The sequence below is a fragment of the Podarcis melisellensis genome (assembly GCF_964234715.1).
Source record: "Podarcis melisellensis genome assembly, chromosome: 14".
Taxonomy (NCBI): Eukaryota; Metazoa; Chordata; class Lepidosauria; order Squamata; family Lacertidae; genus Podarcis; species Podarcis melisellensis.
The window spans coordinates 28,662,821-28,806,999 of NC_138546.1; the positions used below are offsets into that span (position 1 = coordinate 28,662,821).

Consider the following 144,179-nt stretch of genomic DNA (forward strand, 5'->3'; position numbering starts at 1 on the left):
GTCCCTGCTCCTGCCAACCTAGTAGTTTCGAAAGCACATCAAAGTAGATAAATAGGTACCGCTCTGGCGGGAAGGTAAACGGCGTTTCCGTGCACTGCTCTGGTTCGCCAGAAGCGGCTTAGTCATGCTGGCCACATGACCCGGAAGCTGTACGGATGAGCGCCGCAACCCCAGAGTCGGCCACGACTGGACCTAATGGTCAGGGGTCCCTTTACTTTTATAGCTGTTTAAAGTGGTATCACAGTGCTTTTAAATGGAAGCGGCCTCAGACACCCATTTAATTAGCTAACCAACGCCAGGGTATCTGTGCAATAATCACCAACAACTGTTTTATGTTACAGATAGGTAGCCGTGTTGGTCTGCCATAGTCAAAACAAAAAAAAAATCATTCCAGTAGCACCTTAAAGACCAACTAAGTTAGTTCTTGGTATGAGCTTTCGTGTGCATGCACACTTCATACCAAGAACTAACTTAGTTGGTCTTTAAGGTGCTACTGGAAGGAATTTTTTTGTTTTAACTGTTTTATGAACAGGCCACCAGAGTGGCCAATGTAGTAACATTCAGATGTTGTTGGGCATCAGCTCACATCACTCCTTGAGGGCAAAGACAAAGCTCAGGGATGATGGGAAATGTAGTCCAACACCAGCTTGTTATTGAAATAGCTATTTTCTCTCTGTGTGCGCACGTCCATGGGTGTGCAATCAGGATTGGGACCTCAGCATGCAGATAGATAGGGCTTTTTTAAAACTCTCTGTGGTCCTGATGAAAATTAACCCCCTGCACACTTGCTATTTACACTGGAAGGGATGCTCCCATTCACCTCGCTGGGCAGCTGGGCAAGTAACTTGGGGCGGAAGAGGGTGGGTGGTATTGGGGTGTAAGGTTTCAACTCTCCCTACTCCACATGCACCGTGCTCCAGATCCTCCTCCAAAACTCAAAAGGTGCCGCTACACGTGTACGCCAGGGGGACCAGCAGGCGCGCGCCCACTTCGTGCATCGGCTGCCCCTAATGCAGGCGACTAAATCTGATCCTCACTCAAAGAACAACCCCACAAAAGCCACAACTCTCAGGTGAGGAGTCTTAGAGAGAAAGCACAAATAGCTGGAACGCAAGCGCCCCGGCTCAACGGGCTCGAGGACCGGGCGAATTCCTGCGCATTTGGGTCAGATCATCCACAAGGAGCGCGCCGAGGAGGCTTTCAGCAAAGCCCGGGAAGAACTCTTCTCCTTCCCCGCCGAAGCCTGCTGCTCCCCGCTCCCCCTTTCCGACGGAACAATCCTTCCTCCCTCCCCCCACACCTCGAAGCCCTAGTTATCCAGTGTCACGACCCATTCCCACCTCTAACCCCTTTCATTTCGCCTCTCTCCCTTCCAGTTGCAACCCCCATTGCACGCTCCTCGGGGCGGGAACTTAAACCTTCGACCGCAGTGGCTCTGCCAGCACCGGCCACATTATACAGAGCGACGCCCCACGCGCGAGGAAGTCGGTGGGAAGTTCAAGAGGAGCCCCCGGTTCTTCCTCCACTTTTGCCTCGGACCCCCCCCCCACCTCGCTTTGTCTCCCCCCCCCCCCTCCACAGCCCGCACCCCTTTCACTTACGGGTGTCATCCTCGGAAGCCAAGTCGTTCTCCATGGCCCCTGCAAGCTCCTCACCGCCAGAGCATCCCAGCTGTAGCCTGGCCTCCGCTTTCGGAGGCAGGAGAAGCCTGCCTGCCTCTCCTTTGGCTAAACGCAGCAGCAGCAGGCGCCAGGATTTGAACGCGCATCCCTTAAGCCCTGGGCATGGGGCACGCTCTCCGCCCCGCGGCCCAGCTGTGCAGGCTGCGGCGGATAAGATGGTGTCAAATTACTCCATCCGCGGCGGCATCTCCTTCTACTGCTGCTGCTGCTGCTTTTTCCCTTCTTCTCCTCCTAGCGGGGCTTGTGGGAAATGTGCTTAAAATAGCCTATGAGCCATTGCACAGAAAGGGAGCTCAGCTCCCGTTGGACTTGCTATGGGCGAAGCTGCATTCACACGTGCGCCCTGTCCCCCACTCTATGTTGGTGTTTGGATGAGTGCAGGTTGGGCCCAGCCTCTGGAGAGAGAGGAATTGGCACGTGTGTGTCTAAATATTGAGCAAAGGGGATGCGTGAAGAGGTGTGTCTGCCTTCAACTGTCTGGAGAGGTTTCGATTCATCTGTTAATATTGACCTTTCTGTACCTGCCCCGCTCTTGACACGGAAGGTGACACAGAGCGGTTTACACAGAAGGAAAAAGAAATCATTATTAAAATGCACACACACACAATGCAAAAGACTTCTTAAAAAAAACAGCATGAAATAATCTGGAGGATTTACCCCCTTGCAGAACTACAATTCCCAGCACCCTTAATAAACTACAGTTCCCAAGATTATTTGAGGCCATGTGCTTTAAATAGATGGCGTGTGCACCCCCATTTTTTGCTTTTCATGTCTTGGATTTATTTATTAAATTTATATCTCACATGTCTTCACATACATACACACTAACATTTTCACACTTTTCTAATCATAGCTAACATGTAATCACACAGATGATTTATGGAATATACTTTGCATTCTCCATGTTGCAAAACAGATGCAAAAATCAATTCATCTACACATCAGACAGACACCATTTCTGTTGTCTTCTCAGCACCTATTGAAGAACTCCCTTTTCATCAAGATTTCTAAGTGGAGATCTTTAAATCAGTCTGTATCTGTACTGGATTTGAAAATGGCTTTTTAATATATGGACTTGTTTTTCATTGTATTTCTTGTTGATGTTTTTACTGCAAAATCACTTCGAGATATTTTTATGGGAAGTGATTCATAAGTGGACAAACAAACAAATAAAATATCCCTTTCATAATTTATAGTAATCAAGATGTCTTTAGCTATATGTGTGTCTTAAATTCTATTTGTTTATGTGATTTAATTTAGGGGATCTATATCTTACTCCACAGTGGGCTGCCTCCTGGAGTGCCTAACTTGACATTTTAATTAGAGATAATTAAATGCAAAAAAGAGATTCATATCAAAACAGCATAAATCCGTAGCTGCAGAAGAAACTTCTATCCAAATAAATGATACAAACCCAGCAATATTATTCTAGATGTACTTGTTAAGAGCTTTCTAGATAAAATAACCATTAAATCAGAATCAAGGAATAGGTACTAGCTTCTAGACTTCTTGTAGTCCAGCTTTATCTAGCTGGACAACAATTCCCATCTGTCCTGATTTTTCTAGACTACTGACTATGCATGCACAAGCATTACTTCATCTTTAAAATTTCTTATTACATGTATAGGAGCTTGAGGTGGCAACCCCTGTGGTCCTGATGATATATGTTTCAGTCCATGTACCACTTTGGAAAATATGAATTGGGTAGGTTTGCCACACCCCTAATATTGTGGTCTAAACCACTAAGCCTCTTGGGCTTGCTGATCAGAAGGTTGGTGGTTTGAATCCCAGCAACAGAGTGAGCTCCTGTTGCTCTGTTCCAGCTCCTGCCAACCTAGCAGTTCGAAAGCACACCAGTGCAAGTAGATAAATAGGTACCGCTGTGGCAGGAAGGTAATCGGCATTTCCGTGTGTTCTGGTTTCCATCACAGTGTTCTGTTGCACCAGAAGCAGTTTAGTTCTGCTGGCCACATGACCCGGAAAGCTGCCTGTGGACAAACGCCGGCTCCCTCGGCCTGAAAGCGAGATGAGCGCCACAACCCCATAGTTGCCTTTGACTGCACTTAACCATCCAGGGGTCCCTTACCTTTCACCTTTTTTATTGCCACATGTACTGGCTCCACTTGAGACCTTCACATATTCCATCCAAAGGTCTAAAGTTCTTCTGATCCCATCTGGCTGAAGCCTCACCACAATTGGGAACAGTGGTAGGACACTCAACATGCAAAGGTCTGAAGTGGGAGTGTGTAGGGATAGTGGGACAGGCCTGGTGAACATTCACCCTTCCTAGTTTAAGCTCCATATGTTCACACATGCTTGACCAAGGCTATTCTCTGTGGATCCTTATGTAACAAACCAGGGGTTGCACCTCTGCTGGTTTCATTCACCAGTCCCCTACCCCACATCCCATCAACCACTCTCGCCAAAGCCACCCACCCCTCCCCTTATTCATTTTATTCATTTCATTAAAACTGTATACACTACTTGATTGTAAAACAACAACAACAACATCAAAAGCTATTTACAAAGAGAGGTCATCAAACCGCAGCAGCTCACCTGAGCTTCCCACTTTGGACAGCCCCTTGCTTGCCTCTGTCTTTGGTTCCCCCCTCCTCACACTCCAAAGCTGCTCCAATGTGAGAGCCCAGTCTGTCATCATGCCATAGTTTGCAATGTCCCCTGTCAGTGGCCAAGCCAACTGCTGTGTGATGACAGCCTTTCAAGTTTATTGTATGTAAAATATGGCACCATGAGCTCACAAGAGAGGGAGGCGTCAGCAAGCTTGTGGGAACCTAAAGGTTTACAAAAATAAATAAATAGAAGAAATCTTTTGCAGGTGGACCTAAGTAGGGGGACCACTATTAAAATAGTCTAATGATCACCGAGCATGTTCAGAAGGAATGGGATGTCGACTGACTAATAGAGTCAAGGAGGAGGCGACAGAGTGTCCTGGAAAGTAAAAACCAGCTGGAACCTTGAAATCGAGTCCTCCACACACTGCAATATTTTGTGGCATGTGATGTATCTGCTTATCTTCTCCTTTGTTCATGCCTGCAGTTGTATCCATCTGTTTCCCACCAGGTGGCAGGAAAGCCTGCAATATAGATGCTTCGAGATAGGAAGACTGACGGGCTTTATTACCTCTTGCAAGCAGATTTCAGGACCCTGGGATGCCATTGCGTGGTTCCCAAACTTCAGCAGTGCCTAAGATGGCCTGGATACATATTTGTATGAGGATGAGATGTAGTGATTGCGTGAACTGTACCATTTCAAAGTACCCATGGCGGATGCCCCCCTTTCAACAAAACAATTTATTATACAATTAGTACACTTATATACCATCTTTTTGCCAAACCATTCAAGGTGGCTCCTTCATCTTGGCAGGCCATTTTGACAGGTGGGCAGGACCTCCTACATGCCAGTCAGCTGATGTCACAAGTAATGTCAGGGGACCCAAACTAAAAAAACACACAAGCAGCCCCTTTTGTGAGTGAAGCTTGAACTGCAGAGGAAGATCTTTTGCATTGCCAGTTTCAATTTAACCTATGATGCAAAGGGATATTTGCGATTACAGCAAGTCCTGCTTTGGACAGGCATTCATTTTTGTGAAGATGAATGTTGGAAAGACTTCTTTACAAAGTGCATAGTTAAATAATGGAATTCACTCCTGCAAGTTGTAGGCCACATTCACAGCATACATTTAAAAGCACAGTGATACCATGTTAAACAGCCATGGCTCCCCCCCCCAAAGATTCCTGGGAAACGTAGTTTGGTAAAGGAGTTGAGAGTTGTTAGGAGACTCCTGTTCCCCCCTAACAGAGCGACAATTCCCAGAGTTCCCTGTGACGAAGCAATGACGGTCAAACCATGCTGGGAACTGTAGTTCAGTGAGGGGAACAGATAGACAACTCTCAGCACCATTAGCAAACTACAGCTCCTAGAATTCTTTGGGAGAAGCCATGGCTGTCTAAAGTAGTATCACGGTGCTTTAAATGGGGTCCCAGCACCGCAAGCCCTTGGACTATATGCAAGGAAGAAGGCAGGCAAGTGGGGGCTGGCTCAGGTCAGACTGAGGGGGGGGGAACAGAGCCCCATTTGCCCTTATGACCTTCTTCAAATGTATCTGCAAGAACCATAAAGCTGCACTATGACCCTGTGTCAGGCATGGGCATAGAGCAGAGCCTTCTGAAATCTATGCACCAGGTATTTCAAACACCATCATTGGCAAAAGCCTAAACCCAAACCTGTTTCTTCCTGTCTTTCTTTGTTTTGTTATTTCTCCCTCTTGGGGGGGGGGGGAGGGAGGGTGCTGCTGCTGCTGCTGCTCAGGATGCAGCGTCACTGAGTTCTCCTCCCCACCCCTGGACGCCCTTCTCTCTTGTGCCTTGCCTGCTGCTGCAAGTACATTTCCTTGGAGAAAGTCTATGGCAGACATCTGCACTGCAGCTATTCTGCTGATGATGACAGACTTTCTGGACTGGTCTCTGGACAAGCAAAGGAAATGGGAGGAAGGCAATCAGACTAATTGCTCCCCAAACTACGACTTATTAAATTAATTCTAGGCCAGTGTTGGCAGACTGTGCATTAGGCGAGGTGAAGCCATGTGCTTCGGGCAGCAGATTTGACCCTCTCCCCATCCCCAGAGCACAGCTGCCAGTCCCACCTGCACAGTGGTGTAGCGTGGGTTGTCAGCACCCGGGGCAAGGCAAGTAATTTGCACCCCCTAACCCGTGGATTTGCGCCCCCTAACCCGTGGATTTGCGCCCCCTAACCCGTGGATTTGCGCCCCCTAACCCTAACCCCCAGATGTTGCGCCCGGTGTGGCCGGCCCCCCTGCACCCCCACGCTACACCACTGCACCTGCAGCCAACACATCCCTGATGCCCTTGCCTTTGCATCGCAGCAGCGGCACGGATGCAGCCGCAGGTGAGGTTACAGTTGTGGTGATGGGGCTGGCGGCAGCACGGGCACCATGATGGTGGGGGAGGAAAGGGGTGGGGACCCTGAGCTGGGAGCGGGGCATCATTGTGGGGGTGAAGGGTGGCATTGTGCCATTTTGCAAAATGTCTTGGGCCACCCCTGAGTATTGGGGGAAAGAAGGAAGAAGTCGGTGTAATTGGTTGATTCAAATCTGCACACCTTTACGATCCAAATTAACACATGCTGATCATTGGCAATGTGACCATCTGGACTACAGAGCTGTGACGCCAAGTCTTTTCACAGCTTTCCCCCCTCTTTTCCTCTCCTTTACTCCGCCGCATCCTCCCCCAGCAGAAGTCATGAGTTTTAAATTTATGCTATGATTATTGTCTTACCTAATTCATGCAACGACATCACACTCCATGGCCACATTCGTGCCTTACATCTAAAGCACTATGATACCAAATGGCTTCTCCCAAAGAATTCTGGGAGCTGTAGTATCTTCAGGGTGCTGAAGCTCCAATTCCCAGAGTTCCCTGTGAAGAGAGATTGACTGTTAAAGCACTCTGGAAATTGTAGCTCTGTGCAGGGAATAAGGGGTCTCCTAACAACTCCCAGCACCCTTTACTAATTCCAGAAATCTTTGGGGTGAATGTGGCACATGACTCTTCACACTGCAAGCATAAGGTCCCAATTTAAATTTCATCAGCAGGAACCTAGGAAGCTGCTTTATACAGAGTCAGACCATTGGCTCACCTAGCTCAGTTACTGCCATCTACACCGACTAGTAGCCCCTGCTCTACATGCAAAAGGTCCCAGGTTCAAATCCCCGACACCACCATGTAGGTCTGGGAGAGCCGAAACCCTGGAGAGCTGCTGCCAGTAGTGCAGACAGTATTAACTGAGCTAGGTGAACCAATGCTTTGACACAGCTTCCTTTCTTCTTGTAGAAATGTCTGGCTGATGCCAAAAGCTGCCTGATGTCAACAGCCTCTCATGCAAAGGTACTGGCTCCTTACAGCTTCCAGGCTGCGAGGCAGGAATTGCACCATATTTAATGCATCACACGGCAGCAGCACACTGCGATGTAAATGAGGACTCCAGCAGGGTCATGAAATATGCATTGCTTGTGTGTTTTCTGATTCGTGCTTTCACTCTAATTGACTCCCTTTCTAGCTGACGTACAGCAAACGCTGGTATTTCTCACTCGGCTGCAGCTGAATGCTGAACACTGATCTTTTTTGTCTTTCTTTTCTCTAGTCATACTTTCAAAGTCATGCTAAAATATCTGACAGGAATTCCCCCCACCTCTGATTATTTGTCCTCTCCTGAACAAGATTGAGCATGACAATCATAATACTAGAAAGTACTACTGCTAGAACTCAGGGGCATCCAGTGTCGGAAGGTTCATGGCAGATGAAAAGGAAGGACTTCTTTACATATGCGAAGTTCAACTATGGATTTAATGTTCACAAGAGGTAGGTCACACAGAGAGCTATGGTGCCACTTTAAACAGTCATGGCTGCCCCCAAAGAATTCTGGGAGCTGTAGTTTGTTAAGGGCGCTGAGAGTTGCTGGGAGGCCCCTATTCCTCCCTCATAGACCTACAATTTCCAGAGCTCCCCAGATAGAGGGATGTTAACCTACTCTGAAAATTGTAGCTCTGGAAAGACAAGTAGTCTCCTATCAATTATCAGCACCCTTAACAAATGGCAGTTCTTGAAATTCCTTAGGAGAAGCCATGGCTGTTTAAGGGGAGGCCATTGTGCCTTAGATGTATGGTGGGAATGTGGCCATGGTGATGGCCACCAGTTTGGATGGCTTTAACAGAGAAATAAATAGATTCATGGAGGATAAGGCTATGAATACCTACTAGCTGTGGTCTCTCTGTTCTACCTCCTCTGTCAGAGGCAGTATTGCCTTTGAAATATCAGTTGCTGGGGGGTCTCAAGTGAAGAGAGGTTCCACTTGCTGGTTTCCTACAGGTCTCTGGTTGGCCACTGTGACAACAGGATGCTGGACTAGAGGGGCCTTTGGCCTGATCCAGCAAGGCTCTTCCAATGTTCATGCATACCAGGATGCAGATTCCACCCCTCTTCTGTCCCTCAAGCACTGTCCAATTTTGTGCTGAGCAGCAACTGCTCAAAGGATAGTTTCTTGTAAGAGAATCTGCTCCTATCCAGCACCGAGAGAGTTGGAAAAGAAATCCATGCCAGTGGCGAAATGTGGAAGGGGGTGCAGGGTCAGTGCAAAATTGCTAGGGGAGCAAAATTTCAACACCCAGTGCTGCCCCAATACAGCAGCACACTTACGTTGCTATGCTCTGTTGAATACATCTTCTCCATGCGAACCAGGAAGTGATCTCTCCAGACAATGGAATGACTCTTCTTTTAACTCGGCCACTGCGATCTCCTGGCTGATGTGGACACTGTTAGGCAATTGAATGTGCATGCATACTCCGTCCATTTCCCTCCTGCCCACTCCCTCCCATGTGGCCCTTGGCACTGGCAACCCACGCTACACCACTGATCCATGCTATGGGAAATCCTCAAGCAGGAACTGAGCACGGGACCACTGTCACCTCCTGTGGGTTCCAGCAACTGGTATTCAGAAGCATTACTGCTTCCAACTGTGGAGGCAGAGCATCCAGTGTCCCTCAGATGCTGTTGGACTCCAACTCCCATCCCTGACTTTTGGCTGGGCTGGCTGAGGTTGATGGGAATTGGACTCCAACAGCATTTGGAACAGCCCAGTGGTGCTGTTCTAGACTGACCATCCTCTGACTTATCCAACCTCCCAGCACACACACAGCATGGTGGATCAGGACCTTGGATTGTGCCTTAATAAATCTGGACTGATTATTAAATCAGCATACACAATTTTATGCAGATCTATTTCCCTTCTTTTTTTTGGTGATGTGTTTTCTCTCTCGTTTCCCTCATCAGGCACCAGGTGTGGCCTCACTGCTATTGCTCTCCCCTCCCAGCCTTTTGTGTTGAAATGCAGGTGGAGAGGAAGGACTTTGATGCACAGCTTTGCAGCATCATCTGGAGAGAATGCGTAAGCAAGGAAGCATTAGGGCTCATTTGGAATTGAAGGCAGAGAAAGGGGAATAGAAAACCAACCCCAATCTATTCTCTTCTTATCCTAAGGCGACTGTCAGTTGAGTGGCATTATAATGGGGCACAGAGACCGCTGTGGGGACAGGCTCAGAGCCATTTAGCTAGTGTCAGGGAAATACTAATTGCGGGCACCGTCACCTCGCTGCTCTGTGATTCACTCTGCATGCAGCAAATCTCACTCGCCCCAACAGCTATGATCCAAAGCATCATAGCTTGAGGAAATTTGGAGACTTGGGGAAAGGTGAACTGAACAGTCCTTGGTGGGCCAGCCAGCACTTAGGATGAGAGGGTCATAGGATGCTGTTCTATACTGAGTCAGACCCATTTGTCCATCGTGCTTAGTATTTACACTACTCTTGGCTGTGAGCCCTGGAAGACCTGCTCCCTGCCTTGCAGGCCTTTCCCTACCCTGACTGACTCCAGCTACAAAAGCTGAGACTGTTGAACAGACCCTTGGGCTGTTGCTATTGGTTTTTTGTATCTTTAGTTTTAGATCTTGTGATCTTTATGTGGAAATTGTTCGGTTTGGTTGTACATTTTTTTATTTGTTTCTTTTATTGTTTAGGAGTACTTTTGTCATGTTGCACTTATGGGTATTTTTTCTTGTTGTAATCTGCCTTGTGCATGGTTTGAACTGTGGAAAGGTGACATACAAATGTATGTATGTACAGTATGTATGTATGGACTCTGACTAGCAGTGGCTCATTGGGATTTCAGGCAGGGTTCTCTTCCAGCCTACCTGGAGATGGCATTGGGGATTGGACCTGGGACCTCTTGCATGCAAAGAAGATGCTCTGGCTCTGGAGCCACGAAGCTCCCCCTAAAAATAAACAAGATTCCAGTTTTCATTGTTCTGAATAAAAGACTGATTTAAACAGTGCTTTTTCTGATGGTACCCACTAGTAAGAAATGGCATCACACACACCCTTAATTTTTGGTCCCTGTGGCATTTTGTACGGTCAACCATGACACTTTTATGAAGTTATAAGTACTGCTACCTTCTACCCCTTAAAAAAAGAGCACATAATAGAAACATATTTGCAAAATAATTTCCCCAAATAGAATGCATTTTTGCATGTTCTTTTCACAACCATATGATTTTTTTATGCATACTTTACCCCAGTACATGATTTTTTTTTGTGAATTACTTGACTGGGAAATAGTCATAAATAAATAAATAAATAAATAAATAAATAAATAAATAAATAAATTGGAAGTGTGAATTTTGAAAGTCAGATGTGTTTCAGTTTGCATATTGTTTTGGAAAGTGTGAAATCTTGGTGATAAGCAGGGCTTTTTTTTAGCAAGAACTCTCCAGCACCTCTCAGTTGGGTGCCATTGCCATTCTAAGAGAACGAGGGAGGTGTTCATGGTGAGTTTTGGCACCTCTTTTTCTAGAAAACTGGCACTGGTGAAAAGTAAATACATTTTCTTCCCTTGAGCTTCTAGTTAATGCATGTGTTACTTTAAACCACAAGTGGGCACTGTTTGTCTAGTGAGCTAGCCACCCCCTGTTTGTAGCCTTAACTCAACCCCTAAAAGCTGAGCTATTTTGTGTTATTCTTGCCCAACATGCTGAGACAAGATGTCTGCTATTTCTCTCATCTATATCTGCTCATACTGTAAATTGTTCCTGATATAATAAATCTGCTCCTCCATGAATAAAGCCTTTGAACTCCAGAAACTGTAAGTGATTACAGTAGTACATCAGTTTCTGAACGTCTCCATGGCGAACATTTCGGTTTTCAAATGCCGTAAACCCGGAAGGAAATGCCTCAGTTTTTGAATGCGCCTTGGAAGTTGAACCAGAAATGCAGCTTCCATATTGAGTTTTCCGTTTTGAGGCTTACAAACTGAGTTTTCGGTTTTCGAACGTTTTGGAACTTGAACGGTCTTCCGGAACGGATTATGTTTGAAAACTGAGATACCACTGTATTCCAATCCAATTCACCTAAGTTGCAAGGTCTGCTAACACAAATTTGGTAGGTTCACCTTTAAATTTGAACTGATTTAAGTTTCTTCCCCATCTCTGATGGTACACTTGCACTTTGGGGGAGTCCCAAGATATCCACCTAGACATGAATGAAGGAGGTAGTATATAGCCAGCATTTTACTTCTTCATTTCCTGCTTCCTTGATCTCCCTTAAGCCTCCTGTATTGCTGCTTAACCTTGGCTTCCTTTATATATCATCTGTATCTGTGCTAACACAGCAATATGTCCTGGAGCAGATTTCAGCAAGGAAGGAGTGAGGCTCTGGATACCAGCCAGCAAAAGACGGATTTATTGCTGATGGGAATGGCCATTGTTGGATATGGGCTAGATTTTATGAAATGATAAATGCATTTGTGAAATGCATTATCTGTTCCCTTTGATGGTTATGTGAAATCGTGGAATGCAAGGCAAGAGTATTCCCTAAATATGGAAAGTGGGTGTTCTCTTGCACCCTTCAGCTGATTTTCATAAGTACCCTATGGCCTTTTTAAAGGCTATCAGTTCCCCACTGCTGGTGTAGACAATACTGCCCTTTATGGACCAATGGTCTGGCTCTGTATAAGGCAGCTTCCTGTGTTCCTATGAAACTAAGGCACATTGTGATGGGCAGTGGCAAGCACACAGGTCACCTTTGTCACAGTCAGGATGCCTATGTCCTGGCCAGGCCTACACCCAATCTTGGTTTTGTACCATCTTGTTTGTCCTCAGTAACCAAAATAATATTATCAACATATGCAAGCAGAAAAGTTGTTTTCCTTCATTTGCAAGGAATTGTACAAAAAAAGTGGCACTAATAAAGAAAAGTTCCAGGGTGGCAACAGAAAGCAAGCTAAAAATGCTTTTGCAGTTCATCAAAACTATCCAGCAATATCAAGTTATAGGAAAACTGGTGCTATTAACAGCAATCCTTCTAGTTGGTTAATTGGTTCAGCAACTTCCATGCACACGATGTGTGATGCTAATTATTTCCCCCAAAAGTTAAATGATAACTGTTATCTGGCGAGCAGACCAAAGCATTCGTCAGGAGAGCTATGAGATTCAGGTGAGAGTCAGATGCCTTGTCAATCCCAGCAGGTATATAAGAGGACACAAAAGGTTTACAAAGTTCAGTTATTGCAAAAGTTTTTCAGTGTTAATTTTATGCATTTTTTAAAATCACCATGGTATTTAACAATAATATCTTATGTTATTTAAATGAGAAATTGTGAATTGCAGAATTTTAAATACCCATCATCATCCTTGGCTTCACTCAATTTTGTTTATAACACTCTTCCATTTTCTTCTAGCTGTGAGGGTGGGGAGTAGCCTAGGGCCTCTCTTCATCTAAATCTGGCCCTGCTTCCTGCCTGTGTTAGGTGGATAGTTTTTATAAAGTGTGGGGAGCTGCCCCCTCCTTTAAAGGCAGACTTTCCCAACAGGGGGCCCTCCAGATGTTCTGGACTACAATACCCATCAGCCCCAGACAGTTGCAGGCCAAAACATTTGGAAGGCACCAGGCTGGGGAAGGATGTGTTAAGTCATCAAATTGGTTTGGGTGGGCTCCAGCCTGTCCCTCTCCACTCCCCCCCCCATGCCTCTGTGCCTTACCATGTGTAAGAAAACAACATTAACATTAATTAACAAACTTCTTAATCACATTGAAACCAGCAACACAGGGGTAGAGAATGAAGACCTTAAAGGAGCAGCTGTCCAATTAGCAACGAGGCGTCTTTGATGTGCTCTGTCTGAGTTATTATACCACCACTGCTGCTGTCATGAGCAATCCTCTAAAAGCTTTAAAACTGAAGCCAAGGGCTGGTTATTTGATTATCGTGATGAAATTCTGCACACTTCCCTCCCTCCTGTCTCAAGCCAATTCCTCTGTGTCAGCTCTGCAGCCTCCCCCCCCCACCTCTCCCTTCTTTCCTTTTTGCTGTGGGGCCAAAACAGCAGGTCAGATCCTCCGCCTTCCTCTTCCCCTGCTGGGACCCCCCCCCAAGACTCATCATTAACATGCAGCGCCAGGCAGGACTGCATCACGGTATGGAGTGGAGATTCCGATCCCGTGGTGCCTCCTGTTCCTTGAAATTCAGAAGGTGAGCAGCAGGGATTGCTTCAGAAGCAACATTTAACTTCTCTTGCCAGGTAAGAAGTTTTTAAACCTGTCCCCCCTATAATTCTTCTTTGCTATCGTCCAGATGGACCAATCCTATTTCACACGGTCTAACAGCAAAATGTTCAGTCTCCAAAATGCCCATTTATTTTGGGGGAGACCACCTTAAGCCTCCCTAAAACATGAATCCTCAACCTTTGCACCCGCAACACAAACTCCATCCCTTTCCCTGAATTGGCAGGAGACATTGCAGGGTGCTCTGTCTATTGGTCCCCAGCTACGCTCATGATTTACCGCAACACATTGTAGAATTGGAACTCTAAAATCAAAACGAGGGGGTGATCATCTGTGGCTTTTGCAGTCCAGCTGGATCAATGCTTTTCACAACCTCAAGGGACTTTAAGCAACCATTTCGTTCTGATCAGGGTTGCCAAAAACCCAATGATTTAATCTGAAGTGGATTTGTCTTCTGCAGGTCTATGCGTACAATAGGTTTGTGCAATTTGATGTTTGAAGTATTAGGGTGTTTCTGGAAAGAGTTGATAGGGGAAACTGTGTTCTGGAAGACTGTGCAATTGTTGTGAAAATGTGTCAGGATGGGATATTTTTTAGGGATTGTTGCTGGAGTCAAGATTTATTTTGGAGGTGCATCATTTCTGCTCCATTATGCCATTGTATTAATATTATCAATTATCAATGGATTCTCTAATTGAACGGTATATCTATTAGTAGAAGATGTCTTCATTAGCCTATTATATAAATGTTGTCATATCTTGCAACTATTTGTGGATCATGCAAGCTTTTTGATGTTGCAAGTTGTCTGGAGCATGGCTTACTATGGAAGGGCAGAATGCAAGTAAATGTTGTTGTTGATGAAGGATGTGAGGCTACTGCACATGTGTTCAGGTGCATTCTGCTTGGTTGTGTGCCAGCGGAGGTTGGTCCATCAGGGTGAATGTGTCACTGCTCACCAACCTCAGCCTGACCTCAGCCTGCTCCAGCCTGTGTTCTTTATTCCATCCAGTCACTCATCAGCAAGGAAGAAATTCACTGCTCCATCCAGGTCAAATTCCCACAAGGGATGGGGGAGAGATCTGATTCAGTTCCTATTTAAAGGCAAACCTACATAAGCTGCACTTTCCAAAACAATACGCGAAACGAAATATAGCCATCCTTCGAAATTGGCACTTGGCTGAACTTTGCGATGCAGGTTTTCAGTCAAGTAATGTGCACAAAAATGTATATGCTGAAGTGGAGTGTGCATAGAAATGCATATATTTCTGAAAACAATATAAGACAAAATGCATTAGATAAGGGGGAATTGCTTTGCAAAAAATGTGTATACAGGGATAATTTTTGACTAAATGCTGGTGAATTTTCATTTGGGGTTGACAAACCGATGTGGAAATGTAGAGATCTGAGGGTAAGACTGAGAAAACATGAGACTGAGAAAAACCCAAATTGACAGGTTCCCACCTAGGTTTCCCAAGAGGCCTCTGGCTGGCCACTGTGAGAAGAAGATGCTGGACTAGATGGTCCATTGGCCTGATCCAGCAGGCTATTCTTATGTCCTTATGTTCGTATGTTTTTTTCAGGGAGTAGCAATTTGGAAAGGTAGGGAGGAGTGCGCTCCTAGATCTGGATTAAGCATAAAAAATAAGTGATGTGTTAATCTGGTGGTCATTCAAACCACCTTCCTTCTCTGTCTCGCTCATCCTTTCTTTGTTTGGGATAATATCCTAATAATGCAGGAAATCCAACCAAGAGACGGTCCAGGAGACCATCTTTTGAATCTTGTCAGCTCCCTAAATTAATTTTCCAGATCACCAACTGAATGCTCCGATAGCATTTTCCCTCTGGAAGAAAAAAGATGATAGAATGACCCCATTGCTAATGAGCAGCTTAACGTTACAATGGCTTAACATCTTGCAAAGAACAAGGTGCACCAGAAAGAGATAGAGGCGTGGCTGGATTTTGATGCTGTGGCAATTATGGATGTTGAGAAAGGAATTAGGAGGTCTGGCCTAGGACATTCTTCTCAAGGGCCATGCTGTTTCGCAGGAAGTGTTGTTTCCCCCCCAGTGCTCATGGACTCCCATGCAGCTGGCCTGGCTTGGGAACGAAGTTGGTGACATCTTGGGATGGGGAAAAAATTCGATTAAGTTTGCATTGAAAAGCGAACTTGACTCACTCGCACTGTCTGAATCAAGATGCAAACCGAAATTTGCACGACTTCAAATTTTGCAGTGTGGTTCTCCAGCGAAGTACCCTGTATGAAAATGCATCTGTAAGAGGGTAAAATATCCATAAAAATGCACTTATATGTGAAAATAACATACAAAAGGTATTATCTTAAGTAAAACTGCTCCTTTGTTTATTGTGCATCTATTTCATTTCATTTACAAATTGCTTCCTATGAAATGTCTTCTTGCAACAATTCAACAGGAAACCCCATCTACAATAAAAATACATACCGAAACCAATTTCATATATGAAAACCATTTCAAACAGATACCAGCTAGGATTTTTTTTTTAAATCCCCAACTCTGTTTAAGAGACTTGTTGGAAAAGGTAGGTTGCAATTTAATGCTGAATTTTTGTTATTGTTCTGTTCTGTGCTTTTGTTTAACTGTTATTTTATATTTATAGTTTTTTTTTTTAAAACCGAGTTGAATGCCTGCCTTGATAATTTTACTGAAGAGGGCACCATAAAACATATTTGAATAAACAAAAGGAAAAAAAGATGAAAAAGGCTGATTATGTATTTCCTTTTAAAGGACCATATGTTTCTCCCCCCAAGAACTCAGTGTGGGGGAGCCTGTGGCAGAAGGGCCATAGCTCAGTGGGGGAGCACCTGCTTTCATGCAGAAGGCGCCAGGTTTTATTCCCAGCTTCTCCATGCAGGAAATATACTTGTCTGAAACCCTGGAAAGTGGCTGCTAGTCAATGTAGACAAAACTGAGCTAGACGGACCAATAAACTAGGGTGAGTCAATATAGACTGGTCTTACTCTGTGGGAGGCAGGTTTCAGGTTCATCGACAGCACTTAGGTCCAGTCCCTGGCATCTACAGGTAGAGGTGGGAGAGAACCCTCTCTGAAAAATTGTACAGCCACCGCCGACGGTCAGTGTGCAGACGATAAGGATTATAATGACCAATTGTCAGGGCCTTCTGGCGGTTCCCTAGCTGCGAGAAGCCACGTTACAGGGAAACCAGGCAGAGGGCCTTCTCAGTAGTGGCACCCGCCCTGTGGAACGCCCTCCTACCAGATGTCAAAGACAAAAATAACTACCAAACTTTTAGAAGGCATCTGAAGGCAGCCCTGTTTAGGGAAGCTTTTAATGTTTAATAGGTTATTGTATTTTAGTGTTTCGTTGGAAGCTGCCCAGAGTGGCTGGGGGAACCCAGCCAGATGGGCAGGGTATAAATATATTATTATTATTATTATTATTATTATTATTATTATTATTATTATTATTATTATTATTATTATTATTTATTATTGTCTGACTCAGTGTAAGTCAGCTTCCTATGTTTCTACCTAGTTTCTACACACATAAACGAAGGCAGCATGCAGCCTGTGCCAGTGTGTTCAAACACACACCGGCACACCGTCGCAACAGCTTCAAAGCAGGGCATGAGGAGAGCCTTTCATGATTCGGAAATGAGACGGGAGCTCAGAAAGTGATCCTGGATGAGAATGGAGGATGCTGCAAGCAGGGCTGGTTAGGCAGGGTGCCCCAAGATGGCACTCTTGTGGACACCACACCTGCCCCACTGCTTTTGTTGCTGCTTCAGGTGAGAGCTTGCCAAAATTGCACAAGATCTTGCAAAGCAGAAGAGATCTCACTTGACATAGGCAATGATACTGGTGCTCCTTCCCTGCTGGTGGTAGCGGCGGCAGGGTAGCACTTCCCATTTCACCTTAAGTGGCAAAACTGGATGCACCACCTCTGGCTGCAGGCACCTCCCTATTTCCCTCTGTGAAAAGTTGGAGGCTGTGCTTGATTTTCAAACGTTCGGGCAACCCAAGGCCAGAGGAAATTGCTTCAGGAGACCAGATCCAGCACAACACCTGGATTATAGGTATTGGCTCTGCTGCTGCTTGCTCTGCTCACCAACCTGTCCTGCCCTTTGCTCCATTGACAGCTGTATGAACGGCACTGTGTGACGACAGCCTTAGATTTTTATGTATATAGGAAGAAATCATCTGCCAGGCCAGGAATTAGAAAGAGAATGCCTTTCTTTCTTTCTTTCTTTCTTTCTTTCTTTCTTTCTTTCTTTCTTTCTTTCTTTCTTTCTTTCTTTCTTTCTTTCTTTCTCTTTCTCCCCCCTCTTTCTCTTTGCATGAGACCTCTCCGTGCCTAGCTGAGCTGAAATGAAAAGGCCGAACCCATCTATATTTAGGTGAGGGCAGTGCTCAGGGTGGGTAATCCTCTTTCCCTGAATTATCTAGCTTGGGGGATTAGGCCCTTTAAACTCTTCACCAAACCTCCCCCGCTCCATAAGGACACTGTGGAAGAGATGGGCATTTGAAAGCTCACATTTTGCAGAGGGGACGCCATGGATACAAAAACATAGGGTGCCCACAGAGTGGGTCTCTGCACTTGACTTGGTGGAAGGTACTAGGGCTGAACCAAAGCATATTTATCCCCTGCCCAGATCAGATGGTCAGAGAGGGGAGTGGTTTGCACAAAATTTACATATGGTAACTAATATAGCCAGACTCACATTTGGAAATAATGGCTGGAATTTACACAGAAATATAACACATCTCACCATCGTGGGGAGAAAAGACTGTGTCCAGGTGAATTTTGTGCCTGCCAGTTGTTGTCCAGGTGTTGCACCTCTTGATAGTCAACTTCCTGTTCTCCCTTCTTACGGTTCTTTAGCTTTGAACCAGACAGCCTTTCAAATCTAACAGAGGATATCTTCCAGCAGGGGACCCTTCAGAATAAAAGAGGACTGTCCTCTGTAAAGCAGGACACACAACCCCAGAGTTTGTCAACATCTTATCTGGATTGCTCAATGGGATAGATCCCCAACCTTCCTGGAAAGATCCCTTGCCCATCACTCCCGCCCTTCCCTACAATGTGCAACTCTGAGGAAGTGTTGGGTGGTTTCCAGGCAGTAGGTTCTCTGGTTTTCACCAGCTGACATCAGTGAAGTTCAGCAGGCGTAGCTGGCATCCCTGCATGAACTGACTGAGGCCTAGAACATGCTCCAGAACCCCTTGTAATGTGCAAGGGTTCCTCAGCACATCGTTTGATGTGAACATGGTTCCTGAAAGTAATACAAAATGAAACAGGGACATAGACTTTGCAGAGCTCCTGATGAAGGGGAAGTGAAAGGAAAGTCATTTGTCCCTCACTTACTCTGAACAGAGAAGCCAATTCAAAACCAGGGTGGGTTTTGAATTGGTTCCAACTGGAGGCTGCTCCTGATCAGGCCTCCTTCTGACACTCTCCAATCAAATTCAGGCTTTGAACCTCAGCTCCAGGGTCAGGAAAGAAATCCTTCCTTGTTCTCCATGGTCAGATTTGGAAAGTCCAGAATCAAGCCAGACTACAAACAGATCAGGGCTACCCTTCACTCCAGACCCATCCTGGTGGGTCTCTCTCTAACACAGTGCTTCTCAAACTTTCCGCCCCTGGGCCACACTTTCAGAATAAAAATCTGCTCACACCGTATCAAATTTTAAATTGAAAAGAAATACATTGGAAAACAAAAAGAAACAGTGTCTAGCGGTGCTTGATTTGTAACATAGAATGCAATTACTTTATTATATGATTGTGGGACAACCAGAAAGTATAAAGCAATGCAGCAACATAGGAACATGAATCATTCCCAAAATAAAATATTGTTTGTCCTTGAATCTTCCTGCCACACTTGCCATCATCTCCTGCCACATCAGTGTGGCATGTCACATCCTTTGAGAACCACTGCTCTAACAGGATGGGACTCCTCTCCTTCTCTTTTCTTCCCTGGGAGGAGAAAGCTTTGGGACCAGGGCTGGCCCTACCATTAGGCAAAATGAGACAGCTACTTCAGGTGGGAGGTTTGAGGACCAGGCAGCAGTGGTGAGGTGTTGGAGAAGAGAGCAGAGCTTTTTACACAGCAAATCCTGTACCCACTAGTCTCCTGCCCTCAGGTGTGGTGGAAGATATTGTCCCATCACCATTGCTCAGAGGTGTTGTGGTCTAGGGTTGGGGGTGTGCGTCAAAGACCCATTACTGTTTCTTCCTATCTACGACATCCTAGAGCTACCCAATCAGCATGAAAGGGGAGCTTTTTTAGCCACTGAGAAGAAGTCTTATCAGCGTTTGTGCAGATTGGAGCCAGAGTGAAAGGAAGCGAGTCAGCCATAGACGATTGGCTCATAGGGTCACTCTGGAGAAGGTGCATGAGAACACTGACAAAAACCAAGGGGCTCTCTTTTAAGAGAATGGTGTGCAAGGTATTGTACACAGGAGCAGAAATTGCCAATGTTCATCCCACGATCAGAACAAAAATCAATCCAGCCAATACGATCAATATCTGCTTTTGTTGCTGCTTTCAGTGTGTAATAACAATGTAATGTACATAATTACTTAAGTAAATTATGCAAGCTATGCAATTTCAACACAGTGGACAGCTAGGCAAATAATCTAGTTGTGGACAGAAGATGAACTGCAGTGGAATGGAAATGGGGGTGCACGACACAAATACAGAGCGAAATGGAAATTGGTGCCCTTCTTATACCCCAGGACAGAGGATGTTTACCCCTGTTCAAATATACTATAAACTGCAGGAACCCAAATTCCAAAAGCAAATATTGGAATCCATATAATGAGCAGAAAAGAAACTCAGAAAGACAAGGAAGTCCACTAACAGTACATTTTTAATTGCCACACAAATTAGACAATATCAGGGGAAGTGAGATGCAGCCCCTCAAAATGTCTTGTTCTTAGTGGAATGGACTCCCTCGGAAGGTGGTGGACTTCATTGGAAGTTATTAAGCAGAGGTTGGATGGCCACCTGTAGTGGACGCTTTAGATGAGATTCCTGCATTCCAGGGGGTTGGACTAGATGATCCTCAGGGTCCCTTCCAGCTCTACGATTCTATGACTCTCCTTTGCTTGTGTTGAGTCCCATATATGGGTGGTGCTTGGCGCAGATGAACAGCAGCTAGAAACCTATAGGTGGACCTCTCTCTTGACTTTCCACACCTGTCCTACATCTAAATATTGTACCACACTGTCCTCGCGGTTCTCAAGTGGATGGAGGCTGTTGTTTAATGGGAGAGATCCATCTGGCTCAGTGTTTCACCCTTAGCAAAGAGTCCACCCCTCCAACACACAGGTCCTGCTCCTTCGGATACCAGAATAAAATAGAAGAAACAAAGCAATACTGAAGCCTGGTGTTCTAAACTGCCTCCCTCCTTCTAATAACGACTATTGTCTCTCTCTGTTTCCCCCCCCATTCCCTCTGCGCCAAGCATAATCAATTTTCTGTATAAGTTAAAGTCAACACATCTGTTATGTTAGTCTTCCCTGACGCCCTACTCCCTCCTTCCCTCCCTCCCCTCCCCACCCCTCCCATCTGTTCTGCCTGCAGCTTCCCCGTATAGCTTTGTTGTTGGGGTGTGTGTGTGTGTGTGTGTGTGTGTGTATGTCTGTGGACGAGAGAGAGAGAGACTCCCTCTCTCTCTCTTCCTAGCTGATGGACTCTCTCGTTGCTGATCTCTCCTTACCTGGATGCCTGTCCTCAGTGGGTTGATCCGCTCGGCTTGCCAGAACATTTGGTCTGCTTAATCCCCCTCTGACGCCCACATTTGAGGGGCCAAGAGGCAAATGGAGAAGAAGGGAAGGGGGAAAAAATGACCGGGGAGCAAATAAACAAATGAGTAGCAGCTCGGGAACGAAACATTGACTAATTCTGGTAAGAAATGTTCCTTCTTTTCTTTTCCTTTTAATTCCTGGGTGCATTTGGCCCTACTTTTCTTTGGAAGTCCAGCTATAGAGCAGCAGTAAAGGATTCATCCGAAGAGCAAAGGCAGGGAACAGGAAGGGATGGCGGAAAGGGGAGGAGGGGAGAAGGGAGATTGCAAAGTCCCCAGAGCTCGTCAAGGGTTCGTTCGGGTGGTGAAGGTTCATCGGTGCCCCCAGCTCATATTTGGCATGGGGATGTGTGGGTTATGTCTTAAAAGAGCTCTTGAGTGTACCTGGACTACCAGAAGGGTTGCGGATGGGTGTGTTGCTTGGTTATTCCCCCTCCCCCAACGCACAGGACGTCTGGGTATCATTTGGAGACCAGCACTAGGCTTCAAAAGATGTTACATTGCAATCTGGTGCGTTTTGCTAGCCGCGAACTGGTGGTTTTTAGCAAATGTCCTGTTCCAGATTGGCCTTGGGGGCAGGTCAGAAGTGAATATCAGTTCAGAAGCAGAGGTGGGGAAATCCATAAAAAAATTGACTGCAATAAACTTTTTATTATGCTAGCGAATTTATATTTTGCGTATAGTTGATATCTCTGGATCAAAATTTAAGAGACAGAGAAAAAAGTACCAGGGGAGTGAGGGGTGAAAATGACCATGTGGGAACATAAATTGAATGGAACTTTTAACAAAATGAACCCCCCAACCCTAAATTATACACACCAGAAGTGCTTGAATGGACATTTTGAATAATGATAATTTCCCAACCTACACCCCGGAGATGAGAGCAGGGATATTGAAAGGAACAAATATTTTGCCATCCCCATAAAAATAAAATGCAGTTGCATCAGAAATGAACTTGATTTATTTTTATTTCTTTATTTTAAATCTGCAAAGCCTGCTCATGTTGAGTTGGCAAGGGTATGTTCCTAATGAGAGCACTGCTAGGTTTGTGCCAAATGTAAAGCTGTAGCTCCTTGGCTTGGCTCCAAGAACCTCAGCCGGCAGTTCCTGACACTCTCCTGTTACCCGATGACATGGATTTACTGGTGTGGGGTACAATCCATCTGCAATGATGACCTTTGGTCATAACACATGGACCTTGCCCACCTTGCATTTGGGGCTTCACTTCTTATAGATAGTATGCAAAACTAGCACAAGTGGGATGGGTAAGGAATAGGAATTCCCCACCTCCGTAACTGTTCTGAGATAGAGATGTGGGAGAAATGTGAACTAGTTCTCATTTAAGGCAAACATATATAATTCTCACTTTCAAAATCCAGATACGAACCGACACACAGCCATCTTCCAAAATTTGCACCTCTCTGAATTTTGCTCTGCCGTTCTCTAGCCAAGAAATGTGTACAAAAATGCACATGCCAGGATAGAGTGTGCATATAAATGCACATATTAGTGAAAACAACATATAAAAAGGCATTTTATTAGAAGGAAATGGCTTTGGAGAAATGTGTGTGCCAGGTAAAATCGCAATAAAATGTGTCTATTAGGAGAAATTCGCAGTAAAAGGATGGTGAATTTTCATAAGGATTTAAAAATACATATAAATATCCACTAATTGCTGTGGAAAATTGAGCTTAAGATTGGAAAAAATGAGAAAGTGAGAGAAAGTGAAACAGACAGAGTCCCCCATTGCTATTCTGAGATCAAAGTCCACTGTAAGCTTATTGTTGTAAAGCACACCTCCCTTGATGGTTTGATATGCAGGAGGAGGAAAATGTGTGAAGGTAGCTTTCAGTTTGCAACGCTCGTTCCGTGTGCCCCTTTTCTCGCATCCCTACAGGCTTGTACTACGGTTACATTAAACCTTAATGTGAGGCTTCACTTCTACCAAGCAGCTGGGGTTTGCTAATCCTTTGAGTGGTTGCTGCGAATGGGGTTCTCTGGCTAATAGCCTTTGCATTTGTGCTGGCAAGAATTTAAAGGGGCCAGACGGTGCCCTTTGAGTCCAATATAAGATGCAGGAAGGAGGGCAAGGGAAGAACTTGAGATGAGGTAAGCCGTTGCATTATTTTGGTTCAGAGGCAATGACATATATGCATCTTAAAATGCTTTGCTCAATGGATCATTAAGAATCCTAAGGATTCATGTGCCCAAGAAACAAAGGCATCTAGGAAAAAGCATGATGCCTGCATCTAAACTGGTAAAGTTGAATGAGGGTGATGTTTTTTCTTCTTCTTTGGTTGGTCCAAAGTTGATCATGAGCAAAGTCTGGATCATTTTATTTCCCCCAGTAATTCTTGTTTCATTTCTGCCTGTTTTACTGTACATCAGCCCTGTGGATAGGTCCATAAAATTACTAGCCCCCAAAACCTTACTAGTGCTCCTGATCATACATAAGACTATGTGGCCTTTGAAGGGGGGAAATTGGGAAAACACAATTTATAAAAAAGGGTGCTAGAACAGATTTTTGCTTGTCACATATGACCAGGTTAGTGCCTAATTTTCAGGCTTGTTAAGATCTGCTGATATGGTGGATTTGGTTAATTAGTTGATTCATTTGCTCAAACTACAAATATTAGCTACCTGTTTCATAAACATACCAGCATTCTGAAAGTGCTGCTGATTCAGTGTTTTGATTTTATTATCTTTTCACCCATGAAGCCATGAATAACATCAGATACAAGTAACTCCAGATACAGTACGTGCGATTCTAAATTATTCATTCTGGCTTATTACTAATGGCTGATTCACCTGCAGGTATAACATATCAAGGTTGCTAAAAGTCGGGAAAGTGAGATTTTCTTGTAAGAAAGTAAACAAGGCACTGGGATCTAAATTAGAAGTGTATAAAATCACAGGAGATTTACTTGTAAAAAAGGCATAATATTTAATACTGTTGGACATATTCCACTCAAATGTATGCGATAGAGGGGGTTTGGGTGTGCATCTAACTATTGTTAGATGCAGTTAAGGCTGCATCTAAGCCTATATCCACTTACCTGAGAGTAAGCCCCATGGAACCCAGCAGAACTTAGCTTTGAGTAAACATGTACTGGATATCACTGGCAGAATCTTCTTCTGTGTTGGTGTTAAGTCTGGGGTATTTGATGCTGTCGGTCTGAATACAGTCTGAGAAACACTCTAAATTCTGTAGGTGAAATTTGCTGATTAGGATGAGTGAATCTGTCTGCTTCGTTTTCTAATTTTTCCAACCACCATGCCACATTTCTGCATGAGTTTGATTTTTTTTTTTAAAAAAAGGTTTTTCAGTATTAATCAGGAGTTTAGTAAGCTTTTTTTCTTGTTATGTGTATACCAAGAGAAATGTATGCAAAATTTTTGCATGCTATTTCCCATACTATAATGCAATTAAGTGCCTTACTTTCATTCACATATGCATTTTTTTTGCACAACTTCTCCTAAATCACACCTTATTGTACACATTGATTTGGTTGGAGAACTGTATTGAAAAATTCATAGAAGTGTTAAGTTTTAAAAGATGGCCGTGTTCAGTTTTCATAGTGCTTTGAGAAGTGCAAATTAAGCAGGTTCATATTTAATTACAAACCAACCCAATTTCCTCTCTCATCCCTTTGCTGAATAATCTGGAAAAGGATGTGTTGATGAAATTCTAATCAATGCTCACAGTGTGATGTAGAAGCCTTTGTGTTACACAAAACTCCTCTATGCTAGAAGTGTGTGTGTGTGTGTGTGTGTGTGTGTTTGTGTGTGTGTAAAAGATGTAAACTATAAACATTTGTCTTCAGATAGTTTCTGTCTTAAGATGAGAAGAAGGAAGTATTTACAAATGTACAACAGCATGGTTAGTACAATGCGAGGTCTCATTGAGTTCAGTGGGACTTACTTCCGATACAGTTGGATCTAAGTGCTACTTAAAGCATTGCTTTTCTTTGTCTCTATGGTACATTTTAAACTGGCCCTGTTTAAAAATGGGTGATACAATATTGCTGCATCATGGGATACGGTTCCATCTCAACACGCAAGGGTTTTAAGAGGGAAGGTGAAAGATTAAGCCAGTTCTTATGTGCCTCTCAGCTAGGGATGTGTGAATCTGTCAGTTTTGGTTTCTCTTAAATTTTTCATTCTCCCAATGAATGTTCTCCACATTCCTGCACCCCTTTGCAATTTTTTAAAATAAAAAGTCCTCATGAAAATTTGCCAGCACTTTCGTGTGTGCTTCTCCTAAGATACATATATTTTGTAAACAATTTTGTCTGCCATACACATTTTTGGAAGCAGTTTTCCTTGATATAATGCATTTGTGTGTGCTATTTTCACAAATGCAGGCATTTTTTTGCACGCTCTATCTAATATATACACATTTCAGTGCAAATTATTTGGGTTGGAGGACTGCATTGCAAAATCCAGAACTATGTCCACATTTCAGGAGTTAGCTCCTTTTCCATTTGTGAATTGATTCAGGGAGTGCAAATTTAGTAGATTCACGATAAAATGCAACTCAAACTGAAATTCTTCACCACTTAGCGCGCACACACTATGCATTCATTTCACACACTGCCCCCCAAAAGGGCAAAGGGGCTCCCAGGTTAAACTCTGCCCCCGAAGGTGGAGTTGGGCTGTGGCGAGGTGAATTTCAGAAACACAGCAGCTCTGATGGCCATACCAAAATGTTTTTAAAGCTTATAAGCTCTACCCTTTCCTGAAAGTAAAAAGACACCCCCCCCATGTTAAGTGCTTTAAGCATGGCAGGGCCTAGCTGAACAAAAAAACCCTTCTCTGCATTTGTAGCTGCCTTATTAAAGATTGAGCTGGCTGGTGGAAACATTGACTGGCTTCTCTGCTGTGATGTTGTCAAGAGGAAAAACCTGCCAGCTTGCAGCTTCATTGTTTTATCCCAGTCTGTTTTATATCCCTGCCCCATGCCGTATCCCTCCTCCCTGTGAAATGAAGGCGCCTCCCCCCCCCCCGTTCCATTGTGCCTATCAACACATGCTTCTCTCTCCCACCCTTTCTCCTGGGACTGGATGCCTCAGCTGGTCCTGCTTAATAGCCGAAAACTACCTTCCAGTGTGTGTGTGTGTGTGTGTGTGTGTGTGTGTGGTGAAAGCAGAGCATCATCTGACCCTCAGAACTTCTTTGCGATGCCCCTGTTGACAGTGATCTTGCTGGAGAGTTGCCTTTGGGAGAGGGGCAGGTTGTCAATTTTGGTTTCCCCTAGTTTCTCATTTTTCCAGTCTTCAGTTCATCAAATTCTTTATCAGTTGGTGCTTTAAAAAAATAATAATGATGATGATGATGGTAATAATAATAATATCCTCCTGAAAATTTGCCAGTGATTTAGTGCACGTTTTTCCATATTATATGGAATTTCCCCCCAAATACACATTTTTTGCAAGCAATTTTCCCTAATATAACACATGCTGTATGCTATTTTCATTAACAGATGCATTTTAAAGCACACTTCCCCCTTGTAGATGCACATTTTGTACATATTATTTGGTTGGAGAATTGCACTGCAAATTCAGAGAAGTGTGGATTTCAAAGGAGAGTTATGTTTTGGTATTGGTTTGAGATGTGCAGATTTTGCTAGGTTTGCATTAAAAGGTGAACCAAGCGAATTTCTCCCCTATCCCTAAAAGCTCCCCTATCTCCCACCGGCAGCTCATGTAAAGCCTTTTGCAACTTTGTTGCTAGCAGGAAAAATCCACTCCATGAGACTCTTAATCTCAGGGTCTGGGGTTCGTGCCCCACCTTGGGCAAAAAGATTTCTGCATTGCAGGGGATTGGACTAGATGTCCCTTGGGGTCTCTTCCAACTCTACAATTCTACGATTCTATGAATGTTTTGAACCGAACAGTGGCATCTAGTGCCTGTTGGACTTGCTAGGGGAGGAAGCAGGGAGCCCACCAGTAGGTGGAGCCAGAGCCAATGAGAGTCAAGCCAACTAATTCTAGTTTTGTCTAGATCCTCCTCCTTCTCCCTGCTGTGTTCTACAGAGGTGACACTGAGGCTAAGGAGGAGGAAGAAGTCAGCAGGCAGTGCCACCTCCTGGACTGGTTGTAAGGAAGAGGTCAATCAGGCTGACTGAGGGCAGACTGAGTTTAGTGGGGCAGTGCCCCACTTTTGTCTTAGTGCAGCCTTTCTCAACCTGTGGGCCCCCAGATGTTGTTGGACTACAACTCCCATCACCCCTAGCTAGCAAGGTCAGAGCTCAGGGATGATGGGAGTTGTAGTCCAACAACATCTGGGGACCCACAGGTTGAGACCTGCTGGTCTTAGTGGATCACCTGCAGTGGAACCAAATGTATAAATGCCAAATTATCAAGCTTTGGTTCATTGATAGCAACCGTGCACCAGAAGAAAAAACACTGGCTTTGCCCTCATACATCTATTTGGGTTTCAGCTCACTCTGCTTCCTGCCCACGAGTCACCTCTGCAGCCAATTCCCTTTTTATGAGAAGAACAGGCCGTGCTATTTGGATGAAATGTGTGATCCCAGGATCCAGCCTCAGTCCTCCCTGGGGGAGAAATGACAAGCCAGTTTTTAATGTGGCATGAGCTGGTCTTGGCTTTGCAGAGAAACAATTACTTTAAAAGAGACAAGCAAATCACACTAATGAGATTTTTAAAAAAGAAATATTAAAGCACTCTTTCAAATCCTTGTTTTTCATTCTTATTGAACTTCTGGATTTCAGCCACCAAGACTATTTTCCCCCACCCACAGCAACAGTAAGTGCTAGAATCCATATTGAGATGAACCAATATGCTAAGTATACTGCAGAGGAGGGTTGCAAAAAACTCCACCCTCTGATCTCTGCAGATCAAGCTGTTGTTACGGCTATAAAAGTTGAGTGGCTGGTCCCATTTGGCAACCCTAGACCCCAATGTCTTTAGTGCCCCCATCTGTCAGCATTTCCCCAGGAATATGTGCAAGGATGTCAGTGTAGTGCAGTGGTTAGTGTGTCAGACTAGGACCTGGGAGACCAGGGTTTGAATCCCCACTCAGCCAGAAAGCTCACTGGGTGATCCTGGGCCTGCCGTGGTCTCTCAGTCTAACCTACCACACAATGTTGTGAGGATGAAATGGTGGAGATCGTGTATGGCATTTTGAGTTTTTTGGAGGAAAAGTGGAAGCAAAATGTCATAATTAAGAGTAGGGGGGCAGAGCTGTGTGTGTTGCACCTTTCCGAAACATCCTTATAGGCCCCAGTCCCACAAACTCCACACCCAACCTTTCGACATAAAGCAGGAATGTCTGAATAGAGTTCCTAAATGCATTCAGCCAAACAAACTTAGATTCATACTGAGCATGCAGAGTTTCTGACCCTGGGAAGGTTAAGGAGTGTTCACATGCTAGCTTCAATGAGTGTAGCATGTGTAGGTACACCTGTGTACAGAAATAGCTGCGCTGTACATACATAGTTATTCATATGTAATGTTCAATGAGTGTACAGTCTGTGTGCTCAAGTGTATCATAGTTGAGCTGTATAAACACAGAGTCTTTTGCACAAACACTTGCACATGTGTAGAGATAGCTTGGATCCACCATAGAACACTGGAAAATATTTGCATGCCTGAGCAGCACTTGCCCCACTAAGCAAACCTAGCAGCCTGCTTTTGCCATGTATTAATGAATTATATATACAGAGTGCTTTGGTTTGAAAACAAACCCCTTCTACCAGCAGCTTGCATTATAGAATATAAAGTCTTTTATATATATATAGGAAGCTGCCTTATGCTGAGGGGGAGACCATTGGTCCAACTAGCTCTGCATCATCTGCACTGACTGACAGAGGCTCTCCAAAGTGTCAGGCAAGGAGGCTCTCCCAAATGTACCTGGAGATGCCAGGGATTGAACCTGGGACCTTCTGCATGCAAGGCAGGTGCCCTACCACTGGCCTACAGCCCTTCCTATCACCTGAGGGATGTCTTAGTGAGGCTCTTTCAGATTGTGGCTGTGGTGCTGAGGCCCACTTGCTGGTTTATTAAGCTAGGCTTGTCTACGTGTGCGTGCGTGTGTGCGTGCTGGGGTAGTTTAGGGATGGGGTGGTGAAACATTGAGAATGAGAAGGTCTCTCTCTCTCTCTCCCTCTGTGTGTGTGTGTGTGTGTGTGTGTGTGTGTGAGAGAGAGAGAGAGAGAGAGAGAGAGAGAGAGAGAGAGAGTGTTACTCTGTAACACAGGAACTCCTGCGTTGCTGTTTGAAAGCAGGGATTGTCTGCAGAATCTTGTTAGGTCTGTCAGCAACAGATGGCCTCAGTTCCCAACTGGTGGAAGGGATATTTCTGCCAAAGAAAAGTTGCCGAAGTGGTGGCACAGAACAGTAGCGAAAAGGGACAAAGGCTTCACGGCATCTCAAGTCTCATGCCTAGAAAGGTTTGTTGTCATTCTAGCCACATTCATTTGAAGCTCTATGATACCACTTCAAATAGCCATGGCTACCTGCAAAGAATTCTGGGGGCTCTAGTTAGCTAAGGGTGCTGAGAATTGTCAAGAGGACCCCCTAGAGCTACAATTCTCAAAGTAGTCTAACAGCCAATCCCCCTTCACAAGAAACTTAATCGGGGGGTTTGTGGGGAAGGATCTTCCACTAAGGAAGTGTGCTGGTCCCGAGGGTTAACCATGAGACAAGGTCCGAGTCCAGTCCGGGGTTGAGGGTGCAGTAAGGAGACAATTCATCAAAGCTGAAGCTGGGTCCAAGGCAGGGAGTCGGGTGAGGTCAGGAGTTCCGGCAGAGAGGCAAGGCAGGTTGCAGGCAGGAACTGGCTACCAACAACGTTGCTCCCGCAACTTGGGACTGGGGCTGGCTGGCTTTTATCTGCCCCGAGGCATAGGGTGGCCCCAGTCCACAGGTGACTTGCCTCTCCTGGCCTAGAGGTGAGCACTCCTCCTGCAGGAACTTCGTTCCCTCCGCCTCTCTGCCCTGAGCCTCTGCAGCTCAGGCTCTCCTGGCTGGAGGGTTACCAGACCCAGAGGCAACCTCAGCTTCCCCTGACGGGGCTGAGAGTGGAGCACCTGCAGGCAATGGATCCTCCATCACCTCAGGAGCCAGAGCAGACTCAGCTGGTGCCTGCACCTGAGGATCCAGCACAGATGGGGACCCTTCAGGCTTAAGCCCCAGCCCCGGCTCAGCTGGTTCTGTGCAGGCTGGGATTCCTCAGGTTCAGCCTCCGAGTCCAAATCCCAGGCCATCACAGGAAGCCTTTCTGAACCTGGTGTGTTCCCGAGGTTCTGGACTACAACTCCCATCATCTCCAGCCAGCCCAAGAAGCTAGCAAGGAACTTGCTCTCCAGGGTTTCTCATGGAAGTCCTACCTGGAAATGCTGGGGACTGAACTTCATGCAAATGACATCCGCTCTGTACAATATTATGGCCACATATGGTATACCTCCTGCTGAGTGACTCCTGCAGCCCCAGTTGTAGTCCAAAATATCTGAAGGGCAAGCTGTCATTTCCAAAATGCCCTTCAAATGCAGCCTGGCAGAGAGCACACTGAAGCCGTCTAAGCTGCTATGAGCTGAGCATTATCCCTCCTCACCTCCAGACACTCCCCACGCAGCTGTGTTTCCCACCTTGAAACTGAAAAGCACCAACTGTTTCATCTAGCTATTGACAGGAGTAGTTATTTGCATAGATTCCACCCCTCCCCCAGTTTTTACTAATTATGTTTATTATAAATGTTTTCTGCACTCCCATTGTTTCTGTAAGTTGCTTTGAGTCATTTATGTGAGTAAAGCGACTAGTTAATAGCAACAGCAGCAGCAGCAACAACAAGAAATTGGAGTGCCTGTATGTCAAAATTCATTTTTTTGGCAGTTTTTGTGTTATTAAAAGCAGCTGAAAACAATTTGCAGCCACAGGAATAAGATGGGTCCTAAAAATATACATCTTAAGTGTCAAAAACCAGGGGTAAAGAGCTGTCAACTGCCTCTAGACATGTACAAGTGCTTGTGTGAAAGAGTGTTCACTATGTGATTTGTACAGCTATTGTGTACAGAGACTATACACCCGTTAAACATTATACATGAATAATTGCACAAGTATAAACTATTTGTGTACACAGGTGCAGAGACTGTGCAGTCATTGAATGTAATGTGGGAACATGTTCCATGAACAGATTTCTAACACCATGGTTGTGGCTTAATGTTTCTTTTTTAAATTAGAAAGAGCTTATGAAAGTGGATGGATTAAGAAAGACCCCTCCTTTTGTCCTTTCTTTTTATAAAGCAGAGTGTAGCATTATTTGTACATGGAGAAATTCAGTGGAGCTTCAAACACCCTTTCCCCTATCTTGATAGACCTGCCCATTTAGACTGCATGTTCAGGAGCAAGAATGGTGCATATGAAGCAGGGAATGGAGTGGAGTCAATGTGGTGCCCTCCATATGCTGTTGGATTCCATCTCCCCATCAGCCCCAGCCAGCATGGCAAATGATCAGGGATGATGGGGATAGTAGTCCAACAGAATCTGTGCACCTTGTTGGCTCTAGGTGTTGTTGAACTTTCATCAGCCCTAGCCAGCACGGTCAACAGTTAGTGATGACGGGAGTTGGAGTTCAGCAGTCATGATCCACAGGGATGTCCAGAATTGAGAAAGACTGGTGGTTCATAAAGTTCCTGGACAGAAGTTCCTGGTTCCCCAGTCAGACAGAAGGGTGAGGTAGGACAAGTCAAAAGGTGGTACCTTGGACAGCAACTTAGATGTGAATTCAGGACCATGGACAGTGCTTTTGCAGCTGAATTCAAACAGACATGCAATCTCAACAAGATTCTGGAGTAACAGGATGAGTTTTATAGCACTGCGAGGTAGTCATTAACTGGAGGCCCTCAACCTCAAGTTAAAGGGCTGGTGCTTTCTTCTGCCACTGATGGTTCAGTGGAATTCCCAGCTGTGCAATTCTCTCCCCAGGGCTTTCTTGATCTCCTGACGAGTCTGTGGACCAGCATCTCCCTGGAGTTTAGGTGAGGAGATGCAGGCTCCAACGTCTATGGCTCCCCATGAGACAGACCAGGGAGTATATCTATCTCTTTCTGAGACTGTTATTGAAAGACTCTGCCTTTGAGGATTCAGGGGAATCAGGGCTTAGTAGGTGGGCTTTGGTACCCACCAACCCACACCAGACAACACATTCAGGGGTTGAATATACTTGAATATACCTATGCTTGAATATACTTTCAAGTAAATCTACTTGAAATGGTTTAAATATGGTTCTTTAAAGTGTGAGTAGGGAATTTTCTTCAGCCCGAGGGACACCGTTCCTCAAGGGACACCTTCCAGGGATTACATGGCCCGAAACAAAAGCAGGTGGAGTCTGTGCCAAAAGTGGGTGGAGAAGCAGATAAGACTGTTGTCAGAGGTTTCTACACACATACTTCCCTCCATCTTCTATCAAGGCAAGCAAGAGATATTCTCACAGTTCAATGTTGTATTCAAGCCAGGAAAGAGCAATTGAGGAGGGTGTGTGGCAGGGCCCATGAGAGAGGGCAGGACTGGGGGGCAGGCATGGTCTATGGAGAGTCCTGAATGCCAGATAGAGTCCCTGATGGGGGGCTACATCTAGGCCCCAGTACCCAGCTCCTTTCAAGCTGCATCCATTTCTCCCATACCCTCCAACATTTCTTCAAAAATGAAAGTAGGGACGTCCTTTCCAATAATAATAATAATTTTCTTATTTACACCCCACCCATCTGACTGGGTTGCCCTAGCCAGTCAGATATAAAAAGATAACAATATATATAAAAGATAACAAAACATCAAACATTAATAAACCTCTATACAGGGCTGCCTTCAGGTGTCTTCTAAAGGTTGTGTAGTTACTTATCCCCTTGGCTTGGGGGTCTCATAACTCCACACCCTCCAACATTTTTCCGATGAAAATAGGGATGTCCCAAGAAAAAGAAGGACATTCCAGGATCAAATCAGAAACCAGGATGGCTTCTGCAAATCTGGGACTGTCCTTGGAAAACAGGGATAATGGGCGGGTCTGTTCTCCTTACTCTGCCCAGCTGGAGCCTGCCAGGAGGGAGTTGGGGAAAGGGATGTGTGGGGAAGGCAGTTACGGCTGGATCCTGTTTTGCAGACATGAGACTGTTCGAGAGGCAGGACTGTGGTCCAGGTTGCAGCCGGCCAACCCCAGCCAGGCCTGATTCATCCTCCTGCAGTTCTCCCCCACCCCCACCCTGCCCCACCCCCACCTGCCAAGTCCAGGATGAAAAATCCTTTCAATATTTAAACAGTACCATGGAACAAAAAGCACCAGCTGGCTTCGACTGTGTAGGCAGAGAAAAATGAGGGTGGGGGAGAGGAAGAGGGGGGAGGCTTTTCTTATGCATTTCACTAATGAGGCTCTTCCCTGAGGTAGCCAGGCTGGCGTGCTTTCATCCATGCAATCTTCTTGGAGGACGTGAGGGCGATCCTGGCTTGTCAGCCACTCCCTTCACTCAGGAGGGTCTCAGGAACCTCATTAGAGATGCTGGCCTGCTTTCAGAGCAGCCTTCCAGGTGTAAATCTAACTTTCAGCACTGCAGGCCTGATAAATCAACATGGATGCAAGGGATCTCTTCCCTCCCAGCCAACCTGAGCTTTGGTGGTTCCATTCTTTTCTAAAAAAACAAACCAAAAACACCCTAAACATGACCCAAAAGGACATGGGAAGATCCTTGGTTGCAGTGCACTGCAGAGCTGCCTGCCCGAAAAACAACCTTGGAAGCCTGCATGCAGAAATGTAGTCCATCAGGGGGAATGCTACACAAAGCTTTCCCCATCCCCCATGATATGTTTGCTTCCTGTATGCAGACTTATAAGTACCTTCAGAGAACATTTTCATATCTTGGAACATAAAGCAATATTTTGCATTAAATCGTTCTTTGAGGTTTTACTTGTATGGCCACACTTTTAATTCTTATTTTTTTTTGCACCCCTAGCTAGCTTTGAGGCTGATTCTTGGGTGGCCTCCCTTTCATCTCTGAACGCAGCAGAACATAATGTTCTGCTTTAGCATTGTGTGTGGATGGGGACAGGCTAAGAGCCTGTTAGAAAGGTGCTTGATTGAAAAAGGAGAGGAAACCAGCTTGAAAGAGGACTTTGAGGCACACTGGGATTTGGGAACTGATGCGCTAAACTGACTCAGGGGTTTCTACAGAAATGATGGCAGAAAGAAACAGCCCCTTCCCACCCCCTCTTCCTCCCTCCATCCTTCCTTCCTTGGCTACTAGCCGCAATGGCTATATTCTCTGTCCAAGTGTTCTGGACACCAGACTCAGAGCACATTGCAGTCATCCAGTCTCAAGGTAACCAATGCATGAACTACCTGTGCTGTTTGGTAGTGAGGAAGTGAGTGATGTCATACAGTGAACATTACATTCTTTTTCACTGTTCGAGCCACCCAGGATGCTTCATTCTATTCCCCTTCCCATTTTCCACCCCTCAAAAGGCATTCAGTACTCTGTGGCCATGGAGCATACGCAGAATGTATTGTGCTTTTTTAGGGTGTGTGTGGGGGGAGGAATTGTGCCACTACAGTTCCCCCCCAAAACTTCTCTTTTTTGGGTATTTCTGCAAGCCCCTGTGGCTCTCTGAGCCTGCTAATACCCACTCCTCGTTTCTCAGCGACTCTGTTTGGTCTATAACCCTGTCAGTACTCACTACTCGAGTTTGTTGTTAGGAGTGATACTGAGGTGGGGGGGAATTAATTAGCAGCTTTTGTAATTAATTCCTGTGCTTGCTTTTGTGTTAATTAACTGCAGTCTGTCCAAAAGAAAAAGATGTTACTAATGTGGCGGGGGGCAGCTCTGAGTTGAAGTCGATGTGTCTAAATTGCACTGGCTTCTTCTTCTTTTTAATCAAAATAATTTTGGCGTAAATTTCAGGCAATGCCTGGAAGGGGTTCCTCTTCCTTCTGCAACGGTGTTTTTTGTTTAAAAATTGAGCATTCAATATCTTGACAGCCTTACAGAAGGAAGGCCCACCAGTTTGGGGGAAGGGGAAGGCATGGTTGTGTAGAGACATTGTTAGATTCTGCTGGTTGATGACCCCTAAGCTAGAAGCAAGCAAATATCTATACAGAGCAGGAGAGTGCTCTTGTGTTGGCCAGTTTCCCATTGGGGCATCTGGTTAGCCATTGTGAGAACAAGATGCTAGACTAGTTGACCCCGCTTTGTCCTCATCCAGAAGGCAGGCTCTTTGTCTGTTCTTATGAGGGTGGCGTGAAGTTATTTCTTCCGCACGCTGCAGCCTCCCTGCCTGTCCACAGTTCCTGATTTGAAAATGGACCCATATGGGGAGTTACTTCACAACGGCCTCTGTAGTTTTTAACCACCATTTAAAATACAACAGAAAAATGCAACATTTTCCCCCTCGGATGTTGCCAGACTACAACTCCCAGCCAGCATAGCCAATGGCCAGGGAGTTGTAGTTCGGCAGCATCTGGAGGGACGAAGGTTAAACAGGCTTTCAAGTCTCGTCAAATGAAATTGCGGGCGGGATTCGAGATGGAGGCGGTGGAAGGAAAATGATAAAATAATTGTAACAGATTAACTTTTTTTGTAATAGATAAAAGATTTAATGCAGTAGGGAAGAGTAAAACACAGTGCAGGCGAGGGTGGGAAGTCAACTTATGAAACATTGTGAAAATGTTTGGAAAATGTTATATATATGTAAAGGTAAAGGGACCCCTGATTGTTAAGTCCAGTCGCAGACGACTCTGGGATTGCAGTGCTCATCTCACTTTACTGGCCGAGGGAGCCGGCGTACAGCTTCTGGGTCATGTGACCAGCATGACTAAGCCACTTCTGGCAAACCAGAGCACTGCACGAAAATGCCATTTACCTTCCTGCCGGAGTGGTACCTATTTATCTACTTGCACTTTGATATGCTTTCAAACTGCTAGGTTGGCAGGAGCTGAGACCGAAAAATGAGAGCTCACCCCCTTGCGGGGATTCAAACTGATGACCTTCTGTTTGGCAAGCCCTAGGCTCTGTGGTTTAGACCACAGCGCCACTCACGTCTTGTATGTATATAGTGTGTATTTATATAGGAACTCAAACACTGAGATCCTGCTCTGTTCCAGTAACAAGAAGCCGAAAGCACCAGCCTGAAGATGACGAGTGAGACCTCGTCGAAACGTCGCCTAGACACCCCAACTTTTACACGGGAAGACACCCGAGGACACCAAAACCTGCATTCCTGTACCCGTGAAAATCTACGAAAGCAAATATATATATATATATATATATATATATGGTAAAGTCTCATGGCATCTAACACCAGGGTAATAGTGATGGGTTGTTTGGTGATAGTAACACCCCTTATTGTAGATGGGGGGGGGCTATCCTCTTGGAACAAAGGAAGGGAGCTGAGTTTCTCTCCTTGCTAAAGACTTTTCCTGACCTTAAACCACTTGGTGTCAGGCGTCAGGGAATCTGACCCCCCTCCCCCACAGTAGGATGCCAGGAACAGATAAACAAGGAAGCTATTATCAAGTTCTTTTATTCAATATTCACAGAGAGAGGCTTAAAAATGCAGCCTCTTGGAGTAATGGTGTTGCTCCGAGTAATCTCCACCCCCCCTCTCCTCAATTGTCAACAGCACCACCCAGATTACGGAGGCCGCTTAGGGCCATTTGTCTCCGAGCCCTTTGCTCTCCTACTTTCAATGCTCGCTGGGTTCTGGGAGAAGTGGGTGGGTTTGCAATACTTTCTAGTGATAATGTGTCAGTCAGCTGCTCTGGCTGGCTCTGTTTCACCCCCCTTCCTCTCCCATTATTTCTCAACTCTGCTCTTCATCTACCTCTGAGCCATGACCTTCCTCAAACCACTGTTTTAAACTATACTGTCTTCCTCTTCTCTGGAAGGTTCAGGAGGGGGAGGCGGTCTCCACCATTCCTCCCCTCTCCAGTCCCTGACGTTTAGCACCCTCCCACTGCTTTGGAAGTCCTTCAGCAGCACAGGTGACTGAGCCACAGCTCACCCAACCCTCTGCAAATGCTCTGCTCTCATGAGACTGGGAGGAGCACAGAAGACTTGCTAGTGATGGATGATTGCCTATGTCCCAGGCCTGGGCCCAGCTGCCCCCTTGAGTGGGGGATTCCTTCAGCACTAGAACAAGGAGCGGATTTAAGCAGAAGTATAGTTAAAGCTATGGTTTTCCCAGTAGTGATGTATGGAAGTGAGAGCTGGACCATAAAGAAGGCTGATCGCTGAAGAACTGATGCTTTTGAATGATGGTGCTGCAAGAAGATCAAACCTCTCCATTCTGAAGGAAATCAGCCTTGAGTGCTCACTGGAAGGACAGATCCTGAAGCTGAGGCTCCAATACTTTGGCCACCTCATAAGAAGAGAAGACTTCCTGGAAAAGACCCTGATGTTGGGAAAGATGGAGGGCACAACGAGAAGGGGACGATAGAGGACAAGATGGTTGGACAGTGTTCTTGAAGCTACCAGCATGAGTTTGACCAAACTGCGGGAGGCAGTGGAAGACCGGAGTGCCTGGCGTGCTCTGGTCCATGGGGTCACGAAGAGTCGGACACGATTAAACGACTAAGCAACAACAATAAACCATTTGACTGGATCATTGCAGGAACGAACATGATTAGTTCTGCATGGCTTTCCCAAGAGCCTGGTGTAGCACAGTGGCTGAGAGTGAGTGAGCTGGGAAGTTCCTGGTTTGAATTCCACTACAGTCACAAGCCCACTGGGTGGCAAAGGCCACCATCTCTGAGCCGAGCAGTGTAAGGATTGGTGGTGGACTCTCCTTCCTTGGATGGTCATCTGTCTGTGGGGACAGGGGCTGCCGCCTGAGTCAAATTGCTTCACTTTGCCTCATGCAAGCGCCAACCTTTGGATTCCACCCACTGGACAGTGGGTGAAGTGCTTTGTCCCTCTGGAAGTATGCCCACAAATGCTACCCAGGAGGACAGAATGAAGCACTTGGTGGCTGCAGTCCTTTCTATATAGACTTAGTTGAGTGCAATTAATATTGAACTCAATAAGACTTTCATCTGAGTGGACACACATAAAACTGCTCATTTAAGTAGCTGCTTCTCATGGGTCTTAAATAGGCTTCAATACCTTACAAACCAAAATACCACCACCTGCTTATGGAGAATTTAGGATTAAAAAAATAATGCAGCAACTCCTAATTAGTAGAAATAAAGTCCATCCTCAATATAGGAGAAATTCACATGAGCCAAAATGGCTCTTTTAAATAAAATAAGTGTTGATTTTTAGTCTCTTTGCTTCCACCCATTCACCGCCATAGATAGATGTAGGCAGAAGTTCCAGATCCATTCCAGCCTTTTTATTCTGCCTATGTCTCTCTGTCTCTGTCTGCTTCGCTCTCTTCCCTTCCACATGGCTTGTGGCTGCTGAAGGAGCCTGGTTGCTGCTCCATATAACATTAGAGTGTGCCTGGGCATACCTAACACATCCTGTGCACACACCTATGGGAAATTGTCAAAAATTGTCAAAAAGCCACTCAGAGTGGCTGGGGAAACCCAGCCAGATGGGCGGGGTATAAATAAATAAATAAATAAATAAATAAATAAATAAATAAATAAATAATAATAATTAAAATGCATATATTATGCAAAAGAAGATGTGCATATTAGGGAAAATTCACATGAAGATGCTGATGAATGTTCCCGAGGCCTTTCAAATAACACCCCCCAGCCCTGCAAATTGATATGGAAAGGTGGAAAACTGAACATAAAACAGGAAAAATAAGAGACCAAAAGAAACTGAAAATGACAGACTCATTCATCCCTATTGTGATTTGGGCTAGATTGGGAGCCTTGGGAAGGTTAAGACCTCTTTCCCAGTGCTCCCAAACCACTGTCCCCATGCTGGGTTTTTTAATATAAAAAACACAAATTATGTTCTGTACCCTACCCTGGACTCTGTATTGCTTATACTGCATTTTAAACAAATTCATAAAGTTGTGTGATGTAATTGTTTCTGGACTGTACCAGTTCAGATTGTTGGGTGTGGGATGGATAAAGCTGTACTGGAGATTTCCCCAGAGTGAAAAGGACAAAGTGACTTCCTGTGCATATAAATCTAGCACGTCAGGAAGAAGGTTTTCAGGCTAGCCGCCTCTCTCTGGCATGTTATTTTTGTATGTTTGCACAGGGAAAGAAATGCTTCCCCTTCTGAAAGGCCGTATTTCCAAGGGGAAGCATTTTTTTGTCTTCCCATTGCCCACTGTGGATTAACTCACTCCTCTCCATATGGCATTGCATTATGGCCTTTAAATACTGGATCAAGAGAAAGGAAGCGCAATCTCGACACAACCTATTCTCCAAGGAGTCATCGAGGAGGTCACTCAGGGATTCGGTTTCTGCCTCTTAATACCATTTGTGCTTAGAGTCTAAAATAGGAACCATCTGATCTCGCACTTCAAGGAGAGAACTGGCCTCCTTTGCTTTCAGCTGTGTTTTGTGTAGAATATTACAGGGCAGGTACATTTCTAGATACCTTCAGCTTCTTTGAAAGAGGTGACCCTTCTGAATAAACCAAAAGCTACTCCATGTGTTGGGTGGAAGGGATGGGAAGGTGCCTTCTCCCAATATTTTTCCTGTAAAAATAATTCTAATTTTATTCATAAATCCATGACTTCACAACATGATTCAATACATAGTTATACAAAAGGACTTTAACATGAGGCCCTTGTTCGTGTGCCTCCTCCTCAAAATGTCTGGAGGGTGACAACATGAGAAGGGGCCTTCTCTACAGTGGCTCCCCATCTGTGGAATGCTCTCCCCAGGGAAGTTCGCCTGGCACCCTCATTCTACACCTTTAGGCACCAGGCAAAAACATTCCTTTTTAACCAGGCCTTTGGATGATCTGATTTCCATCCTATGCCCTTTTAAAATGTGTTTTTTTTTTGGAGGGGGGCTATTGGTTTGTTTTTGTTTTTATTATGTATTTTGTGATTTTATATCTTGATTTTATTCTGTGACCCATCCTGAGACCCCCAGGTATAGGGCGGTATATAAATTAAATAAATAACAATAATGACCATAACACTATAGTGCACAACAATTCACTACATGTTAAAAGAGAGGATTCACAGACACACTAAATGCATCTGTTTGGAAACAACCACCAGCAGGGGCAGCCCATTCTGTTTTGCTGCCTGAGGCAAAATGGGAATTGCCCCCCATCCACTGCCATGACTGCCACTGCCGCAGCACTCCAGCTCTCACTGAACTGGGCAGGAGCTGGGGTGTTTCTCAAAGCATTGCCACTCAGCAAGTGGGGAGCCAAGCAGCAACACAGTGTACGGGAACACCCCAGCTCTTGCCAAACTTGGCAGGAGCCAGTGTGCTCCTCAAAGTATTGCCACTCGGCTTCTGTGTTGGGGTGGGCTGGGGTGGGGAAGATGAACTGCAATGCCACACATTGGAACACCTCCCTCGTGGTGGTGGAAGTGATGGGAAGGGCAGAGTGCTGCCTCTTGCTCTATTGGCATCTGAGACCAGTGTTTGACTCCGCCTGATGGGTGGGTAGTCTCTGACCATCAGAAACTCCTTAGCCAGGGAGGTGTTGTTGGTTGTTTCAGGGGTGGGGGTGGCTGGCTACTGATGTCATCAGCTTTAGGTATACAGTGGTACCTCGGGTTAAGAACTTAATTCGTTCTGGAGGTCCGTTCTTAACCTGAAACCGTTCTTAACCACTTTAGCTAATGGGGCCTGCTGCTGCTGCTGCGCCGCTGCGTGATTTCTGTTCTCATCCTGAAGCAAAGTTCTTAACCCAAGGTACTATTTCTGGGTTAGTGGAGTCTGTAACCTGAAGCGTCTGTAACCTGAAGTGTCTGTAACCCGAGGTACTTTGGGATGTGTATTGGCCTGTTGTTGATAAACCTTATGCACACTTAATTTCCCCTGATGCTTAATTGTTAATTGCTGAACTGTTAGTAATGCCACGATATTTTAATCATTACCATGTAATATGGTTACCAGGCTAGTCTATTTAGTCTTTTTAAACTTTGAGTCCAAAGGTAGCTATGGAAAACGCAGCATATGACTAGACATACTCTGACTATGGAGAGAAATAGAAATTCAGGGAGGCAAGATGGGAAAGGGGGGAGGAAGAGAGGGGGGAGGAGGGAAGCGCTTTGTCATGGAGAAAGGTAACCCTCAGCCCCTTCTCTTTGCCAAATGCCCAAGACAGAGGGCCGTCTTACCCATAGGCTCTAGGGGTGCAGGGCACCCGGGTGCCAGGCTCTCAGGGGCACCAGGATGAGAGTCTAGGGCCCGAGAGTTGAGTCCGGGGAAGAGCCCACCTATCGGTCAGAGCGCCAAAGTGGGCTCTCATGCTGTGGGCAGCTCTGTGTCGCGAGTTCGGGGGCAACTGAGCAAGCGAGATGCTGAGGCAGCCAGCTGGCTCCGCCTTCCTGCCCGCCTGGGACTGGGCAACTGGGGGGGCACGCCGGGCTGATCTTTGCACTCCAGCGCCGCATATGCTTAAGACAGCCCTGCCAAGATATCATGTCAGCATCGAGATGAGCGTGAGACGGACAGCTGTCTGTCTGTAACTGGACAGGCAGGGGCTGGGTGGGCTGGTGAGCTAGAAGGATAAGCTGTGCCATGCTTAGAAAGAATGGGGTCCAAGTGGTTTGCCATTTGACTCATGCTTTCTAGACACGGGTCTAAGCATTTCCCCCTTGCCCTGCTCCTTTCTGAAGGAAAACTTGCTCTTTAGCTCTAAATCAGAGCAAATGTCAAACGAAGGAGTGGTTTTCTGTGGGGGAAAGCAGTGGGACAAGAGGAAGTGTGGATAAGCCCAGGGAAAAAAGACAGCAGGAGTCAGGCAAATGCATGGGTTTACTCCAGCGGAAGAATGAACCACCTGATTGGTGAGCCGAGCCAACTTTTTCTCTCTCCATGACATCATACTGCAGGGAACCCCCTCACTGCGGATTCTCAGGCACGGACTCTCGTCTGACAATCCATAAGAGTAGAGATGGAATAAGCAGGCAGAAAGGCAGGGAATTAAGGGGCTCAGATCCTCATGTTGCCGAGAGACTGTCAGAGTGGGAAGACAGATTTTTCACTCTCCTGCAAAATGGTTGTGTTGCATTCGCTGGGCACTTGTTTAAGCCTGCAATGATGGACTGTGTCTCTCAACCTGGTGCCCTCCAGATGTTTTGGACTAGGACTCCCATCAGCCCCAGCCAGCATGGCTGCACTAAATTCTGTGACTAAATTTTACCTAATATGTTTTAGCTATAATGTTTAGATTCGTGGTTCATCAGCGTCTATGGCTGGAACCTTGCTTTTGACAAAATTGCTGATACTCTTTCTCTGTTTTTAGATTGTCAGAGTAGTGGGAATATGTGATAATTCAGTTCCAAGGCTACATTCCTCAGAACCAGCCTTGCAAACAGGTCCAGAAGTCTGTTGCTCACAAAAATTGCGAATAGCCCTCTCCGTTTGCTAGCAAATGCTGAAAAGCAAATGATTCAGGAGGAGGCGAGATGGTTTTTGGTAGTTCTCCTTCCCCACTCCAGCCCCTACTAGCACCACCTGAAATGAACTCCAGAAAGTTGAGGTCTCTGGAGAACAAGGTTGGAGGTGGTGTGGGCAGCTGCAGGTGGAAATAACAAAAAACCACCAACCTTCACTAAAAGCCCTGCTGTGAGTGCAAGAATACCAGCTGGATCCTACCCATTGGACATAATGAAAAATTAAACAGCACAATGGAAAAAGAAAAATTCAATAAAACCAAAGAGCAAGTCTGCTGTAGGGGGTGGGGGGAAGAAACCATACAATGCATGAAGGCCCAAGATAGATCTATCCATTATTTTGTGACTTAAGGCTGCAATCATATATGTACTTTATCTGGTAGTAAGCTGCGGGCAGATTTATGTCTTACTGTGTTTTGCAGTACAGTAAGCCTGCAACTTACATACATTTAGCTTGTGCAAATTCAGCATCATACACATGACAATTTTGACAGAAAAAATTAAAAGGGGATGGGGTTCTGGGGAAAATGACTTTGGTAATCCCACCCGCAATTTAATCCAATGTGTTTTGACTATACACAATTTGGCTTTAGGCACAATCCCTGGAATGTAACCCCTGCATAAACCATGAGCTTAATATGTTCTACACATAATTCTATGAATTGGACTCAACCCTCAGAAATTTTGGGAAATGCATGAAATGGGGACCATTGGGTGTGTGTGTGTGTGTACATGGGAAAGGGAGAGATATGTGATATGTTTGTGTGAACTATTTGCTGAATGGGGTTGTGACTTTGCCTCTGACATTTTTTCTCCTGCAAGCCAGAGCTTTCAAATAACAACTGCACAATTTCCCCAGCATTCTGGCCTTGAAATAAGGCTGCAGATTTTTCTTCCAGTAAGACCAATGGGATCTGTTTGCATCGCCTGTTGCAGGAACATTCTGCTAACTTATTGTTGGCCATAACGCTGTTAGTCAATCTTTTCAAGTATTCACACTTCTAAAATGTCAGACTTAAAAATACCACAATTCCTTAAAAATCAGACAAAAACTTCTGCTACTCTTTTCTAATCACAAACAAACAACCTCCTCCACCACCACCCAAGCAGCTCTTACTTTTCTGCAAAAAGCTGTTCTTAAAAATAAAATAAAAATTAAAGTGATGTGGAATATGAACTTCTTGAAATAATCATTGGGGGAGGGATAGGAAAGTAATTACATTCTAAGAATCCCCTTTATATGCAAAGAACCCCCTTACTCATATGGCTCAGGATTCCTGAAGTATTAGACATACATGCAATTGAAGGACACCTGTCACTATATTAAATTGAATTATGACATCGTTCATTGGATTACACTGTTTCGGAGAGGAAATGTAAGGTATCTATGGAGGTGCTTTTAGTACAGATTGGTTTAAGAGACTCAAAGCTAACAGTGGGCTGAACGGTTCTAATCACCTATTTGGGAATATGAATTCAAAATAATAATAAAAATAGGTAAAGGACCCCTGGATGGTTAAGTCCAGTCAAAGGCAACTATGGGGTTGTGACACTCATCTCGCTTTCAGGCCGGGGAGCCGGTATGTGTCCACAGACAGCTTTCTGGGTCATGTGGCCGGCATGACTAAATTGCTTCTGGCACAACGGAATGGCGTGATGGAAGCCAGAGCGCACGGAAACACTGTTTACTTTCCCGTCACAGTAGTACCTATTTATCTACTTGCACTGGCGTGCTTTCGAACTGCTAGGTTGGCAGGAGCTGGGACAGAGCAATGGAAGCTCACCCCGTGGCAGGGATTTGAACTGCTGACGTTCTGATCGGCAAGCCCAAGAGGTTCAGTGGTTTAGACCACAGTGCCACCCGCCGCCCTATAAGAAGGCCCGTGCTGGCTCAGCTCAAAGGCCCAGTGTCATACAGTGGACATCTAGATGCCTTTGGGAAGCTCATCAGCAGCACTTGAGTGCAGCAGTAGTCTCTCTCACTGTGAGTCCCAGAAACTGACATTCAGAGGCCTCCTGCTTTTGACAGTGGAGGTGGGTTTGCCTAATTGTCTTCTAAAGCCATCTCAGTGTTCAGCTTCATCTGAAAGCCCTGGGTTCTATGGGAGATGCAATGCTCAGCTGAGATTCAAACTGAACATTATGGGGCAGCATCCCTGGAGTATTAGGGTTTTATTTTTACTTGAAATCTATGGGAAGGGGCATGCTTCTGTTCCCACCTCCCACCTCTTCAAATCTTTTTCTATTTTCTTTGAATAAAATGTAGATATCCAGGTTTGTGATCTCTCTTTCCCGCCGCTTCATTATTGTTCTACAATACTTTGATGCCTGAAACACATTAAGAGCTATTAAAGGGGAACTGGCTATTATAGCACATTCATTGAACAAATATAGGTGAGCCTCATCCTGCACAACAGCACTGACCATGCGATCAGCAGTATAACAACATAATTAACGGCTGCAGGTATGCAGCTTAATGGAGAACATGGATGATCATCATTAGTTTTTGCTTACTTGTGATTGATGGGTCATGCTAATATATGTTGATTTCCTAAAATGCCATACCCTTCACTAAATGAACTTGGTGTCCTTTTTATTTGTTGTCAACCTTTCAGGGCCTGTAGGTGCATATTTGAACCAGAGAAACTGTCAAGGGCATCACACTCTGAAACCAATCATAGCCCACAAACATAGCTATGCTATTGGCTACAATAGATTGATTCTTTTAAGTCTTCTATTTTTTGTGGGGGGGGGGGTGCTGTGAAAGAGAGACCCCTGTGGTCTCAAGGGAAGGCATCTGGCCTTGGAGAACTTTTAATTTTTGAGGGTAGAGGCAAATATTTTAGACCATCCCCCCCCCCATGGATACTCCCACTGCATTCATGGAAGTGAGGGATCACCTTCAGTCAGTAGAAAGCTGTTTCTAGATAGGCTGTTTGTATGTACAAAAAATGTTGCTGTTAACTTGCACTATATAGTACTAATATTCTCCCCCTCCCACCCCAACCCCACAAAGTCTGATAAGTAAAACGACAGAAAATTTCATGGGGAACAACCAGTAGCTGGCAATGACCTATAATGTCAGCACTAACGTATCATGATAAATATTCAATAAATAGGCAATGTTGCATAACCTCCACACATGTTTTGTGTGAGAGCCAGAATGGTGTAGTGGTTAAGAGTGGTAGTCTCGTAATCTGGGGAACCAGGTTCGTGTCTCCGCTGCTCCACATGCAGCTGCTGGGTGACCTTGGGCCAGTCACACTTCTTTGAAGTCTCTCAGCCCCACTCACCTCACAGAGTGCTTGTTGTGGGGGAGGAAGGGAAAGGAGAATGTTAGCCGCTTTGAGATTCCTTAAAGGGAGTGAAAGGCGGGATATCAAATCCAAACTCTTCTTCTTCTTCTGAATGTATCAGAGTGCATGCTCAGTAAATAACTCCTGGAATCTACAAGAATATTTGAATTGTGGGTGCGGTTCCATAAACTTGGGGGAAGGGTTGCTCTTTAAATGTGTTTTAAAACCCAAATTTGCATTACATGTTTTCAGTACCATTTAGTATGGATGTGCAATAATTATGAAGGCTCCGCCTCCCCCAGAAAGTGCTTTCTTTCTCTGTAACCCCACCCCTTGCACAATGGAGGTAGGAGACCGAGAGGAAAATTTCAGCACCTAGGACTGTATCTGATAGGCAAGCAGCTTGCTTGTAGCTTTAAAAGTTTTTGCCAAGACAAATTACTCCTTCTCAGCTGTGATCACTTGTCCTTCAAGAAAACAGATTACCGTACTGCAACAATAGCATAAAATACCTCATTATACTTGTCATACTCCCCCGTCCCCCCCACACACATACAAGAAAAATGATCAACAAACATGGGTTCTTCTAGCTACAGACTGGCATTTCAGGCAAAATAATCTCTGCAGTGATATTTTTGGTAGCAAAATGGCTCCTTTAAATAATTCATGGACTCGGTTTGCTAATATATTCCAGCAGGATTTGAGCTCTGCCTCTCTTTTCACTCCCTTGCTTGCCTACCTTACCAAAGATGCATCTTCTTTGACCTTCTGCCAACCTGTAATTTGAACCAAGGGAGTATGTGACTCTAGCTGCAGGAGAGCTAACACAGAGTCTTAAAAAGCAACTTGGTGATACTATAGTGATAAATGGAGCGATGGCCTACCTTGTTTCCCCATTTCTCTAGGCACGCAAGTACCAGTCCACTGTCCATGGTGCTGAAATTTGCCTCTTGGAATCAGCCCGTGTTATCACAATGACCTTCAAATGCCTTTCGGCGCCTCCAAACTGTATCACGCAGCTACTAACATAGGATCTTATAGCACAGATAGCTCACTTAATAAACCCTATGGAGAGTTCTTATAGCTGGCAATATCACATCCATCAGACACATTACTTGCCTTCTTCTACTGTTATTTAAGTACTGCTGGAGTAATCTGAGGTTTATTTTCATTTTCGCTCTTCAGCCTGACAGCAGCCACAGAAAACTCTCTTAGCCAATATTCAAAGCATCATCTTGCAAGTGCAAAATCTATCCCCTATGACTGGGTTTTAGCAACCTACTCAGGAAGTTGCTGCCCCTGAATATTACCCCATATAACATATCTGTCTCCAATATAGGCTGTGAAGGGTTCTCTGCTATTGGGTCAATAATCCAAGAGTCGCCGTCTGATTGCACCCAGCAGTCAAGCTCTGTGCAGCTATTTCTGGGAATGATGATCAATAGATGCAATTTAGTCATCACTGAAATAAATAAATAATACATAAGATAAGATAATTCCAAGATAGAAAAGAGAACAAGAAACAAACAAAATAACTATAAAGGGAGTTTTATTTTGAGGGAGGGGAGGAAGGTCAGAAGAGGAGAGAAACATTAGTCACCCAACTTGCTGACACTATTTTTGCTACAACTTTAAATAGGGAGTGATTTGTAGGTCTTCATGGGACACGGGAGTAATGTAAGCATCTAAAGTAATTCCTGTTGGTAATGCATTATGCAGGGTGGTATAGGGACCACGCAAAGTTTAAATGGATTGGTCACCTGAGACCAATCTCCCTTTTTAAAAAAAGATACACATGAATATTGGAGGAAAGTCATCTCTTTGCAGCTTGCCTTTCTCTTGCAATGCTGGGGGGAAAGCTGAAAGACAGAACTGGAATAATAATAAAGTGCCAGTCATGAGCTTGCGACTGAGTGACTTCTGAATATGAAACTTTCATGGACTAGAGCAGTCTTCCCCATCCTTATGCTAGCCAAGAGGTTTTTTGGACTCCAACTTCCATCAGCCACAACCAGCATGGCCAATGGTGAGGGATGATGGGAGTTGTAGTCCAAAAGCATTTGAAGGTCACTGGGATGAGGAAGGCTGAGTAGAGACACATGCAGGGTCATTTCCTATTTGTGCATCTCTCTCTCACACACACAACTTTTTGGTGTCAAATTATAGCATTTCTGTTTTCTCAGGTATTTTAATTTGCCTTAGCCTCATATTCTTGCTCGTGTTATGGTTTTATTGTATATTTTAGTAATTCATGACTTATATAACTCATGATTTATAATTCACCTTTCCTAGGGTTGCCATATTTTAAAAAGTAAAACCACCAAATATAGTGATTTTAAGCTTTTTGAGCTGTTTCCACTGCTTTTTCCATACATCTGGGTTTTCCCTGACATTTTGCCAATTCGGCAAAATTCCCCCCAATGCCACTTTTACACCCCAAAATCAGGATATGTCATTCATTCTTTTATTGAATTTATATACCGCCCTATACCTGGAGGTCTCAGGAATTTTCCTGACATATGGCAAGCCTACCTCCCCAGAATTGGTTGGGTAAAAGGCAGCATATAAATAAATATTTTAAAATGGACAAACAAAATGCATGAGAGGTCAAAGAAAAGGGAAGAAAATCTTAACAGGGGAGTCAGATGCAAAAAATTATGGTCCCGGATTAAAGCATGCAAACTAAGGCCACATCTGCAATATACATTTAAAGCAGTACAGTGCCACTTTAACAGTCATGGCTTCTCCCAAAGAATCCTGGGAAGTGTAGTTTGGTAAAGGTGCTGAGAGTTGTTAGGAGATCCTCATTCCCCCCACAGAGCTACAATCCACAGAGTGGTTTAACAACCAATCACTCTTCCTGGGGAATTCAGGGCATTCCATACTAGCACAGGAAGTGTAGCTGAAAATGCCCCTTTTTAGGTCACAGCAGGCTCAACATTTCACTCAGCTGTCCACTATCACCCCAAGATTTATTTCCTGGCCAGTCTTTACCATTTCAGACTCTTCAGTGTCTTTGTGAAGTTAGGATTGTTCTGTCCCAAGTTGCTACCAAAATAGAACTCTACTTTTAGATGATTCCTGTTGCATGACCAAGGTTTCCTAGGCTTAATTTAAAGATCTCAGAACTCTGCTAGTAGCAGGTACCATTCTCTCTACTCTGAATGTTAACAAGGGCTACAGTGCCTCCTTTTTAGGAAGAGAAGCATGTATTTAACAGAAAAACAACCTAGCATTTTTGGGAGCAGTGATATGAATCCAAAGTGGCAGAAAGCAGGAATCAGCTGCTCATGCTCTGAAAAACACAACCTTTTCCATGGTTCTTTATTTTTCTTTTTTTAATTGATGTTTTGAAGAAACCTATTGCTTCACCTTTAAAAACCCACACAATCCATTTTTTAAAAAAACACAGAAAAGCCACTGAAACGACAAAGGTTGAATTTAAAGGCTAGAAGGAATGTCGCTTTGCTGACTGCTTTTAAGCCAAGCTATCTTTTTCTTATTTTAAAAAATGTTATTGCTTGAAGCTATTTTATTTTCTGCCATCAAATCCACCCACAGCCCATGTCAAGTTCCAGGGGTTGATGTTAGGGGCAGAAAACAAGTCACGAGGGGTTTGAACAGGGGAGGAAACTCTGTAAAGCCCAAGTCAAAATGTGCCGCCGTTTGTTTTTCTTTCATTTCATCCAAATGAAATAAACTACCCCAGGGCACTGCAGAAGTATCCCCAAAATCATTGGTTTTTCAAGGAATTGAAGGAAGCAATCACAGCCCATTAGCTAATGTTGTTTTTTGCACGTTAAGAGCCGAAAGCTCAAGAGAAGGGAAGAGCTAGATTCCTCACCTGCCCCAGTTATAAATTGTTTGCACATTTTCTCCTCTCTCGTTGTTTTTCTTCCAGCTATCCTAAGCAAAGCAGGAGTTGCAGGGTGTTAAGCAGTTTTAATAGAATTTGCTTTCCACTATTCACGGGCCTGGTTGAAATTCATTATTTCCAGGGCTGGTGGGGCACTGGTAATGAAATGGGAGTTGTACTTATCTGCAGAAGATCAAAAAATAGAACACCATAAACAACAAGAACAAATGATTCTGTCTTAGAAAGCAATTTAATTACAATGAACATGCTTCTGCTCCAAGCCACTGGCATGGTTGAGTCAGGGCCTGGATCTGCTGAGTGCCAACACTGTTGTCTTTTCCCCTCTGCTTGCACATATTCTATGCAAAGTTTCTCTCTGTGTGTAGAGCTGGATGGGTCCCAAGGGTCATCTAGTCCAACCCCCTACAACGCAGGAACCACAGCTGAGCTACATCTCCGTAATGTTGTGATGGTATGCTGTCTAGTATGTAGTTTGTACCGGGGCTGAAGAACCCCAGGCCTGGGGCTGGATATGGCCGTCCAGGCCTCTCTGTCAGGTCCCCTGGACTACCCTTAGGCTATGTCTGAGAGGCAGTGTGTTGTAGTAGTTAGAGTGTCAGACCAGGCCCCGAGAGACCAGGGTTCAAATCCCCCCTTGGTTGTACAGCTCACTAAGTGACTTTGGACCAGTCACTGCCTCTCAGCCTAAGCTACTTCACAGGATTGTTGTGAGAATAAAATGGGGAGGGGAGAACCATGTACACAGCGTTGAGCTCCTTGGAAGAAAATGTGGGATATAGATGCAAGAGATAAATAATAAATAAAATCATATGTTGCTTCCTTAAGCCCTTACTGGGCCTGCTTTGTCTTCCTTCCTTCCTTCCTTCCTTCCTTCCTTCCTTCCTTCCTTCCTTCCTTCCTTCCTTCCTTCCTTCCTTCCTTCCTTCCTCCTTCTGCCACTCCAGGGATGCCAGATCTATGGGGCCAATAGGTCTTCTCAATGTTGAGGGAGTAGAAGAGGCCAAGCACAGAGCTGAGCATGGCACATGCTGGGCTCTGGGCTCAGCCTCCTTCTGATGATGTGAGGTGCATGTCATATGTTATGCATATGACATCACACATGAGCAACGCACGCCGGGCCCCCTCAATCTTTAGCTCAAGTTGGAGCCTCTGCCCCACTCTCTAGGTCTAAATCTGGTTTTTGCATGGATGGACTATAACCTACTATACCAAGGGAGTTCCATCCATTGCCACACCAATTTTACTTCTCACCCACCTTTTGCATCTCCTCCCTGCCCACCACTGGCATGCAGCCCAGGGGACATTACCCACAAGGAAATGCAGCCCTCAAACTGAGAAAGCCTCCCATGCAAAGACCTTCATGTCTGGTCTGCCCTGGAACTGTGGGTGGCTGCACCAGAATCTAGATTTAGGAGGTGTGTCCTCAGCTCCAGAGCCATAGGAGCTCAGGAAGCTGCTTCCTGCTGAGTCAGAACTTTCGTCCATCAGACTCAGTTCTGTCCACACTGACTGCTGGTGGCTCTCCAGGATTTCAGGCAGGGAGTCTTTCCCAGCCCTACCTGGAGGTGCCATGCAGGACTGAACCTGGGACCTTCTGCATGCCAAGCAAATGCTCTACCAGTGACCTACAAGTCTTGGTCTAAAGGTCTATAAGAAGTTATTGCTTTTGTTTCCTTCTATGTTATGCATTGTTGTGTTTTCATATTGTAAACCGACCTGTGATCCTCACTCAGGTGAAGGGTGGCATAGAAATTTAATACGTAAAATTAAAGCTGCCTTATACTGAGTTGGAACCTTGGTCCATGCACCTCGGTATTGTCTACACTGACAGGCAGCAGCCCTCCCAGGTTTTGGGAAATGAGTCTTTTCCAACCTTTGGGGGCACAAGAATACAGTGTTCCTGTTAAGGTAAAACATTTCTCTGTGCAAGTGGTGTGTGTTGTGTGTGTGTGTGTGTGTGTGTGTGTGTGTGTGTGTGTGAGAGAGAGAGAGAGAGAGAGAGAGAGAGAGAGAGAGAGAGAGAGAGAGATACCAATAAGTGCCAGTTGTTTTTGCTTCCATCTTACATTTCATTTTCATTTTTGGAATCCTGCCCTTCCCAACCCATATACATTCACTGAAGTGATGTGCACATCCATGCTGTGAATGGGGCATCACAGTAACATGGTTAGCCTAGGGCGAGTTCAGATGATACCTGAAAAGTCATATCTGGCTGTACTGCTGTTCTCTTCTCTCACACATCTATGTGGAGATGACTAAATTATGAACTGCAAGCGCTCTGGCTTGCCCCCGCAATTTAGGGAGCTAGGGTTGTGTGATGTGCGCATGCCATGTGCCCACACTGCGGGCCGTGCTGATGTCACTCATGCATGCTGTTGGGCTTGCCCCATGACATGTGTGAGTGATGCAAGAATGTCCCATGGCATGTGCAAGTGAGGTGAGCACATCACACACACCACAGGATTTCGAGGGGCCTCAGCCCCCTCCTTGAACATTTTTGGGGGCTTTTGGCCCCCTGCTCCCCTAGATGACACCCCTGATGGACAACACTCATAGAGTCCCATATGTCTTTAGGATGCAGTTGCCTGAATTGCAACAACCGTATGTGCCTGGATGCAGCCTGCTGGTGGGTTCTGTGGCAAGCTAGCTTTTGTTATTGTCAGGGAATGGACTCAAGAGAGTGAGATGGAGGAGGAGTGGTGGAGATCAACCCCCCCTTCTCCTGACACTGCAGGAGAAGAAGAATGCAGCATTGATTTACAGCAGAGGTTTGAGGGGGATGAAGAAGGACACAGGTCAGAGAGAGATGAACAAAATAGTTGGGGAGTGTTAGAAGAAGGGGGCAGGAATTGCAGCAGAGCAGCCAGCTGACACATTGTCACTGGAAAATATTTCTGATCCTCCTTCTTCCAGAACTCAACGTTCATTAAGGGTGCAGGAACAATGGAATCAGAGTTTTGGCTACAAGCAGCCACCGTAAAGGGAGATGCTGTTGCTAGGAAGGTGGGAGGAGCCCAGTTTGGAGCAACACCATGTTAAGGCTTGTTGCGTTCTTTTGTCTCACTATTAGGACTTCACCTTCTCTGCTCTTGCTGCAACTAGGGGAGGAAAAGCTTTCATGGAGCTTTGACAGTTATTTTGTTCTGTACTCGAAACCCTAAAGTTGTATTTATAGTGTTAGCCATTCTTAAGCATCTATTATTATTATTATTATTATTATTATTATTATTATTATTATTATTATTATTATTATTTTGTTTATAACCTCCACAATACAGCATTGCATTCATTCCTCGTGTGCCTTCTTGGAGTAAGCTCAGCTCTGAATCTGGCACCTAACCGCCTGGTCATACAATATTGAGTAATTTGTGCTCTTGGGGTTCAGAAGACAGTGACTGGACTGCTTGGCTCTTGTCTTTGTGAATCCCAAGAACATCCAGAAACAACCTGAGCTTCCCTTGGCTCAGGACTGGAGGACTAGAGGGTGGTGGCCTTACTACTGGGCAGACTTGGCTTTCCCTGATCTGCTTCACATGCTAGCAGCTTGGGATAAGCAAATGAAATTCTGTACATGCTGGCAGCAGGGAGATGAAAAAGTAGACCCAAACCTCTTTATGTGCAATTGTGTTCTTGACTCAAAGATTTAATCTGGGAAATGACTGCCAGATTCTGCATGTATGTGTAGGATTTTAGACACCTAGAGCATAATTTGTGCATGCCAGCAGAGCAGCGATGGGGATGGGGTGCTGACTTCATGTTGTAGGGCCCCCATGGATTAGGCATGGATCACCTAAAACACCCCATTGTTCCTTCTTCTATATTCTATCCCCCAACCTTGCTCACAACTTGTTTTCAAAGACTGCAGAACGTCCGGCTGGTGGTAGGACTTGGACTTCTCCCAGTGTTCTGGGGACAACTGTGCTGTACTGAAATGCTGTGCTTGTGGTAGTGAGGGAAACATGTAAGCAATTGGCAAGCTGTCTCAATCATTTATTTTTGTCTTCTTGAAGATGCTGCAGAGTCTGTGGAAAACATTTCATCTACCCTGATTCTCTTATCTGTGAGCTGCTCCACAAAGTCTAGCTGAAACTCTCCTTCCTTCCATCCTTGACTGTTTCTTCAAAGCTACTGCCTTTTAATTTCCTTGTTGGCAGAACTGGACTTAATTTGCACATGATTTCTGTTCCTTTTGCTCATGGAAGGATGCTAAGGAGTTACGAAGGGCAATGGAACTTGACCACCCCACCCTGTCACCAAGAAACCTCTGAAAATCACCTTTGGTCCTTCCTTTCCCTTCAGATAGTTCATCATTCATTGTGGAAACACTTGAATGTCTATTGAATGTCTATTTTCCTGGTCTTATAAGGAGTAGAAAGTTGGGGGTTTCTTTTAAAATAGAAGCAGTGATACCTAATCTGTCGAATTATTACAGAATCATAGAAGTCCTTCTTTGTGTGCCCCCTCCATCAGAGGTCTGGAGGGTGGCAGCACAGGCCTTTTCTGCAGTGCCTCCCCATTTATGGAATGCTCTCCACAAGGAAGCTCACCTGGTGCCTTTATTACACATCTTTAGGCACCTGGCAAAAACAACAACAACAAAACTCTTCTCCTAGGCTTTTGGCTAATAAAACAATCTATGGTTTTTCAAACTGTGGGTGGGTGGGTATTGTTTCATTTGTGATTATGTTACGCATTTTGTGTTTTTATACTGTAAACTGTAAGCGTGACATATTTTGTGTGTGTGTTTTTATGCTGTAAATAAATAAGTCACACAGCTAGTTTACCGACATAACTAGGAACGAATATATCAGTCCACTTACAGTTCATGTAACTTTTGTAGTTGTATTCTGTTGTGTTTCATCATCAATCTGGAAATGGTTTTTTTTTAAAAAAAAAAATCTGCATGAAAAATTGTGGTGTGCTCATATGCATTTCCCACCACAACATATGTACACTTTCCTAAAATGCACATTTTTTTGGTATGCATCTTAGCCCCAAAATATGCATTTTATACGCATTTGATATGCTGGTTGAGGTGAGAACTGAAAAGTGCAAATCAGGTGGTTCTCTTTAACAAAAATATGAACCAGGTGAATTCCTTTACTGTCTCTACCAATAAGATAAAGGCACCTTTATGTTTGTGTGCCATAATATTGTGTTCTTTTATGTGCCTCTGCAATTAAAAACAAGCTTGCAATCAGATGCACCCTGCCTTTTGCTGAAACCTTTCCTTGCATTTTCAAGTCATTGTTGTTTTCTTTTTCTTCCCCAGGGCTTGACCTTCCATGGCAGAATGAATCAGCAAAGTCAACAACCTCCCAAACCCCACCGGTACCTGGTCATACCAAATTGCTGATCCCTTCCATATCTCTTGATAGCTGAGAGAAGTAAAACAGATGATAAGGCAGCGCTGAGATTTTTTTAAAGTACTATACAATGGTTCTCTGGGAGGATACCGTTCCTAATTAACAACAACGCCAGCAGAGAGCTTTCTCAGAATCGTGGCATTTTTATTGCACATCAAGACAGTCTCCAAAGGAGAAGCTATGCTTGTGTAGCTAACAGCACAAATTGGACAACTTAAAAAAGAAATAGCATATAGTACGTTAGAGTATAAAAACCACACACTGTGCTAAATATATCTAGACATATAGACTCAAAATGGATGATGGCCAAAGAAACAAAGTGAACCAAGTTTCCGATGATTACCGGTACCAAGATGGAGGCTATGGAGGTTATGCTCCCAATGATGGATATTATCAAAGTGGGGAGGAGCCAGCTCAAGAGGAAGATGCTCAAAGTGATGCTACCGAAGGGCACGATGAAGATGATGAAGTCTATGAAGGAGAGTACCAGGGCATCCCTCACCCAGATGACCTCAAGAAGCAGAAGAAGAAGAAAGCCCCAGAGGTGGCTGATGAGTTCAGAGACCACGCCGACCTCATGGCGGAGAAGATGGAGGATGAGGAGCAGCTGGCCCACCAGTATGAAAACATCATTGAGGAATGTGGTCATGGACGCTTCCAATGGATGCTGTTTACTGTCCTCGGCTTGGCACTGATGGCAGATGGGGTGGAGGTCTTTGTGGTTGGCTTCGTTCTACCCAGCGCTGAGAAGGATATGTGCTTGTCACGCTCCAACAAAGGAATGCTAGGTAAGTCCCTCTTCTCTTCAGCCATATGCCATGAGGCTAGCTGTAGGATAATTTGAAACTGCTTGGAATAGCATCCTCTATTTGATTCTTAATGTCCTCCAGCTCCCAGTAGGGTGCAGACCCACTAGGAGCTGAATGAACATTCTCTTGGTGGTTTCCTCAAAAATTTCTCCTTCCAGATAAAATTTTGGGGGTGGGGGTGGGGGGAGAGGGCAGATCTTTCTCTCTCCCTACTTGTAACAGGCCAACTTTGACAGGGGGTGGGACATGCCAATCATATGGTACCATAATGACACCTGCCAAAGTTCAGAAGACGATGCTATAACATAACCTCCTTGGTAGATGCATGGGGGCGCATCTCAAAGAACCTCATTGTTACCAGTAATCAGCTGGTAGTCAATTAAAGGGGGCCTCTTTGGAGTCTTTGCAGAGAAAGGAATTTATATTCAAAGTGCTGGAGGAAGTGCTTTGAATATAAACCTCCTCTTTAGGAAGGAGGGAAATGCTTTTTTATCAAAATGGAGTGTTTCTTCTCACCAATGGAACCCATCAAGCCCTTTGTGCAGAACTTGTATATGTATATACATATATCGGGTTTAGGAGTGGCTTGGCTGAAATGGCCTTGCAGGCCAGTTGAGAATGCTGGTCAGACCAACTTAAGCCTGTGGGTCAAAGGTTACCGGTTACCCACCCCTGCTTTAATTAACCTTCCTTCCTTCCTTCCTTCCTTCCTTCCTTCCTTCCTTCCTTCCTTCCTTCCTTTCCATGAAACATCCTGAAGTGATTATCTATGAAAAAAACGTAAGTTGTTGTAAGGTTGATTGTTGATAATGTATTTGAAAAGTTTCAGGCAGGTAGGGCTGGTTCATTAAGTCAAATTCTATATATGATTATGAATGTGGGGACAGAACTCTATTTGTGAAATCTGGTGTGACACATATGACAGGAATCAACAGGTATTCAGCTCGATCCCAGCTGCTAACCAAGTAAAACAGAAGAGGGGCCAGGCTAACTGGCCCTTGGGAAATATTCCCAGGCCACCATCCCTCTGCACACTCCTTGAGTGTTTTTGCCAGGGTGGAATGTATCCTTGAACTCTGAGAATGCTTGCTAGTTGCCTGGATGGAGGATAGAGAGAAGTATGTGAGCGTGTGTGGAAACTTTCTTAGTTCAAGCCTTGCACATAGCAAGAAGACATTCAGCCAAACACACATAGGATAATCTCCCTCAGAACTACATAGCCAATGGGGGGAGGTGCTACCTCAGTGTGAAGATCTTTCCATTCTTTCTGGTTGCTAAGCAACACTTTCACCCATCCTCCTCTTGGCTAGCTGACTTTAACAGTAACAGAATTAACCCTTAAGTCACACACCTAATGATCCCTGCTGCTGCGCTTCCAACAATCCGCACAATGTATATGCTAGATTGTCCGTCATGCCAACAAGATGTACACAAACACACCAGGGAGTTGACTAAACAAGAAAGCAGATGGCCTGATATTATAAATAGATTTTCCCCACTCCTTCTCACTCTCTCCTGGGGGTGGGGGTGGGGGAGAAACTGCATATCTCACTGTGAACATTTTGCATTTTTTCATGGCACACAGGTCCAAACTGCAGATATTTTCCTCCATGGCAAAATATTGAATATTTAGTAATGTGTGAAAATAGGTTTGCCCCATCTTCCCTCTTCCAATTTCCAAACATGGCAAGTTCAATGAGTTCAAATAATGTTTGTAGTTTGAAGATGCTGTTCCACAAACTAATCAACATTTTTTTTTTTAAAAAAACTTTTTTTAAAAGAAAAGAAAAGAAGAAAAGCCTTGCTTGATCAGATGAAACGGGGGACTATCTGGCCCAGTTCTCTGTCTCCAAGAGGATTTGGCCATGATGGCTATGATCCATACCCTCAAAGTGTCCCTGTTTTCTAGGGTCAATCCGGGAATTACAAAAGCCACTATGGCTTTTGATCTGATCCCAGAATGTCCCTATTCCCCCCATCAGTGCCATCGCCACCAGGGAGGTGGATGAGCCAGTGCTTGTCCTAAGCGTCAGGGGTGGCAGTGGTGACTGTGAATGTGCTCCCCTGTTGCCTCTCCATGGCTGCTGCTGCCAGCTTCCTCCCTTGGGCAGCTCACAGTGGCTGCTGGAGAACAGACAAGGAGAGGCTGCCACAGCCAAGGCCCAACCCTGCAAAATGCATATATATAGCTTCTGCAGCCCTGAGTGCTCACTGGAGGGACAGATCGTGAAGCAGAGGCTCCAGTACTTTGGCCACCTCATGAGAAGAGAAGGCTCCCTGGAAAAGACCCTGATGTTGGGAAAGATGGAGGGCACAAGGAGAAGGGGACAACAGAAGACAAGATGGTTGGACAGTGTTCTCGAAGCTACCAGCATGAGTTTGACCAAACTGTGGGAGGCAGTGGAAGACAGGAGTGCCTGGCATGCTCTGGTCCATGGGGTCACGAAGAGTCGGACACAACTAAACGACTAAACAACAACAAAAGCTTCTGCATTTTAATTTCCCACCCCCAAAGTCAAAGAGTCTTCAGTATTGCCCTTCCGTGGATTTTGGATTCCCCCGCCAGTTGTAGCAAGAGATAGTCAAATCTGTCCATTTTAGTTTCTCTCTGTTCTCAATTTCCATACCTTAAGATCAGTTTGCACCCTTTCTCCATTATTGTGTTTGAATGAGTGTTGCATCTCGGTGCTAGACGTGCATGGCTTCTTATTCCATACCTCTTTTTCACACCCGGGAGTTCATTTGGTATAATACTCTCCCCTGGCCTTCTTTCAAGCCATATTTTTGATTAGGAGGCAGGACTGGTTCCGTTCCAGCTGGAGAGGAGTCAGCCTTCTGGCTTTGTCCTCATGTTAATGCATGAGAAGGGCCTCTCTTTGCCCAGACCTTTAAGGAGGGGGACATGAGAAGAAAGACAAAGTGAGTAACTTAAGATGGGCTGTGAGTGTGGGGAGAGAAGAGGGAAAGAGCTGACTCCAATGAATCTTTCTTAGAAGAAGGAACAATGGAATGTTACAAAAGGTCTTCTGTAAAAAAAAAAAGCAAGCATAATTAAAGGGATCCGTTTCTTTTTAGACAACATCTTAATCAATCCTTTACTGATGGAGATGATTTACCATCACAATGTAATTGCTACCGTTAAAAGTAACAACAGATATACATAGAAAGAGTGTGTGTGTTGTGTGTGTGTGTGTGTGTGTGTGTCCAACTAAGTCATAGAATAGACTCATTGAAATAAGTGGACTTGGGTCCATAAATTTCAGTAGGTCTACTATGAGTATAATTTTGTTTGGATATCCCTCTATGTCTTTCTATCTTACCACATCTGCACTATACAGCTGCAGCAGCATCATGCCACTTTAAACAGCCATGGCTTCCCCCAAAACAGTTCCTGTAGCATTTTGTAAATGACAATTGGTCTGCATTTTAGTGCATTTTCTCCCTGATAAATACATTTCTGTATTCAGTTTTGAGTCATTTACACACATATTTTTTTTGGCAAACAGTTTCCCCAAATATAAGACTTTCGAGAGTTACTTTCACTATTTTTCCCCAATGCATGCCTTCCCCCAATATATGCATTTTTGTAAAAGCTGCAAGTTTGGAGAAGTGTAGTGCAAAATTCAGAAAAGTGTGAATTTTGAAAGTTGGACCATATGGTGACTGTGTTTCATTTCTTGTATTGTTTTGGAAAGTGTGAATTAGGTCAGTTTGCCTTTAAATTCAAAGTAAATTGAACTCCCCCAAAATTGCACCTTGAACCACAAACATATGATTTCAGGTTGCACTACTTCATTTTCTTCTTTTACCTAGGTTGCAGCAGGTCTTTAAGTTTGCATCCAGCTCTGTTTATTCAAACAAAGAAATGCTAGCGAATCCAAGGCCTTTCCATTTTTATGCTCTCCCTTTCAGAGTCTCATAAATCAGTCAGATATTTCCGCACCTGGCAGGGGCGATTCAGCCCAGCTTGCTTGTCCCTGCTGGGATTATTTGTGTTCCAATCTGCCAGATGTCACTGTCTCCTTCGGCCCAATGCTAAGAGAACAGTCTGCCCAGCATTGTTTTATGTGTGGCCCTGGCAGGATTGCACTGATCAGGCTGTGAGTATGAAAAAGAATCTCCATCCAAGGCTGAACAGAGGCAGTGGAGAAAATGAAGAGAGAGAAAGAGAGAGAGAGAGAGAGAGAGAGAGAGAGAGAGAGGTGGAGTGGAGAAGAGCTTTGTAGAGAAGACTAGAAACCATTGTTAGGTCAGCTGATTAGGGCACAGACTTTAGATTTGTCAGACCTACTTTATGTTTTTACCAGAATTCCAAAGTCGGGTACAAAAAACAGAGAGTTAAAATGAAAGACCGCTGTGTCCCTGAACACATTCTGAGCCCAGGTATTTGGGGGGTTTTTTGACATCAGAACTGAACTGAACTTATGGGCTTTTCCTGCACAAGTCCACTCCTGGAGTTTTCTTTGTTTCAATATTCTGTGGAAAGTTGTTTCATTGCTATTGTTAAATAATAAGGAATAAGAAACCGTCTCTGGTATACTGCAAACCAGCAGAGTGTTCTACCAGAAGTTGGTGCCACTTTCCGTGTTCTGCCTGAGAAACAGAGAGTTGTAGCACCTTAAAGACGAACAGATTTCATTATGACATAAGGTTTTGTGGACTAGGTCAGAATCAGAGGCACATTGTGTGTGTGGAGTGAAAGTAGTGAAATCAGAGGGAAACACACAGGGTAAAGACAGTAATACTTACATTAAAGCTCAGGTGTATGCAAAGTCGCAGTCTAATCAACCCAATGCTAGTCTTACATTTTTTTAAAAGGGTTTATTTTTTGCTTACCAACTTGAAATGAACAAGAGGGGAGTGCTCTTTGGCCCAGCAGAGCCTTCAATGTGGGGTTCCTCAAGGTTCAATTTTATTCCCCATGCTGTTTAAGATCTACATGAAACTACCAAGTGGGGTTATCTAGAGTTTTGGAGTATGTTGTCAGCAATACGCTGATGATGATGATGATGATTTATTGAATTTATATACCGTCCTATACCCGGGGGTCTCAAGGCAGTTCACAGAATAAAATCAAGATATAAAAACCACAAAATACATAATAAAAATAAAAACAACATCCCAATAGCCCCCCCCAAAAAACCCACATTTTAAAAGGGCATAGGATGACACATAGCTTTACGTTTCCAGGTGTGGCAATGGTCTGGATGAGAGTTAACAAACTGAAGCTCAATCGGGATAAGACTTGAGGCACTTTTAGTGGGTTGTTCCCTAAACCGGATAGATGGGAGGTTGCCTGCTCTTGATGGGGTTACACCTCCTCTGAAGGAGCAGGTGTGTAGCTTGGGGGTACTTCTGGATCCTTTGCTGTCGCTTGAGGTTCGGGTAGCCGCAGTGGTGTGGAGTGCCTTCCATCAACTTTGGCTGGTGGCCCTCTTATCTGCGCAGGGTAGCCTAATGTTATGTGTTATGCGTGAGGCTGCCTCTGAAGAGGGTGCTTCAGAAACTTCAGCCTGGTGAATAATTTGGCAGCCAGGATTCTCACTGGGGCAAGACGGTTTGAGCAGATTACACCAATCCTGGCCCAACTGCGCTGGCTGCAAATTACAGTGGTACCTCAGGTTACAAACGCTTCAGGTTACAGACTATGCTAACCCAGAAATAGTACCTCGGGTTAAGAACTTTGCTTCAGGATGAGAACAGAAATCGCACGATGGCAGTGTGGCAGCAGTGGGAGGCCCCATTAACTAAAGTGGTACCTCAGATTAAGAACAGTTTCAGGTTAAGAACAGACCTCCAGAACGAATTAAGTTCTTAATCCGAGGTACCACTGTAGTTTCAGGGCCCAGTTCAAATTGCTGGTTTTGACCTATGAAGCCTTAAATGCCTTAGGCTCGCAATACCTCAAAAGACCACCTCTTCCCATATGAAGCGACCTCAACCTTACAATCACCATCTGAGGCCCTTCTTTGGGTGCCTCCTCCATGAGAGGTCCAGAGCATGGCAAAAGAGAATAGGCCTTTTCAGCAGTGGCTCCCCATTTGTGAAATGCTCTCCCCAGGGAGGCTTGTCTGGCACCTTCATTATCTTTAGGTGCCAGATGGAAACATTTCTCTTCAACCAGACCTTGGGCTGATTAAAACTCTATGCCCTTTTAAATGTGTTTGTGGGGTGGTATGGGTTTGTTGTGTTTTTGTTTTTTATTATGTATTTTGCATTTTTATTTTCTATTTTTATGCTGTGAAACCTCTCTGGGATCTTTGAATGAAGGGCGGTATACAAATTTGTAAAAACCAAAATGATTCCCAAAAGAATTCTTTTTGGAATTATAGGGACAGAACTACCTAAACCGTATAGAAACTTATTTATGTATGCTACTAAAGTGGCAAGAATGTTACTTGCCCCAAAATGGAAAAAAGTAGAAGTCCCAGCAAAGGAAGAATGGATACAAAAACTTATGGAAGATGCAGAAATGGCAAAACTTACTGGAAAAATAAGAAATCAAGATAACAAACTTTTTATAAAAGAATGGAAATGGTTTATTGAATATTTACAGATAAATTGTAAACAGATAAGAACATTGGCAGGATTATTGTAATAACCTGCAGTTTCGTAAGAGTATATATCTAAAGTAGATGAATAAATGAACAAACTAAGTTAATCTGGATATGCAGAAGATATTAAAAATAAATTTAAGGAACTGCAGAAAGAGGGGGAAGGAAGTCAAGTTTTGAAATATTAGAATGACTATAAAATTATTGAAATGTATAAATCTGAAAATTATAAATATTTTTTTAAAAAAACACCCTCAAAATGAAAGAAAAACAATGAAATGCATGAGCAGAGCAGTGCTGAGATAGTGAGAAGGTTCCGTGGTGCAGACATGGCCTCTTCCAGGGCAGGCAGAAAGTGAGGGAGTGCCCAGACCTGTGGAAGTTTGAGGATTGAATTGGTTGCAGGCAGTGTGCAGTCAGGAGTCCCAGTCAAGCAGAGAACTTTCAGTACCTTGGACAGCTCCAAGGGCCCCTGCTAAGGCAGATACAAGAGATGTTATGTCTGCAGGGCTGTACAGCCAACTGAAGTCTTCTGTAGGCCCACCAGGGAAGTAGGCAGTACCTTATCTAAATAGACTTCCCCTGAAGTTTGTTGGAAGAGCAAAAAGCCAGGAAGGGTGGCTCCTGAGCTCCTGAGACCAGTGTACTCACTGGTTTTGTTTTTAAGTCTGTAGTTTTACCTCTTTAAAAATAAAATATTTCCTAATTGATTTCTTAAAAAATAATGATTAAAGACTACTCAAAAGAGTCAATGGCACTGTGACAGACTCCACATTTTACAAGAAAGGCCTGCTGAGTGCAAGGGGGATTTCAGGGGAGGCAAGGATGTGGGAAGGCTTCAGAGTGTAGAGCACTAGAGAGATCATTAGGAAAGGAATTCCTGTAGTCTGGTCACCTCACCTTATAAAGGATCTTGTAGACGAGGACAAGGTTCAGAAAAAGTCAACCAAAATGATGAAGGGGATGGAGCCACTCCCCTATGAGGAAAGGTTGCAAAATTTCAGACTTTTTAGTTTAAAGGAAATGCAAAGGATAGGTGACATGATAGAAGTTTATCAAATTAGGCACGGCATGGAGAAAGTATCTCTCTATCTCTCTATCTATCATCTATCATCTCTATCTATCTATCTATCATCTATCTATCATCTATATATCATCTATCTATCTATCTATCTATCTATCTATCTATCTATCTATCTATCATCTATCTATCTATCTATCTATCTATCTATCTATCTATCTATCTATCATCTATCATCTATCTATCTATCTATCTATCTATCTATCTATCATCATCATCATCATCTATCATCTATCATCTCTCTCTCTCTCTCTCATCTCTCTCTCTCTCTCTAATCTATCTATCTATCATCTATCTATCTATCTATATCTATCATCTATCATCTATCTATCATCTATATCTATCTATCTATCTATCTAGCTATCTATCTATCTATCATCATCATCTATCTATCATCTATCATCTATCTATCTATCTATCTATCTATCTATCTATCTATCTATCTATCTATCTCTATCTATCTATCTATCTATCTATCTATCTATCTATCTATCTATCTATCATCTATCTATCTATCATCTATCTATCATCTATCTATCTATCTATCTATCTATCTATCTATCATCTATCTATCTATCTATCATCTATCTATCTCATCTATCTATCTATCTATCTATCTATCTATCTATCTATCTATCATCTATCTATCTATCTATCTATCTATCTATCATCTATCTATCATCTATTATCATCATCTATCTATCTATCTATCTCTATCTATCTATCTATCTATCTATCTATCTATCATCTATCTATCTATCTATCTATCTATCTATCTATCTATCTATCTATATCTATCTATCATCTATCTATCTATCTCTATCTATCATCTATCTATCTATCTCTATCTATCTATCATCTATCTATCTATCTATCTATCTAGCTAGCTATCATCTATCTATCATCTATGTATCATCATCTATCTATCTATATCATCTATATCATCTATCTATCTATCTATCATCTATCTATCATCATCATCTATCTATCTATCTATCATCTATCTATCATCTATCTATCTATCTATCTATCTATCTATCTATCTATCATCTATCTATCTATCATCTATCTATCATCTATCTATCTATCATCTATCTATCTATCTATCTATCTATCTATCTATCTATCTATCATCTATCTATCTATCTATCTATCTATCTATCTATCATTTCCCTCCCTCATAAGGCTAGATCTCATGGACATCCAAGGAAGCTGAATGTTGGGAGATTCAGGACAGGTAAAAGGACATATTTATTCACACAACACATAGTTAAACTATGGAATTCACTCCCATAGAAGGCAGCAATGGCCACTGGCTTGGATGGCTTTACAAGAGGATTGGACAAATTGATGGAGGTTAAGGCCACTATGCTCTGCCTCCGTGGTTGGACATGATAATAATTCTGAATACTAGTTGCTGGAAGCCACAGAAGGTGTACTTGTGCTTGGGTCCTGCTTGTGGGTTTCCCATTAGGGCATCTAGTTGGCCACTGTGAGAACAGGATACTGGATTAGAGGGGCCATTGGCTTGATCCAACAGGTTCTTCTTATGGTCTTATGAGATGAGTTGCAGGATAAAGAAAGGACATTCACAAACACCATTTGGCCACTTCAAATGTAAGATAAATACCATGAAACATCAAACCCCACCATTGAGAATTTCACCATTTTTTTCTCTTCACCTTTGATAATGTTTGATTGCCATTTCCTGTTCCATTAATTGATGAAAAATAGTTGGGGAAGGTGGGAGGGCTGGAGGAGGGATTTTCAGCATAGCAGTGCTGGAAAAAAACAGAGCAGGCAAGAGCTGATTCAGGATAGCCCATCCCTATTACTTTATATTGGATTTCAAGTGACTTAAGTGGCTGTTCTCAGCCAGTTTGGAAGAAGTTCCCCTGCATTTTGCAAGAGGCAGCTGCCCTCCCCCCATCCAGGCTTCTTGCACAGAATAAAATGACGAAGAACGAACCTATGCTTAGTTAGAATAATTAGTCATTTCAGTGTGCCACACAGCATGAGTGGGGGAGAAAACTTGGATTGTAGAAATAACATTCCTCCAGAAATCTGCCCTGTTCTGTTCCCACCCACCTTGAAATTTCAAATGACGCAAGTGCTTCAGGCTATGCCTGGCTAGGGAGATTTTTCATTACTGCTCGATGTCGATACAAAGTATATATATGGCAGGATTTTGAATAAATAACAAAATGGGTCCTGAACTTGGGTTGCTGGCCTCAAGGGCATATAACTAACCCAAATCTATTTGTAGAGCTGATAGTGTGCTGGGGCCTATGTATGTTTGCATGTATTCCAATTTATTTATGTGAATCATTTTTATCTTGCTCTTCTCCTGTTTGTGACATACCGATGTTCCAACGTCACACGCATGAGGTCAGGACATCCGGAGGAGCTTGGGGCAAAGCCAAATGCAGAAGCCACATGGCTCAATAGCCTGCAGCTCCTCTTCCACCAGCAAGAGGGTGTTCCGACCCTCCTTCCCCTCCATTGCAGAAGGAGGAGGAGAAGGAGCCAGCTGCTGGAGGCATGCTGCACTCAGTTCCACTCTTTGGCCCCATGCTTTTGAGGCATAGGGGCCCCCAGCCCCTACCCCCCAAATATAGATACCTCTAAAGCAGAATTTCCCAAACTTGGGTCTTCAGCTGTTTCATCCCTATCTAGCAGGACCAGGTCAGGGATGATAAGAACAGTTGGAGACCCATGTTTGGGAAACCCTGCTCTAGGAAGTCCTGGTGTTCATGCAAAAATGTGTGTAATGTGAGGGAGGCCAGCTTGTTTTGAAATGTATCCATCATGCTCATGATGTAAATGAGAGAGGGGATGAGAGGAGACCGAGGGATGTTAGTGAGAGGAAGGAAGGTTTTCTTCTCCATCCACGTGCATGTCTACCAGGAAAAGTAATAAGAGCACAGTGAGATCAGAGTGCCAAATAGGGTCACTCAGGGGACCATGTGAAGCTGAAGACTTTCCAGTTGCTGACCTCTGCGATCATTAGAAAAGCATTGGCAGATCAGACCAAAGGCCCATCTAACTATCCAGATGCATTTGGGAAACCAATAAACAGGACAAGAGGACAACTACCCCTTCCCTTTCTGCATGAGAAGCATGTGCTGAATCATAGAAGAACCACCCTCCTTTTAGGAACATACTTCCACTGAATTGGACCGCTGGTCCAACTAGGAATAGCCAACATGGAGCTAGCCGGATGCTGTGGCACACCAGTTCCAAGCATCCCTTAGCATTAGCCATGCTGGCTAGAGCTGATGGCAGTTGGAAGCCCAACATCTGGAAAGCACCAGATGTTGATAACCCTCCCAGGGACAGGGGCTTTCCAGGGTTTCAGACAGTGACCTCTGCCGCCCTATTTGGAGGTGTCAGGACTTGAACTGGGACTTCAAGAACATAAGAAGAGCCATGCTGGATCAAACCAAAGACCCATCTATTCATGCATCCTATAATCACCAAGTGGCTGTGGGAAGCCCACAAGTAGGGGAAGGGGCTGAAGATTGTACAAAAGACCCAGGCTCCCTAGACTTTCCCCCTACACACACATTCCTTGACAACAACCCTGGACAGTATCTACATAGACTGCCAGGGAAGCACATTAGTGTTTGAATGAGAATGTGTTCTTTTGTTAAAAGCAAAATGGATGGGTTGGCTCACTGGATCAGATACGTTTGTGTGTTGTTCCATTTTTAAGGAGCTTAGGATGAACAGCTGGGAAGTTGGATTTTCTCTGCAGAAAGCAATTTATCCAGCCTGGCCGTTCAGTTTTTAATCTGGGAGCAAGAGCGTGAACTCAGGCAGAATGCATGAACTTCCTTGATGGCATCAGGTGATGCTTCTGTACAGCTCTTCCCCAGTCTGGTGCCTTCCAGATACATTGGGCAACAGCTCCCAGCAGCTGTCTTAACTGAAAAAGGTTCTTCACATAATTATATTTTGTGCACGGCAGTTCACTGTTGACAGTGTTTGACAGAGTAGGACAAGCAATAGGTGTTTGTCTCTGCCCCAAGGTACTTACATTTTATTTTTCAACAGTAGGGGAGGGAGAAGAAGGAGGGGAAAGGATGAGTAACAAGGGATGAATTTGCAAACTTTGGTTTAGTTTCATGTTGTGTGTGTAGGGGGAAAGCCTAAGGGGTTAAGCCAGAAGCATCACACAAAGCAAACTGCAACAAACCAAGGGAGACAAACCTCTGGACTTCCAGAGCTTGTTGGACCCCAACTCCCATCAGTCCCAGCCAGGATGGTTAATTGTCTGGGACTATGGCATCTGGAGTTCAACATCTGGAGGACACCAGTGTCCCCACCCACCCAGTAAACCAGATTGTGGATGGAGGATTTGACCTGGCATGTGTGACAGAGACCTGGTTGGATGAAGCAGATGGGCCTGTCCTTGCCGCTGCTTGCCCACCAGGTTTCTCTTACGCACAGCAACCCAGGTCATGTGGGCGGGGAGGGGGGGGTTGCAGTGATTTTTAGGAAGTCATTAGTCTGCACCAGGCGTCCTATTGGGAAGACCCAGTTTTCTGAGTGCATGTTCTGGAAGTTGGGCAATAGGGGCAGTACAGGATTCCTACTGGTGTACCGACCTCCCCGCTGCACCAAGGATTCCCTGCCCGAGCTGCTTCAGGTCGTGGCGGATATGCTCCTGGAGACACCTAGCTTGGTTGTCCTGGGGGATTTTAACATCCATGCCGACACGACCTTACAAGGGGCCGCTCGGGACTTCGTGGAAAGCATGGCCTCCATGGGGCTGTCCCTGAATAAGTCTGGCCCAACTCATAGCCACGGACATGCCTTAGACTTGGTGTTTACCTCTACGGATGTCGGTGATCTGACATTAACTAAAAGCGAAACAAAAGAAGTGCCATGGTCAGATCCCTTCCTGGTGCAACTGGACTTCTCCGCAACCCTTCCCCTCCGCAGGGAGGTGGGACCGATTCGGATGGTCCGCCCCCGCCACTTAATGGATCCAATTGGCTTCCAGAGAGTGGTAGGGGATGCTTTATCCCAAGCTGATGGCCTTTCAGCTGATTCCCTGGTGGCACGCTGGAATGCAGAGCTAACCAGGGCAATTGACTGTCTGGCTCCGAAGCGCCCTCTCCGATTGCATGGAGCCCGGACAGCCCCGTGGTTTTCCCCGGAGCTGAGGGTGATGAAACAATCATTGAGACGGCTAGAGCGCCGGTGGCGGAAAACTCATTCTGAATCAGACCGGACACGGGTTAGAGCTCAACGTCGAGCCTACCAAGTGGTAATGGCGACGGCGAAGAGGGCCTTCTTCGCCGCCTCCATTGCATCTGCAGAAAACAGCAGCAGGAGACTTTTTCAGGTGGTTCGCAGTTTATCGGAACCACCTGTACCACCGGGGCCTGGTAGGGACCCCAAGATCTCCTGCAATGCTTTTGCAAAGTTTTTTGCAGATAAAATCGCTCAGATTCAGAAGGAGGTAGACTCCACCATGGGAGCAGGGCCAGGGCGGGAGAGTGCTAGAGTTCTGTCTGGTCCTGTTATATGGGATCAATTCCAATCTGTTATCTCCGAGGATGTGGACAGGCTGCTTGGACGAGTGAAACCGACCATCTGTCTCCTTGATCCTTGCCCATCCTGGCTAATAAAAGCAAGCTGGGAAGGGCTGGGCGATGGGCTCTGCGGGGTGGTGAATGCTTCCCTCTGTGAGGGAGCCTTCCCAGACCCGCTGAAAGAGGCGGTCATTAAACCGCTTCTTAAAAAAACATCTTTAGACCCGGCCAATTTGGCCAACTATCGCCCAGTCTCAAATCTGCCATTCTTGGGCAAGGTGATTGAGCGGGTGGTTGCTGAACAACTCCAAGCACGCCTGGAGGAAACGGACCATTTGGATCCCTTCCAATCGGGATTCAGGCCTCACCATGGGACTGAAACTGCCTTGGTCGCGCTGGTTGATGATCTCCGGCGGGCTAGGGACAAAGGTGAGAGCTGTTTCCTAGTTCTGCTGGATCTCTCAGCGGCCTTTGACACCATCAACCATAACATCCTTCTGGACCGTCTAGAGGGGCTGGGAGCTGGGGGCACTGTCATACAGTGGTTCCGCTCCTTCCTCCTGGGCCGTATCCAGAAAGTGGTGGTGGGGGGTGAGTGTTCAGACCCCTGGGCTCTCACTTGTGGGGTGCCTCAGGGTTCTGTCCTCTCCCCCATGCTTTTTAATATCTATATGAAGCCGCTGGGAGAGATCATCAGGGGGTTTGGACTGGGTGTTCATCAGTATGCAGATGACACCCAGCTCTACCTCTCCTTTAAATCAGAACCAGTGAAGGCGGTGAAGGTCCTGTGTGAGTGCCTGGAGGCGGTTGGAGGTTGGATGGCGGCTAACAGATTGAGGTTGAATCCTGACAAGACAGAAGTACTGTTTTTGGGGGACAGGAGGCGGGCAGGTGTGGAGGATTCCCTGGTCCTGAATGGGGTAACTGTGCCCCTGAAGGACCAGGAGGCGCAGGTTAACTCTGTGTCCAGGGCAGCTGTCTACCAGCTCCACCTGGTACGCAGGCTAAGACCCTACCTCCCCGCGGACTGTCTCGCCAGAGTGGTGCATGCTCTAGTTATCTCACGCTTGGACTACTGCAACGCGCTCTACGTGGGGCTACCTTTGAAGGTGACCCGGAAACTGCAATTAATCCAGAATGCGGCAGCTAGACTGGTGACTGGGAGTGGCCGCCGGGACCACATAACACCGGTTCTGAGAGATCTGCACTGGCTCCCAGTACGTTTCCGAGCACGATTCAAAGTGTTGGTGCTGACCTTTAAAGCCCTAAACGGCCTCGGTCCTGTATACCTGAAGGAACGTCTCCACCCCCATCGTTCAGCCCGGACACTGAGATCCAGCGCCGAGGGCCTTCTGGCGGTTCCCTCATTGCGAGAAGTGAGGCTACAGGGAACCAGACAGAGGGCCTTCTCGGTAGTGGCGCCCACCCTGTGGAACGCCCTCCCATCAGATGTCAAAGAGATAAAGAATTACCTGACATTCAAAAAACATCTTAAGGCAGCCCTGTTCAGGGAAGTTTTTAATATGTAATGCTGTACTGTTTTTAACACTTATTGGGAGCCGCCCAGAGTGGCTGGGGAAACTCAGCCAGATGGGCGGGGTATAAATAATAAATTATTATTATTATTATTATTATTATTATTATTATTATTATTATTATTATTATTATTATTATAACAGCCCTGACCAGTGGGCCACTATCCTTGTATTGGAGAGGGGTTGGGGCAGAGGTTGAGGAATGGAGTTTTGGCACATAAACATGAGAAGAGCCTGGCTGCTGGATCAGAGCAAAGGCCCATCTAATCTAGCACCCTGTTTTCTCAAAAAGACATTCAAGAAGCACCAAACGGCAATGACGGCTGGCCACTTCAATAGGGAGAGGGACAAGTGGCAGATGGCATCTCCCCAAGGGCTGAATTTAGCTTGAGGGTTGCCAATTGCCAATCCCCAGGGTCCAATAATCCATACAGTGATCAGGACCCTTTTATGCATACAGCTTACAAACCAGCTGTGAATTGGGTTTCAAGATCTCATTGCAGAGTACACTCTGTAATGGATGTGTTTGCTTGTGTGTCGTCTATAGTTGCATGCATGATCAATCCATTGACTAACAATCCCCTTGGAAAAAAAGTGGAATAATGAATAAATGAAAGGGAACTGCAGCTGGCTTGCTGCCAACATCCTGAAAAGCTTAAATACTGTGTGATTCACTATGAAGGGATTTGCTTACATTCTTATTAGGAGAAATTACAGTATTTATGGATTTCTCCAAGGTCTGATTACCATGAGCTTTAAAGGCTTTTGTTATGAAATCATCCACTGTTTCTCTTATATATTATTATTGTTCTACTGCATTGCTTTTTAATTTAGCAAAGCGTTTTGGGTTTGAATTTTTGACTAGTCAGGAGAACTGAATTCGTTCCAAAGCCAGCATTTGATGCAGAGTAAGGGTGGGCAACACAACCAGCCAAACCTGACCCTCCAGGCCAACCCATTTGGCCCATGATGCATCAGGAAACATCAGGTGTGGAGCAGGTAGCAATGTGGCTGCAGAAAACATGATTGAACTCCTCACCTCCACCCCATGCATTGCCTGATGCACAGGCTGTTCATTCCTGTTCCGTTCGGGTGCACCAGCGAGCTCCTGCTGGAAACTGGCTGGCATGTATGAATGCTGAAGAAAACAAGGTTGTCCCATCCCACCCACTGCAAATCAGCAGGTATGCAGGGAGTTCAGTCTAAGGTTACCAGATTTTTTTCAATGAATCTCGGCACACAATCAATCAATCAATCAATAACGTTTCGGGTGTTGATGCTGCAGCAATGGCGGAGGCAGAGGGGCGACCTTTCTCCATGAGTCTGGGCAGCCCCTGAGTTGTTGATTCTTCAGTGGTGGTGGGGAGGCGGTGCGCGGTGGGTCAGGCATGGAAGACGGAGAAGGAGGGCTGAGAGCGGCAGTGGCGGTGGTGAGGCTTGGGCAGCACGAAGCCTCCCTTCCCATCGGAGCAGCCCCAATCCCATTCCTACTTTCATGCAAACAGGAGGGGGCGGGGCTGGTAAGGGAGGCTTCCCATTGCCTAACTGAGAGGTCCCTGCCCCCTCCTGCTTGCACGCAAGCTCTGATAGGCAGCGTGAAGCCTCCCTTCACAGTTTAGTTGCTGTGGTCAGGGAAGGTGGAGGCAGCCCGGAAGCTGCATCTTAGAGCCCCTGCACCACCATCATATGGGGACTTCCGAGCAGCTCCTGAAGCCAGCCAGAGCTAACTGTTCCGGGCTGCTGAGACCGCCGCTGCTGCATTTCCTAGGGACATTAGATGAAATCCGGGGACATTCCAGGGATGGAGTTTGTCCGGGGACTTATTCACAAATCCGGGGACTGTCCCCAGGAAATGGGGACATCTGGTAACCATAGTTCAATCTTGCTTGGTTTGGGCACACCAGCCAATTCCTGCTCAGAGCTGCCAAGCATACCCACACCCTGCAGAAATCAGGCTGGAATTGCAGCTGATCCATGGGGAGTTCAATGGAGCTTGTGCAGTACAGGCAACCCCCCATTTATGCAGGGGTTACATTCCAAGGCACTGCATGCTTGTTTGCTTATTTATTTATTTATTCATACATAAATACCCCTCCCATCTGGGCAGCTCCTAATAGAATATTAGAAACACAATAAAACATCAAACATTAAAAACTTCCCCAAACAGGGCTGCCTTTAAGTGAAATCATGTGTATATTTGAAACACCACTGAATAATAATAATAATAATAATAATAATAATAATAATAATAATAATAATAAATTTTTATTTATACCCCACTCATCTGGCTGGGTTTCCCCAGCCACTCTGGGCAGCTTCCAACAAAATATTAAAATACAATCGTCCTTCAAATATTAAAAGCTTCCCTAAACAGGGCTGCCTTCAGATGTCTCCTAAAAGTCTGGTAGTTGTTTTTTCCTTCGACATCTGGTGGGAGGGCGTTCCACAGGGCAGGCGCCACTACTGAGAAGGCCCTCTGCCTGGTTCCCTGTAACTTCACTTCTCACAGTGAAGGAACCACCAGAAGCCTTCGGTGCTGGACCTCAGTGTCCAGGCAGAAGGATGGGGGTGGAGATGCTCCTTCAGGCATACTGGACCAAGGCTGTTTAGAGCTTTAAAGGTCAGCACCAACACTGAATTGTGCTCGGAAACATACTGGGAGCCAATGTAGGTCTTTCAAGACAGGTATTATGTCGTCTCAGCGGCTGCTCCCAGTCACCAGCCTAGCTGCTGTATTTTGGATTATTTGTAGTTTCCAGGTCACCTTCAAAGGTAGCCCGACATAGAGCACATTGCAGTAGTCCAAGCAGGAGATAACTAGAGCATGCACCACTCTGGTGAAAGTCTGTGAGCAGATAGGGTCTCAGCCTGCGTAACAGATGGAGTTGGTAGACAGCTGCCCTGGACACAGAATTGACCTGCGCCTCCATGGACAGCTGTGAGTCCAAAATGACTCCCAGGCTGTGCACCCCTTCAGGGGCACAGTTACCCCATTCAGGACCAGGGAGTCCTCCACACCTGTCTGTCTCCTGTCCCCCCAAAACAGTACTTCTGTCTTGTCAAGATTCAACCTCAATCTGTTAGCCGCCATCCATCCTCCAACCGCCTCCAGACACTCACCCAAGACCTTCACTGCCCTCACTGGTTCTGATTTAAAAGAGAGGTAGAGCTGGGTATCATCCGCATATTGATGAACACCCAGCCCAAACCCCCTGACGGTCTGTCCCAGTGGCTTCTTGTACATGTTAAAAAGCATGGGGGAGAGGACAGAACCCTGAGGCACCCCACAAGTGAGAGCCCAGGTTTCTGAACACTCATCCCCACCACCACCTGCAAACACCCTGATTCGTCGCCACCTGTTTCTACCCTTTCTGTGACATCTTCAGGTCACTTCCATTTTTTGCGCGATGTGCATGTGTGCAGTCACGCACATCTAAATGGGGGGGGGGGGTTTGCCTGAACCTCACCACCCAGGGCCAACGTTGAAAGGTGAGTGGGTGGGATCAAGCTACCAATCAATCACCTGGCATCATTATAATGTCAGATGATTGGCAGGCAAGTGTTCTTGCCCACCTGTCAATGCTGGACCACCAGGCTGGAAAAGATCAGGATTTGGCCCACCGGGAATTACTCACCCATTTTACATTCATGGGTATCTTTATAGACCTGAGGACCAGCTAGAAAGAAGGAAGGAAGATGTGATTGCTGGGAAATTGAATTTTGCACCCATTCCTACAGTCTGCCCCCCCCCCCACTTTAGCACTTTTTCCAAAATCAAAGATCTAATAGGGAAGCGTTGAAGGAAGGAACTTGGTAATCTTTCCGAGCAACTGATTCAACATTAACATTTTCTCCCCTCTCCAGGATCCATCAGAAACACCTAAAATTATTGCTTGCCATCCAATCACAGAAACAAAGAGACATATTAACATCCCTTTTTAAACTCCCACCTCCTGGTTTTCAACACTACTGAACTCTCTTCCCCTGCTGATCTTCCTGCAGCACCAGTTGCACTGGGATGAGTTAGCAGGGCTAAGATGCCAAACACCTGCCCCCGTCACTGGTGGCACGTACAGAGGACACGTGCGCCCTTAAGCTGCTTAGGCCGCCTGAGGCTCACGGCATTTCTGATCTCTCTGAGTGTAGCAACAACTAGTCAGGCAAGGCATCGCTGATGACTCAGCTCGCAGCGCCCTCTTGTGGGTACGTAATCTCACTCGGAGCTGAGATGAACTCAGGCTGAAAGTCTATGCAGTTAACACTTGGGCCGAAGGAGAAATGTGATTTTGTTTGCATTCACACTTCTCAAACCAGTACACAGACTGAAACACAGCTGTCCTTTGAAATTAGCACCTCTCTGTGTTTGGGAATGCTGTTCTCCAGCCAGTGTGTACAAAAATGCACGTAGCGTGGGATATCTGTGAAAAATAACATACCCAAATGCATCATTTTAGGGGAAATTGCTTGCAAAAATGGGCATATCAGGGCACATTAGCTAAATGCATACGAAGAGGCGTATGAGGAGAAATTGAAGCGTGATGAATTTTTGTAAGAATTCAGAAGGGAAAACGCAAATGGCTGCAGAAATGGAGATAATAGAAACTGACTGATCCATCCCTATGTGAGCCTTGGCACCACTACAATCACTAGGACATACACAGGCCCACTCCTAGTCATACACACATCTCATTGGGCTTTCTGCAGGTTACCCAGAATGCTTCATCAGTCTGGAAGTCCAGTCCCTTATAAACACATGAAGCCTCCTTATATTGTTCGAGTCCATTTGCCCAATAAATGTGGCACTTCTATTTTTTGCAGTTCACAACACCTCATGGCAGTCTCGGGTGCAGAGTCTTGCAATCTAACATCCTTTTTACCCAGGATTCCCATATTCTGGGAACTTCTGCATGCAAAGCAGGGATAGGAAGATGTTTTCAGCATGAGGGCCACTTCCCCCTGATAGACAACTTCCCAGGTAGGCAACATGTCAGTGATAGGTGGGGGCAGAGGCAAAAGGGGGTGGAGCAGTGAATGCATACCCTCCAACCATCAAATTTTCCCCTCAAGGGGCAGATTCATGCTTGCCCACAACACACACACAAACACCCTGCCCTAGCCGGAACCACCACCACCCAGTCCATTTCCTCCCTTCCCCTCTGCACCTACCTAGCAGGCCTGCTCTGACTATTTTGGCTTCTTTCAGTTTTTCTTTTTTTCCAGTCTTAAATTCAGTTTGCACCCTTTCTGCATTGCTTTACTTATTATTTTTTTAAAGTGTGCATTTTCATGCAAATTTTTCATTTGCACAATATATTTGCATTTTTGCAAGCAATTTCCCCTAATATTTATGCAACACCCTTATCACTAATACACTGCTGTGCATCTCCCCCTAACTATTTTGCATGCAATTTGGGGAGTTGGAGGACTACCTTGCAAACTCCAGAATTTCAAGAGATAGCTATATTGCTTTGGTTAGATACAAATTAAGTCATTTTCCTCTTTGGTGTGTATAATTTTTATTAAATTTTCTGTTTTACAATTTAAAATATTCATCTAAGCAACCTTAAAGTATCAGTGACTTCCTTTCTTCTCCGTCCATGGTTCATTTTTCATATCATAAATCTCTGCATATTTTACATAAACTAAACCATTCAGTATTCCATTATTACATCCATCAAAACTTGTTTACACTGTTGAATTTATCTTAATGCTGCCAATGTTTTCAAATGTACACAACCCCCCATATATTCAATAAGCATTTTCCAATCTTCTTTAAAGGTATCTCCTTCTTGTTCTCTTATTCTATATGCAAATTAAGTCATTTTCCAATAATGTGCCAACAAATAAATCTCTCCCTTATCCATATTTCTGGACCAACATGGCTACATATATCTGATTTTTGTCTTGTTTTGCTTTGCTTTGTCTGGAATGAAGTAGGTTCACTTCTTCTTCTCTCTTTTTTAAAACCTCCCCTTTGTCTTTGTTTCTCCCACAGGACTGATTGTCTACCTGGGCATGATGCTGGGGGCTATTATGTGGGGTGGCCTGGCAGACAAACTGGGCCGGAAGAAATGCCTCATCCTGTCTCTCTCGATCAATGCATCTTTTGCGTTCCTGTCCTCGTTTGTACAGGGATATGGATTCTTCCTCTTCTGTCGCCTTATCTCTGGTTTCGGGTAAGTTACACAGCGCCCAGCTTGGGAAAGGGCCAGCTTGCATTAACGAATAGGTCTCTGTATCAGATTGGCCTGAATCTCAAAACTAAATCAGGTCCATTTTGTGGCATTTGGATATTGGCTGGGTTGGGAGGCAATAGCATTTGATCGCCCTGGGTCGGGCTTCCTGGAGCAATCTGGGGCTGTGAATGGGTGGGCCATTGGGCAGGAAAGAGGCAGGCAGTTTCACACAGGGAATGCACTGGGCAAGCAGACTCAAGCAAGAGGGAAGCACATCTCTGCAGCCAGTAGAATTGAATCCTCCTTCACCTGCTGGTCCAGACAAGCCATTTATTGATCACTCATTCTGATTTGCTTGTGAGAAGGCTAGGCTGCATTAAGCCATTGTCGTCTCACACTTTCCAGGACGTTTCCATATCACTTCCTGATTTTTTTATTCATGGAAGTGGCACAAACCATCTTTAATTGCGCAACTTGAATCTGCTGGTATGGGATTGAATTCCCCACCCCAGCAAAACAGCATCTGAGGTCTAGGCTCCAATGCTAGTCCTGCATTTATGTTTGTATGAATTTATAGTTTAGATTTATTACTACATCACACACACACAAAATGTATGTATCTATTACTACCTTTATATTCCACCTTTCTTGCAAGTGGTCCCCTCCTTCCACATTTTTGTAGACCAAGAACATTCTACCCACCAGGATAGGCTTGCCTAACCAAAGATGTTTTTAGCAGGCAGCATAAAGAGTACAGTGAAGGCACCTGTCTGACATCAATAGAATCACAGAATTGTAGAGTTGGAAGGAACCCCCAGTGTTATCTAGTACAACCCCCTATAATGCAGGAATCTTTTGCCAAGTGTGGGACTCAAACCCACAACCTGAGATTCAGAGTCTCGTGCTATACCGACTGTGCTATATATTAATCATTCTAGGTGGGGGGTTCCGAAGGGTAGGTGCTGCCACAATTTCTTGCAAATGTAGAGTGAGTATTACATGGCACTTCTAACAAGGCCAGTCCCAGTGGTCAAGTGGGCATATATAAGGTGATACAGTGGTGCCTCGCAAGACGAAAATAATCCGTTCTGCGAGTCTCTTCGTCTAGCGGTTTTTTCGTCTTGCGAAGCAACCCTATTAGCGGCTTAGAGGATTAGCGCTATTAGCGGTTTAGCGGCTTAGCGGCTATTAAAGGCTTAGCGGCTTAGCGGCTAAAAGGGTATTAGCGGCTTAGAAAAAGGGGTGGAGCGAAAAAAATCGCAAGACTCGCAAGACATTTTCGTCTTGCGAAGCAAGCCCATAGGGAAATTCGTCTTGCGAAGCGCATCGAAAAATGGAAAACCCTTTCGTCTAGCGGGTTTTTCGTCTTGCGAGGCATTCGTCTTGTGGGGCACCACTGTACAACCACACAGGTGAACTAGATTTGCCCTATTTCAAAAAGTGAAAATCTGGACTCCAGGGTTTCAGCCTGGCTGTGTCCAGGAAATTCCGGGCATATGGAAGCCCTAGGTAAACTGATCTGAAGCTATTCAGGGCTGAATGTATTAAGAGCAACACTTTGGCCTGGTTTTCATTCTTCCTGCCTGTTCTCCCACCTCACCTGCTTCCTCAGAATTGGAGGGACTCTCCCCATTGTCTTTGCCTATTTCTCCGAATTCCTGTCTCGTGAGAAGAGAGGAGAGCATCTGAGCTGGCTCTGCATGTTCTGGATGATTGGAGCCCTCTACGCCTCCATCATGGCCTGGAGCATCATCCCGCATTACGGTAATCACCTCTGGATTCAGATGGCATCCCTGGCCTTTATCCATGTGTGGCATTCAGGCTGAGGATTTGCTGGCTGTCTAAACAGCGATGCTCCCTTACACCTGATGGGACTGGGAGGTGGGGCCATACTTAGCAAAGCCTAGGTCTAGGAATGCTTATACTGAGTCAGATCATTGGCTGATGGGAGTTAAGCCAGTGATACCTCATGAATACCACAAGGCCTGATCTAGCCCAATACTGCCTGCTCTGACTGGCAGCTGCTGCCCAGGGTCTCAATCATGGGTCATCCCTAGCCCTACACCCTGAGGTGCTCTTCACTGAAGATACCAAGGATAAGGAATGGCCAGATCTATCTATTTCCAGTCCACCTTACTTTTGCATTATTGTTTTTTAGAAACCCACAATTCCATTCCATTTCTGTGTTAATTGGCATTCTTAAAAACAGATTTCCCTCAATGTACATATTTAACGTTGTCCTTTCATATATTTTTACATGGGCATGTTCTCCAAAACAGTTGCATCGAAGCACCTGTTTTGGCACACAAAGACTATTAAGAATGGGGTCACTATGTTTGGGGAAGTGCAGAATTTGGAAGGCAACTATTTCCCTTTGAAGGGCAGATTAGGCCATTTGGTATCTTATCAAGGAGGAATCCCTTGCATTTGCAAAGGCTGGATTTCTAGATAGCTAACTTCACACATTAGTCCATGAGGTAAAGTCATTTGGTACAGGAATTCAAAAGGTCAAATCCCTCAAATTCAAATCCCTGGATACCTAGGTTCCGATTTGAACATTAGTCCAGGAGTTGCAGATCATGACATTTTGTATAGTAATAATGATGATGATTATTATTTATACCCCACCCATTTGGCTGGGCTTCCCCAGCCACTCTGGGTGGCTTCCAACAAAATATTAAAATACAGTAATGCATCAAACATTAAAGGCTTCCCTAAACAGGGCTGCCTTCAGATGTCTTCTAAAAGTCCGGTAGTTGTTCTCTTTGACATCTGGTGGGAGGGTGTTCCACAGGGGGGCGCCACTACCAAGAAGGCCCTCTGCCTGGTTCCCTGTAACTTGACTTCTCACAGGAATTTGCATCCCTCCAGCATCCCTGTTGAGGCACCTTCACTACCTGGAACATCAGATGTGCTCTGCCATCTGGGAATATTGGAGAATTCTGATGAAAACAGGAAAAAAAGAGGACATTGTTGGTGTTTGCATATTTGTCCCTGTGTCCAGTATTCCAGAATGCAAATCGACCCACTGGTATTTTCTGTCAATTGGTTGCTTTCCATCAGCAAATTATATGCAACTGATTATAATGCCCCCCCCCCCAAATTTGCATTGTGTTTCCCTTGCATTGAAATGAATGTGGTGGAATTGTGGCATGGACAGGTAATTTACATAATTACAAATCACTTAAGTGACATAAATCTGCCACAGTGGGCAGCAAGACAAATAATGCAGTTGATGGGGGAAGACAAACCGCAGTAGAACGGAAACATGTCTGCATGGGACAAATTCAGGGTGGAAAGGGAAACAATGCCGTCTTCCATCCCTCACTATAGCCCCTTTCCCTTGCTTATAGGATGGGGCTTCAGTATGGGGACCAACTACCACTTCCACAGCTGGAGAGTTTTCGTGGTTGTCTGCTCTCTGCCCTGCATCGCGTCTCTGGTTGCCCTGAAGTTCATGCCAGAAAGCCCACGGTTTTTGCTGGAGGTAAGAACACATGTCTGAGAAAACAGACCTTTGTATTGTGTAGATTCTTCTAGAGGATATGCTATAAGCAATAGAAACCAAAAGGACTGGGATTTGTTTGACATAGACTGCAACACCTAATGCATTTGCTCGGGTCTGGGAGCAGTGGCTCATTCTCATGTATTGGTCAGTACAGGATTTTGAGCTTACCATATCATTGCAAAATAAAAAAATTCCTTTCAGTAGCACCTTAGAGACCAACTAAGTTTGTTATTGGTATGAGCTTTTGTGCACATGCACACTTCTTCAGATACATGTTTGCACACGAAAGCTCATATCAATAACAAACTTAGTTGGTCTCTAAGGTGCTACTGGAAGGAGTTTTTTAATTTTGTTTCGACTACGGCAGACTGACACAGCTACCTACCTGTAACTATATCATTGCAAGGCAGCCTGCAGTAGGCCCCACTGAACTCAATAGGACTTGTTTTTGAGTACATATCCTTTAGATCACACTGTTAATTGTGTAATTGAATTTTTTTTTTAAAAAAAAAAAGGCCTAGAAACTTGCATAGAGTTTCTCAGGATGCTGCACTCTGTGGCTAAGGCGAGAACGGGGACCCCTTCTCACATTATGTGGCATAAATCAGGGGAAACTTTCTGCATCATCACTTTATCTCCCTGCCAAGTTTTGCCTGCTATGCATTTTGTGTTGATGCTAAAGGTCCAGGTGTGAAACCATCCAGAAGACAGCAACTCTGCTGTCCATTATGTTATAAAACAACATGCTCAGTGTTGAACAGCAGCACTGTCCTCTTCATGGCACTGGTGGGCAGGGCCAGAGGTACAAGTGAATATTATTTTTACCTTTCTACAGTCAGCTGGTTTCTGTACACACTCACAAACCCCTCTCCACTCAGGTGAGCAAGAGGCATTATTGGAATTCAAGGACCGGTTCCAGCTAGGCAAAAATGTTCAGGCCGTGGTTAAACCCATGTGACCTCCGATGGAGCCATAGAATAACGGGAGAAAGAGCCTGGGATCTTAAAAACACTTTTTGAAGGAAGCGCTCTTTCTGACATCCTTTGCTTTGGCCTTTCCAGATAGGCAAGCACGACGAAGCCTGGATGATCCTCAAGCAAGTCCATGACACCAACATGAGGGCCAAAGGCGAGCCAGAGAGGGTGTTTACGGTAAGCATGCTTTCTTCCTAGGAATGCACTTCCCCCTCAATAGGAGACTTTGGTCAAAGATTCTAAACCTAATTGGGTTTTTTATATACATTGCATAAAGCCCACGACCCACCTCTTTCTTCTCCCAAAGATTCAGTATGCAGATTCTAATTCAAGATTATTTTCCAACTGGCAAACATGGTTGCCATCCAGGCAAGAAGAGCCTGTTCTCCCCAACCCTGATGTTTGGGGCTACAACTCTCATCAGCTCCAGCTAGGGATGGGCAAATCTGCCAATTTTGGCTTCTCATTTCTCCAGTCCTATGTTCCACATTTTGCCACATTTCCACATCATCCTTGCATATATTTTTTAAAAAGGATGATGTGAAAATTCACCAGCATTTTAGTGCAAATTTCTCCTCATGCATACATTTCCCCCCATGCATTTTTGCCCAATATACACATTTCTGTAAAGCAATTTCCCCCAATATAATGCATTTGTGTATGTTGCTTGCACAAAGATGTGCATTTTTGTACATGTTATTTGGCTAGCAAACTGCATTGCAAAATTCAGATATGTGCAAATTTCAAAAGATGGCTGTTTCAGTTTGTGTGTTTCTTTCAGAAAATGAGAATTAGAGAGATCTGCCTTTAAATGTAAACTGAATCAGATTTCTCCCTCATCCCTAAACCCAGTCACTGCTGGGTTCAAAACACCTGGAGATGTTTCATCCCAAGTCAGAACATTGGTTCATCTAGCTCAGTATAATCTGCACTGAATGACAGTGCCTCTCCAGGGTTTCTGAGAGAAGGCCTTCCTTGCCTACTTAGAGATGCCAGAAACCTTGAACCTTCTGCATGCAAAGCAGTCACTCCACCCCTGAGCTATGCCCCTTCCCCATGTACAATTATTTGGGAATAAGCCTCCTTGTACACTGTGGGACTTCCTTCCACTAAACGTATTCAGGACTGGAATGCAGAGGTGTTTATTCAGGTGATGGTTGACGCAACCCTCTTGTTGTGTTGCTTCTGCGCAATTGCTTACAAGAACCAAGCTTAGTGTGGTTGCTGTGAAGTCAAGGGCTGAATATTTTGGCTTGTTTTTTCTTGTTTATTCAGGTAGCCAACATAAAAACTCCAAAGCAGATAGACGAATTCATTGAAATACAGTGTTCTACAGGGACGTGGTACCAGCGTTCTTTTGTTAGAGTGACAACAACCCTCAAACAGGTATGGGAGGGGGGTGGTGGTGGCACCTGAATGCACACAACAACCAGTAATGATTGATTGCCTAGATCTGTCATTGTGCTACTTGCCCACACAATGAACAGGTCACGGGATTGCAACCTTTCCTGATTACATCTGAGTGCAGTACTTTGACCACCCAGCCTATTAATCAACAAATATTTGGTTTCATGTAGGGCTCTCAACTCAACAGAGATTTTTAAGTGGCTCAACCACCTGCGTTTTTACCAAGCGATTAATTGCATATAGATTATGTTATATTATCAGCTTCGGTAAAGGTGTCTTCCTGACATACTGAAATAAGTGTAAGTGTAAAGGTAAAGGGACCTCTGACCATTAGGTCCAGTCATGGCCGACTCTGGGGTTTCAGCGCTCATCTCACTTTATTGGCCAAGGGAGCCAGTGTACAGCTTCCGGGTCATGTGGCCAGCATGACTAAGCCGCTTCTGGTGAACCAGAGCAGTGCACAGAAATGCTGTTTACCTTCCCGCCAGAGAGGTACATATTTATCTACTTGCACTTTGACGTGCTTTCGAACTGCTAGGTTGGCAGTGTAAGTGTACATTGGAATTAATAATTAACACTGTCACTTGTTGTTAAGTGGGGGGATAGGACTATATTTGTTGGAAGATCTTTAATACCATATTTAAGGCAAAGTACCTTTCATATTTTATTTTTTGGTTCCCTATTCCAGTGATACACCAGAATTTAATTGCCTGTGACAGTGACCTCAATTTTAAATTATTTAAATTGCCCCATAGATTAATCAACCAAGCTTCAGTTGATTTATGTCATAGCAAATGTAGGACCTGAGATAAATAAATCTTGCTTCACTGAATCTAGCCAGCTAGCTACAATGTAAAAACACTGAATGAAAATTCTCATAATAAATTATTCGCCATTTCCACAAACAAACAGGTATTTGTTTTTCATTTTTGGAGGGGATATAAGCTACATTAGAAGTTAGATTTCTTAGGACTTCTTCTGTAACTGATTCTTTGGACAATCCTTTTCTTTTAGGTTATGGACAATGTACTATACTGTTTGACAGCCCAGTACAGAATGAACACGCTGTTCCTGGCAATTGTGTGGTTCTCAATGGCCTTAAGGTATGTGCCTTGGCATTCACAAACCTGTTATTAACCAGAGAGTTGGAAGATCATCCAGTCCAACCCTGGCAAGAAATCTCTTAGTACAGCATCCCTCATAGCTGGCTATCCAGCATGTGCTAAAAACCTGAAATAAAGGAGGACCCACCACTTTCCAAGGCAATCTGTTCTACTATTGATACAAAGGAAGCTACCTGATGGCGAATCATACCGTGGGTCCCTCTAGCTCAATATTGTCTACACTGACTGGCAGTGGTTCTTCCGATTTTTAGAGATGACTCTTTTCCACCCCTCCCTGGAGATGGATATGATTGAACTTGGGCCATCTGCAAACCGACCAGGTGTTCTACCACTAAGCTGCAGCTTATCCCACAAGCAGAGGCTCCCAGGTTCTCCAGCATCTCCTAGTAAGGCTGAAAAAGACTCCTGTCTGAAACCCTAGAAAGCCACTAGCAGCCAGTCTAGGCAATACTGAGCTTGAAGTACCAATGGTTTGACTTGGTATAAGGCAACTGCCTAGTTTCCTGTGGGTAAAGTCTGCCTGAGACATTTAGCCAGTCTTGGCAAAACAAATATTTGCTCCTTTTGATAGACTTTGCCTGTTTCCTCAGGGCAACAAACATTCAAATTAGAAATACAGGAAGCTGCCTTGTAACATTTGCAAGGCTAAATAAGAGCAGCAGGAACCTGTCCTGAACATTTCAGAGATAAACTATATTTTCCCACCATTATCTTTTGGGAAGGTTAGGAACTTAGGAAGCTGCCATATACTGAGTATTGATTGGCAGTGCCTCTCCTGGGTTTCAGGAGAGCCCTACCAGAAGATGAACCTGGACTGAACCTGGGACCTTCTGTATTCAGGGCATATTCCACACTACTGAACTGCAGCCTTTCCCCCAAAGACCTTGTTGTTGTTGTTTAGTTGTTTAGTCATGTCCAACTCTTGGTGACCCCATGGACCAGAGCACGCCTGGCACTCCTGTCTTCCCCTGCCTCCCGCAGTTTGGCCAAACTCATGTCGGTAGCTTTGAGAACACTGTCCAACCATCTCATCCTCTGTCGTCCCCTTCTCCTTGTACCCTCCATCTTTCCCAACATCAGGGCCTTTTCCAGGGAGTCTTCTCTTCTCATGAGGTGGCCAAAGTACTGGAGCCTCAGCTTCAGGATCTGTCCTTCCAGTGAGCACTCAGGGCTGATTTCCTTAAGAATGGAGAGGTTTGATCTTCTTGCAGTCCATGGGACTCTCAAGAGTCTCCTCCAGCACCATAATTCAAAAGCATCAATTCTTCAGCGAAGACCTAGGCTTAGACCCAAAGACCTAGGAACATGGAAATCTGCCTTATATCATGTCAGACCCTTGGTCTGTCTTGTCCAGTACTGTCTACACAGACTGGCAGTGGTTCTCCAGGGGTTCAGGCAGAAACCCAGCCCTAGAATAGAAAAAAAATCAGCAGGCGTTTAAAAGTTGAAACAGAAGGCATCTGCTGAATCTCCACAAAACTGAGCTAATGACACAAGAGGCTCAGTTTCTTGTTGTTGTCAAATGAGACTTGTCAACTTGGGGGGTGACCAATGATGCTTCTGCAGATAACCTCAGCTGGGAGATAAGGGTTCAGGTGGTACCCTGGACCTAAGTTATCGGTATTAATATAAAGACCTTCAACCTGGATCAGTAGTAGATGGACAGTCAGTGCAGATGCTTTAACAATGATGTCACCTATTCTTGGCCAGATGCCTCCATCAGCAATCTGGCCACCACAATCTGCACCAGCTGGAGCTTCAGAGCCAGGTCCAAGCGCAGCCCCACAAACAGCGCATTGAAGCAATCTAGCCTTGAGGTTATCAAAGCATGGGTAACAGTTGGCAGTTCTCTGTGTCACAGTTCTCCTCTTCCTCTTGCAGTTACTATGGCCTTATCGTCTGGTTTCCTGACATGATACGGTACTACCAAGAAGAAGCGTATAAGTCCCGCGAGAAAGTCTTTAATGGGGAATCAGTGAAGGATATCACCTTCAACTTCACCTTGGAAAATCAAATCCACCGGAATGGGACATATTTCAATGACAAGTGAGCCATCACACCCCACCTCACCAAAACAGATTCAAATGTTTGCTTATATGTGCCGTGTCCTGTCGGAGCTGCTATCCCACTGATCCTGGCTGTGGCAGCACCTTGGAACAACCAGAGATGATGGAAGTTGCTTCATGATGGAGATCAGTGAGAGATTACCAGTGTGGTGCCCTTGAGCTCCCTTGAGCACCCTTGAGGTTTTTCTCTGGTGCCCACAGAGACTCTGAGCCTCTTATTGCCCCTTTAGTCATGAGGCAGAGTGTGGGGCTACTTTATCTCCCTGGAAAAATATAGAGAGCTGAAGGAGGAAGTGAGGAGGAGGACATACTTTTCCCACTTCCTCTTTCAGCTGTATGTGCTTTTCAAGGCCCAGATCCTTTGGGAAAGGGGTTTGTATATTCATACTTTCTGTCTGTCCCCCCCCCTCTCTCTCTCTCTCTCTCTCTGTGTGTGTGTGTGTGTGTGTGAGAGAGAGAGAGAGAGTTTGTAAGAGAGAGAGAGAGAGATATCTCCAGGGGACAGGTGAGAGGAGTGACCAGAAGGTTTGCTGCCAGGTAATGGTGGCTGGTGCTGATAGGACAGGTAGGCTGGTGCTGATAGGACAGGTAGGGTGGAAGGCAGTGAGCCCAGCAATAGATTGAGCCAGAGCAAATGGTGTGCAGAGCCCACTAAGTCTAGTTTCCCCCTCCACCCTCCTCCCTGCTGAATTCTACAGGTGTAACACTGAGACTTCGCAGGAGGAAACTGATAGTCAGTGCTACCCTGAGCTGGTTGTACATAAGAAGGCTGGCAGGTGGGAGTAGGCACAGGTTGGGAGGATAGTGCTTCATTTGGCCAAGTGGCTTAGCCTCCAGTGGCACTTGCTGAAAGAGTCATATCCATTGCTGTGCCTCCTTTTGCCTCTTGGCTATCCATGTTTGCCTTTGGCTCTGCCAGTCGATAATCTGTGGCCCCTGGAAGGGTTCTGTAGGAGAGAATATGGCCCTTAAGCTTTTGTCCTTGTATGAGATAAAGAGTGACCCATAAACATAATAACAGCAGCAACTGATGAAAATACTATTTTTGTTAATTCAACATCTATACTGGGAAATCAACTTGGATATCTGTTATGATCTAAATGAATTAAATTACACATGCTGATAAACTTTTGTGCTTTGTGCTTCAAGGAGCCATAATTATTTTTAAATCACCTTTGGACATACTGACATCCAGTGGTCATGTAAGGAAAGGCACATCGAGGGCCAGTTCCCACATTACTTTTTTTCTGAAATATCACATTAAGGCATATATTGCAGCTGAAACCAGGGGGTGCAGAAATTTGCTTGATTCTCATTTTTTTTTTTATGAGAATCAATCAGAGTGGAAATTCCCAAACCCGTATGCAAACCAAAACACAACACTCTTTTGAAAGTTGCACTACTCTGAACTTTGCAATCTAGTTCGCCAACCAAAGGATGCAGACAAAATGCATATATTAATGAAAAGTGCATGCAAAAATGTGTACATTTAGTGAAGAGAGCATAGGAAAAAGGTATTCTATTGTGGAGGAATTGCTTGGACAAAAAAAATCGCACATTCTTCTTCTTCTTCTTCTTCTTCTTCTTCTTCTTCTTCTTCTTCTTCTAAAAAATTGCAACTGTCCACATAAGAAGGCTCTGTCCATGTTCACTAATTGCAGTAACAAAAGAATATCACATTCTCTATCTTGGCTATATTTGGTTGCATCAGTTGTCCATCTTTTTTTAAAATAAAGTTTTTTATTCTTATTTTTCATAGTACAAGCAAGTAAACTTCCACCTCATTGACAAGTTCTTCCCTGTTGGTAAGAATCAGGTGCAAGATAGTCAATCCCCTTGTCGCTTCTTACAACCTTCTGGGAAATGAAATTGTCAGCAAGGCAATTGAGGAGTTTGTTAGGCCTTACATTCTTGGCAGACTTTGAGTTTCAGCTATCCTGGCATCTGTTGGAACTCAAATCGATAATCAATAAGAGGGAAATCACACAGAGGTACAGAGAGATACCAAACGGAGTCTTTCTTTCAACATACTCATTTTTGTTCACTGAAAGTATCCTCCCCCTAATGAGCCATGGGTTGTTAATGGTTTTGGAGTGAAGTTAAAGTGTTTGCATATGAAACAAAGCTGAATTAGATTGCATCAAACTCACTGTCTTGGCTTCTGGTATCTTAAATTGTGTGTGTTTATTTTTTATTTTGTTTTTAAAGTTCAGGGATAGGAGCTTGCTTCAAATGAAGATGATGGTGAGTTATTTTCTATGTTTCAGGTTCATCAAAATGAAGTTCCGAGATGTGACTTTTGAGGACTCTGTGTTTGAGGAATGCTACTTTGAAGATGTGACATCGAGCGAGACCTTTTTCAAGAACTGCACCATTATAAAAACTGTCTTCTTTAACACAGGTAATGCGGGAGAGTGTGTGTTTCTGTGTTGTCAAAGTGCATCTGCTGGCTTCTGTCTGTGTTTTCATTTATAGAAAAGTGGAATGAAGTGAAGAGATAAGACTGGGAAGAAATCATAATAACTTTGATCTGGTCTGTTTTTGCAGTACACACAATAACTTAAGCACCATTGTTCCCTGTTTATCAGGAATGGTAACAGATTTTTGGTATCTGGTCCTGCTGCTGCCTTTGGGGAATATTTTCTGAACAAGTTAGTAAGCGTGACTAGGCTTTCCATTCTTCAGATTTCAGATACTTCCTTTGGTCTTGCGAAGTTAGGTGGGCATGTGTTATATCTTAAGAGCCCCCCTTTGTAAATGATAATGCAAGTCACTTTACTTCAAAAAAAATCTCACATGTTGTTTGGGGGCCCTGCTGTGCGTTGTTCTGAATGGTGCACTAGACATCTGCTCCAAAGTCTAATAGGGGACACAGCCATGTCAGTGTGCGTCACACCACGTGACAAAATTATGTACTTTATTCCGGCATACTTTCCTGCCTTTTTATGGGTGAATCATGGGAGAACAGAAGCCTGCTTATATGGAAAGGGTAGGAGTGTAGCAACGTTGTCCAATGACGTTCGCAAATGAAATTTGCCGTGATGTGGCAGTCTATCCATCAAAAAGTCACGCTTCCATAATGCCTTGTAAAAGGAACCGATATAAATGCGAGCAAGATAACTAAGAGACGTGCAGTGAATGTGATGGAAGTCTTTTATAATATTTTAACTAGGATTTATATATTTTAATGTTTGAAGCATGAATTTGGTAATATTATTGGTTGTGAAAAGTATTTCCCCCCCTTTTGTCTTCTCTCTCTCTCTTTTTAGTTTGCATTTTGGAAAACATGAATATAAATGTGCTTACAGTGTTATGTATTGTTCTTTGTTTCTCCTTCTCTTTCTTTTTCTTTTCTTGTAAAATTCAATAAAAAATATTTTTTTAAAAAGTAAAAGGAACCAAGACAGAGCTGCTAGCATTATAAAGAGGAAAAGTAACACAGTAACCCCCATGTTTGAATTTAGTATGAGTTCCATCCATCCATCTTTCTCTCTCTCCCCGCCCCCCCTTAGACCTCTACAAGCATAAATTTGTCGAATGCAAGTTTGTGAATGCCACCTTCTTGGAGCAGAAGAAGGGCTGCCACATGGATTTTGAGAGGGACAACGACTTCCTGGTTTACCTCGTTGGCTTCTTAGGCAGCCTCTCGGTCTTGCCAGGCAACATTATCTCAGCTCTGCTGATGGACAAAATAGGTCGGATCAAGATGATTGGTGAGTGGGGAGGGATGACATATGTCAATGTGGGAGTGGTCAGAAAGGTCCCCCCCCCATGTGGTTTAGTTGGTCTCATGCCAAAAATCTTCATTCCAATTTCTCAAAACTTATTGTGCCTTGCCCTCAGGGCACTTTAGAATCTGTGTCAGCACAGGAACCTGAGCTTACCATCCCATTGCAAGATTTGCCAAGGGTGGTGGAGGCTGGTGCACATTGGCACTGATAGGGCAGAACGCAGGGAGCCCAACAGTAGGTGGCGCCATAGCCAATGACAGGCAGAGCCAAGAAGCTCACCCTCCTCCCCCCTGCTGAGTGCTGCAAGGGTCAACACAGAGACTGAGGAGGAGGAAGCTGACAGCCAGGGCCACCCCCTATATCAAGTGTTATTCCTTCACATTTGAGCTTGTCTTATTTCTCTTTTTTATAATTTTTTATTAAATTTTCTGTTTTACAATTCAGAAGATTCATTTAAACAACCTTAAAGTATAAAAAACTCCCCTTCTTTTCTTTCCATGGTTCATTTTGCATAACATAAATCCCTTCATATTTTATATAAACTAAACCATTCAGTGGGACGTGGGTGGTGCTGTGCTCTAAACGACGGGGTGAGCTCCCATTGCTCGGTCCCAGCTCCTGCCCACCTAGCAGTTTGAAAGCATGTCAAAGTGCAAGTAGATAAATAGGTACCGCTCCGGCGGGAAGGTAAACGGCGTTTCTGTGTGCTGCTCTGGTTCGCCAGAAACAGCTTAGTCATGCTGACCACATGATCCGGAAGCTGTCTGCGGACAAACACTGGCTCCCTCGGCCTATAGAGTGAGATCAGCGCACAATCCCAGAGTCGTCCACAACTGGACCTAATGGCCAGGGGTACCTTTACCTTTTTAAACCATTCAGTATTCCATTATTACATCCATCTAAACTTATTTACACTGTTGAATTTATATTAATGCTGCCAATGTTTTCAAGTGTACACAATCGCCCCTCACCATATATTCAATAAACATTTCCCAATCTTCTTTAAACATATGTTCTTCTTCTTCTCTTATTTGGTGTGTTAGGTCTACAAGCTGCGCATATTCCATCAGTTTAAGTTGCCATTTTTCTTTGGTTGGGACCTCACTCATTTTCCATTTTGGGGCTAACAAAACATGGGCCGCAGTAGTGGAATACATAATTAACCTTGTCTTATCTCTCCCTGCCTCCTCTTTTGTTCTTTCTTGCAGGGGGTTCCATGCTGATCTCTGCCGTGTGCTGCTTCTTCCTGTTTTTTGGCAACAGTGAGTCGGCCATGATTGGCTGGCAGTGCCTATTTTGTGGTACCAGCATTGCTGCCTGGAATGCGCTGGATGTGATCACTGTGGAGCTGTACCCCACACATAAAAGGTGACTCTTCCCAGCAACCTCCCTTGGGGGTGAAGGAGGGTGAAGACAAACACAAGGAGATTTCCAGGGGCTGAAGCTTTTTAGCATGGCCCTTCACAATTTGAGAACAAACCAGTGTAAATCTGGAGCTGTTGGCAGTGGCATCGTTGGGGGGACGGAAGTAGGTTTGGGGGTGAAGCACTACTGCTTATTTCACAGCCCAGGAGAGGACGTTATTATCTGGCGCTCTGTTTGCTAATCTCCTGCATGCCAAATTGTTTTTAAAAAGCCCTTTTTCAGCAAAAAGAATTCACTGTGCTGGTCTGCAAACCATATCAATATAAAACCAGGCAAAAAAAATCATAAAAACCACTTGAAAGCAAATACAGTGGTACCTCAGATTAAGAGCTTAATTCGTTCTGGAGGTCCGTTCTTAACCTGAAACTGTTCTTAACCTGAAGCACCACTTTAGCTAATGGGGCCTCCCGCTGCTATTGCACCGCCGTTGTGCAATTTCTGTCCTGAAGCAAAGTTCTTAACCCGAGGTACTATTTCTAGGTTAGCGGAGTCTGTAACCTGAAGCATATGTAACCCAAGGTACCACTGTATATATATATTTAAACCAAGGATGCACCAATGTGGTGAACTGAAGTTAAGATTGGGAAAATAAGAGCCTGATCAGAAGCCAAAATTGACACATCTACCCATCCCTACAGCTGACTTGGCTGACTATAAAAGAGGCCAATTCATGGAGGAGAAGGCTATCAATAGCTACTAGCCATGATGGCTATGTTCTACCTCCACTAATGGAGGCAGGATGCCTCTGAATGCATGTTGCTGGGAGTCACCAGTGGGGAGAGATGCTCTCAGGTCCTCCCTGCAGACTTCCTGTTGGGGCATATGGTTGACCACAGTGAGAATGGGATGCTGGGCTAGATGGACCTTTGGCCCAATCCACCAGGACTCTTCTAACCTTCTTAGGTGGCTGTGTTGCTTTGGAGGTTAATATGAAGAGGTCCTTCCCTTCACAAATGTACCACTGGACCACTGCCTCTTGGACCGTTCCCATTTTAAACTCCCTTTGCTTTCTCTCCCTTCTCCACAGAGCCACAGCCTTTGGCATCCTCAACGGGCTCTGCAAAATTGGGGCCATCTTCGGGAATGCTATCTTTGCCTCCTTTGTTGGGATAACCAAAGTGGTCCCCATCCTCCTGGCATCCTCCGCTCTGGTGGCAGGAGGCCTCCTTGCCCTGAGGCTGCCAGAGACTCGCGACCAAGTCCTGATGTGAGCTGCCCACAAGGGACAAAGGAAACGTCAACAGACGAGATGCATTTAGAAGAAAATCGGGGGGAAAGCCTGTCAATATTTCTCTGCCGATACCTCAGATCTGAGGAGGGAGAGGGAGGAAGAGGCACCCCGCTGAGATAACGTTAACCCCTTAGTTCTAGGACTGTTGTGAAGTGGTGATGGAGCCCGCCTGTCTAGGGCTGCACCCGCACGCGCACACCCTGAGCTTTGCTCATTGCTTCAAAGCTATCACTTGTTAGGGGGTGAAGCCCCATTTCCCCTCTGAATGTGTGTGAACATCTCAGGCACTAAACCAGTAACAGAAGAAGAAGCTGCCTCGTGATCGTGCATGTTTGTCTAGATGTGTGCATTGTGACGGGTGGCACTGGGAAGTGAGCCATTCCTCACACAAGTGACCCTCTCAGAGCTCAGCTGAATGGCTTGATGTCTACATTTCTATAGCTTTCAGGGCAATTAGCAAAAAGAAAAGGGGGGGGGATGAATATAGTTTTAAAACTGAAGCCCATTCACCAATGGTAGCTGGTCCTCAAGAGAGATCACAAACCAGATGGTTTATTCAGGGGCAAGACTACCCTTTTGGGGAGTCAACAGCCATTGACTTACATTTTGCGGAGGGCGGCCTCATATTTCGAGAACCAAAACTGAGACGCCCAACATAGCTTGTTGTGTTTCCTCAAGGAAAGCTGCTGATCCTTTCATACATTGGACCTCCAAGTTGTCTAAAGCAGCCATCACCACCTCTCTCTCATAGGTATGCAAGGGAATCTGTAGGAGATTCTGCACACACACTTTCCATTTCATTCTCATCAAGTAGTTTTCAAAAGAACAAAACAAAAAAACAACAACCACAGAGATATTCCAACTGTCCACAATAATTTTAACTGGATCTTGTGAGAGAGGAAGGCTAACACAAGTTTAAGCCACCAGTCAGTATTTCAAATGCGTTGAGTTTGGGGGCATCACTATATTAAAAGAGTATAAATTGTTGTTGGTTTTGATCTAGTTTCATTCATGTTCTGTTCCTTGAGCATCTTATGATTCCTGAAACCAAATATGTACATATCCTGCAGTGTAAATAGAGCGCTTTTGGGGGGGGGGATATTTGATCAAGTATAGATTACGGTATCTGCAGGAATCTACCAGTATTATAGCCATATTAACAAATGATAAATGTCTGAGTTACTTATATGTAGACTGCCATCTTACTGGAACACTCTAAAGCACAGTTTGGGGAGTAGCCATTTAAATTGTTTTTTGGAGATTTGCACTCGACAGAAGGTTGTCATATGGCATGGCTGGATCTGCCCCTTCAGTCAAGGTTGAAAGAAAAAAAAGAATCAAAAAAACCTTCAGGTTTCAGGACTGTCTTATACTCAAGAGATCCAAGCTTGGCTGCAGAATGGAACGGACCGTGTTTTGTGGCAAAAGCAGAGAGCAACATCACTGGCATCTGGCATCAAGAATGGCTGGATGGTAGACTAAAGGATGCTGAGCACTGCTTTGAGCTGTTGTTGATGAGGCCATGAGGACTCTGAGGAAGAAATGATGGAAGATACGATGCACCTTGATGCTTTTATGAAATGTCCGTTCCCAACAGGGAGCCAAAGACTCTCCCCAACAAAGGCTTTGCTTCTATACTAATTCATCTAAAATGGATGGAGGCTTTGCTACGAAGGATTTCCTTCGTTGGAGATGATAGTGTTTTAAAAATAAATAATAATAATCAGGAAAAATGAGCCATCCTCAGAGAGCTGCAGTGCAAACTAGCCTCTCATTACATAATAACTCTTCTCCAGGCATAGACAGAGTTGAAAATCAGCTGATTTATGCACATTCTCAGATTGCATGGACCACATTTTCTTCTTCGTTCTACTCAATGAGCTTTAAAGCCCTGGTTGCTTCCTTCCTGGCGTTAAAAAGAAAAAGAAAAAGCCATATTGTCTTTTCCAACCTTAGAGAAAAAAAGGACAGGGCTGATTCCAAATGCAGACCTGCATTTCTCTTGTTTTCCTCTTCTGACTCTGCATCTATATGGACGCCTTCATATCTGTGTTGACACTTCCTCCTGATAGCTGTGGGATCTGGGGCTATAGCATAATATGTACAGAAGACATGTATTCAATAGATGTTGTCACCATCCAGGAACCTGCATTATAAAATTCTTTTTTGGGGGGTGGGGGTGGGGGGAAGGATCAATTGTCATGAAAACGCTGTTTTGTAATCCTTTGTCAACCTCCACTGAATGTGTCCACTACTTTGAAGAAATTCATGTCATGCAATGAAATTGCAATAAATGTAAACCAAATGTGGTGTATTTGAAGGTTAATTTTATCTGTAGTTTTCTTAAGCCATAATCACAAGTAATTCTGGCTACCAACCTTTTTCCTGTGCTGAAACAGGTTTGTGTCCTCCTCTCGCCCACCAAAATAATAAGGGGGGGGAATAAGGGGGAGGGGGAGAGCCCCAAATCAAGGCCCCATCTGCACTGCACATTTAAAGCAGTATCATACCACTTTAAACAGCCATGACTTTCACCCCAGAACACCCTGGGAACTGCAGTATGTCAAATGTGCCGAGAAACTACAATTCCCAAAGTTCCCTGGGAAGAGGGATTGATTGTCAAACCACTCTGAAAACTTTAGTTCTGTTATGGCTGGTGGGAGTTACAGTGGTACCTCTGGTTACATACTTAATTCGTTCCGGAGGTCCGTTCTTAACCTGAAACGGTTCTTAACCTGAAGCACCACTTTAGCTAATGGGGCCTCCCACTGCTGCCATGCCGCACGATTTCTGTTCTCATCCTGAAGCAAAGTTCTTAACCCGAGGCACTATTTCTGGGTTAGCGGAGTCTGTAACCTGAAGCGTGTGTAACCCAAGGTTCCACTGTATAGTCCAAAACATCTGGAGGCTGAATATAGATTTATGTAAAAAGTGCTGTGAAAATGTTTTTTTTAAAAAAACACACACGTTTTTAAGTATTTATTGAATTTGCCATTAGCTAACCATTGCCATCTAGTGTTACATTTGTATAATGCACTTAAAACACACTTAAAACCTATTTGCAGCTGTATAGCTGAGTCCCCGGTTGAGGAAGGCTGCTGTCCATGGTAGCGTCTACAGGAATGGACCTTCTGCCTAGAACTCGCTGGGCAGAAGGTTGTAGCTTGCATACAGAACACCTCAAGTGCAATCTCTGCCTATCTCCAGTCAAAGGATCTTGGGAAGAAGTGTTGGGTGAGGTCTTCGAGAGATATCACCAGTCAGAATAGAGTAGGTCACTAGTAGAACTAGCCCAAGACATTTTGCTTCCTGAGGCAAAGGACCAGAAGGCATTAAAATGGCAATATACCGACAATGGAATTTACCTATCTTATATAACTAATTACATAAACTGTGCAAATGATGTAACTTCACCACAGTGGATGGTGAGACAAATAACATTGCTTTTGGCAGAAAGCAAACCGAAGCAGAAAAGAGACACTGCTGCATGTAGCAGCTACAGAATGGAATGTAAGATGGTGCCTTCTTACCATCCTAAATAATAACCAGCATAGTGTCTTTGATAGAATTTTTCATTTAGGCACTCTTTAGAAGGGGTTTGGTATGAATGAAATGGTTTCATTTTATTTCCTTGACTTTGTTTTCTTAAGGTTTTGCTTTGCTTTCTTCTTCAGCCTTGTCTAATTGTCCCTGGAAAATGGAACCATTCTTCAATCTGTAAGATTAAATGTTGTGGGGCAAGGGAGGGCACCTTCTGTATGTACAAATATATGGCTGTGAAATCCACTGGAGGGTTTCAATTTTATTTATTGGTTTGCTATATTTTTTTTTTGTCTAGCCCTTCCTTCAAGGGAGCCCAGCGTGGAAGAAAAACGAGCCTTCACGCTGTGATTAGGGCAAAGATCTGTCCAAGACTCTGTTTATTAAAACAAAGCAATTGCTTTGGAGAAGACCCCAGCAGCCAGAATCTCTTCTGAACTGATCAGCGGGGTTTCTGCTTACATACAGAGCTAACAGCTTCTTGTTGGGATAACAAAGTGTCACAACCTGGTTAATAAGAAACTGCAAGAAGCCAGATTTACAGGGAAAGCAGCCTTGCTAAAGTCAAGGAGGCATGCATGCAATCCAATCTAATAGCAAAATTAAACATTAAAAACCTTTATGTAACAGCTATGGTAGAGCAAGGGACACAGGTGGCGCTGTGGGTTAAAGCCTCAGCGCCTAGGACTTGCTGATCGAAAGGTCGGCGGTTCGAATCCCTGCTGCGGGGTGCGCTCCCGCTGCTCGGTCCCAGCGCCTGCCAACCTAGCAGTTCGAAAGCACCTCCGGGTGCAAGTAGATAAATAGGGACCGCTTACCAGCGGGAAGGTAAACGGCGTTTCCGTGTGCAGCTCTGGCTCGCCAGAGCAGTGATGTCACACTGGCCATGTGACCCGGAAGTGTCTCCGGACAGCGCTGGCCCCTGGCCTCTTAAGTGAGATGGGCGCACAACCCCAGAGTCTGTCAAGACTGGCCCGTACGGGCAGGGGTACCTTTACCTTTACCTTTATGGTAGAGCAACAGCTTCTCAGGAAGCAGAGATAATAAAACATCAGATCTGATCACCCTTCCCTGAAGTTTTGGACCAGGGATGATGATGATGATTTATTTATTATTTATACCCCTCCCATCTGGCTGGGCTTCCCCAGCCACTCTGGGCGGCTTTCAACAAAATATTAAAATACAGTAATGCATCAAACATTAAAAGCTTCCCTAAGCAGGGCTGCCTTCAGATGTCTTCTAAAAGTCTGGTTGTTGTTCTTTTTGACATCTAGTGGGAGGGCGTTCCACAGGGCGGGTGCCACTACTGAGAAGGCCCTCTGCCTGGTTCCCTGTAACTTGGCTTCTCGAAGTGAGGGAACTACCAGAAGGCTCTCAGCGCTGGACCTCAGTGTCCGGGTAGAACGGTGGGGGGCAACATGCAAGAGCTGGATGGGTCCAGAAGCAAAAATGGGCAAAGAATGTGACTTTTGTCTTTATATAGTAGTAGGCTACTGTTTTTATATACACACCTCTCTCTGCTGCTCATCCAGGTGTGATCAGAATTCAAGGTCACAGTCTAGCCAGGCAAAAACACTCAAAGAGGAGGCAAATCAGGGCTGGTCAAGGAGGTACCCTGGGAAGAGGGTGTCTTGTTGGGAGGATGTGCATATTCTGGAGAGAGCTTCTGTAGGATGCTTCAAGCTCCCAGCCCTGAGCTTCCCCATCCTGTGTGTGTTTTAGCTGGCAGCAAAATAATGCTAGTGTGGGGGCCTAACACAGCTCTCTGGGAGTTTTGAGGGGGCGCCACAAAGAAGACCCGGCCAAGTGGGCTATTTCCCTTGGTGGGACCATGACCACAACCTCTCCTGGAGACCTTAAAGTCCCTGCATCTGCTGCCTGAGGCAACTGCCTTCCTCTGCCTAATGGTAGGGTTGGCCCCGTTTTTGATTCCCTTAGGTGGAGGTCAAGTTCAATGAGTACATGCCTTGTATACAGAAGGTCCCAGGCTCAGTCTCCAGCATCTCAAGGTATCTGCTGCCAGTCAGTGCAGGTATTCCTGAGCTTGATGGGACTGAGTAATGTGACTCAACACAAGGCAACTCCTTACATGCCTAACTTGAAAGCAGTAAGGTGCTTTCAAGTATTTGTGTGCTGCATGGGATTTCACATGGCCCCATTGGCCTCGACAGCCACAAGGGGGCATCGGTTTCACACAAAACGATGCTGCAAGTCCCGGGTTTGATGCAAGCACTGCTCAGAGAAGAAGCGACAAGGGATGGATATTCTCTTCTCTATGAGAACGAGGAAAAGTGTTTGATTGAAGGCTTTCAGAACGGAAGTGTGGGGCTGCTGGACCCAACGGAGGGTGACTCCAGAGTTCCCTTTCAGATGGATGCCAGGCAGGTGCCTCTGCAAAGCTTGCAGCAGAGGAAGAGATGCATCTTTTCCCTGCTTGTCACAATGCAGCCAAACTGCTGTGTGCAGTTCTGGTTGCCACACAAAAAAGTAAGGTGTCCTCATAGGAAGCCTAAAAGCAGGCCCACAGCTCTCTTCACTTGCAATTCCCAGTGACTGGCATGCATACTGTCTCCAAAAGTGGAGGTAGAACATAGTCATCATCATGGCTAGAAGTTGTAACCTTCACCCCTGTAAATTTGTAGAATCCTCTTTTAAATCCATCCGAGAAACTCTGGTTACATGCATGGTTTTCTCTGGCGTCATTTGGAATGCAACGAGAAACAAACAAGACTGGAGGGTAGGACTCGAACCAATGGCTTCAAGTTACAAGAAAGGAGATTCCGACTAAACTTTTTTTTGGGGGGGGGGAACTTCCTGACAGTAAGAGCAGTTCAGCTGTGGCTGAAATCACCACCATGGCAACTTCTTTCCTAAAAGCATTATTCCCCAATGGAACTAGGGGTGTGTGATTTTGCGATGCTTTCTTGACAAGGGGAAAACATTCCTTCGAAGTTTCTGGAGTGGGAATGCTACTGACTTTACTGGGCTGTCCCAGGAAGCACAGCTGGGGTGGCGAGTGAGAACTCTGCTCCACTTCCCGCCAGCGCCTCTTCCCAGAGCACCTCAAGAGTGACATGATGATGCAGAGACAATGCAGCATTGCTCCCAGTGAAACCCACAAAGGGCAGCTGGCAAGAAAAGCCTCTAAGAGTTTGTTCTAAAAGGGTGGGAGGAGAGCAAAAAATCTTTGGCACCCTTTTTATTTATTTGATCTTCTCAGTTACTTGTCACCCAAAGGGTTCCAAGGGACTTACATTAAATAAAAAGAATGCAAATACATTATACCCTCGGGGAAAGGGGGAAGTCATATATCACATCAATGTTCCATACATCACACAGAACAGCAAAAACAACACACTGCAAACAATGAACAAAGCAATATTCCCAGCCATCAGCTAGCAGAGAAACAAAAACTCAGGCCCCATCCCTAACCCCAAAACCATTCCCATTAATACAACAATCCCTTAATGTCCCCACTCACCCAGACGCCCAGCGTAAGGCCAGTTGCTGAAAATCGGGGTGGGTGTGGGTCCGGGGTCCCCCAGGGATGGTCCAGCACCTCTTCTCTCTCTTCAGCAGGGAACAGAGCAAGATGGTGGTGGCAAACGTTTTAACCGCTCTGCCAAAATCCTGGCTATTGCTGCCTGCCTCCTGCAGCAAGGTTAAGTAAAGTAGGGAAGAACCTGTCTTGAAAAGTTCAGAAACATTTCTTTTCCCATTGTGCAGCTCTCCAGGGTTTCATGCAGGGAAACTCTCCCAGTCGTACCTCAAGATACTGAGGATTGAATCTAAGACCTTGTGCCTGCAAGACATGAGCTATAGCCTTTCCCCAAAGTCATAGAAAGCTGCCTTATACTGATTCAGAACATTGGTCCATCTAGCCTAGTATTGCTTACACTGACTGGCAGCCACACTCCTGGGATTTCATTCCCAGACTTACCAGGAGGTGTTGGGGAGAAAATGTGGGGCTTTTTGCATGCAGGACAGATGCTCTGCCACTGAGCTAAGGCAACTTTGGAGCATTCTGAAGAGAGACACACGGTTTTATTCTGCCCCCACCTACATATTCAACGAACAAGATTTTTTGAATTCTTTGACACCGCTGTAGCCAGCATTGAAGGAAATGGGCCAGAGACTCAGAAAAACAGTTCTAGCAGAGAAGGCGCTTGTCACTGCAGGCTGCAGCCCAAGGTCATCCCAGCGAAAATACAGTGGGTATCTTTCAAACAAGAGGAAGTAAAATGGTCATACTATGATACACCACTAATTACCTGCCATCGAGCATTCTTACCTGACATACAGATGGGAATAATTCTTCCTCTCTGTAGAAACAGCAAGGACCTTCAAATAACAGAGGCTCTCTTAAATCACAGCAGACTTTAATTTAAATTGCAAGCACACAGAGAGGACCATAATATCCTGGCTTGGCTCTCTGTCCAATATAGCTTTATTAACATCATGTCAGAAAACAGACCCTGGTCACTATGCTAAGTACTTGGAATAATAGAACTGTAGAGTTGGAAGGGACCCTGAGAGTTATGTAGTCCAGCCTCTGAAATACAAGAATCTCAACTAAAAGTATCCATGACAGATGGCTGACCATCCAACATCTGCTTGAAAACCTCCAAAGAAGGAGAGTTCACCATCTTCCGAGGCTTAAGAGCCCCATTTTCTTAAACATGATAAATAAACGAAAAAATAAATAAATGTCCAATCGTAGCAACATTTGAAGACCTTAGGCTTGTGAAAGCAAATCCATCAAGTCACCACTTTCCCTAGTCTTGCAGCTGGGCCTAGTGTTTTGGAAATCAGGTGAGTTTATATGTGTTGGAAGCTGCCTAGAGTGGCTGGGCCAACCCAGCCAGATGGACAGGGTATAAATAATAAAGTTGTTGTTGTTGTTGTTGTTGTTGTTGTTGTTCTTGTTGTTGTAAGGAAACTCTGGACTTATTTCCAGCCTTACAGTTCTAGAAATAATGACATTCTGAAACGAGCATCGTAAGAGCTCCCAGCCAGCTTGGAGCAGCTGAGTGGAAAAAATATGGAAGCTGCTTCTCTCCATCTGCATCTGAGCAAATGAGCTGGAAATTAGTCTTGGGGAATCTTTCAGGGAGGCAGAAGAGCAACCCCCCCCCCAATCTTTGACTCTTTGGACATCAAGCTCATCAATGGGTCTTTGATCTTTCTTCTCTCTTTTGATCACAAAAGGCCCCATGAAGCTTTGCAAATAAATATGTTTTTCCTCAAGGGCTAGATTGTGCAAGTGATGAGAGAAGAATATTTGTCACATCTTTAAATGACTCCAGTAGGCGCACGCCAAAGGGACTGGCCCTCTGTTATTCCCCTAATCTGCTCAGGTTGATCCTAAGCAGGAGATAGACATTCTTCCCTGTAAAGATGCATAAGGAAAGCCATTTCATCCCCCCCCCACCCCACCCCTTGTCACGAACTTTACTTGCTTCTCACGCATTGCTTTCAATTTCAGGCTGCAAAGAGTTTTGCTCGGGGCCAGTGGTTGACCTTTCAATTGATGCAGAATGTGTTAAACGCTCGCTTACATTACTCCTTCTGCTGCTCCTCAGTTATTCCATCGGCTCCCCCTTGCTGCTTGACAGATGCCCCCAACGCCAGTCCCTAGAGTTGCAACTAGGAATGGGAGAGCAGTATGATTCACTTAACATTTAAAGGTGAAGCTGCCTAATTTGCTTTTTTTCTGAAAGAATACATGAACGCAGGAACCTTTTAAATTTGCATTCCTCTGAGTTTTGCATATACTGGGGTAAAGTGTGCGTAGCAATACATATAATGATGAAAATAACTCACAAAAATACACTATATTCTGGGAAAATGCTTTACAAAAAAGTGCATATTAGACAAGATTGTATACAAAAGTGTGCTTATTAGGAGAAAGCCACAGTCAATTGTTGATGAATTTTCATAAGGACTTAAAAACAACAACAAATTCAAACTGATATACAAATGTGGAGAATTGAGTAACGTAACGTAAATTGACCAATTCTCCCATCTCTAGCTGAAATGTATATGCAGCAGAGTATGAGCCTCCAGCCTTAATTTCCTCCCCATCTTATTCCATGTACAGTGATACCCAGGATTAAGAACTTAATTCATTCTGGAGGTCCATTCTTAACCTGAAACTGTTCTTAACCTGAGGTACTACTTTAGCTAATGGGGCCTCCCACTGCGCGATTTCTGTTCTCATCCTGAAGCAAAGTTCTTAACCCAAGGTACTATTTCTGGGTTAGTGGAGTCTGTAACCTGAAGCATCTGGAACCTGAAGCCTCTGTAACCTGAGGTACCACTGTATGCACTCAGCATAATGAACAGAAGGAAATTCAAGCTTTGCACCTCTGGAGCTGATGCTGCAAAATCAAACTGCCAAGCGTTTATTGGACTGAATCACTTCAGCCTGGAGGCTGAGTGGGTCTTGCATGCTGATCCCAGGGAATAAAATGCCCAGCCACTGTGGGATAATCAGCTTCATATAATCAAGATGCTTTCATCTAATTAGTACACAAAGGTACCATAGAGTACCATAGTACTATAGAGTGAGCTGTCCTGCCAGGCTTAGCGAGGTCACTTCCCTTTGCCTTGGGAGGAAATCAGTAATCAAGCCTATTGTTCAAACCCCAGTCTATCTGAGAACCTCAGTGTGTCAGGAGGTCTGATCTGGCTGCTCCAAGCTTAGACCGCATGACTTTCGCAAATCACTTTTGAGTCCCTATACCAGTGATTTAGGAACTTTCACCACTTTGAAACTAAGCCTAGTTTTACTGCCTGTGTAACTTTCTGAAGCACATGAACCTGACCTTTGGAGAGTTTGTAAGTAAACCAGTTTTTAACTTACCAAATGTGCTGCCTTTTTCTATACCAGGAGAAGAGGGAGACTTTAGAAGAAACTTGGAAGGGCATATTTTAAAAGCTCTAACAGCCTGTATTTCCATGCTTTACTTTGCTCTATGTTTTTTTTTATTTTAAATCTCTGCTGGGGTTATCCCACCAAAGAGTGCTTGGATTTTGGCATCCAGGAATTCTCCTTTCTATATATACCTATTTTTCCTTGAACCAACTGTCACAACATAGAAAACTAGCTAATCAAGGAGAATGGCCCTGCCTGGCCTTTTCTTGAGAAGTTAGTTTTTTTACATGACCAGCATTTATTTTTATTTTTTTAAATGTGCAGCCTTAAGTGGTCTATCCTGTTTCGTTGTTGTTGTTTAGTCGTTGAGTCGTGTCCGACTCTTCGTGACCCCATGGACCAGAGCATGCCAGGCACTCCTGTCTTCCACCGCCTCCCTCAGTTTAGTCAAACTCATGCTGGTAGCTTCGAGAACACAATCCAGCCATCTCGTCCTCTGTCGTCCCCTTCTCCTTGTGCCCTCCATCTTTCCCAACATGAGGGGCTTTCCCAGGGAGTCTTCTCTTCTCATGAGGTGGCCAAAGTATTGGAGTCTCAGCTTCAGGATCTGTCCTTCCAGTGAGCACTCAGGGCTGATTTCCTTAAGAATGGACATGTTTGATCTTCTTGCAGTCCATGGGACTCTCAAGAGTCTCCTCCAGCACCATAATTCAAAAGCATCAATTCTTCAGCGACCAGCCTTCTTTATGGTCCAGCTCTCACTTCCGTACAGTACATCCAGTAGTGATGCACGGAAGGGAGGTCTAGCCTAGGGAAAGCTTTATTACACAAGTGTGCTGATTGTATAATCTGGTCTTGAAATCATTATAATTAAAAGCATTCTCGGGAGAACAAATGCACTCGTGATCTCAGCACCCCAACACCCACAGTCACACAGAACTATCCGTTTCCCAACATGAGTTACAATGCTGTGGTTACGAAACACAAAGGGCTCCTGGGGTGTTTCACCACAAACAATTCCCTTGCAATCCCTTGGTGAATCTATAGTTCTTGTTTGTAGTTCCAGACCAGGGTGGGCAGAAGGAAGATCTGGGTGACTGGCAAGGATTTCTGACTCCCAAGTGCTTAGCAATGGCAGAACCTATATACACACCCCATTCCTGCATTCTGCTACTGAGATGAAACAAGCTTGGAGTAATCAGCAGCAACCTTTCTCTGAAAGGACAGCTAGTTCTATTACGTTCTGGCACCGTGCATAAATTTGCGCACTCATGATTTGTCCGTTCTAAGTGTATGGCTTTTGCATCAGGCTCAGGTTCATAGTTTTTTGGGTTCTAGTAAAAATCAAGAGAGAGCCAAGAAGCCTCGTGTTTGCCCACTGCTGGTCCAGACTATGGTAGCTCACTCTACAATCCATGGATCTCAGGGATTTCAGATTCCTGGGTAAGAGGGAAACTTATATTTGTGGGTGTGGGGACAATTTGCAGGGGGATTCCATCCTTCCTGGCTGCTGTCAATTACATTTTTTAAAAAAACCTGTTCCTCTGAACCAAGCCACTGATTTCATTTCAAACCCAGATCTCCACAGGTGTGAAAACTCCTCCAAGGCAGGGATAGCCTACATGGTGTCTTCTAGATGTTGTCTGACTACAACTCCCATCAATCTTGACCACTGGCTATGCCAGCTGGGGCTGATGGGAGATGAACTCTGACATTTGTATGTACCACATTGGACATCCCTGCTTTAAGGTATTTAAAGTCTCTCATTAATGGGAAGCAGGTGGCGCTGTGGTCTAAACCACTGAGCCTTGGGCTTGCCGATCAAAAGGTCGGTGGTTTGAATCCCTGCGATGAGGTGAGCTCCCGTTGCTCAGTCCCAGCTCCTGCCAACCTAGCAGTTTGAAAGCACACCAAAAGTTCAAGTAGATTAATAGGTACCACTCCGGTGGGAAGGTAAAAGGTGTTTCTGTGCGCTGCTCTGGTGTCAGTGTTCCATTGCACCAGAATTGGCTTAGTCATGCTGGCCACATGACCTGGAAAAACTGTCTGCAGAGCAGACCAACGGCCTGTAAAGCAGATGAGCACCGCAACCCCAGAGTTGTTCGCGACTGGACTTAACTGTCAGGGGTCCCTTTACCTTTACCTTTAAACATTCTCATTACCTTTGTTAAAGATGCTGGAATGCTTAGGGCTCTTTTAGTCATCCCTTGACATTCTGGGCATGCATTTTCTGGGCTCTTTCCTGGGAAGAATTTTTCTTTAAATAAAAAAACAAAAAAACACTCTATTATTATCAATGCCATGATCATTACTTAGCCCTTACCATACCAAGTAGCTCTTAAAAACACAGCACAACCATTTGGTTAATTAATTAAAATGTGTCTCCCAGAAAAAGGGCGCTCTCTCTCTCTTAATATCTGGATTTACGACCAACTGCATCTTTATGGTTAAAAGATATTGCACATAAAATTGGAAATGCTGACTGAGCCTTGAAGCAGAAGCTGGGCAAGTGAGGGAGGAAGAAGGTGCTTTCTCAAGTTGTCAGACCCGGTTTAAGATGGGAGAAAGGGATGATTGCTGCTGCCGTGCTGCTATTTATCCCCCTTTCCTACCTGAGAACACCAGTGAAAATCAGTAGATGCCAAGAAAAAAAAAGAACACCCCCTCATCCTGGATAATAGGGCTTTTTGTTCTTTGATTCTCCGATAGGCTTTTTGTTCTTTGATTAGCAGGAATGTACGGACCTGACAAAGGCTCTGCCATATATTGCACAACTATAAGTGCACACAAATATATGAAAGTTGTTTTTCACACACAACCCTTATATCTGCCTCCTTCTCCTAAACTGGACAAATGCAGCATTTTCTCAGGAAACCATATTCTAGTCCACTGAAGAACCAATCAACAATTATGGACTAGTAACAAAAAACATATGAAACCAATTTTATGACGGTCTGTGATGGCCTGGGATTCGGACTTGGAGGCTGAACCTGAGGAATCCCAGCCTGCACAGGAGTCCCCACCTCCAGAACCAGCTGAGCCAGGGCTGGGGCTTGAGCCTGAAGGGTCCTCACCTGTGCTGGATCCTCAGGTACAGGCACCAGCTGAGTCTGCTCTGGGTCCTGAGGTGATGGAGGACCCATTGCCTGGAGGTGCTCCACTCTCAGCCCCGTCAGGGGAAGCTGAGGTTGCCTCTGGGTCCGGTAACCCTCCATCCAGGAGAGCCTGAGCTGCAGAGGCTCAGGGCAGAGAGGCGGAGGGAACTAAGTTCCCGCAGGAGGAGTGCTCACCTCCAGGCCAGGAGAGGTGAGTCACCTGTGGACTGGGGCCGCCCTATGCCTCGGGGCAGATAAAAGCCGGCCAGCCCCAGTCCCAAGTTGCAGGAGCAACATTGTTGGTAGCCAGTTCCTGCCTGAGCTCCTGATCTCACCCAACTCCCTGCCTTGGAGCCAGCTTCAGCTTTGATGGACTGCCTCTATACTTCACCCTCGACCTTGGACTGGACACGGACCTCACCTCACAGTTAACCCATGGGACCAGCACACTGTCCCATATAAGAATGAGTAAACCTATCAATTTTAGTCTCTCTCGGTTTCTCATTATTCCAGTCTTCAGTTCGGTTCTCCACATCAGTTTGCAATATTATTTTTTGTAAAAAAAATGTCCTCATAAAAGTTTGTCAGTATGTGAGTGCAAAATTCTCCTCATACACATATGAGCAATTTGTCTGCAATTGCTCCTAATCTACACATTTTTGCAGAATGACGTTCCCTAATGTAATGCACGTGTGTCTTGTTATCTTCACTAATCTGTTTATTTCATGCTATTTATATACTGTTTGGTTGTTAAAAACGAAACAATCCCCCCCCAAAAAAAACCCCAAATGTGATTTACAAGAAGAATCAAACAATGAAATTACCCGTTAAAAAAACCCCCGAACAGCAACTGTTTCAAACGTTCAAAATGTAATTAAAACCAAGGATGAGCTTTAAACCAGATTATAGTACATGCCAAAATTCTACATATCTGGTTAGGCTTGCCTAAAGAAACATGTTTTTGGCAGGCATCAAAAAGATTGCAGTGCCTGTTGTCCAAGTGTCAGTGATTCTTTAGCTGTGTTCCTGGCTTACACGGGGCTGGATTAGATGACCCTTGTGGGTCCCTTCCAACTCTACAATTCTATGATCCTATGTCAAAAGCAGGGACTGCCAGAGGAACGGTGCCGCCACACTAAAATATAGATACCAAAGCAGAAACAATTATGTATGTGACGACAGCAGGGCTGGATTTAGGTTATATGAGGCCCTAAGCTACTAAAGGTAATGGGGCCCGCTGTCCTTCGTGTCCAGCTGTCCTTCGTGAATCGAGGACCCGAACCTGCGTGGTGGTGAATAAGAGACAAGGACACAAGTATTTTAGGTTAATGGGCTGAAAAAGGCCACAACTTTTATTGATTACAGCATGTGAGTGGTATTGGCTTAGGCATTGGATCAAACAACCTATATATGACCCCACCCACACAGCGGGGGGTCATTTGAAGTTCTTTAAAGGGAGCGCGGCTCTTGGGGGCTTTTCTGGGAGGTGGGGGAAGGGACAGAGCCATGCGCTCTGTCTCTTTCCCCGCCTCCCACAAAAGCCAGGGATAGCTGCGCGAAGCCTCCGCAGGGTAGCGGAATGAAGGGTCCCCGCTCCCCTGTGGAGGCTTCGCCAGAAGCTAGAACAGCAAGAGGGAGCACTGTGCAGCTTGCATTCGCCCCATAAGACGCACACACATTTCCCCTTACTTTTTTAGGAGAGGAATAGTGCATCTTATAAAGCGAAAAATACAGTAGTCAAATGGATAAAAACTCCTGTCAGGCCCCCTGGACAACCAGGGCGACCAACCAAAGTCCATAGCAAGGACAAGAGCATAAACCTAGCCTAGGGTGATCCGACGTCTTCCGAGGGCAGAATGAGGTGCAGGGGCTGCCGCTTGAATGTGGCTAAAGCCCGCCCCCAGGCCAACCCTATTAGCTGGCCTGCTGGGGGGCAGCGCAGCAGCCGGGAGATGACGCAGGGGGCCGAACATGCCCTCCTGCTGACACGGGAATGTTTCCTGCTCACAACACCTCCCCTCACAACCGTCTGGGAAGAGGAGAGGCTTTGTCAACAACAGATTGTCACTGTGTTGTGTTGAATATATGCTCATACCCTTAGTCTATGCTGACTGATCATCAGACTACAAGCACTCTTTAATATTAGATAACAGGTACAACAGCTTGACCTGTATTCAACTGCATTCAACTGCAGCTGCATGCTACATGTTGCCATGCACCCAGTCCATGCAGAATGTAGGCACCCTATATATAGAAATGAGGAAACCGGTGATGTTTTAGGGAGCAGGCTAGCAGGCAGGGCCCATTACTTACATCATAGGATCCTGCACAACGCAAAACACTGTTGCTGTATGTAGGTTGTGTTTTATTTGTTTTTTATCTTATGTTTTGGAAATGTACATCCAGTTTTTTCCCTTTAATTTTTTTGGGGGGCCCCCAAGAGAGTGGGACCCTAAGCTACAGCTTGTTTAGCTTTTATGTAAATCCAGCACTGGATGACAGAAGCATGGATACTACTGGCCTAGAGATGGAAAGAAAATAAATTCCCAACCAGAGACGAATGGCTGATGAAGATGATGGACTATGCCAAAAGGGCAAAAATGGCCAGGAAAATCAGAAATCAAAAAGAGAGGAACCTTAATAAGGAATAGGGGAAATGTACTTAAGAGAACACTGTAAACAACTGAAAACTTTGGAAGGATTTGAGTAACGCTTGTAATATACTAAAAAATTAAGGTAAAAATTGGACTATTTAAGAAAAATAGAGAGACAGTAGTCAAGTTTGTAATATTTTTGTGTTTTGGTGTTGTACTTATTTTCTTTTTTTATGAGTTATTTTTTATGTTTTCTGTATGTATTGTTTATAAACTAATGAAGATTGAATTTTAAAAAAAAAATAGAGAAAATATGTGAGGCAGTTGAAAAAGATTGAAGATGATAACCATGGAAGGGTGGAGGGGAGTCTGAGAATTCAGATAATCCTAAATGCTGATGGTGATGTTTAATGTTTGAATTAAAATGTGCAGTATAAAACTCAATAAACAAGATCATACAAAGAAAAGTAAAAAAATTAAAATAGTGATATTATGCATACTTTACTGTACGGTACACATTTTTATTCACATCCCTTGGCTGGAGAACTGTGCTGCAACATTCAGAGCAGTGCTGATTTTGAAGGAGAGCTGTGTTTCTGTTTGCGTATGGCTTTGGAAAGCACTGCTAGGTAGATTCACTTTTACATGCAAACTGAATTTTCCACGTTTGTTTTGATGCCATGTGGATGACCGAATGTTAGACTTGACAAGTGCACATCTGTATCTGTCTTGGAAGACAGCACTTTGTGTTTGGTAATTGTTTTAATTTTTTCCAATAAAGTTTTTTTTTTAAAAAAAACTCCCCTCGCTCCTAGTCCCATCATATAAGGTCTCTGAGAATCTCACAAAACAAATTTGCCCAGAATCTGTAATAAGGATTTTATAGTTTAATATTGCTACATTTTTTAAAAAACAACCCGACACATTTTGCACAATATCGTATTTTCTTATTGTCACCTTTTGAAAGCCTGTTTTGGACAGCTCCACTTCATTTCAATGGCACTGTCATGGGATAACTGTCTTTAAAGAGAAAATGCCAAAGAGAACAATATTTAAAATGTTATTTTCTTTTCCTCCATGGCTGGCTGATTTCTTGCCTTCCTGGGGCTCCATTTCCAGAGTTCAGTCTCAATTTTTCAGTTCAGTGCCACTTCTGTGAGCTTGAAGATTGAATTTAGTGCGATAAGAAATGCAGTTGGGGGAGGGGGAACACCACCAGTATGCGATTAACCTATCTGGCTTGCACCTTGCGGTCGCCTTCTGATGCGGTTTAAGGACACCTGCTGCAAGTGCTCAGCAGAGCTTTGAATGAAAAATGTGCAAGGCTAAGTAGCTCTTCTGCTCCCGGCTCCAGGGAGAGACTTTAAAAGCTTGCTTAAAACTAAGAGCTCGCTTGTGAAGGGTCCCAGGCAGACTCCTTCCAGTCGCCGACAGGGTGGGATGTTCAGTTCCCTCCAAACTATGGAATTATTATTATTATTATTACAGTGGTATCTGAGGTTCCATACGCTTCAGGTTACACACTCCGCTAACCTAGAAATAGTGCTTCAGGTTAAGAACTTTGCTTCACGATAAGAACAGAAATTGGGCTCCGGCGGCGCGGCGGCAGCAGGAGGCCCCATTAGCTAAAGTGGTGCTTCAGGTTAAGAACAGTTTCAGGTTAAGAACGGACCTCCGGAACGAATTAAGTACTTAACCCGAGATTTCACTGTATTATTATTATTATTATTATTATTCTCACAGATCTCAAGGTGGTTACAACATAAAATACATAATAAAGAAAGATAAAAGGAACCCAATAACCCCCCCCAACCCAACCCCCCCACATTTTAAAGGGCCATTGGATGTAGTGGTGTCGCAACAGGGGGCAAGGGGGGCGGTGCACCCTGGGTGCCATGTCTGGGGGGTGACAAGAAGGCACCCCGCAGGGGCTCACACCGCCGCAGCCACTTGTGGAGGATCCTCCATTTGCGGCTGCAGCTGCAAGCAGAGGATCCCAGAGCTGGCGGCAAACCACTATGTACAGCACATGTGCAGTGTCACACACATGTGCTGTACATAGGAATGCTGCACATGCTCCGTTTGCCGGCGGCGGCACTGCACTCCAGCGCCGTACAGATGGCAGTGGGATCCCTCTTTCGCCACTACAGCCACATGTAGAGGATCCTCCATTTGTGGCTGCAACCGCGAGAAGAGGATCCTGGTAGCGTCCGTACGGCGCTGGAGCAGCAGCACCAGCAAACCGCTATGTACAGCGCATGTGTGGCATCACTACCTACGGCGCATGCATTGTACGTAGCAACGCCACAAATGAGCCCTACATAGCGATGCCCTGCCTTCGTTCACCCCTGATTGGATGTCAGTGAAAAATTTGCTCCATGGGAGGTGGTGATGGCTACCAACTTGGAAAATTGGACCAATTCGTGGAAAATAAGGCTTTTGGGGGCTACTAGCCAGGTTGGCTTTTTTCTCCAGGCAGTGACGCTTCTGAATACCAGTTACACAGGAGGGGAGATGGCTGTTGCCCTTGAGTCCCACTTGCAGTGAACCCACAGGCCTCTGGTTGGCCACTGTGAGAACATGATGCTGGAGTATATGGACCATTGGACTGATCTTTCAGGCTCTTCTTATATTCTTGTGTTGGGTTATTTTTCTTTCTGTGATCAGCCAGTAATCTGTTCCATTTCAGCAGCCAAAGAACAATTTGTTACTAAGCCTTATTTCCTAGGCAGAAATGCCAAGTGCATTTGTGCTGCTTCATCTCAACAACTAATTAAAACAGACATGCCCACCTTTTAAACTCTGCATCTTGTAAACTGATCTCATTTTGCTTTGGGGTCAGTTGTCTGCACATGGGGGGAATGTGGTCTGAATGGAAAACGAAATGGGCACCCACAAAAGTCTTTATTATATATTCACACAATAATCCACATCGCACAAGAGCCTGCTTGATCTTCTTGCCCAGTTCCTGTTTTTACTGTCTCCACTTACTCCTACATCGAGCATTGAAACATGAATACATTTGATTGGATGCCATTACTTGACACCTAGCCTCCCTTCCACTGTGAAGAAAGAAAGGTGTAAACAGCCTTTTTTCCCTTTCATGGGGTGTTGGTAGGGCATTTTGTGGTCTGCTGTCAGGAGAGAGCCAGCAATAAATCACATGGAATAAGTGAAGTTAACACTTGATTAGAAGAAACAGGATCTGCTCAGGAGTGCCAAGCCTATTGAACACAGCAACACTTCTGTTAAGTTGTGGGTTGACATAGCAGACGACACAGCAATTTCTCCAAAGCAGCTCTTTATTTTGTAAGCTGCTTTTGTATTTTGCATACAAAACTATCCAATCACTGAACATCACTTATCGATCCTTCATTTGCATAACTATCTACAGTATCCCCCTGCTGGCCCAGGGTGAGAACTTCAGTACATAACAACTTCTTTGATATGTCTCTCCCCTATGAGGCAGCTGTATAAGCTTCCTCCTCTCTCCAGTCTTTTTCAAGCAATCTGAGACTATGCTGGCCTGCTGGCCTTTGCTCCTCCCACTTCATGACTCTCCTGGTCCTGAGAGACCAGAAGGAGGTGAGTTTGTCACAGCAGGAGGTGAGTTTGTCACCCTGGCTTCTTCACCTGCCTGACTCATCCCTGCCTCTGGGCCTCCTTCCTCTCCCTCCTCTCCTGCCTCTGATACTGGACTTCTCTCTGCCACCGACTCTCACTTCTCACTAAACCCTGTTACCTCTTCAGCTTCTGACTCCTCCTCCTCCCAATCTTCTTCCTCATCTCCCTCTGACATCCAATCCCCGGGCTCTGAGTCTCCTTCCCTTGGCAGTTCCCCTGCTGATCCCTCCCACCATTCCTCTGTGTCCACCCAGTCCGTGACATCTCTATTTTTCTGCTCATTTGAATGTGGCAGCCATTTTGTGTTATGCCATGTCCCCACACCAGCCATTTTGTAACTGGCGCCTGTGGCACTTTCTCAAAATTCTAAAACTTGCCATTCTTAGTTTAATCACCTGGTCCTTACATGCAACTAAGGGTATGCCCTGTGTATGGTCATGAATTGAGTTGGGGATTGTTAATTTACTTATCTGTTTTGATATATGCACAGGCCTTGTTCCTAAAGCTGTGCAAAAGAGTAGTCCGCTTCCTGATGTTCATTAGAATTAATTAACAATATTCTATCTTTTGGAAACTCAAAGGGAGTCTGGGATTTACAGCTGTTTCAAAAATGGATTTGACACGCAGGCTAAAAGGAAGCATCTGCAGGGACTCGGGCATCTTTTATTTGAGCAGAGCAGGAGCCACAATTTGGCTTGATGAAAACTGCTGGTGAATTATAAATGGGAAGAAACAGCCTGGCTGACAGATTTACAATGGTGAAAAAGTAAAGGCAAAAGTCTCCAGCTCAAGAGTTGCTATTTTTTAAAATAAAAAAAGACTTATTGTTGGAGCAGCGTGAACTTCATTGTTTTCAGTTATAAAAATGTGGCTGGCTTTTTTTTCAAGCCATTTTTTTCCTAGCAGGGATCAACAGATTTAAAGAGCCTTCACCTGGTAAAGAAAAATGAAAGGTTTCTATGACAGGGAAAGAAGGTGCCATCACTGAATTTTCTCTTTCTTGCCAGGAACCATCCCGCAAAGACATTCAGTGATGGGCCTCCCAAAATATAGTCACCATCCAGGCTGGCTTCAATGAGAACATGGCAACATAAGAAGTCAACCAGACAGGATTAGGGCATAGAGAACCTCTGGAGGAGGTGAAACTACTCCTCAGTCCTCAAAAATGCCATCACCAAAAGGGCTGGATCCCTGCCAAAGAGTGACACTATAGCATATGTCAAAAGGCTCAGGGTTGCTGTGCTATTGGCGAGTACGGATCTACTTGTGAGTAGACACACCATGAAACTCTTTTACGACCAGCAATTGTGATCAGAGCATGGTGCAAGAACCAGGCCAGTCCTGTTTCACCATTTGAGGTGAGATGGAAAGCTGCTGCCCGCTCCTCACCAAAGCCTTGCCTTACAGGATCAGCTCTGGAGAATTGAGGGGAAATGGTGGCAGCAGCAGTAAGATCTCATGAGAGCTCCATGAGATATCACAGGATCTTGCCAGAATCCACCATCACTCCTCCTTGCTTCTCCAGCAGCAGCAGCAGCAGAGGTAGGTGGGGTGCTTCTGAGTGCGCCACCCCTTGGGATTCTGCCACCCGAGGCAGCTGCCTCAGTTTGCCTCATGCGTGGGCCGGCCCTGTTCAAGAAGCAAAAGTACATAAGGTCTCCCTCTTGAACCTTCTAGTCACTGGAAACAACATAGGTATTTGATTCCTTGTTGGCGTGTGCTCGCATCTCGGTCCCCTGGCTTCATGTGGTGTACCTTGCTAAACACCCTATGATATTGACCCTGGGCTGGATCAAGACAATGCATTGTAAATCTAGCGTCGCAGTGTTATAACGCTTTTTTTGACTGATGTAGCTGAGTCCTTGGACTGTTGCCTGTCCTTACTTCAGGACCACATTTGGAACCTGGACTGATTCCTTATGCTTGACCTTAGTCTGTTTGGACTGTGCTGCACCAGCAACCCAGCCTGGGTTGGTGGGTATTTGGTGAGAGGCTTGTGCCAACCCTTGGACCCTAGCCTCTGAGGATATCCACTGGAGTGTAACATTAACTCAGGCCCATGGCTCATCTAGTCCAGCATCCTGTGGCCAGTCAGATCCCCCAATGGGAAACCCATAAGCAGGACCCCAGCACAACAGCACTCTTCCCAGCAAGTGGTCTTCAGAGGCATATTGCCTCCAACAGAAGATGTAGAAGCTAGCAACTGTAACTGGTGGCTGTCATTAGCCTTATCCTCCATCAGATTGTCTAATCCAAGTTGGCGGCCATTACTGCGTCGTGTGGGAGCAAATTTCAAAGGTTGGAATTCTGTGCTGCATTAAGAAGTCCTTTGCTTTGACTTGGAGCAGGTGATCCTTAAATATTGTAACCTGCCCTGAGACCTTATGGTGATTAATAGTGCTAGGGATTAATGAGTGCTATACTGGAAGTTACCTCTGCTTGAAAACAAAACAAAACACCATTCTCCATCAATTAAAGTGAAAAGAAACAGCATTCAAAGTTATGAAAGGAAAGAGTAAACTCATCATCAGTGGTGTACAGAGTTGTTGTTATCTCTGTCTGTCTCATCCTCTAGACTTGGGTCTTATTGGGCGCCGTTTAGTTGTATGTCACTCTCCGTGTTTCACAAGAGATTTCTCTGGCTTTCCTCAAAGGATGACAAACAGAGCAAGACCTGTCTGTCTCCTCAAATTTATTTTTAAAGGGAACAAAAATGATCCCAAGCTTCTGTCTGGGTGGAAAAAATATGCCACCACCCTACAAAAACAGACACACAACACAACACTGTTCATAGAGCTGGTTGTGAATGTTTAGATGCAGTTCCATGGAGACATCCCTGCCCTAATAAAGATGTAAGTCTACTGATAATGCTGGTTTATTGAATTAGCTGCCCATCTGGTAAACCTGAGTCATAGCAATTTCCAATTTTCTAATTTTCTGAGAGCAGAAGTGCTTTTGGGCAAGGGCTGTAGCTCAGTCATAGATCACTTGCTCTGCATGTAGAAAGTTCCAGGTTCACTTTCTACCATCTCCAGGGAGGGCATGGAGAGAGAAATCCTGTCTGAAATCCTGAAGAACAGCTGTTTCTCAGAGCAATACTGAACTAGAGGTTTTGTATGCAAAAGGTTTCAGATTTGTTCACTAGCCTTTCCAGGTAGGGCTGAAAATGTTGCCTGCAGGAAATCTTGGAGAGCTGCTGCTGTCATTTGGTGTAGACAACATCAAGGTAGATGGGCCAATGACATGGATCTGTATGACAATGTGATAATAAGACTGAAATTCTAGCAGCAGTCAAATAGTTCAGTGAGTTGTTTTCCTGCTGATTTCAACCAAGCACACAAAAGGGGGGAAAGATGGGAGGTTGGTGGAATCAATCCCATGACCAGGTTCCTTTGATGGATAAGGGCTGGTGTGTGTTGCAATGTGTTCTGTTATTCAGGCCATGTTTTCAGGTCACATTTGTGAATTAATCAATCTCCTTACCTGGCTTTTCAGAGACTCTCTCTGGCCCTGGGCACATACTTCTATAATGAGCTGACTTTGGTACTGCTGGAGCCATGGCAGAATGGAGCCATGGCAGAAGCAGGAAACACGAATCTGCTTTTTGTGATTTTTTTCAGCCACTGTGGTGGCTAGAGCATTGAACAAGGACCTGCAAGACCACAAGGAAAGGTTGAATGTAAATTTCCTACTGTAAGTAGAGAGGTCAGGGATTGAATCTGGAATTGTGGTTGATGCCAATTGGGACTGAACAGATGCTGACACCAGGATGCAAGGCCTGGATTCACAAAGAAAAAATGAATGGGTTAGATCTTGCTCCGAGGAACGTCCGTGACCAGTGATAGGTAGAATTTCCCTGCAGTGAGGTTGCATTGCAGTGCCATTTTATTCTTGGTAAGTGAGAAGGGAGTTGCATCTTCTGATTTTGCTCATGTCTGATGGCTTGAAAGAGGCCTGCACAAAACAAATCACTTTTTAAGAGTCTGGAAGGTACAACTTGATTGCACACAAGAATCTGTGCAATGTAGGGCTGGTGCAAATTGCCAGAGGTTTTGAAGTGGAGGTGCTAGTCGATGGAGTCAAATACCTTACTCTCTAAGTCCCTGTGGCAGCTTGCTGCAGTTTGTGTGTGGAATTGCTGCTAGCCTGAACTCTGCTGTGCTGATGCACCACCATTGCATATGAATTCCAGCTGCCAAATCAGCAAGGATCAGGTGACACAAGGGACTCGGTCTAGGGCCTAGAAAGCAGGGGTGTGAAATCTGTGGGCCTCTTGGATGTTGTTAGATACAACACCCACCATCCTTGGTCATTGGCTATGTTGGCTGGAGCTGATGGGATCTGTAGTGCAACAACTGTGGAAAGGCATCACATTGGCTGCAACTTGTTTGGACCAACCCCAAAGCATTTACAGACAAGCAGGTTCAGGTGGAACCAATGAACTTCCTAACAGAATGGAGCCATGGCAGAAGCAGGAAACACGAATCTGCTTTTTGTGATTTTTTTCAGCCAGTGTGGTGGCTAGAGCATTGAACAAGGACCTGCAAGACCACAAGGAAAGGTTGAATGTAAATTTCCTACTGTAAGTAGAGAGGTCAGGGATTGAATCTGGAATTGTGGTTGATGCCAATTGGGACTGGCAGGACAGGGAGGCAGGGAGGCTAACAGTAGGTGGCACCAGAGCTAGTGACAGAACCAACCAATTTTAGGTTTGTCCCCATCCTCCTTCCTGCTGAGATCCACCTGGACAACACAAAGGCTGCATGTGCACAGTAATTTATTTTGTTTCCCTGACATTTCCCTAGCTGTTAATTTCCTCATTATGTTTGAGCTTCCACACAATGTAGAAGCCACTTTTAGAATGGAATTTAGTGCATGTAAAACTCTCATTTCCATCTAATTTGATTCCAGGGAAAGAGATGTTTTGTTGCCCTCTTAACCCAGAGAACGAGGAGGGGTGTTTTCATGGGGAAATCCTGGGGGAAGAAACGCACACAAAGGTGGAGAAGATGGGAGAGTAGCAACATCATTCAATGATGTTCATTGCTGTGCCTCATCATGCTCAGTGATATGAATAAAATTTGGCACAACAGGCTGGTGTATCAGTCCAAAGGTCACAGTCCCAGAACACAACGGTGCAACGGGTGAAGGAACATTATAAAACAAGATGGACGCTCCAGTGCGATAATTAGGGAAACCAACTCAATATTCTGTATGTCTGAATGCGCTCTAAGGCCAAGGAGGAGGAAGTTGACAGCCAGTACCAATCTCTGGTGTAGGTAAGAAGGCAGGCAAGTGAGGGCTGGCTGCAAGTAAACTGAGACCAGTGGGGGCAGTTCCCCATTGGTTGAAATGGACCAGCCCCCACTGATTTCAGACCTTCTACAGGTAGAGTTCCTAAGGTCTCCTGGACCCAGCCAGATGGGCGGAATATAAATAATAAAATTATTATTGTTGTTGTTAGAGTGAACGCTCTCCCACCAAGCTGCAATCCTTCCTCTGGTGTGTAACCCCTAGAATGTTGGTTTCTCCTTTCTCCAAAACTATCAGTTTGTGAGGTGCGTGTGTGTGTGAAGGTTGAGGGAGAAGTGGAGAGATCTTTTTGCCTCCCCGAATCCTGCAAAGGCAAAGCTGTGAGGTGGAGATAAGACAGCGAGTTGAAACGCTCGCAGATGGCAGTTGCTATAAAACAGGACAAAGAACCCTTTAATTAAGTCTTCCTCTCCCTGCTGATTAAAATTCAGAAAAGATTAACCACGGCATTTGTACTGTACCAGGAAAAACGAATCATAACAATTACCCCCAGCCTGCCCAGTGCTGGCTCAAGCGCAGTTCATTATTCTGGCAAAGGCTGGAGATATCTCCATATGTGGGAAGGAGGTTTTCTGTAGTCAGCTGAAGCCCAGTCACAGAGATTTGTTTGTTCCTTTAGAGCAGGGGCACTCAACCTGTGGTACTCCAACTGGAATGGACTCCAACTCCCACCATCCCTAACCAGCAAGGTCCTTGGTCAAGGATGATGGGAGTTGGAGTCAACAGAGTCAAGAGAGTTTCTTGAAGACATTTTCAGATGAAGGGGAAGGGGGTGAAAACAGTTAGTTTGGGGAAGGCAGTGCTGCTGTTTATTTATTTAGATATGCTTTGAGGGCAAAAGTCATCTCAGGGCAGCTTCCATGATGAAAACAAACAACTAGAGACAATTCAACAGAACAAACCAGTTTGGCTCTTGTTCAGTTGACAGTTTAATGCAAGTGCATGCAAACAAACAAACAAACAAACAAATATCTATCAACTATCTATCTCTATCTATCTATCTATCTATCTATCTATCTATCTATCTATCTATCTATCTATCTATCTACCATCTATCATCTATCTATCTATATCTATCTATCTATCTATCTATCTATCTATCTATCTATCTATCTATCTATCTATCTATATCTATCATCTATCTATCATCTATCTATCTATCTATCTATCTATCTATCTATCTATCTATCTATCTATCTATCATCTATCATCTATCTATCATCTATCTATCATCATCATCTATCTATCTATCATCTATCTATCATCTATCATCTATCTATATCTATCTATCATCTATCTATATCTATCTATCTATCTATCTATCTATCTATCATCTATCTATCTATCTATCTATCTATCTATCTATCTATCTATCATCATCTATCATCTATCTCAGTGTTTCCCAACCTTTTTTGGGCAAAGGCACACTTGTTTCATGAAAAAAATCTCGAGGCACACCACCATTAGAAAATGTTAAAAAATTTAACTCTGTGCCTATATTGACTACCATATTTTTCGCCCCATAGGACGCACCGCCCCATAAGACGCACCTAATTTTTTGGGGGGAGAATAAAGAAAAAAAAATTTTCCCCTCCCCAGGCACGGGGCAGGCGCGGGGGAAGCCCAAGCTTCCCCCGACCCCAGCCCCCAGAACAGCCTGATATCCGCAAGCCTAGGGAGCCACACTGGTCTCCCCAGGCTTGCGGAGAGGTGCGTGAAGCCCGGGGGCGCTCTTCAGCGCGCACCAGGCTTCGGGATGCAGGCAGCTCTGCGCTACCCTCCAGAGCCCCGTGCGGCTTCGCGCTGGGATCCGGGGGGTGGCGCGGAGCTGCAAGAAGCCCTGGAGCGCAGGCAGCTTCGCACCACCCTCCGGAGCCCCGCGCGGCTTCGCGCCAGGATCCAGAGGGTGGTGCAGAGCTGCAGGAAGCCCTGGAGCCCAGGTAGCTCCGCGCCACCCTCCGGAGCCCCGCGCGGCTTCGCGCCGGGATCCGGGGGGTGGCGCGGAGCTGCAAGAAGCCCTGGAGCGCAGGCAGCTCCGCACCACCCTCCGCAGCCCCGCGCGGCTTCGCGCCGGGATCCGGGGGGTGGCGCGGAGCTGCAAGAAGCCCTGGAGCGCAGGCAGCTTCGCACCACCCTCCGGAGCCCCGCGCGGCTTCGCGCCAGGATCCAGAGGGTGGTGCAGAGCTGCAGGAAGCCCTGGAGCCCAGGTAGCTCCGCGCCACCCTCCGGAGCCCCGCGCGGCTTCGCGCCGGGATCCGGGGGGTGGCGCGGAGCTGCAAGAAGCCCTGGAGCGCAGGCAGCTCCGCACCACCCTCCGCAGCCCCGCGCGGCTTCGCGCCGGGATCCGGGGGGTGGCGCGGAGCTGCAAGAAGCCCTGGAGCGCAGGCAGCTTCGCACCACCCTCCGGAGCCCCGCGCGGCTTCGCGCCAGGATCCAGAGGGTGGTGCAGAGCTGCAGGAAGCCCTGGAGCCCAGGTAGCTCCGCGCCACCCTCCGGAGCCCCGCGCGGCTTCGCGCCGGGATCCGGGGGGTGGCGCGGAGCTGCAAGAAGCCCTGGAGTGCAGGCAGCTCCGCACCACCCTCCGCAGCCCCGCGCGGCTTTGCGCCGGGATCCGGGGGGTGGCGCGGAGCTGCAAGAAGCCCTGGAGCGCAGGCAGCTTCGCACCACCCTCCGGAGCCCCGCGCGGCTTCGCGCCAGGATCCAGAGGGTGGTGCAGAGCTGCAGGAAGCCCTGGAGCCCAGGTAGCTCCGCGCCACCCTCCGGAGCCCCGCGCGGCTTCGCGCCGGGATCCGGGGGGTGGCGCGGAGCTGCAAGAAGCCCTGGAGCGCAGGCAGCTCCGCACCACCCTCCGCAGCCCCGCGCGGCTTCGCGCCGGGATCCGGGGGGTGGCGCGGAGCTGCAAGAAGCCCTGGAGCCCAGGTAGCTCCGCGCCACCCTCCGGAGCCCCGCGCGGCTTTGCGCCGGGATCCGGGGGGTGGCGCGGAGCTGCAAGAAGCCCTGGAGCGCAGGCAGCTCCGCACCACCCTCCGCAGCCCCGCGCGGCTTCGCGCCGGGATCCGGGGGGTGGCGCGGAGCTGCAAGAAGCCCTGGAGCACAGGCAGCTCCACACCACCCTCCGCAGCCCCGCGCGGCTTCGCGCCGGGATCCGGGGGGGTGGCGCGGAGCTGCAAGAAGCCCTGGAGCGCAGGCAGCTCCGTGCCACCCTCCGCAGCCTCCTCCAAAGGGCGCCCCGCGCTCCGCGCTGCAGGCTGCCGCCCGCAAGCCTTGCGCGCGGGGGGGGGAGTTCCCCCAGGCGCCCAAGGCTTGCGGACAGCTGCGCGAAGCACGGGGCGTCTTCCAAAGGGCGCCCCGCGCTCCGCGCTGCAGGCTGCCGCCCGCAAGCCTTGCGCGCGGGGGGGGGAGTTCCCTCTCCCGCCTCCCTCCCGCGGCACACCAGGCAAGGTCTCACGGCACACTGGTGTGCCGCGGAACACCGGTTGGGAAACACTGATCTATCTATCTATCTATCATCTATCTATCTATCTATCTATCTATCTATCTATCTATCTATCATCTATCTATCTATCATCTATCTTCTATCTATCTATCATCTATCTATCTATCTATCTATCTATCTATCATCTATCTATCTATCTATCTATCTATCTATCTATCTATCATCTATCTATCTATCATCTATCATCATCTATCTAGCATTCAGAAGCTGCTGTGCTGAAATGACCTAATGTATGACTTTTGTTCTCAGAAGAGCGGCAGGTAGTAGTGAAAGGGACAGTTCATGCAGCTTGGCTCTGCATGCTTTCCATGCTTTCCCTTATAAAGTTTTAATACCACTTAATGTAATAATCAGCTCCAAGCAGTTTGCAGTTAAATTATCTCAATAACATTCAGCAGCATTTCCTATAAACTAGATGAAAACACAGCAAAAACATATATCATAAATAAAACTGTTATTTTATTATTATTGTTGCTGCTGCTGTTGCAATTATTTATTATTATTAAACTTTGTGATGATGTATATATCCCACTACGGCAGCTTACAAGTGATGTTCAATGACATATTTTTAAAGCACAACAAATAATACTGTCATATTAAAAGGCACCAGGAACCACCGCACAGGGGAATCAATGGTGGATCATCCTGGGGATGTTGTTGCTCTTTCTGTAGTGGTTCTGGAGTTCAATCCGTGGCATCTTTAGGTAGACCTGGGAGTGTGCCCTGTCTGAAAGCCTGGTGAGATACTGCCAGCCAGTGTGGGCAGTATTGAGCTAGATGACCCATTGGTCTTACTCAGAGTGGGGCAGCTTCCTAGGTCCCTATCAGAGTCTACTGCCCAGCCTGTTCATAGGCTAGTATGTATGTAGGTATGTATATCTATATGCTGATGCCACATGATCTTATTCTTTTAATGTGTCTATTAACTTTGCTTTGTGCCAGATCAATATGTGCAATCATTAATTCAATGCATATAAAGGCAGTGCTTTTATGCCCATGGATAGTGTGGAATAACTCTTTGGGGAAATGCCCTACTTTAAAAAGAAGAAGGCAATTCACTTTCTTTTATTGGTTGTGAAGAACAGAGTCAAATACTATTCTACATTCCCAAAATATTAGATTCAAAAACAAAGACACCTAGCAGATGGTATTTTAACATGCAGGTAACTAATTCCAAAATGACTGCTACTTATCAGCAACACTGCACTGTATTGATCTGCTGAAAGACAAGCCCATTTTGTTTCACTGTCCCTGGTGGCTTCTTAAGATGTGATCAATACTTCCTCTGCTAAACTGAGGCCCCTCCTCTGCTTTTTTCAAATGCAAAGACAGAACACAAAAAGTTACTTCATGTGTGGTATAGGAAACCTCTTCCCCAGAAGTCAATTGCAACCCCCAGGAGCCCCTATCTGGCCCCTGAGACTCCCACAGACTCCCAAAGAATTCTGGGAGCTGTAATTTGTTAAGGGTGCTGAGAATTGTTAGGAGACCCCCATTCCCCTCACAGAGCTACAATTCTCAGAGTGGTTTGACCTCTTCTGGAAATTGTAAGGTAAAGGTAAAGGGACCCCTGAGCATTAGCTCCGGTCGTGACCGACTCTGGGGTTGCGGCGCTCATCTCACTTTATTGGCCGAGGGAGCCAGCGTACAGCTTCCGGGTCATGTGGCCAGCATGACTGAGCCACTTCTGGCAAACCAGAGCACTGCACAGAAACATCGTTTACCATCCCAGTGGAGTGGTACCTATTTATCTACTTGCACTTTGACATGCTTTGGAACTGCTAGGTTGGCAGGAGCACGGACCGAGCAACGGGAGCTCACCCCATCACGGGGATTCGAACCGCCGACCTTCTGATTGGCAAGTCCCAGGCTCTGTGGTTTAACCCACAGTGCCACCCGCGTCCCTCTGGAAATTGTAGCTCTGTTTAAATGCATGGTGTGACTGTGACATTCAGAAGGAGGAGTGACCCTCCTTCTTGTCCACACAGGATTCTGGTTGCAGGCCGAAACCATAACTCTGTGAGAAGCCTGCCAAGCAACCACAACGACTGTGAATATTCCATTTCTTCAGGTTCCGAGTGGAAGCCACCAAAAGAGGGTCACTGTATGTCCTTCCACTCGATTACCCACAACAGGCCTCCTGTGTTCATGTGGACACATCGCTGTGCGCTGCTAGCGCTTTTGAAAGCCAGCGCAATGGAATAACCCAATTCCACATGAGCAGGCTAAGAGGCCCAGAGAAATTTCCAATGAGAAAGAGGTTAGTTATCCTGAAACATTCATAAGCAGGGCCAGCACAGCTGCCAGATTCGGGGAAAGGCTGGTGGCAGCGTTGCTGCTGTCAGCTCAGCGGCTGTCAGGTGAGGTGAAGGTTGACAGGTGTGAGAATAAGGATGGGTGAAAAGCCCTGCTGGTGCTGAGTCAGCCTGAGAACAGGGAGAGAGTCCCGTTTCAAACTGTGAATGTCCTGTTGTGCCTGGGAAGCTTGCAAGCAGCACACAAGAGTGATGGTCTTTCCTTATGGCTTGTGTCTAATAACTGGTACTCAGAGGTAGTGGTTGGGGAGAAATGCTATTCGGTTTGCATTTAAAGGCAAACCTACCTAATTTGCACTTCCTTAAACGGCACGAGGACCAAAACACAGCCCTCCTTCAAAACCCACACGTTCCCCAATTTTGCAGTGAAGTTCTCCAGCCAATTAATGTGTACAGAAACGCATCGACTGCGGTAAAACTTGCATTAAAAAATGTATCTATTAGGAGGAAAGGCGCACTGAAAGGCTGGCGAATTTTCATGAGAACTGTCCTTAAAGAACTCCCCACATTGGAAGACTGGCAGATAAAAATGGTCGAATACGTGGAGCTGGCAAAGCGGATGGGGAAGATCCGGAATCGGTGTGATGAATTGTTTCAAAAGGACTGGAGCAAATTTATACTCTATATGAAAGAAAATTGTAAACAGTTGAAAATGTTTGTAGGTTTCAGTTGAAATGTTTGGTAATGGGAAAATAAGGAGATGATTTACACACAAGAAGGTGAATGCTAAAAGATTGACATAAGGTAAAAAAGTGATTATAGGAATGTGAAGAAATTGGTAAAATTGTGTGGAAGTCAGATAGAGGGAGGGAAGGCGGTCGATGCTTTATTTAAGCAATGTTTTAAGTTATGGATTTTTTATTTTTGATATGGAAATGTAATAAAATATGGAAAACTTAATAAAAATCATATTTTTAAAAAAGAGAACAGTTCTTTAAAAATTGCAAATGAAGAGGACTGAAATTAAGTATGGAAAGTGCAACTGGTTCCACTGTACTAGGCGCTGAGCCTAGGGGGTGCCAGAAGGCGTCACAACTATGATGTAGTCATATTGAACAGAACAGAAGGTGAGAGGCAGGGGGCACCGAATTTTGGCTGCGCACAGGGCACCGCTGAACATTGACAGACCAAAGTCTGCTTCTGGTTTGATGGCGGCAGTGTTCTGTTCAGAAAGGAAGGTTCTTTACGGATTCACCATTCAAAGAGCCCTAGGCATCTTCTTGAGAATCAACTAGTGGTGCGTCCCAGGTTAGCAGTAAAAGTGCCTGCAGTATTGCCTGTTGCCACTTATTTATCTGCGCAATGACTAAATCGATCACCGATTTATTTGTTGACATGGCAGGAGATAGGTCTTCTCCAGCATATTGTCTCTCCTCCTCCAGTGTTAAATTCTTAACTAATACTGTGCCCATTTAGTTCCCATGCTAGGTGGATAAAGCAGAATTGAAACAGAGAGAGAGAGAGAAATTCTTTATGATAAAGAAATTCAGGGCAATCTTCCTTGGAAGTTAAGTGTTTCTACCTGTTCCAATGCCATCTCCTCTCTAGGGGTCTCTGCCAAGCGAGAGTAGAATAATGGCAGTAGGTTAAGAGCTATGCATTCTGTTATTTCCAAGAGGCGAAGGACTTGCAGTTTTATCTCGAGGAAGCAGATTATTAAGAATCAGCAAGTACTATTCTGAAACTGAGAAGATAAAAATGCCTTGCTGTGACGGAAAGCAGTGCTCAGCCCTGAAACCCACAGAGGCAGGTGGAATTCTGGGGTGGGGGGCAGGAGGGATGTGGGCCTGGAGGAGGAAAAGAAAAAGGATTAGCAAGAGCTGCAATTGCTTTTGCCATTTGACTTTTCATTAATCCTCCCATGACATCTCATATTTATTTTTTCTATGTGTAGCCATGTGGAGTAGTAGCCAGAAGTATAAAAAAAAGACAGAGACAGAGACAGAGACAGAGACAGACAGAGAGAGAGAGAGAGAGAGAGAGAGAGAGAGAGAGAGAATGCTGAGGGGAAATAAAGATGAAACAAAACAATAATAATAATAATAATAATAATAATAATAATAATAATAATTTTTATTTATACCCCGCCCTCCCCAGCCAAGGCTGGGCTCAGAGTGGCTTACAAGCAATAATAAAAACAAGTTGAATGATTACAACTTAAAAACAAAATTAAAATACAACATTAAAATATTGAAACATTAAAATATTAAAACTATGAAGCTGCTTGCTGAAATTTTGAATGTATGTACATGAGGTACATTTTTTAAAATAACATTTCCAATTATGGATGGTGGCAGACGTGGTTTAAGGGTGTGTGTGGAGAGAACAAGGTATAAATGATTGAATTTATCAAATGAATCATTCATTGCCTTACAGTTCATGCATAAGAACTTGACAGTTCCAAGCACATATTTACGAATCATTGCATGACCTCGCCCACCTTGCTTTCATGTGGCATCCCAAATGCAAATTTTTAACCTCAGTATTTTCTCTGGGAATATTTCCTAAATTCTGAAGGGTGGAGGATTGGTTTTCAGTGTCGTGTGTGTCTGCTATGTGTGTGTGCACCCCAAAATTTTGTAACACCAGAAAGAAGGGAAAGAAAAAAAATGACTTGGTCTGCAGAATAGGTTTTCACAAGTCCCTCCTGTTCTTCCTTGTTATGGTGCTGTACAGTGGTACCTCTGGTTACGTACTTAATTCATTCCAGAGGTCCGTTCTTAAGCTGAAACTGTTCTTAACCTGAAGCACCACTTTAGCTAATGGGGCCTCCCGCTGCTGTTGCGCCACCGCCGCACGATTTCTGTTCTCATCCTAAAGCAAAGTTCTTAACTCGAGGTGCTATTTCTGGGTTAGCGGAGTATGTAACCTGAAGCGTATATAACCTGAGGTACCACTGTATGTCCAAACCCAACTTGGACCAGTCAGTCCTTTAGTAAGTAAAGGTAAAGGGATCCCTGACCATTAGGTCCAGTCGTGACCAACTTTGGGGTTGCGGCGCTCATCTCGCTTTATTGGCCGAGGGAGCAGGTGTACAGCTTCCGGCTCATGTGGCCAGCATGACTAAGCCACTTCTGGAGAACCAGAGCAACACACAGAAACCTTCCTGCCGGAGCGGTACCTATTTATCTACTTGCACTTTTTGGGGTGCTTTCAAACTGCTAGGTTGGCAGGAGCAGGGACTGTGCAACAGGAGCTCACCCCGTCACAGGGATTCGAACCGCCGACCTTCTGATCGGCAAGTCCTAGGCTTTGTGGTTTAACCCACAGCACCACCCGTGTCCCACCCAGTCCTTTAGTAGAGCATGGGAAACTGCCTTATGCTAAGTCAGACCATTGGTCCATCTAGGTCAATACTGACCACTGCGGCTGGCAGCAGCTTACCAGGGTTTCAGGCAAGATGAATGGGCAGTTCTTCAGCTATAGAACTGTCCTCTGTAAAGGTGGTAGCAAAAATGAGCAAACCAGGTTATATCTAGCTCAGAATATGAAGACCAAAGCTGTATGCTATTTGTGTGTGTGTGTGTGTGTTTTAAAGCAGTTTGTTTAGACAAGTTTTGCATAAGCCTCCAAATTTCTCAGTGATTATCTGCACACTGCTAAATCCAAGCAGGAGGGAAGAATGCTCAAATTTCCACAGAGTAAATCTGCTCCTAATCTCCAGCTGAGTGACTGCAGCTTCTGTCCCTTTTATGAAGAGCTTGCAAGAGAGGCATACAGCTTTTCTTTGAAATCTGAGTATCTGTGCAAAATAATTATGTTTTGTTCAGGACTATTGGAGTGGGGGGGGGGGAGAGAAACATGCTTACTTTTCCATTTTGCCCTTCTGTTGAGTTATTTACTTGGCTTTATGATATTTTGGCTTTCTGAACTGCTAGACTCTTCAGGGAGCTGCGGCAAACCTCCCGTCAGTTACTCACTTTAAGCTTTTAATCCAAAATGCAAGCAAGTTAGATAGAAGTGGGGGGCGGGTTTCTTTGGATATAAGCAGAATGGAGTCAGTGTGGTCTAGTGGTTAGAGGGTTGGAGGACCCAGGTTCAAATTCCCACTCACTATGAGAGCTCACTTTGAGCCTAATCATCCTCATAGGGTTGCTGTGGGGATAAAACAGGGGAGAGTAAGAATCATACACACTTCTTTGAGTTCCTTGGATGAAAGTTATGGAAATACAGTGGTACCTCAGGTTAAGTAGCTAATTCATTCTGGAATTAATTCATTCTGTTCTTAACCCGAAGCACCACTTTAGCTAATGGGGCCTCCTGCTGCCGCTGCGCCACCAGAGCATGATTTCTGTTCTCATCCTGAAGCAAAGTTCTTAACCCGAGGTAATATTTCTGGCTTAGCGGAGTCTGTAACCTGATGCGTATGTAACCCAAGGTACCACTGTAAATAAAATGGCACCTAATGGCAGCTATTCAGGCTCACCAATTCTCTCTCTCTCCATCCTTTCCACCCAACCAGGTCAATCATTAACCATACATTATCTTTTTCAACCAAGCACTCAGTTCCAACAATACTCCACCCCACATGCAAAGAGTAACTGCCAAGTCCACACATTTAAGATACTATACCCATCTGTGAAGCACTAACACCCCTCTCTTCCATCTCTCACCTGGAAGAAGCCCTGTTCTAGACCAGTGCAGGATCTTACACTGGAACATTCCCCTAATCCACTTTAATAAACCTACAGATCTTGTAACTTATTAGCTGCGGTCTCCGATTTTTATAATTCTCAATATCTAAGGCACTGATCCTTTCACTTTTTTTGTCCCTTGCAAATGTGCGGATCCCCTGTTAAGTCATCTCTCTTCTTTCTGATGCTCCAGAGTCAAAATGATCAGAGGGGGAGAAGGGGTCTGCTTGGGACCTTTAGAGACGAGTGGGCTAATACGTTTAATAAAATGTTCTGCCAGTGCAAAAATGTTTCATTTCGTTTTTCTTTATCCCTTGAAAGTGACACGTTCCCATTATGGTTCCCATTATGCTAAAACTGACTGATCCCTCCCTTACAGAGCTTCATGGGGGGAGATTATATGGCAGCAATATGGTAGGCCGCGGTTACCATGGCAACCCTCTTCCTCGCTCTGGGAATTCAGGGACTAAATTTATTTCAAGACAGGGATCTAAAAACAGCTGACAGTATTCCAGCTGAGGCGCACTTTTAGCCACCTAAATTAACCTCCATTTGCAGGGCAGATACGGATTTAATTGGGGAGGGTGGGTTGTTTCACACATTGCAATTTTCCCACATAGAGATAATCCTTGTGTGAGGAGGAAACACTTCAGCTGAGCTGAAACGACTTAGCCAGCTCTGAGCTCGTTTTGAGGGGAGTGCTCTATTTCTTTGAAACTTGCTGGGATCATATTTGGGGGTAGAGCACCTGTGTTACATGCAAAAAGTTCTGGGTTCAGCTGGGCATGTCTCCCACCTGAAATCTTGGAGAACTGCTGCCGGTCAGTGTAGACAACACTGAGCTGGATGGTGACTCAGCTCCTTGGATGGGTGATGGGAGTTGGTATCCAAAACATCTGGAGGACAACTGATGGTTTAAATGTCCCCAGTGTAATGTATTTGCAGGCCCAGATGCAGTGATGGGGTGTGCAGCTGGCAAATTCAAGTAGGTATGTATTACCGGTAGTTTCAAAACAGGACACAACTTTATTGATTGCAGCTGAAAACAGGTTTGATATAGGCATTGGGTGTGGATGCAGTGATCAACCAGCCCATCTGGGGATGACCAATATTAGGGTCTGCTGATGGTGTGAACTGCATCTGGTGAACCCTGACTTGTCACTGGCGGGGGGCATTGTGGCCCTGAGCCCTGAAGCTAGGTGTGTGAACAGGAAGTACCACCTCCAGGGGTGCCAATTTGAATAAACTATGGGGGGGCAGGTAAGCTCCATAATCAATTACGAGGCGCAACACACACACACCATTTGAACAGCAATGCACATCAACTTGACGGGGCAGCCCCCTTCAGTATTTTACTGGGGAGGCTGAAGGGACCTTGGCCTCTTGTCTCCTATGTCACCAACCTCCCACCCCCCCAAAAAAAAACACTTAGGAGGATACTCCTATGACATGTGATGAGGGCACCTTACCCCACCCACTCTCACTAAAGATGCAGCCCAAGGCCTCTTCCGCCCTAAAGCTGTGACAGTTCCTCTGAAGTGGACAAAATGTGCCAACTCTGTAGGAAACCATTTTGCAGGAAACTTCCTCCCTGGTCCTGAAAACAGTGACCAACAGATTTCCATAGCAAGGTATGTGAGGAGAATCGACTCATTTCCCTTGAATACAGTGGTACCTCGGGTTACAGACGCTTCAGGTTACAGACTCCGCTAACCCAGGAATAGTACCTCGGGTTAAGAACTTTGCTTCAGGATGAGAACAGAAATTGTGCAGCCGCCGCGCGGCGGCAGCGGGAGGCCCTATTAGCTAAAGTGGTACCTCAGGTTAAGAACAGTTTCAGGTTAAGAACGGACCTCCAGAATGAATTAAGTTCTTAACCTGAGGTACCAAATAAAAAGTCTGATCTAATGAGTCACTGAAAGGTACCACTGTACCTCAGGTACAAGATAGGTGGGTGGGAGGAAAAGTCTGAAAAAGACTGGGGTGCCCGAAAGCACCTTTCACCTCCTTATGTTCCCTCAGAGCAGACCTGGACAGGTGAAGTCTTCACCCAAGTCCTCCCTGAAGTCCCACCCTTCAGAAGCCTGGCTTGGATGCCAAATTGGCTCCTGGGGCCTTGTGGATTTTCCCTAGCTCCACCACAGCCATGAGAACTGCCAGGAGCGGAGCCCACCCCCAGGCTGTGAACACAAGTCCTGGTAAGTGGGGGGGGGGATGGGGGATGGGAATTGACAACATCATCTGACTGCGTATTTTAATGATCATTAGTCATAGTTACCCTCTCTCCTTTTTACGTCTGTGCTGGAGTCTCAGCGCCACTGAATCATCCCATTTATTTTATTCATCTCTAAGTGATGTACAACATAAAAACAATAAACAAAATATTATTATTATTTTAAAAAGACAGAATATAAAAAACCAGTAGAACGGCAGTATACCAGTAGAACAAAGAAAAATGAGAATCAAGGGGATTCAAATAAAAAGTGTGATCTAATGAGTCACTGAAAGCCTGGGAAAGTGATAGATCATTACAAGACATCTGAAACCATAGAGAGTTGATGCTTCATGTGTGGCAGATAGTAGAAAGCACAAATTTTGGGATCACTGCCCTAGGATACTCTCTAGGGCGTGGTACCACGAGCAGAATTTAAATGGCTGATCTAAGTGATCTGACAGCAACCTTTGCCAACCTAGTACCCTCCAGATGTTTTGGGCTACAACTCCCATCAGCTTCAGCCGGGACAGCTGGGGTTGATGGGAGTTGTAGTCCTAAACATTTGGAAGGCAATGGGTGAGAAAAGATTGCCTCCCAGGTCTGTCGAGCGGCAAGAGACCTGTGCAAGGTCCATCCATCGTTCTATGCTGTGCATCTCACAATGATTTATATGCCTCTCCTTTTCTTAATCTCAGCTAGAATTCAACCTCAGGTGTTTCCTCCAGCCCTACCAAGGCGAAAGGTAATGACTCTGAAGGGAGCCGTTTATCACCTTCCGCTTGCTTAAAGTTTGGCTCCCAAAATAGCAAGGAAGGATAAATATGCTTACCAGTCCTCTGACCAACTTATGTATCCCCCCCCCGTGAGAGGTAGACAAATTATATCTGTAACTTTATATGTAAAACACCATTTAACACATTAAGAGCTAATTAGTATGATGTATTGGAACATTCCAGAGTGCAGGCTGTGCCCCATCTTTTTTCATTTGCCTCGGGAAACCATGGCTATCTTACAGGAACCTAGAAAGCTGCCTTATATTGAGCCAGGCCATTGGTCCATCCAGCTCAGCATGGTCTGCAGTTGTCCATGTCCATGCCCTGTCTGGGCTGCTGTAATGCACTCTATGTGGGGCTGCCCTTGAAGATGGCCCAGAGGCTGTAGTTTGTGTAGAATGCAGCTGCTAGGCTGGTAAGGTGAGCAAGCTGAAAGTGCTGCACTGGTCCCAATTCAAGGAGTTAGTACTGGCATATAAAGCCCTAAATGACTTGTGGCCAAGATACCTAAAAGAGTGCTTTGACCAGTGAAATAAACTCGGAGTCAAGAGTGGATTTCATGCTCTTTATTCAGCTCATAGTGGTGAGGAGGAATGAAAGTTTCCCCAAAGTATCTGCTTTAAATACATTATTTACACAATGGGCTGCACACGATTGGCTAATTCCGGGATTCTCCTGTAGGCCAATCAGGTTGTGGATTCACTTCCCTCTGGAGCTGGATTGGGTAGCTCCTGCAGATCAATCATACTGCTTTATTGTTCTAGGACCAATCAGACTGCTGCATTGTGAATCCTATTGTTCTAGGACCAATCAGACTGCTGCATTTTGGGTCCTATTCAACTCAGTACATAGCAACCAGCATCAACTATCTACAATTTGCAGGAGAGGCCTGGTTGATGGTGCCACCACTGGGGGCTGCCTAGTTGGCACAGAACTGGGACAGGTTCTTTTCAGTGACAATGTCCCATTTTTGGAAAGCAAACATTTGTAGTGAGGTGAGCCCTTCTCTTGCATAATTAAGGATGAATGTGAAAACTTTCTAGTTTACCAAAGCATTTGATGGTTGAAAGACACTATTCCTGGCAACTCTGAGATCACTGGCTGAAAGAACCATTACACTGTTAATAGAATGTTTTTAATTGTTATTAGAATGTTTCTAATAATATTTTTTTTTAAAAAAAAAAATGTGCTTGCTGCCCTGGGCTCTTTGGGGATGAATTATTATTATTATTCATTTCATTTCAATATTTTGAAGGGGTGGAAATCTCAAAACAGTTTAGAACCTACATTAAAACAACAATTAATCCAGAATAAAACCTTACTGAAGAAAGTCAAATATAAAGTATACATTTAAATACAATTAACATCCATTCAAACACAATTAGCAGGAAACTAAAATATTATCCTAAACTTCTTCTTTTCTTTTCTTTTTTAAAAAAACCACTACAGAGCAGGTCAGCTGCAGAATGCACATTTAGTAGAGCAAAGTTAACAAAAAAATTATTTGGATATCTGGAATCAGACATCATGGAAACAAATGCTAAACATACACTGTATTCTAATAATTTTCCAGAAGTGTTTTTTTTACATCATGTAAATATGATGCAGAAATTAACAGTTACAGTAGAGAAATGTCAGGGAAATGAAAGAAACTGTCGTGTGAATGGTGCCTGAGTCAGAACGTGCTCCATCTAGCTCAGTATTGTCTACACAGACGGGCAGCGGCTCTCCAGGATTTCAGTCAGAGGACCCTGCTGTGTTTAGGCAGTCACAATTAAGACTGATGAGCATAGAATTGTAGAGTTGGAAGGGACACAAGGGATCATCTAGTCCAACCCTCTGCAGTGACGGATCACAGCATAGATGGTGGTAATAATAGCAAGAACAACACTTGCTATTTTAGCACATTGAACATTTGTTCCTTAGTTTCGCTCTCTTAAGCTCCGTTGAAAGGGGGAGAAACTATTCCTGCTGTTGCTTTCTTTGATGTTGTTGTGCTGTCTGATATGCTTAAGCTGTTTTGCTTGCCTCGTTAGAGTGTTCTAAAGCTTTATGCTTTAAAAGGCAAGAGCTAGAGATATCAGGGAGAAGAAAATGTATTTGGGGTGACAGGCCAGCATTAGTATCCCTCTAGTCGCTTGCTGAGCACCAAAGACAACATTTCTCGTAACCTGTGGCATCTCAAGGGCATTTTGTTTTCGAAAACCTTGTTGGGAAATAAATGCAGGGAAATATTTCCAAAGATATATTTTACCAGCGGAAACCTTGGTTATTTTCCATGAGGGTTTTCCTTCCCAGGAACAGGAAGAGATAAGAACACAAGAAGAACCTGATGGATCAGGCCAGTGGCTCATTTTTTATTTAATCATTTTTATTGATTTTCCAATAAAAACAGCCAATCAACATATTCACATCATAATCCAATTAAAAACAATAAACTAAAATTGAAAAATGACCAAATGACAATCCAAATTGTTAATTATTAATTTTTCCAGGCTCCCCATAGTCTGGACCTCTGAAGAATAGCTCCAGTATCTTTGTTTCTGTCTCTTCTCCAGGCCAGTGGCTCATCTAATCCAGTATCCTGTTCTCACAGTGGCCAAGCAGATGCCCGTTATGAGAAACCCAAATGCAGGACCCAAACACAACAGCACGCTCCTGCCGTTTCCAGCAATTGGTATTCAGAAGCATTGCTGCTTCTGATTGTGAAAGCAGAGCATATCCACTGTGACTAGTAGACGTGGATAATCTTGTCCTCCATGAATTGGTCCAAGCCTGAATCTAGACACATAAAGAAGCATATCAGTTAAACGCACTGTAAACTTCATAAAGGGAAATCACATTGGCGAAAGACGGGACTCCACAGCGCCATCTGGTGTCACAGTGTTTTAACACATACAAATCGTTTTTTCTTTACCAGTGTAGCTGGGTCCCAAGCCCCTTTTAAATCCTTCCAAGTTGGTGGGCGTCACTGCCACACACACACCCTTCTAAAAGCGGTCCACCACTGAAGCCAACTACTGATCAGGGCTGAAGATTCGTAGCTGCATTGAGGAGGAGCATAATTCATGGGGAACCTCCAAGAACTTGTTCCATGGTCTTTCAGCATGATGCTGAGAGCCAGGATGAGCTCCTCCCCAGTCTCCTGTACAGAATTCTACTTTCAAGAGTGATTGCTTAGCATGGGGTCTTGTAAATGGCTGCTGGGTTAGCAGAGCAAAGGCTTAATTAAATGCATTCTGGCAAGACCCAGTGTGGTGTAGTGGTTAAGAGCGGTGGACTCGTAATCTGGTGAACTGGGTTCACTTCCCCACTCCTCCATATGCAGCTGCTGGGTGACCTTGGGCTAGTCACACTTCTCTGAAGTCTCTCAGCCCCACTCACCTCACAGAGTGTTTGTTGTGGGGGAGGAAGGGAAATGAGATTGTTAGCCGCTTTGAGACTCCTTCGGGTAGTGATAAAGCGGGATATCAAAATTTTTAAAAATCGCCATCCAAACATGGGATTCGGAAGAGGGCTAGCAACTCTCAGCACACAGCTCCTGCTGTACCTGTGTGCTGCAACAGAAATGACTCTCACTTCTCCCTCACTTGCCTCCTTTGTTATGTAACATCCTTGGTTCTAACAGGGATGAACTAATAGCTCACAGCTCACATGGAAAACTGCATATACTGGCAGGTTTAAGTGTTCTTACCTCCCACCCAGAGCCCCTCACTCACCCATTTCTTGAAGGAAGCGCATCTTATTTATTTATTTATTTATTTATAGAAATATGTGCCACAATTTTATAGAAAAATATCAAAGGGGTTTACAACAAAAGGGCATGTGAATACACACACACACACACACAACCTAAAGCAATAAAAATGTTAAAACCAGAGATCGGCAGCTAACTGTTGCTGTCTTGGCTCCCATCCCAAATGCTGTGACAGAGGTTCCTGCACTGAGTTAGAAAGAAAGCTTGATTTGAAGCTTTCAACCGTCAGGCTATGGGTACAGATTGTACAAGGTATGGCTTGGGAGTTCAAGAACAGCATGAGGAGTCTGAGACTGGTTGAAGTTTCTGAAGGCGTCTTGCCAAACATCTGCGCCCCTTCCACCAGCTTGGTTTCAAGTGTCTGTCAAAGGAGCCTCACCAACTTGGGGCATGACCAACGATGCTCCTGGAAATGATCTCAGTGATGGAGCTGGGATAGAAGGGGGTTAAGGGGTCCCTAAGGCGTTGGCTTTCTGATAACAACCTGTTTGCCTTGCCTCATTAAGCAGCAGTTGGGGGCCGGGGAGACAGGCTAGTATTAGCAGGTAGAGTAAGAGGAAATGTTTTCTGCTTCCCATATATATTCTTATATTCACACTAACTCAGCATTGGCAACATGGACGGTCTGCTATTCTTCCCCAGTTTTACGTGGAGATACTTCCACGGTTCTACCTTCATGGTCGGAGGTATTACATCTCTGAATTCCACTTGCAGGGAACTGCCGGTGGGCAGAGTGCTGTTGCGCTCATGTCCATCTTGCAAGCTTCCCACAGGTCAGCCACTTTGAGAACAGGAAGCTGGCCTTGATAGGCCTCTGGCCTGATCTAGCAGTTTATTCTTATGTCACGTCAGGGATAAAAAATTTGGAGCTTCTGCGAGCAAAGCTCTGTCCCTGAGCTGTGACCCTTCCTATTGCAAGCTGCCTTGGATTGGGTCAGACCAATCCATCTAGCTCAGTATTATCCATGCTGACACAAAAGATGTGGTTTCAACAGGGACCTTGAATCAACCGAAGCAGGCAGTATCTGGTCCAAGCAGATGGCAGGCAAGATCAGGACCTTGGCCAGCTCCTTGCTCTTGGCTGAAGCATTATCTTGCTCAGGAAGCTAGTGCCAACCGAACCCTTACATAAGTCTGACCAAACCTGAAGTGTGGAAGGCTCTGCCTACCTGGAGGAGCTGCCTGGGTAATTACAAGCTGCCCTTCCCTTATTTTGTAGCCCTTCGTTTCTGAAAGGCTGGGGAGACAAAAGTACTGCAGTGGATGCATCCCCTGAGTCAGAGGATTGTGGCAGGCCTGAGTCCTCTGGTCAGATGAGTCCAGAGTAAGATACTGGTGGTTCTGTTCTGGAGGAAGCACCCTGAACCTTGTCCTTGTCAGAGTCCTCCATGGGGGAGGCTGCAGCTGTTTGAGTGTGCATGCAAACCCTTGTGTGTTCACACAGGGGGAGTTCTTTAGGCCTTGGGGAATCAAGGGAGTATTAAGCCTATTTGCGAAGATTGAGTTTGCATATGTAGCTGTATTTGATTAGGTAATAGCAAGGATTAGCAGCACTTATAGCACAGAAGTTAATTGTACGCTAACAAGGTAATTAATTGACTGGTGCTTTTGTACCCAGTTTTTGACTTCTACTTTCCCCTGAATTAAGAGCCAAACTACAAGAGAGCTCCGTGACGAAAGGCCCTGTCTCATTTAATTTAACCTGCTGCCTCCAACCTGATACCCTCGAGATGTTTTGGGCTAGCTGGGACTGGTGGGAGTTTGAGTCCACCTGGATAGCACCAGGTTGGGGGTACTGTGTTAAGCAAGCACTCAGTTTGGATTTGGCCTCTGAGCCCTAGGAGAGGAGCCCAATAAACATAATCCTTTTGCCCAGCATGATTTGCCTAAAGCAAATTGCCCCGTGAAGTTCATACATGCCCTGTTAAAGCTCGCACATATATACATTTTAAAGCCAAGAGTCTTTGTCATCTTGTCTAGTTAGGCTCTAAATATAGTCACTGTTCAGGGAGGGTGGGAGCAGTCAAAACTCCATGGCTGTCTGGTGCAATTCAACACAGGCATGGTCTGAAGCCCTCCCAGGAGGGAAATAAAAAGGAAAACTGAAAATATTGCTCTGGCTCTCAGAGTTTGTTGACCTGGGAGAGCAAAGACATCATTTTCCTTCTGGGAGATAAAGTTCTGTCAGCAGAGCAAATCAATAATAATAATAATAATAATAATAATAATAATAATAATAATAATAATAATTTTATTTATACCCCACACTCCCCAGCCAGGACTGGGTTCAGGGCAGCTAACATCAAAGTATATGATACATTAAAAACATAAATCAAACAATCAATTAAAATACAGCTTAAAAATCAAATTTGGAGCAGAATAAAATCAGATGGCAACTCATGGATTATAACTATAGGGTTTGGGAGCATTGAATGCTCACCAGGCCCAACTGTTTGTGCTGGTCTTATATGAGCCAGTGGAAAGGGTTAGGGAGGCCACTTACATACAGGGACTTATTAAAAAGGAAAAAGGAAAAAAGGGGGGTCAGACTGGGCCCCAACCAAAGGCCTGGCGGAACAGCTCCGTCTTGCAGGCTCCGTCAAATCCCACGGGGCCCTGGTCTCTTGTGACAGAGTGTTCCACCAGGCCGGGGTCAGGTCCAAATACTCTCTGTTTTTATGTTCTTTGGGATATTGGCCTAGATCTCCTGGGGGTACTTATTGGGACTGAAAAGCAGGGTGATGATTAAAATCAATCCATTAAAAAGCACACCATCACATCAAGGATAACTGTGGGTAGGGTCCCAAGCTAGAACTAACAGTGGCCAAAACTCTCTGCAGGATTTGGTCATATAGATCAGTCGAACCCACAACCCTGAGATGAAGAGTCTGGCTGAGCTATTTGGGGGCCCAGAGCGTTCCTTCTGTAAAATGGACTCGCTATGTTCCCAAGGGCAAAGCCAGGAGAGATTCAGGCAAAGAACTTCCTGACAGTAAGAGCTGTTCGACAGTGGAATTTGCTGCCAAGGAGTGTGGTGGAGTCTCCTTCTTTGGAGGTCTTTAGGCAGAGGCTTGGCAACCATATGTCAGGAGTGCTCTGATGGTGTTTCCTGCTTGGCAGGGGGTTGGACTCGATGGCCCTTGTGGTCTCTTCCAACTCTATGATTCTATGATTCTAAATGCTGTACTCATCTCACACTGAGACAAAATACTGAAGAAAGCACAGACAGGGGGATAAAACAGCCGTGCAGCTTGACTGACTTGTTTGTGTTCTCTTGGGTGGGAAAAGGAAAGTTGGAGATCAGGTGTCTTGTGTACTACAAGAAAGCCATTCACACAATTGGAGTTTGCTTACAGCTGTTGTGCTTTTGTGTACAAGTTTTGTTTTGTTTTGTTTTGTTGCCCTGGGCTTCTCCCCTGAGTTTTCTGAGTTCTGGCTAGCAGACTAAAACCTTTTTGCTTGTTCCAGCTTACTATATTTAATGGATTTAAGCTGTTGGTTGGTTTTTTAAAGTTTTATTTCATTTTTATTGCATTTTTAGCACTTCTTTTAATGCCCTTATTTTATTTCTAACCATTTTTAACCAGTGGTACGGTAGATTTACCATTTTAAATCAAATAAATAAAAAATGAAGTTTTCAGTAAACTGAATTTGTTTTTAAAGATAAAAATTAAAAAGATAAGAATCCTCTGGTGGCTGAACCTGACACTCACTTGTGACTGATTCTGAGCTCTTTGGAGAGGGTTTTAAATAACTACTAGCTAATGAAATAAAACAGCATCTGAGCCAATAATGTTGACTTGGCTTCTGCTTCATCCATAGCTTGTGCAAGCTGGTGGATCAAATTGAATGGGCTGCGTGGCTTCCTTCCATCCCCAAGAGCCAAGAAGCTGCAAAAGCTCATTTTGCTCACTGCAGGCAGATGAAGCTTGGAGAGAGAATGAGAGGGCAGCCAGGGAATTGTTCTTGTAATGTAGCTGAATATATCTTTATTTGCATCTTTGGGGCAAAAAAAGGAAAAAAAGAAGGGACAGTGGACACAATCTAGCTGACACCTCATTTTAACTTCTCCAAATCTCCAGCAATTCCTCCTTCTGCTTGCAAAATTATATTGGCAGAGTTGTTTTTGGAAGACTGTCATGCAGGGCAGGGAGTCTTAGTGTGAACATTTGATGGAGACGCACAGAAATTATTCTCAAGATTCTCACATTGCGGTCAAAAGAAGGATTTTTGGGGTGTGTGTATGTGCGAGTGGGGCAGGGTCCTAGACAGCAGATCACAAGGTCTAGCTGAAATAATTAAAAGCTGGTCACCTGCCTGACATTGTTTGGTTCTGATAGTGCATTTATATACAACTACTATGCTATAAGTGAGACAGTGATAATAGTCAGCATTTACCCAGAATTACATTTGACTGAGTCATATTCACCCATTGAAATCAATGAGCTTAAATTAGCCCCAATGATTTCAATGCACCTATGCTGAGTATGTTTTTGGATGTGTACACACACCATACATTTAAAGCATAATTAATGCACAGGATTTGTCCCCAAAGAATCCTGGCCATTTTACTTGTTAAGAATTTTGGGGATTGCAGCTCGGTGAAAGGTAAACTACAGTCCCCAAGACTTTTGGGGCTAAGTCATGCACTTTATTTAGGGACATGGGTGGCGCTGTGGGTAAAACCTCAGTGCCTAGGGCTTGCCGATCGCATGGTTGGCGGTTTGAATCCCCGCGGTGGGGTGAGCTCCTGTCTTTCGGTCCCAGCTCCTGCCCACCTAGCACCCTTAAGTGCAAGTAGATAAATAGGTGCCGCTTACCTAGCGGGAAGGTAAACGGCGTTTCCATGTGCTGCGCTGGTGCTGGCTCACCACAGCAGCTTCGTCATGCTGGCCACGTGACCCGGAAGTGTCTCCGGACAGCGCTGGCCCCCGGCCTCTTAAGTGAGATGGGCGCACAACCCTAGAGTCGGACACGACTGGCCCGTACGGGCAGGGGTACCTTTACCGTACTTTACCATGGCGTGCTCTGGTCCATGGGGTCACGAAGAGTCAGAAACGACTAAACGACTAAACAACAACCACCACCTGGAAATGGCTCTTTTTATTAAGGCATTCAGGCCTAAATTCTTCATCCAAGCCAGATGAGCATCCCTCATGGACCAGGTGTATGTAACAGCTTCCTGCTCTTTGTAGTATGGCTTTCTTGCTGATCCAGAATAATGCTTCAGATAAACAGTATGATGTTAATGGCTGGGGAGTAATTACACAGTGTTTGGTCTACAAACAAACCGTGTTTATCGAGGAGCTTTTGCTTGTTTGCCACCAGCTGCAGGGCCAGCCAGCACTGAAAGCTCTCAGCAAACATCCTGCCATTTGTTTAGGGAGGGCCTCAGGTGTGCCTAATATGATGGATGCAAAACTGTGCACCAGATACAGATGGGTATATCCACCCATTTCTTTCATTTTCTCATTTTTCCAATCTTATGTTCAGTTATACACATCCATGTGTGGTTTTCTTTCTAAAGTCCTCGTGAAAGCTCATCAGCAGAATTTCTCCTAATATACACATTTTTGAAAAGCACTTTTACCAGATATGATGTATTTTAATGTTATTTTCACTAACATATGCATTTTAACACACACTTTACCTTAGTGTATATACATTTTTGTTGGCGGTCCTTGGTTGGAGGACTGCACTGCAAAATTCAGAGAAGAACAAAAAAATGGGGGGGAGCTGTGTTTTGGTTTGTGTATTGGTTCAAAAAGTGGATCAGGTAGCGTCTCACTGAAAGGTAAACAAAATGGAATTTCTCCCCTGTCACTATAGGTGACTAATCTGTAGACCTCCAGGTGTTGATGGGTCTCAGCAGTGCTTTTTCCCCTAAAAAAATGTTTAAGGGTACTGTCAGGGTTTCTGGGAGAGAGGAGGAGATGACAGAGGAGACGGAGAGCGAGTGGGAGGAGGGGCAGAAGGATGAGGAAGAAGATGACGGAATTCTGAGGGAATCCACGAGTCTGAGCAGCGAGTCAGAGGATTCTCAAAAGGGGGTTACCTTAATCAAGCAAAAGGGGAGGAGAAGGGAGAAGCGGAGAGGAGCCCAGTGGAAGACAGACGCAGCAAGAGGCGTCTCAGCCGGAACGGAGTAAAGGGGGTGGAGTCGTCAGCCTCTCGGAGGGAGCAGGATTAGGAGAGAACAGAGAAAGGGGGTTGGAGCAAGGTGTTCAGCCGGAAAGGGTGGAGAGCAGAACAAGGGGTGGTGTAGCGGTCGAAAGAAAGGTCAGCAGCAACGTACGCGCGCCAAGTTCAAACGTAGAGGCGCGCGGAAGTGGAGAGAGCTCAGGGGAGGAGCCCGGCCCTAAAGCCAGAAGGAGGGGGGAAGAGGCGGCAGAGGATTCAGCCTCAGGCGAGTCACGGAGAGAGGGAACCCAGGGGGGCAGGAAGACCCTGCGGAAAAGAAAGGAGAGGAAGAGGTGGTCTAGAGCCAGGCTATTAAGTTGGTGTGGAAGAGGGGAGGAGTCAGAGGGGACTTCAGCGGTCTAACGTGACAGACGTACGGCCACGATGCTGAACTGTACGAGAAGCAGAAATCTTCAATAAACTTTTCCTGTAAATAAACTGCAACGGAGTGAGGTCTCTTGTGAGCTGGGACCCGTCCTGGGTGGCCGTGACAGTAAGTCCCCTCTCTGAAAGCAAAAAAATTTTTTTGCGAAGCTCACGAACGGGAGCAGCCATGAGCGCTGAGGAGCAGCTGGTTGCACTGCGGGATCAGGTTACCGCTCTCACATCGGCAGTCATTGCTTCGCAGAAGAAGAATGACGACTTGGAGAAGACGTGCCAGGATTTGCAGGCAAGGTGGGAACACGCGGACAGGGCGGGGGCCCCAGGTTCCAGAGCGGAGGGCATTGCGCTTGGACGGAGGGGGGGTGCCCTGGTTCCGCATTTTAATGGCAACTTGCAAGACTATCCCAATTTCAGAGCGGACGTCGTATATGCACTGCATTTACTCCGTCACGATTTTAAAGATGAGGAGGAGAAAGTGGGGTTCATTGTTTCGCACCTGCATGGGGAGGCCAGGGCTTGGCTACGCAATCTGTGGCGCGAAGATGGACCGGCCCGTCGCAATTCAACTGCGTTCATCAAAGCGATGGATTCTTGTTTTCAATCCTCTGTGGATGTGGACATTGCGCGCCGTCAAATGCACGGGCTGAGGCAGGGGAAAGCGACTGTGCGCCAATACCACTCTAAATTTTTTGCATTGCTCACCGCCTTAGATTGGCCAAAGGACAGTAAGCCGGTCAGAGATCTTTTTTGGGAGGGATTGAGCCCCCCCATCAAGGATGAGATCGCTAGGGGGGACAGACCCCAGACCCTAGAAGACGTGGTGCAACGGGCTTTAGCTATTGGAATTCGACATGAGGGACGTCCGTGGCACGAGGAGGACGGGCCCCAAGCGCGTGCGCAAGCGAGGACTCTCCCTTTTGTGCACAGGGATTTCAGCCGTGCGCACCCCTCGCCAATGGGGAAGGACAGCGAGGAGCCAATGGAGATTGGTGGTGCTAGGGCTCAGAAGCCATCCCAGAGCCCTGTCCCTGGTGCAGCCAAAGCGAAGCCTCCTAGAGGAACCAGGAAGTGTTACATCTGTGACAGTGCGCACCATATGGCGAAAGAGTGCCCCCAGAGGCTCCAGAAGCACACTGCAGCACTGGCAACTGTAACAGCAGAGGTGCAACCAGGGGAGCAGCTTCAGGGAAACGACAGTGCCTGGCTGGAAGCAGAGCTACTGGGGCTCAGCCAGGCGGATCTGTAGACAAGCCCCCAGCATCACTGCAGAGCGTGGACCCTTTGCCTCCCAGACCGGCAGTTCTGCTCACAGCAACACTCCAGTTGCCTGATGGGAGACTCCTCGAGGTTCCAATAACGATCGATTCGGGAAGCAACGCCGACTTCGTGGGACTGCAGTTCGTTAAGCAGCACAACATGGCGCTCCTGCCTGCAACGACGCCTCTAAACGTGGTCACGGTAGACGGCAGGAAGTTGCTGGGGGGGCAAGTGGTGCAGCAAACCCCTCCCATGATGATGCAGATTGGCAACCATCGAGAACTTATTAGTTTCAATGTCACCCACTTATCGGACACACCCATCGTGTTAGGCATGAGTTGGCTGGAGAGGCACAGTCCCGCGGTTGCGTGGTACCAGCGGCAGATCACCTTTTGTTCATCGTATTGTGCTCAGCATTGCTTTCAGACCGATCAGGGAGGAGAAGCCGAGCAGCAGTTGCATCTGGGTATGGTGCAAACAGTGCCTCACAAGTACCAGGACTTCTTGGAGGTTTTCTGTGAGAAGGAAGCTGACAAGTTGCCGCCTCACAGACCTTACGACTGCGCGATTGATTTAGTGCCAGGGGCGCAACTGCCTGCTGCCAAGCTGTACTCTATGTCGGAAGACGAGATGCAAGAGCTTCGGGAGTTCATAGACCATAACCTCAAGCGAGGTTTCATCCAGGAATCTAAAGCAGCGGGTGGCAGCCCTGTGTTCTTTGTGAAGAAGAAAAACACGCCCCAAAAAAGGCTTATAGTGGATTACAGGTTCATAAACAGCTTGACTAAGCCCAAAGCTTTCCCCATGCCCAAGATTGACGACCTTTTAGCGACCGTCAGGAGGGGCAAGATTTTCACCAAGCTGGACCTACGTGGAGCTTACAATCTCATCCGCATCCGGAAAGGGGATGAGTGGAAGACCGCCATGTTCACCCCTCTGGGCACATACGAATACAGAGTCATGCCTTTCGGTCTCCAAAATGGCAGCCACGTTTTTCAAGCATTTATGCACCACGTGCTAGCAGGTCTCCTCTACAAGAAGTGTGTCTGCTTTCTCGACGATATCCTGATTTTCTCGGAATCGCCGGAGGATCACGATAAGGACGTGAGGGAGGTCCTGCAGAGGCTGAAGGACCACAGGCTGTACGCCAAGTTGGAAAAATGCCAGTTTGATGTCAGAGAGGTTGATTTCCTTGGCTACAAGTTGTCCGACGAGGGACTGGCCATGGACAGGGCTAAGGTTCAAGCGCTGTTGGACTGGAAAAGCCCTCGAAATCGGAAAGAGGTCCAGAGG

At 45.2% G+C, this 144,179-nt stretch overlaps 2 protein-coding genes across 3 annotated transcripts in view; one reads left to right on the forward strand and one right to left on the reverse strand.

Annotated features, from left to right (window-relative positions):
* Window positions 1–1,959, reverse strand: part of ANKDD1A (ankyrin repeat and death domain containing 1A) — a 20,357-nt gene extending 18,398 nt beyond the window's left edge. Inside the window, exon 1 of one of the 2 annotated variants that reach the window (XM_081888601.1) lies at window positions 1,602–1,959. Coding sequence is in view for 1 of the 2 variants with exons in the window: in XM_081888602.1 (XP_081744728.1) it covers window positions 1,602–1,635 (34 nt within the window). In the remaining variant the exon portion in view is untranslated. The remainder of the gene's footprint in view (window positions 1–1,601) is intronic. The other variant, XM_081888602.1, reaches the window with a different exon arrangement.
* A 19,449-nt stretch (window positions 1,960–21,408) lies between these two features.
* On the forward strand, window positions 21,409–93,655 carry SV2B (synaptic vesicle glycoprotein 2B). Its single transcript, XM_081888550.1, has 13 exons — window positions 21,409–21,729; window positions 55,575–56,456; window positions 77,186–77,366; window positions 78,979–79,130; window positions 80,720–80,853; window positions 81,936–82,025; window positions 83,124–83,234; window positions 84,270–84,358; window positions 86,261–86,425; window positions 88,713–88,846; window positions 89,958–90,158; window positions 91,385–91,544; window positions 92,629–93,655. Exons 2-13 carry the CDS (start codon window positions 55,964–55,966, stop codon window positions 92,810–92,812), a joined length of 2,094 nt encoding a protein of 697 aa, XP_081744676.1. The 5' UTR covers window positions 21,409–21,729; window positions 55,575–55,963; the 3' UTR covers window positions 92,813–93,655.
* Window positions 93,656–144,179: the final 50,524 nt, after the last annotated feature.

Coding starts and splice junctions, on each gene's coding strand:
- SV2B (XM_081888550.1), top strand. CDS start 55,964: ATGGATGATGGCCAAAGAAACAAAGTGAACCAAGTTTCCGATGATTAC. Junction 80,854..81,935: donor GCCCACGGTTTTTGCTGGAG/GTAAGAACACAT, acceptor TGGCCTTTCCAG/ATAGGCAAGCACGACGAAGC. Junction 84,359..86,260: donor TGGTTCTCAATGGCCTTAAG/GTATGTGCCTTG, acceptor TTCCTCTTGCAG/TTACTATGGCCTTATCGTCT.